We start from the raw sequence: 105,528 nt of genomic DNA, 5'->3' as shown, positions 1-105,528 counted from the left end.
TTACAATACAAATCTGCTATAGAGGTATCTTGTCCAAAACAGCGTGAATGTGAGTCAGTGTTTTTCCTGTCCTCTCTTCCTGTTGATTGAGTTTTTATCAGTGAAGTTAATGCTTCATTTTAAGTCAGCAAGCAAAACAGCCATGGTAAATAATACTTATTAGAGTCCCTTTTTGTTGGGAAACAAGAGAAAGATTGAATACTAATTCTTTACTAATTGTTATTATCTTGAATGATCAAATCCTTTCTGTCTCATATCCTATTTTTATCTTTTTCTTTATCCTTTTTTGCATTTTCTGTCATATGGGAATAAATAGCCTCATTGCCTTTCACGGGATAATCTTAATCTGAACTTCTGATCAAAATTGATGTTAGTAAGAAGTGGCCCTTAGAATGTTTGCATAGCTGAAAAGTTTGTATAACTGAAATATTTTATCAATTTTCTTTCATTTTGATAAAACAAAGGAGTCACATCAGGCAGGTTTCTTACCCAAAGTCTCTTTGACCTTGTTGGTATCTTTCCCATTCAAAGTAATGACATTTTAAAAAGTTTGTGCCACTTAAAAAACAACAACAACAAAAAAACAACAAAAAAAAACATACAAATCTATGTTTATCCTATATTGCAGAGTTCACTTCTATCTTCCTTGTATTGCTTGTACACTTTAAATAATCTTATTTCACTTAATTTTTCAAGGTACTTTTTTTCCTTCTGAAATATCTTATGAGTTGTTATTCATAAATTGCTTATTGACAGGCAAGCCAACAGAAAAGAAGACTTGGCATGACCATAGGAGTATTAAATTGATTATATTTCATCCATTGATATCCCATACTAATTCCTTCTCAAATTCAGAAAACTGTTACCGTTTTCCCTCCTGTTAACAATTTAGTGTTTTTTTGTTTGTTTGTTTGTTTGTTTGTTTGTTTTTCCTAACTGGAATGTTTGGAAATCTTCTAGAACAGAAAGACTGAGCTTATTGTCTATCATCTTCAAGGACTTTGACGTGAGTTTTTTATGTATAGGAATTATTTTTAAGATATGTTGTGTTTGATGTTAAATATTTGTCATCCATAACTTAATACATCCATTTATGCACTCAACTGTGGTAGATTTATTCTATCGTATTCACTTTTTGGACTTTATTCAGTATTAGGTCAGTATTTTTTCTGTTTAAGTGACTTGGACTGAATAGCATCCATGGTCTCAAACTGGATCTCAGTATCCACAAACCAAATATTGAAGGGAAAAAATTATGGCTACACCATGCAAAAGGTTGCTCTCATTGCATCTTCTGAAAACTGGAAAACTTCTGAAAACGTATTCTCTGTTCAGAACCCAAACTCAATCTCTTAAGATTCCTGAGAGTCCCAAGTTGTCATGTTAGGGACATCATTTGCCTTGCTTTGCAGACAATTTTTTTTTTTCCTTAGAACACTGCTGAGATGCAATCTAGGTCTCTATGTTTTTACTCAGAAAAAAATGTGTACAAATCTGGGTTTTAACAAAGCATGTAAATGCATCCTAAGCTTGAGTAACCATTTACCAAATGAATTTAACCATTCATTTCCTTTATCTTACTTAATTTCTTCAGTGATTATTTTCACAGAAGGTCACCTGCTGTCTACAGTAAGCAGAATCTCATTATTCTTTAATAGACAAGAGGAATTACCATAAATGTGTCTGCATCTGATAATAAAATAACTACTCAAAATTATCAAATTTCAAGATTTAATGTAGCCAAGTTAATATGAGCTTCTGAGTGTTCTCCTCCTGAATCTGTCCTGTAGCCATGCAAGAGCTCAAAAGGGAGTACTGAATTCTGAAAAATCCAGAATTCACATCAAAGCCATATTTCTTTGCACAGACTGGATGTAATAGAATAGATATAATAGATGGGATTTTACAGTACAATCACAATTTTAGTCTCTGAAACCACATTGATGGGATTTCCCTGTTGGGCTTTTTCTATTGATCTGCATCCTAAATAATGCTGAATGTTCATGTTCAAGTTTTTGGTGGGAAAAGCATGTTTTTTGTTTGTTTGTTTGTTTGTTTGTTTTTCTCTCTTTTTTACATAGAAAACGTACTCTTATCTAAGAAAGTGTTCTAAATATTTTGAGATATGGATACAGCCTATTTCCTGTTTGAACCTATGCTAGTTGATGTGATCATAACTTTTTTTTTCTTGCTCAAATAGTATTGGGCTTAACAAAAAGGAAATTTCAATTTCTATGTCAATGTAAAATGCATGTCAAGTAAATTTTTTTAAAGGAAAAAAGGTTTCTTTTAAATTTAGTGGTCTGACATTATTAACAATCAAATCTAGGCTATAGATATGAAAGCTCTTGAAAGCACTTCTACAGGCAAATAGCTTGGCAGATACGAATGTAACTCCACTAAGTTCCCTTGTGGAATGACAAAATTGTTTGCAGAGCCTCTGATTTTTAATATTAATCATAAAAAGTAGAAGCTTTCTTTAATTAATTGGGCTGGATGGTAAAGGAACAGTCTTAGGTAGGTGAACAAAAATAACATTTTAATTTCTTTTTTTCCCCAAGTCTGAACTGATAAGAATACAAAATAGTACAAAGACATGTTAAGCTATCTTATGTGCTGTTTATTTACTAAACATATTGATATTTCTTCAGCAAACTTTCAGGCTAATATAATTAGAGTGTTATTCTTTACACTTTCATAGGTAAAATCAAGTGCTCAAATGTGTTCATCTGCCCTAATCCTCGACCATTTTGTCTTTATAAAATGAAAACAATATTTATAAACACTACTAGTGAATTCAGCAAAATGGATGAATTCTCTTATAGAAGTACTTTTACAAAAGTAAGGTCCAGGGAAACCATAATGTAGAACTGTGCAGTGGTGATGGTATGGTTTTCCTGAGACAACTAGCAGCCACATCTCTTTTCCCATACATAAATGGCAGTCAGCAATAGCTAGAAACAAAAGACCCCTCTCTCACTCTCTGAATACAGTGACATTCATTCTCAGAGAAGCAGGGGCAGCTTTTTGAAAGCAGACTTCTTCAGTCCAACAATAACACACAATGAGTTATTGACTTGTTTATATATGGAGCTCTTTTCAGTAACTAACTCTGACTCCCCACAGTCTGGACAAATGATTGATTTCGTTGTTAGAAAAAGAGAAAGCTCTTGCACTAAACTCTGTAGTGCAAACTACTTTTTCCCCATTTGTTCCCCTACTGAATAGGACCTTATTAAAATGCACTTTCCAAAAAATACCTGCAGCTGGCCTTTATAAGCATGTTTTGTATATATAAATAAGTAATTTGTCCCACTCTTTTGTACGGTAACAAACCATTGGAGAATCTTGTCAACATATATATGAAGGTTGATTGTCATAGGATTTTGGTTAAATGATATTATTTATATTGATGTGCATATAGAGCATAATTTAAAATGTATTTACAGTAGCTATTTGCTATTAGACCACAAATATTACATTTTAAAAATTAATAGACTTGATGTTTTCCTATTGAGAAATTCCTATTTGCTTTTGACACCAGTTGCTAATGTTATGTGCCATTTTTGATAGATTTTTATATATGAACAACTAAGCAAAATTTTGAATAACTGTTAATTTATCTTGTGATTTTTGCATGTTATTTTAGCATGTCATCTGCTAAAATTATTTATATACATCTAGGCACAAGTTTTTATTTTATTTTAAAGAAAGCAAGCCTTCCTATGTCCTCTTTTGCTTATATGGAATTTCTTTACTAGTAAACTAGTATTTGATTTCTTTTATTTATTTATTTAAATATTGGGACAGACTAGTTAAAAAGATGCTGCATTTGTCCACCAGCTGCATTGAAGAAACTATCTCTATACAGCAAAAGAATGGGAGTATTCTGCTGAGCCCTGCAACTTGCAAGTTACAAAACATACATGAAAAGTTAAGCACTAATTAGAATGTTGTTAAAGATTATGTTTTCAGTGCATCTTACTAATATAACTAGAAATATCATGAAGAATTAATGAAATGCATAATGCATTTCATCAAATGCTGTTTATTGCAATTTGACTTAAATTCTATAGAAAGCTACATAAATTGGAAGGAAATATGGTATCATATTACTAGTATCCATGTGGTTATTCTTGTGTTTCTCATAAGGAAGTGAGGATTTCCAGTTTGTATATGTTTCCATGGCTATAAAACAAACAAACAAACAAACAAAACTAACAAACAAACAAACAACTGGGAATGCATAAATTGTGGATTTCTAATCTGGATTATTAACCATGGAACTTGCTGATTTTGTTATTCTAGTTCTTCAACTTAATCTTCTCGTACCTTGCTTTTACAGATTTGTATTCTTCTCGTGCTTTGTGTATGAATTTCTTGTATCTCATGCATTTTCATCCTTAATCTTTCATTTGCTTTACAAATAAAAATATTTTTGCTTGTATGTTTACTTCCTTTTGTTTATATAATGTAATTTTCCTAACATAATTTAGCTCCTTTTTGGAGTGCTAGCCCAAACGGACCACCAGTTTCCACTTATCATTAATCCTGCCCAGGCTGATCTGATTAACAAAAAATGAATATATGCTATGGTATCACCAGTGACATTCTGATGTTCTCTAAGCCTTGCTAGAACCTAGTTAGAATTAACAAAGATTGTTTTTTTTATAAAACTCCTGGTGAGGAAGTTGCAAGGAGAAAAAATGTAACTAAATGTCTTTGCTCTTTTCCATTCTCATAGGAGCAGCAGGAATTAGCATACTTCTGAAAAAGCATGTATAAACAGTGCAAAGAGGGCCTGGGAGGAGCTATGCTTGCTATAGAAATCCTTGCACAGGGCAGAAATTCGATGCAGAAATTAATGCTTGTCTTGTTATCTTTAACTTCTGTGTATCTTGTTCTGTGGCTTGTGGATATAGATCAGGAGCTCATAGTAGCGTCATTCTTAACTGGTTGTGGGGGGTCGAGGGAGGAAAAGGAAGAGCTATTCTTCTGTGTAGCTTCTGTAGCCTTTTGTGGAGACCCAGAGATCCATAGGATTTTCCTGTGATCTCAACGTAGCCATACTTACAATTGACTGGTTCCTCCCCCTGTGTATCTGAATGTCCTGAGACAGACCCTCAGCTGCAGTAAAGCGATGTCAGTTGAAGTTGGTGGCTTTTTGCTCATTTAATTGAGTGGCATACAAACCTGGACTCACGCCTTCTCCTCCAAAGGCTTTCAGAAAATCTCTGAAAAGCAGCATTGTCGAGCTTTTTAGTTTTTGTCTACAGCAGCTTCAGGTGTTATGCAAGGAAACAAATCAGGACGATCAGGAACAGATCTTGGTCTTTGAAATACATATGTTGCAATTGTCTGAGATATTTGCTTTATTAGACAAGTTACACTAATTTTATTGGGAAAATGTATCTTTTCTGTCTGAAGTGCAACCAACAGAATGTCTTTTTAGCCATTAGAGTTCCATTTGGTAGAGATAAACACAATACAAGAATAAAGTTAAATATATTCTGAAGAAAAAGGAAATCGTATTTGTATTTTTAATTTCAATTAAAGATGCAAACAAATTATACAAAATATTTTAGTTTTTCCTTTGAAGGTGTTTTACTTTATATTTAGTCATGCATAAAAATGCAGTTCTATGTGTTGTGAATTCATTTCATTAGTAGTGCCAGAATAATTTGTCAAAATAAAGTTCTGAGATTCTTTGCAAGCATCCATGCATTTCTTCATATATTTGGAATCAGAGTTCTAACAATATTTTTTCACGTGAAAGACAGACCATGTATAGTAAACTTTGCTAGCTCTTTGCTTGTGCCAGGAAGAAAACCTTACTGTGCTAAGGCTAATGCTAATCATCCTTAACTTTTGTAGTTAACTTAAAAGTTCACCCATCTGCTCCTGTTCTTCTGGTCTCATTTTCAGCTGCAACTGCATAAGACCAGTGGGTGTACACTAGTCAATCAAATGTCCTTGTGACAGCAAATGTATACAGACCCTTTTTGCTTTCTAGAGATTTCATTACCTCACTTAGATGGATAGTGTTAATTGTTTCAAATTTGGGGACATTAGATGAAATCCTGGTTTTGTTGAAGTTAATAACTAATCCACTCATACAGATTCATTTTGACAGGTGTCTTGAGGTAGGCAAAAATGTCATAGCATGCCTACTGTTCAGAAAGTGAAAAACACAGATGCGAAGCCAACCCTATCATAGGTAGAGCACAAGTATCAGTTATAGGACCATCTCAGTGAGATGGAGACTGTAGGATTTAAACAACCCATACAAAAGCAATTGACTTGTGTCAAAAATAGCACGGTCTTCATTTTTTTTAAAACCTTTTCTCTACTACATATAGATTAGACACTGGTTATCCAACTTTGAAATACTGACCATTGAAAAACATCTTTGGGATATGTGAAGTTTTTAGGTTATTCATTCTAAAAACTCTGTGATTTTATTTTAGTTATTTTGCAAACCAAGCCTGCCCTAATAAAGTTTAAAATATATGCCTTTTCAAGTTGGTGTGGAATAAAAAACAAATGTACTTAAGAATGCTTATATGAGAATTTGTAAGAAAATGACATATATGTATATATGAAAACATTTCATACTGGGCTTTTAATCCATGTATATTCATTATGATATTTTTCATTTTTTCAGTTGGATTTTGCTATTGATGTTCAGAGGGGAAAATCATTAGACATTCTTTCAATGACAACAGAGTAGTTATAGTTAAAGCATGATTAAATCAGTGGATTATATAAAGTAGTTTTATTGGTAGACATGGGGAAAAAAACACACATAAAGACTATATTTAAAGGTCAGAAAAACTCTTTTTTTGTAACTTACTTTAAAAAAATATCAATTTCCATATAAAAATGGGATAGTTTTCTATCAGTATGCTTCTTAGTGACCCAGTAAAACAATTACCACAAGTAATTTGGTATGCACATAGGATATGGATTTTTGAATCTTTAAATTTACATCTTTTTTCCATGGTTTATTGTGAACCCAAGATGCAAATGATCATTTTCCTAAGAGGCAGAGTAAATGCTCTTCTAGACTTAACACCTTGATTTTTCTTTATGTAATCCTGTTTTAAAATTAGTTTCTCATTGGCTGTCGACTCAGTTCCATGAATAAACTTAGCTGTGCTTATCAGAAATAAATAAATACCTTGGAAAGTCAGTATCAATACTGTCTGACACAAAACCCATATGCCTTCATTGAAGTAAATGAACTTCACAATGAATGATGGCTTTCAGGATTTTTATTTTTATTTTTTTTCCAAAAAATATTCATACTCTGTAATGTCTTTGAATATAAAGCATTGGTCACTGTGATAATGTTGTATCAATGAAAACTCTTGCATAGCATTTGTAAGTACTTTTGGTTAGCAATGTGACTAACTGTATGATTTCCCCTTTTCTTTGTAAAGACAACTATTAAACCACTTGGACTTCAGTTCCTCTTGAAAATTGGAGTTTTTAACTCCTGTAATTGCAAAGGCACTTTTTGGCTATAAAAAGCAGTCCCCTGCTGACCAATGGTTATGCACAGTTCAGTAAAAGATTTAAAAATACAATTAAAGGAGTGAAAAATAATACACAAGGTGACATATATCTGTTTTGTTGATACAAGATTCCAACATATCTCTAAAATGGTGTTGAAGGAACATGTTTAACAAATTATTTTGTTTTTATAACATACAAACCTTTAATAATATGACACAGGAGGATTAAGTGCTTAGAAATGCTCAGAATTATGGTTCTGATGAACTATTCTTGAGCACAAATTATTTACCTGGGAAATACATAGATCAGATACTGTCTAAAGAATAATACTTGAAATGACATTTCTTGAAAGACCTCTGTATACATACAAACAAGCGACAAGTAATGTGATTTTTAGGCCCGTTTTAAAACTATTTTTTTTTCTATTTGACATCAAAAAAGGCAGTATTTTGGTATTTTTTTTTGTACTTTTAGATGGTAACCCACTAGTCATTGAATTCTCTCCCCCCCCCCCTTTTTTTTTTTCATTTTTGATCTTCCTAATTCCATATAGAGTGGGTCTGATATCAACTCTTTTACTTTCTTATCCTCTTTTCTAGCCCTTTCAATTCATGTGTTTTCTACAGTGTGTATATATGCCTATATATACCTTGAAGATTAACCTCTACCAATTAAATCAATGACCAAACAAAAACTGAGTAGTGTCATTATGATCCACAATTACAATCACATAGTCTTTTTGGTTGACATCTAAGATTGATTTAAAAAATGTATTTTTTTTTTTAATGCTAAAGTTGCTAGTTCATAGTTCTGTGTAAGAACCAGTGTGCAGCTATCAATTCTGCCCACAAACAGAATTTTGGCAAGTGCAGTTTATTACTTTTCCCACATTGTGTCAGAGTGGAAATGCATTCTGTCAACCCTTCCACTTGTACAGATGATTTCTCCCTCAGAGGCAGCTTCACTACCTTTACTTACATGATGAAAGTGTACAGCAAAGGCAGTGTCCTCTCTCCTTATCACTGCAGACCATTTTCTGCCCATGTGCTTACAACAAAGGAGCAACATCCACTAGTTGGGTGTTCCCAATCAAAGTAAAGGTGGGAAGCTTGAAATGAGGTAAAAAATCAATGTATTCAGTGCATTCAGTGTCACAGCTGTAAATATGTTTAATGTCATGTGTGACTCCAGAACTGTATGAATCCAGAGAATGGATACATCCTTCCACTAGAGTAAACCTGCTTGACTTCCATAAGTATGAAAAATTGATCTCATGTACTGAATAGGTTTGGTGTATGTCATAGTTTTTGTTAATTCTGCAGCTTTCTAAAGAACCTGGGGAGGTTTTTCTTTTTCTAATTTTGTTTCCTACGTTTTATGTTACAGGATCTTCTTACTAGAAAATCAATACGTAACAGAGATTTTTCACCCTAGCAAAATATTTCAATATTCAGTTAAGAGTTTAAGTAGCTCTGCTTTTGTTAGAATGGTGTTGCTGTTCTAAAGAAAAAACATTAAACTTTGTTCTATTCATCAGGTAAAAAGTGTAGTTTACAATGTCAAGGTTTAGTAAGCTAATCATGAGATTATGCAGGAAGTATTATAGGCAAAATCTATTAAATCAAACACTTTTCTTACAGTAGCTCATGCTGTGAAGTTGATGGCGTATTCTATAAATGAAATACTAATATAGAATTGATGGCAGGTAAAAGTGAAGAATGATTTCCATGCAGGTTTCTTGATAGCACCAAAACCCCGTTCCCTCAGATACAATAATATTAATACTTGCATCTTATTGTAATGCCACCTGCCATCTTAATGTTTCACTTGATAATTAAAGTAATTAAAAAGCTGTTTATAACCATATCAACGTTATATCATCTTCCTATTGGTAATTTTTGTTCAACATTAACTAGTTTTCAGTAACGTTACTTTCCCTTGCTATCTACTAATTTGTAAGAGCTGATCTTTTTTTTTTTCTTAAGTATAACAGACTCACTAAGTGTCATGTACATGTAGACTGCAATCTCGAGCTCCTTACTTGAAATAGTTTCAGAAATCTGAAACTATCTGTCCAAGGTTAGTTTGAATATCTTTTCCAGTTCCATGTGCTTCATAATTTTATCTCTGCCTGCTGAAAGACATGTACCAAATGAAAAGCTTTTAATGATGCTTATTACCAGAAATATGAAGATATATTAAAAAAATAACTTGTTATTACAATTGAAAAAGTACTGCCCAGATCTGTCCTTGAAATGTTTTGAAGGCCATGAAAAGAATAAGGAACTGGAAAGTTTATGCAGAGAAAATGCAAGAAATGTGTATTAATTGGACGAAATACATCCTTTTGGTTCTAGAAGTGTAAGATCTTCCAATATATGGTAATCAATTAATTTACAGTAACTAAAATTTCTATACATACAAATGTTCATTCTAGATAAACACCTTAGATATACAAATCTGATTTATTTAATGTAACGCATGCAGATCACATGAAATAACTCTTCAAGTGTTTCATTAATCTTCAGCAGAGTATTTTAACCACCCTGATAAAGACTCCATCACACTGGAAAGTATGGAAGTGGTGAATATCTTCAAAACAGCGCACTGCGCAAGCTACAACACATGTAGGAAAGTCACATTTCTGTTTGAGTGAGTCTGAACTTGAATGGCAGAACTTGCCATTACAGCTGTGAGCAGCTTTAACCTCTGAACAGCGACGAAGCAACTGGAAGGAAATAAGAAGCTGCTGAAAATGGCAGTGTGCAAAGTGGTTGCTGGATGGGATATAGTCACAGCTCTCTGTTTCTCTGTGATGGAAATATAACATCCATTGCTCTAAGGATGTAGGCCCATTAGTTCTGTCTTTTGAAGAGCTCAATCAGTTGTCTGTATGTCATTAAGTGTCAATATTAAATTTAATATCATTTGACGTCAGAATGAATACTGATTCAACAATAATTCCATGTTAAATAATCAACTTCTACCTTTAAATATTCCTCATTTTTGTAATTCCTCTAATTAAACAATTTCTTATAAGTGTAATTCAAGTAAAAGTTGTGTCACATTAGTAGGCATATTAATTATCAACTGCGCTGAGCAAAATAATCAAATGTAGATATAGCTAGTCAAAGATTAGGTTTTTATTCAGTAGCAACTCAATTAGATGTTCAAGCTAAGAAACAATGACTAATTGTTTAATATGATTAGTAGCACTGTGGTATATGATTTTTTTTGGTATTTTTTAAAGGGTGCTGAATCAGAACATTTCCACTTATAGTAAATCACTGTGGCACCATCACAGCCTCACTCGTTTTTGTTTTTTTTTGTTTTTTTTTTTTTTCTTTTCTGGTTACCTATTGAACAGTCTTCTTTCTGTTTTGCAATTAATAAAAGTCCATGAAATTTCTGTTTCTTTCTTTCTTTGACATTCCTCTGAGATTCTAGAAGCTGAGCACTGTCAAAGTCGTATTTGGAAAACAGTTGTGCATATGAAGATACAGATGGCTACAGTATGAGATTTTCTGAATCTAGGCAACATTTCTTCTATATTGACAGGGAAAATGCTGAAAACTGATAGAGAAGTCGTCATTTAGCAAAACTAGATTACTCATTGCTTACTAAAAAGTCTTCCTTGTGATCCCTGATACCTGGTTTAGATAATAAGATTTTCCTGGTTTAGAAAATAATAAGAGATGCTGAATTTAGATCCTAGTATAAATCAATACTGAAGCTGTTGAAGCTTGGCTGATCTATACCAGCTGAGGATTTGTTTCACTAAATGTAAACTCTTATTGCTATTCTTACAATTGTATATCTCCTGCCCCTTGTTCAGATTTCAATTGACGGGTTCAGTGCAAAGTGGCTTAGAGGACTTTGATAACATGCGTGGACTCTGAGTTATATAGCATTTAAACTGACAGCTGACTTTACAGTGCCAAACTAAACAAAAGAGACATGAAGAGATACTGATAATATGTGGACTTCATATACAATCATAATAAAAGTAATCGATACTCTTATTTGTTGTGGGTTTGTAGTAACACTGGTAGACTTCAAGGGATAAAATACCTTGCAGACAGAGTTGTCAGGAAACCCATATATAGTCATAAGCAGTTCATCAGACTTGGAAATATTGTGAATACTATATTGGAAATATTTACCAGTCTAGGTACAAATGACACAGCCATCTCTCACCTTGGTGGACAGAGATTGTGAAAGAAGAAAATATTTCTAGTGTAACAAGAAAAACGTGGTTCTGTCACGAGGCTGCAGTGTACAGGGGACCTCAACATCTCTCACATCAGTACAGTTACCCTGGTGTGTGCCAGCCAAGGAGAGGACCCTCCTATATTTTAATGAGAGAAGTAGTTTGTTCTTTACATGTGCCTTTTTTTTTTTTTTTTCTATGCTGTGTTCATTTACCATTCCCTCACCCAATTCCTGTACGAGTGTCACTTCCATGATGAGTTTTCCTGGAGAATGAGGAGTAAAATGTGTAGGCCCTCTGTAGCACAATGAAAGCATGCATTTTTTTCAACTTATGTGTACGTAAGCCTTCTTTTGTGAATAAGACTCATAGGGTCAGATAATGTTTAAAGGGAAAGGCTTTATGTCTCTCAGGCCTGCATGTTTCCACATGGATGCTTCTACACACACACAGATTGAATTATGAACAGACCTATTAATGCTGGGATCACAAAAGGTCAAGTTTTGTCTTCTTTTACCTCTATTCAGAATTGCTTTTGAAAGGGGGGAAAAAAGGGATTTGCAGAAAAAAAGATTCACGATGAAGAATTTTACAGGTCTTTTTTTTCTGTCCTTTAGCAACATCTGGGAGTCGAAAAAAAAATCTTATTATGTAAAATAGTCCAGGGGTATCGTATTACTAGGTTTTAATATATCTCAGTTGGGTTGCTTGTAGGGTTACCTTTTGGAATAACTTGTTACCTAAGGAACAAAAACACTAAAAAGGAACTTGAATAAATTTTTTTCTGCTACTATAGTGGATATGTTTAAGTGAAGAAAAATTGTTGAAGTATTCCTAGAAAAAGGTGTATATGTTTATATATTACATAAAAATAGAGTTCTAGACACTAAAATGTTTCTTAGGAAAATTTTGCGTTGCAGTTAACCAAATTGTTCAGAATCTTCAAACTGTTAATTTAAAAAGTTTTATTAAACTTGTATATAAAAGTGGGTGTTATAAACTGATCTACCTGTTCTCACCTTAAGTAATATTAGTATTATTTTGAGAAATATCCTTGCAAGAGGAAAATCAAATTTATGATTTAAGTGTTTCCAGCTGTAAATATCTTCATATTCTATATTCAGCAATGCAGAGTCATGAAACCACTCTAGTACCAAAATGTTTTTTTCTCCTGTATTTTATACAGAAAGCGTGATTGAGAAACAGAAATCTGAGACTGAAATATTGATAGATATTTTTAGGATGGCAAAAGATTAACTTTTTGGCCTGAATCTCAGCATTACATTTGACATCAATTTACCCATATACGTTTGTACATGTGCAAGAAGGAATGTAAATAGATGCAAGTATGAATCTCTACAACACTGCTAACTTTCTGTCATATTAAAAAAGTATGACCTTGTCTTTTGCTTTGTTTATACATGCAAAAGTGATGCAAAATATGCTGAAGTAAAAACAGGAAAAGTGATACAGAATTTTTAAATGTGATTAAGGCTAGACATTAGTCATAGAAAGTTCAGATAAACCTAAAAAATCTAAGGAAGTGGGAATTATGACGACAAAAGAACTGTATTAATAGCAAATGTGCTACACAATGTAAAGAATCATTTGCAATATTTACATAATTTACAAATTGCTGATTCAAAAATTGTTATAGCTTAGTAAAAAGATCTAGGAATTACTATTGGCTGGATTAAAAGAGCAAGAAAAATAGTTGAACTCTATACTGTATAAAATAAATAAAGTAGTAGCAAAATACTGGAACGCAATTATATAAATGCCAACATCTGAAATCTCATATTTATATTTTTCACAGGGATAGGAAAAAAAGTTATTGTAAAAATACAAATAGCTTAAAGACCTCTGTTCAAAAAGAGTAAGAATATTTTATTTGAAGTAAAAATGAAAAAACTGTAGTTCAACTAGGATGAGAATAAAATAGCATAATTAAAAGTTAAGAAGTTATAACTTGCATAAAATAGATATAAGAGTTGAGATTCAATAAAAATAAGGCTCGTTACAATTTTTTTTTCTTCCAAGTACTTAATGAAATACAGAAATCACTTCAGTAAAATATTGACTCCTGTAGATTCAGTGTTTGAAAAAAAATTAAAATAAGCAGGTAATTATTATACTAATTCAGAAAACGTAAGCTTGCATAATGTGGGGTAGAGATATGTAATGTCATGGACTTAGTAGGGCCAATACTTCTGTAAAAGATGTTTTTCTGCTTTCTTTAATGAGGGTCGATGTTAGAGACTCATCTGGACTGGACTAGATGGAGTAGTATGGTAGTATGTGGCAATCTTCATCTTTTTTAATCTGTACAAATATGTAGGTCTTGTCATAACTGGAGTGATGAGTTAGCAGTAATGGAATACAATAAGAGATAAAATAATCTGAGAAGAATCTTTGTTTGAGCTGCTGGAAAAACTTTTCACTTCAAAGTATGTTACAATCTCCTTCAAGCAAAAGACAGAATTAACAAAACTGAAAAATCTTGTACAAGATGTCATAGATGACTTGATAGTGTGAATACGGGCTTCTGCATGTATATAAGTACTCTGCCATAAAATAGAGTAAGAAAAACATGTGATTGCCCATGCAATACAAAGCTATAATTTTTTAATTGCCATGCACAATCTGGACTGTTTGTTTCTTCTAAGCTATTAAAACTAATGATATATGTAATCTAATTTTCTTTAAGTTAGATGCACAATTACATGTGAAAAATGGAGTTTAGGACACAAATGGAGACATCTGGAGGCATCAGCTCAAACATATGATAGTCCCAATTTTTTGTGTTTGTACATGTAAAGCTTACATTTTCAAATGAGATATAGTTTTAAGTTTACATACCAAAAAAATAACTCAGTAATTGTAGTCCAATGTTTAAATTATATACCTGTTGTATAAAGAGTGAGATTTTGTGATTCGGAAACCTGAGATTTCTGAAACCAAAAAGGTTGAGAGAATTTGATCTGGCTTTTCTGGAAGTATCCCTCATTTTGAGCATTCATTTAAGTTCTCTCTGAAAGCTAATTTCACTAGCATTTCTTAAAGGTTTATAAGATTTAATATTGTGATGGTGATGATTGCATATCTTACATGATCAGCTATTTTTTAACAGCTCCATGAATGAGTTCTAAACTGCAGCTACAATGATACTGTGGAGTATAAACATTTCACAATTATAAAGTTTACCTTTATTTTTTTTTTAAATGATATTTAATGTTCGTATTGAATTTTGAATGTATGGCACGGGTGATTTTTACTTTATGTAAACTTCTGTACTCCTTGATTTGAGACACTCTCTTGTCCTTGCCAAATTCAGAAAAATATAAGCCCAGTCAGTGAAAATTTGGCATGAAAGTTGTGCAAATATATTGAACATATTTTTATGAAAGCTGGGATAATATACAAGGTACATTCAAATAAACATGTAGTTTATGCGTCTACTATTTGGGAGTTCAAGAACTGTGTCGTCCTTTTTTATTTTAATATATGCCACTTGTAAACTACAAATTATGGAAATAACTAATGCATTTTTTCAGTTTTTAAAGACCATCATAAGTATATAATTACTTGTGATTTATAAGGTTGCCTATAAAAGGCAAAATAAGGAGGGAGGAAAACTAGTTTTATTCCATGCTTTTGTCTCTTTTGCAAGTGGTTCCACGTCCATGAATATTGGAAATAGGTAGATACACAGAAGTTACGAACTTTGTATTCTATATTGTATTCTGCCAAAGTTGGCACAGTAAAAAAAACATAATTTCTCTAGGTTTGTAGAGGAAAATGTCAATAGGTATGATGTCAACATCAGCTCTTTCAAGTAGGTAATGTAATTAACTGTTCAGGTGAAGATACCTATTGATAAATTAGAAGCAGCTGTTGAAAGCTACAGACCTCATCTCTCTACATTTGCTCCACAATTATGAGCTAAGCAGGAACATCAGTGTCACCTGTGTATCTATATATAAAAGAGCTTCCCACCATCAAATCTTTATCCCTGGATCTATGTCTGAAGCAGGGTATGTTTCAGTAGCTTTTCCAGTTTGAGAACTTGATTTAGGAAAAAGTTTTAGTGTTTGCTCATTAGCACCAGCTATAGCTGTATGAATTAAGAATTACCTTTGTTCAAACAGGGAGTGTTTTTGGTGAGCTGTGTGCAGGGGGAGGGAGGCTTGGAGCTGTTTCTTAATGCTGTTTAACTTAAAGTTGTTAAAGTATGTAGAAATATGTTGCCAATTTGTTTCATTAATGGGTTTTGAAAAAAATCTATGGAATTAAACGGCCTTTGTAGTGGATTCTTCCTGGATTATGAAAAATAGTAACAGAGGGGTTTGAAGACAGGTCCTACTCACAAGAAGAGATAGTAATGTAGCTGGGCAAATTAATTTTAAGATGTTAACCTGTTCTAAACTATACTCAATTTATTTTACCAAATGAAAGTATTCCATTAAATTGTTATCTTTATACCTACTTTATATATAGATACAGATATCTTTTTTGACTAATGGTTGACCAATAAACTAAAACAACTTAAGATGACATTCACACAGCAAGGTTTGCACTACAGTGCCTGAAAGTGTTAGGTGCCTGTTAAAGCCTGACAAAATCAAATAGAGAAGAGGAGTACCTTACTGATTTTGTTAGCCTTGATTTGACTTTAAGAACAGTTGAAAGGCATACTTGGAACTTGCTGACTTTATTTTTTTTTTCCAGCTTAGTCTGTACTTTGTTCTTCTAGTATTTGAACACTTTTATTGCCATAATAAATCTAAATTATTTTTTTTTAACACTGTGTAACATCACACCTTTGGTTTCTCTCAGTTTCTTTGCTCTTCCACAGAAAGAAAGTGGTTGAAATATCTATCCTTCAGATATTCATTGTTTCCTATAGCTAACTATTGTACTGAGTAGCTTGGCAAGTTCATGCAAAATGCCACAGAAGGCATGAGGGTTCATCATATCAGGCAAGGATGATGGAAGGGCAGGAAGAAGCTTCAGCTTTTCACTGTGCCTAAGAAGATGTCAAAGACATTCAGTAACATTACTAACATTTCCCAACAACTTTCTTCAGTCTTTCCAGCTTCTGTATTGACCTTGGCTCACTTGATGCTCTTAGTTTGTTATTCAGAGGAGGAAAGAAAAAGGCTGTATCTTCTGAACATCATGCACAGACAGCCTGAACTGGTCTTGGCTTAAAATACTCTTAGCAAAGCTGTTGTTACTCTTCTGTATGCATTACACAACTAATAGAAACTTACAGAATTCATTGCGAACTCTCAGTAAATCAATTGGCAATGTCTTAACTCTTCAAAGAATGCTTAGTTCTAAACCCAGGATTTTTGCTTTTCAAAATACCATATTCTGCTTTATCATAAACTCTTTCCAACTTTTCTTGGGGGGGGGGGGGGAGGGAACAGAAACATGTTTCTTGGCAAGAAGAAAAAAGTTCTTGCAGATAACTTTGGAAAACAAGTATAGCTCCACTGTACTTTAGTGAAGGCTTGCATTCAATGTTAAAAATCTGTAAAATGAAGAAAACCTCTTGATTGTTGACCATGATGTCCTATCCTTGTTGCAGTTGAGAGTGAAATATAATTTGATGTTCCTCAAAACTAAAATTAAGCAATTTTTCATATGCTGGATGCCAGAAACATAAATGAGTAAGTTATGCTTCCTGTTAAAGCTAACATAGAAACAATTAGCTTAGAGGACTAGAGCTTGCAGATGTTTCCAGCTAAATACCTTGTTATTTAGCTTGCTGTAGTTCTCTGTGTGCTTGCGAAGTGCTACCAATGTAGCAGTACAGATGAGGAAGTACACTTATACTTCCTTATGTGGATGTTTCTCAACTAAAATCAATCTATGATCACACTTTGTCTTCATGAACGTTCAGAATTAAAAGCTTTCTGGAGCTAAAATACTTTCACATCAATATAAACATGTGGCTAACCCTTACATAACCTTAACATGAGTTAATCAGCAAGACAATGGGTCTTGTACTTGCATCGTGCAAGGCTATGCTGTGGAAGTGTTTGATTCTCTGCGACCGTTCCCAATGCCCTGTGATCTACCAAGAGAAGAATAAGGGCACATATTTCCGCAGTAATTGCACTGTTTCTGAATGCTAATTGTAAGCAGGGCTGGATGTCCTGCTGGAAACTAAGTGGAAAGTCTGGGCTTGTATGTTTATTTTTTATGCCTTTATTGGAAATCTTGAGATTTTTGAGGCAGCTCTTGATACTTTGGATATTCCAAATACCTAAACATTATGCTAATGGATAGTAACTGTCAATAGGTAGCTTTAGCAAGCAGAAACCTTTTCTTCCACTTTTTATCTCCGAACCATATAAGGCTTGATGTTGCTTTTTATTGATCACTTCAAGCAACTTTTCTGATACTTAATTTATAAGTTTGTACTATCTTGAGGTATTTCTGTTTGGATATCCTGCTATATGCATAATGCGAAAATATATTTGAGCATAAAAAATCCAGACTGAGTCAGATTTTCTACACGTGCATCAGTACTATGCTTACTAATTTATTCGTAGATCACAGTAGAATTCTGCTGTTGCCTTCATTCAAGCTCTATTCCTGCTCATACTAACATTTACCTGAAATGGCATGTATGTGATCGTGTTCAATCAAGACTATGCTTCTACTGTTATTTCACCTTTCCTATGGTCTTGTATGTTGTAATAACCAGTTTAACAAGTAACAAGTGTTTTTTCAGTGCTTTCTGAGAAGGTTTTTTTTTGGTTTTTTTTTTTTTGTTTTTTTTTTTTTTTGATTCCTCCATACAAATTAAGAACGCTCACTTCCTTACAGGTTTCATGGGAGGATTATTCATGTGATCAACAGCTTACAGGGTAACACTTAAGCTTACACTTAAAAAAAAAAAAAAAAAAAATAAAAAAATAATAATAATCAGGCAAATTGTGGTTACATTGGAAGCTTTGTTGCAAAGTGAGATGGTTATCCTTTTTGGTAGAATTTTGATCACTAATTTATTGCTGCTTTTGACTTCATTGATCTCAGGTTTATGGTTCCTTCTTATTACACTGTAAATTGGATGCAAGATAAATAGTTTTTCACTGTGCATTCCCCCTGAGTATCTAGTAAATACTTGTCTAACCATTTCCACAGTGTTGACATACCTGACTATCTTAAATTGTCATTGAATCAAGCATTGTATATGTGCAGACTGGCTCTTAATTAAATCACATATGACCAAATCATACTGTAGGTAAAGAAGCATATTTTTCAGTCTTTTTTTATTTAAAAAAAAAAAAAGGAAACTTCAGAAGAACAGAACGTACATTCTTGACATAAGTGCTATGCAGCATAATCTACTGTAACCCTTCTGTGTTTGCACCCACAGGTTAGGTTGTTCTTAAATGCTGCTCCTTACTCCTGTGGAATGCCAAGCTATTCTGTCATATATCGATAGGGAATATAGGTCCTGGTTTGTAGACTAAGGCTGTTGAACTCTGATTTGCATACAGTGCACTGTCCTTCATATGACATTGATGCATGGTTATAGCTGCATACATACAGCAATGATAAATATGGAACAGCTCACTTTATCCTGCTGTTCTAGGTGGGTTTTGAACACCCAAATGTCACCTAATAATATGCCACCAACCCTTTTTTTCAGTTTGTATAGAAGGTTTCATACAGTTTTATTTTTGCCTTTTTTTTTTTGTTCTTCAAGAACAAAAGTTCATTATTCCACTGATAAAATTGTGTATTGATTATACATTTTGATTTCTTGGTAATGGCTTCTGGATCTATTTTCACAGATTAAAGTTGGAAAGTTCAACTTTGATCATACAGCTAAAAGAATGTAGATTTTTGATTAAAAAACATTTTTATCTAATTTTAATTGTTCCCTGATGACATGAAAGGAAAATACAGGTATGCAAAGGTAGCTTTAATCAGTGGGAATGAACAAATATTTATTTCACATAACTTAGAAGAATTGTTAGGATATAGAGCTCTGTATTTGGATCATTGTAGCAGTGGCATAGTCATATTTGACTCAATTTGTTTTAAGCTGTCCGAACGGCCTCTGCATCATTTTTTATTTATTTATTTATTTATTTTTTAGCTCATCTTCACAGTTCTTCTATAGAAGACAGGAAACAGGCTGTTTTTATACTTCCCTTCATCTTTGAATTGTGTCTGTCTATTTCTCCGTATCTAGATAGCAAATTGTTTTGGGTGTAAGGGAGGAAATAAGCTAAGAGGTATTGAACAATACCTGATGTCTTCTGTGAAATCTGGCAACTTCTAACAGATTTAGTGGTGCTGGAAGGAACTAGTGTAGACCCTCTGTCCAAGAGCATCACCAATTTGCCACAGGTTTGGCAGCTGGCATGAACTTCCCATGGTTCTTCAGAGTTTCTTTCTTTCATTGTACAGCATATCAACACGTAGTTGTAACATTTCAGAGGACAATATCAAGAGTCTGTTCTTTAACTTCAGAGAAGCCAATGATCAAGCACTAAGCCTTTTGGAAATGTTTCTTTAGGAAAAAAGACGCTTTCAATGTCATCTCTGTTCATCATTGATTCTACTGATTTCTTTAATTTTACATCTGTTGCTATGTTTATCCTGTTGTAAGGAACTGTAAAAATGTATTCTCTTGGTACTCAAAAATCAGTGAGAGATGTCATGCAATTAACATTCAGCTCATCAGCTCACTGATCTCTATTTTTTTCAGCAGTAAGTCATAAAGTGCAAATTCTTATTTCTGTTAAGACCTGTTTGCTGTAATCCAAGCCTGTTATTCATATATTCATTGTCCTTTAATCCAATAAAGGTTAGAGGATGGGATGAAAGGGAAGTTCTTTCCACTGTGCCAGGTATCAAGAATTTCTGTCCTCGTTACTTAAGTGTATTGAAGGAACTTAGTCCAAAATGAACTTAAGGAGTATTCTTACAATCATTTTATGGTACTGTCCACCAACATAGGTTGCAAAAAAAATTAAAAAAAAATAAAAAATCAACTTTCCGACATAATTTGCAAAAACAGGACGAAAGATCCTTTTTATCAAAACCAAATTTGCTGTGAGGGAAGGATCTTTCCCTTTTAGGAGGTTGCATGGGTAATGCCTCTTCTGGAGGTATTCCCTTGGCTCATCTTTTTTCATCTGCAGAAGGTCCTGGGTAGGAATAGACTTAAGGGTGAACACTTGTTGCTTTTCATACACAGCCCTTTTGAGCTCTGAGATGTGCTAGACTGGAGAATGAAATACATGTGAGGATCTAGAGTGACATGGTTATGATTATCTTTCATAATGTGCTGCAAAATAAAATTGCCCTTGCTGCCCTCACTGGGTCCAGACATCTGAAATGTTTTATTTCCCATTTTGGTGCCTTTCCATAAAAAAGAAAAAGTGTGTGTGAAGAGAATGAGCATTGCGGTTAGGGAAATTCTGTACACAATAATAATCAACATGGTATACTGCAGACCAACTGGAATTTGTCTCGTGGATGGCCTTTATCTATAGGATACATAAAAATACTGAGGGTGTCAACATTTACATACTGATAAATAAACCTCAGAGAAAGCTCTGAATTCTTTGTTGGCATTCCATTACTTCAGTTCTTATGCTGAAAACACCATTCTGAAGTTTCTTCATAAGAAAGAAATAGTTGTTTTGAGCATAAAATGTGAAGCAAAGAAGTTAAAACTTGCAAAATATCTGATGGATTGAAGGAATGTTAGGCTTGATGTGAGATAATTTAGAAAAACTTTGTTCAAGACTATGAACTGCAACAGACTATCTGGTTTATAAACAAGAAGCCCCTATGTATTTGGAATTTTTCATATAGCATAGTACTTCACAGGTGAACTAAATGGTCAGATTTTAATGCCACCTTTTGCATTCAGTAGTGGTAGCTATGGAGTTGTCATATCCCTCTGTTTTCTTCATAGGCAAAAAGTGTCAGAAATGTTGAGAGCGTAGACATGGCCATGTCTAGCAAGAACTATGGCACGGAGGATCTTTAGAGAAAAGGGGTCAATGCTGATGGTCCTATATGCATTATAGATGCAATTTCACAGGTTTTACTTGATTAGCTACAGTGTGGTCTATGGACTGAATGCCTGTTCATGGTTGGAGCCTGTTGGATGCATTGCTGCAATGCAACTTTTTGCTTAGCTTCGTATGAATGGAATCAAATTCATTTATTCCAAGACTGTGGTGTGAAAGTGTGCAAGTGGGGAAATCTGGGAGATCTCCCTCAGAGGTGATTCTCTAGCTCTAAGTTAAAATGCTAATGCAGATACATGTAATAGTTCTTGAGAGTTGATTGTGGTGTTACTTTGCATATTTAACTTGTTGGTTTTTTTTAGGCGTATAGAAATAACAAACACTTGTGGGACGTACTTCATCAATGAAAAATGACTGGAAAATTATTCTGAGAATCAGTCCAGAGCTATGATCAAGAACAAGGAAATGACCGATTTTATTTTAACTATTAAGTTTTTCAGAATTAAATATTTCAAGTTTTCATTCAGAAAAAGTTGGGCTTTTACAGCTTTGATTGCTGACCACTGACATTAACACCAGGGATCAATACGTTATCCCTTGTACAATTGGATGTTTGCCAGGTTCATGTACATGACTCACTGAACTCAGGCAACTGAGATAGTCATGACACTGATGCACAGAAATAATTCTCAGAGGTGACAGTAGCATTCAAGCCCTGGTACAAGCTTATGCTGGCATTTCTAGTGTGTAGGTAGTTAACAAACATAATGGGCTTAGCTTCTATCAATGTGATCTTGAGTGAGAAAGCAGCTGACTTATCACCTGCCACGTGGTCTTAGCTCATTTCTTACATCACCAGCATATTTTTAGGTGAAAATAACATATGAAAAAGTTCTTTATTCTCTTCTTTATCTAACTAGATGGTCATATGCTCACCCAGACAAAATTCAGTGATGTGTTTTGAAAACAATTGCATTTTCTTTTTTGCCCCTTCTAGCAAAAGGTGAACAAACGATTTTTTACAAAGGTGACAAACAGTTCATGCTTTCATTATAACTATTATATTTTCTTCCAGCTTAATGGGAAAGTGAAGTTACTGGGGAGTTCTGAGAGTACTTGACGTTCTGTAGTTGAACTCTTCACGCAGCATTTCTGAAGCTACAAATTAATTGTCAGAAAGTCTCCAAGCTGGCCAGATTGTAGTTTCTGTTCAGTTTTCTGTTTTTTTCCACAAGCACATGTCTTTCCTTATACAGAGTTCCTTATTATATCAGTAAAATAGTCTGGATCCTGAGAAGCCTGACAGTGTCTACTACTAATCTGTTCTATGCTTAAGTACAATTACTTGAAATAAATAAATAAAAAAATAATAATGATTTAATGGATCCATTAAGGAATTAAAATTTGAATCAAATTGCTCTAGAGTCATTGAAACACCATCATCACTAAGGACTAGCTAATGGTCATTCTTATATGTTAAAAATTTATCCCCTTTGAAAGCAGCTATAGAAGCTGGCTCTATTCCTGGAGTACTTTATTGAAAATCTCTTCGAGCTAGTGATATATACATACATATATATCTAAAGATAAAGATATACACACACTTTTTCTGAGGGAGTTTTTTTCTGTGACGATAACTTCTGGCAAACTATAGAAGAAAGTCCAAAAATTTTCTTAAAGTGCATTTGAGGCTTTACTAAAGTTCCAACATAAACTAGTTTTCAATGCTGTTTTAATCAGTTATTCTTTCTTTGTTTTATTCACTTTTCTAGCATCAGATATCTTTTGTGTCTATAGAACTACTTATTCTTGCCAGGTCAAAATACTAATTTCTTAATCCATCTGACAAAATGCCAGGTAACCTGAAAATGACATATGGAGACTTCCTGCTTCAAATATCATTAATAAAATACACTCAGTGAGATCTGTCAGGGGCAAAAAAGTCTAATAAATATACTGTGATATTTTAAAGCAGTGTCTTTCTGAACTCAACAAATACACGGTGTCATTAAAGAACATGTAGCTGTTGTTTCTTGAAAACTGCTAAGTTTTGTTCTCTTCATTCCTTCCTCAATGGGGCTTTTTCTTTCATTCATCAGAAGATTCCTTTCATTTTTGTTAATGGCAGAACAATTGTTTTACCCCGTAGAGATCCAGGGACAGAGCAACACAGTATTTTTGTTGAATAGTAAATTAGCATTTCTCATAATTATTATACTAAACAAAGGTTCATAACTTCTGTAGTTTATTTTTTTTCCTCTAAGTTATTAGGGTTAACCTTTGAGAGCTTCTTAACTGTGCTATTGTATTCAAAGTTTACATAAGAACCTGTCTGAAGTGAAATAATTCCATCCACAAATTGTCTTATTTGTGAATAGGCTAATCCAAGAATTGCTTGAGGGCATTATTTTGTGAAAATACATGCCTGTCATAAATTCAATTTACCTAATCCCAATGTGTGGTGTTTTTTTTTTTCTATCAATGTTTCACCATTGTTCCATTTCTGTTACCACTCCTCAATTCTACTTTTCCCTGTGATATTTTACTAAGATATTAATTCGAGGAATTCTTAAGAACTTTGCCACTGTTAATATCAGAGCTGCTCTATCAATGCTGGAAGCAGTGGAAGTCAATTCTTGCAAGCCATTACTGTCAGGCTTGTTTTAAGTAGATCTGTTCAAAGTCATGTTGCGTGACACACAACATTATGCACTAGATGGCTACCGCTATTGATTGCCAACAGCAACTGGGTTCACTAGGGCTAGGGACAATGATGTTAAGGTCTGCTCACTTAGGCAAACCTGTTTTGCACTGAAAGAAACCCACCAAGAGCTCTCAGATGATTATCATATCTCAGTTGAAGGGCAGTGACAAATAGCTTAGAGTAATTTAAGATTTAATAGTCTATCTTTTTGGATAGAGAATGTGACTACCTCCACACAGCGTGCCTATGAGTGAAATTGTTAAGGTATGTTTATGAATAAAGATACCTTTCAGATGAACACATTGAGATGCTTTAAGATACCATTCATCATTGTCAGATGCTCATTTCATAGACCAGAAAACCAGCAAAGGTGGCTGTACTGAGGGTTTTGCCCAATGATTCCTGCATAATTCTCAAGACCTACTTAAAGTACAGCCTTAGAAAGGTGACAGTCACTTTACAGTTTTTGTGCAGTAAAGAATCTGTCATATTACTACACACCTTAAAAAAAAAAAGCTTTGTTTTTCAAATTATGCCTGATTTGTTCTACTTTTGTCTGCTAGATTAAACATTTTTTTTATATGGGGAGTCAACGCACCACTCAATGTCAATGAAACCCACATTCATTGTAGATGAATGATCCCAGGTTTTACTGTAGAGGTCTCTGGGGATGAAACCCCCTTTTTTTTTCTCTAGTTAAAACAACAGGGATTGCTACCTATAAGACCTTTTGTTCATGGAATCTGTGAGTTGATTAAAGTTCAAACAAAATATTATTTATTTATTTCTTCCACACATAAAAGGCACATAAAACAAGCTGTAAAAATAAAAAAGGTCCCCTATGATCTTATTTACACTTTGATCTTTTCTTGATGGTTTCTTGAAGTTCATGTCAGGTTCTTCGCTATTCTGTGCGTATCATGCTCTATCCGTGTAAATTTCCTTACTGGAGCGTTTGCTTTTACTGACATATCCTTGATTTTCCCTCACTGTGCAAACGCTGTCCTTTTTTAATACGTAGCATCTTCAATCCTAGTTTCACAATGGAAAAAGTAAGCTCTGTTTAGCAAGGAGGGGAGGTGTTTGTCAACCTCATACCTTCTCCCATACAATTGGACAACTATTTTTCTCTTCCCGTATTAGAAAATCTTATTTCTCACTGTTCTTTGCCTCTCTTCAGGCATATTGTTCAGTAATATAATTAACTGGATGTGCCTTTAGAAGTTTAAGCATCCTGCCTGTCATTCCTGTCCTCTTCAAGAGCAGGTCTCAATGCCACTATTGGTAAACCACCTGCTAGAGGTGTGTGATTTCAGTCCCAGCTCAGTCAAGATGCACAGGCGTTGCAGACCAGTGCTGTCAGAAATTCTTCCAAATTTCCAAAGAGGTTGGTAAGGACTTTGGTCTCTGTTATTGCTTAGATATGATGATCAGGATATTCATAGTCCCAGTCTTTAGACCCACAGCCATCAATAGATGTGTTTGCCATTTCAAATGTTAGCAAAAGCACTTCTAATTGTGATGATGATGATTAAGATGTGGATAAAGTCAAGCTCTTCTGGTGAATTTTTCTTATATGTGTGAGTTTCCGTTTTTTCACATGGAGTATTCCTATAGCTTCTGGATTTCTTGCTTATTTCCTTACTTCTGTTTAACTTGAATGAAACTAGATGATTTTTCATTTATCCTTATCTCTAAGAATTATTCTTTCAAAATCTTGACATAAGAGGGGATATTTTTGTCTTTTCTGTAGTCTCTTAAATTGCTTGTTCTGAGACTTCTGTAAGCGTGGCTATCTCCATGTCAACATGTGTCATGGGGTGTGTGGGGTGCATCATAGTGTCTGGGGGGTGGGGGGTAAATGGTGTCAGATAACTTCAGTTGGTATAAATAGGAAAGATTAGGCATTGATGTGTCAAAAGCAAAAGCTTTTTGATAAGGAGGCGCATTGGCAACCTTGATTGTAGCCTCTATTTAATGTTTGTATGCATATTTTATTATTCCAATATTTTTGAATAGAAATTGCATTTTTTCACTGAAATTCATAATTCTCTTTAATTAAGAGATAGGAATTTGGGTTAAAGAGACAGAAGTCAGAAGTCAGGGTTACAATATCTGCTAATAGTAGTTAAGCACCTAATATAAGCTAGTTGTCAAAAATGTTTATATTGTCAAAGGAGAGCTAAGTAACTATGTGAAAAGTCTTAAGGCTAAAACCAAGGTGAATTGCCCTATATAAGTTCTTATCCCATCCCATAGGTTAAAGAAAAATCCTAAACAACTAGTTTATACTCAATGACTTTAAGATTTTAAATCTCATGTAATCTAAATAAAGCAAAAAAAGCAAAAACTCCCCTTAAACCAGTGGCTGAAATAATTTAAGTGTTGGTAACCAGTACAGCTGTCATATCTGCATTTCTTCTGTAGCTGGACAGAAGAAAATGAACTATCCTTAGGTTTTTTACTTTTTCTTATATAGCTGATATAAGGAAATTTACAAGCTTACCAAAATTCAAAATTTATGAAAAATCAGATTTCAAATCTTAATAAAATGCATTTTTTTCATATTGCTACAGATGGAATAAGCATATAAAATTCAGTGAGCAATATAAATTCAACTATTAGGGTATTGTCTTACTCTTTCTGTGAGTAATTGTTAGATACCTCAAAGATTGGTTTTAACTGATTAATATTCATTAATTCACAGGTATCAGAATACCATGGGAATTGGTGTAACTGTCTGGGAAATATTGGGTGCCTAGCACTCACTCTCCACTGAGAGTGAGTTAATTTAGGTTAATCCTTATTAACCATAGCCATTCTACAACTGGTATATTTTAAAAATAAAATCTTGGTCTCAAACCAGAAGCTTAATATAAACAATTTGTCATTGCAGAGAACTTTTACCTAGTGCTCTGCGTAGCATTCCTTCCCCTTGCCTACCATGTGATTCTAATGAGGTTCTGATAGGTGAGATTGGAAGGCAATTTACTGAGGAGGTCATTCAGTTACCCTGTCACGGGTGAAGACACGAAGGGTTTGGGAACAAATACACGAGGCTGTGCAGAAGGAGAGGTGAGAGCTTGCACCAGAGCTAAATGAGGAATACCAAAATCTCTAACCATGCTTCAAGTGTTAGTAGTGTTCCCAGAGAAATTGCTTTTTAGTCCAAAGGAGGTGGCAAAAGGAAGAGGAGCTAAGAATGAGATCAGTCTTCACCAGGATGAAACAGCAAACTGAGCATCACTACTACGTGCCCAAGAACTGGATGCGGCATATGTCTGGAGGATGCCTGATGGAAGGGTGAAATCCTAGAAATGAAATACCCTCTGCAGTGATGTTACCAGTCAGCTTCTGAAAGAAGCGATGCAGTATGGCACGCCTCACCTTCGAGGCAAGTTGAGATGCAGGCAGAAATTGTTAAATGAGGCTTGCGATATTATTGTCAAAGTATCGATCATATATGGCTTGGCAAGAAGGAGCTCTCCTGCTAAAAGTTGCCCGAGCACGGGAAGAGCAGCAGCAAAGCAGCTCTTCCTTCCCGCATGGGCACGCCGAGCACAGGCTTTGCAGAGGGCTGCGGGGGCTGAGAGCCCGCCCGGTGCCGCTGCCACATCTGCCGGCGCTCCCCGTGCCAAGGGGTCAGAGCTCAATCATAATCCTGTTGCCCCCCCTGCTGGTTAAAAGCCTGTGCTCATTTTGTTACTTTACACCGAGATAAACATTGCAGTCATTTCACACTTCCTTTAACATTCAATATGAATTTAATTATCATTTGTTTGGACTTCGTTTGTTACGAAGGAAAACAGTTTATCATAGCCACTCGCCTTGTTAGTTTATTCTTTTCTCGTTATTGCTTATGTGATCCTCCAAAGACTCCAATGTTTAACGTGCTCCAAACCATCAGGCCTCAGTCTTCCTTCTCGGCTTTTTTTGATGAGAAAGGTCAAAAAATTAAAAACTCACTTTTATTGAAGAGTGAACAAAAAAAATTGGGTTTCTTATGGTGGAATTTACAGGTAGCAGCCAAGCATTTGTGACTGTGACTGTCAGCAATATCTTCGTTGTCAAACTAACATGAGAGGAAGTTTGATAACCTCCAGGTAAAAGCCCTTTGATTTTTATTTTAAATTCCAATAAAATTTTAGAGGTCTTGTTTGAGGCAGTATTGTTTGTGGAATATGACATCTCTGTCTCTACTTTCTGTCTTAATGCCTTGTCATAGTTCTTGATGTCTGCCTGTCAGCACAGCAAGAGGGATTTTTTCATGTCTGAGTAGTCACCTTAATGATAGCAGATGGAAACACCACAGGGGGTCCAAGCCCATCACACTGTCATTGTCACAGACTGCCCTGACCTGTTTCCACTCCTCTATTTTTTTGTCCCTTTTTAAAGGAGAAATGGATGGTAATTGAAAAGGATCTTAAGCAAGACTTATGAAGCTGCAGACAACATGATTCCCTGCTATCTCTCTCTGTTTTCACAAATAAAGTCTTAACCTCTTAAGCACCAATAGCAGTAGAAAGCAAGCTAAATTGGTAAAGCTTTATAAAGATTGGCCTACAAAAGCTTTTTCTTTTTCCCTTCTCGGGATGCATCCAAGCTGTTACACCCTCACCGTGGTTGGTGGGTGCTTTATTTTTTTTTTTTTAGATTTATCATTTCCAGCACAGAATTACCCATTTCCTCATGAAAAATGGCTGTGCTGTTTATTCATTGCCATGCTATCTGTTGTGATCATGCTGAAGTATCAGAAAATTATGCATATAATGACAGGAAACTTATGGATTCGTCTCAAACGAGAAGTGAACACTGAGTTAAATTCTTTTTTTATTTGCATTTTAAGACTTTTTAATGAAGATACTCAAAGCTACGTTAAATCTTAAAATACAGAATGGGACATGTTTATGATGCGGAAGAAACAAGCAGATTATTCATTTTGTAGAATATTTTTTAAATGAAAATGGCGCACTAAGAATTAAAGGGTTTGGGGAACTAAAAGGTGAGATCAGATGCTTGCTGGTTTTTTTCAGAGTCACCTTGAAATGTTTACATCTGTTAACATATTTTAAGTGACTATGCAGTTTTGAAAAAGCTACTAGACACCTGCCTAAATCCTTAAGCCATGAGTTAACTTGAAAAATCTAGCTGTGATCTAGATGTTTGATTGCACCAGTGATCTAGCTAATTGATTCAGAAAATGCCTGCGTTAAATCTATATTCTAGGTATGTTCAGAATTGATTAAAAATACGAAAATAAGTGAAGTAATAAAGTGGCAAATCTTCCAGTCATTATTCAGAAAAGATTTTAACTGAAACACATTATTCCATTTGTTTTACTCATATTTTTATTACTTTATATATGCCCAATTTGACCATATTTCATACATCAGAGAATGTTTGTTTTTGTCATTCTTATAACCAGTTTTAAACTAATAAGACATACTCGTTTGTAATTTAATGAAAAAGGGAAGGTGGGCTCTTGCATGATTATTAATAATGAATAGCTATAGCAGTCAGATTTCAAAAGCAGTTCTACTCTTTTTTCCTGACAACCAATGGATTTCCTTAGAAGAGCAGTACTATTGTGCCAATACCGTTTTATTTCACAGTGTGACTGCTGTGTCTCTTTTACAATGTTACGAAGTTGTATTCCAGTCAATTACAGAATTCTTCTTAAAAAATCAGACAACTAATATTGGGAGATGTTACCAGAGTTAATTAAAAGTTGTTTGTTTGTTTTTGAAGTTGAGCTGCCTGCTCAGTACCCCTGCGGTTTTAAAATAAAAATAAAAAATAAGCAAACTGCTAACCTTGATTTCTGATTATCTGCCTCAAAGACCCCAACTGACAACAAGAAAATAAGTCTGTATATTAGAAACTCATTACCCATGAAATGTTGTTAAATGTACACATTGGAAAATGTTGGAGGAAAAGACATACAAAATCATATTTTCTCTAGTTTATCTGAAAAATGTGATTTGTGTCCAAAAATAATCGTATGAATTTTCATGACAAGTCTATTACAATATCCCGTATTTAAAAGAGATTATTTTGTTCTCAATTTCATCTTCTAACAGATTGAATGCTTTCAGATATATACCTGTATAATAGATCATCTACTAGTAACTCATCTTCAGTGGATATTTCAGCATTGTAGTTTAGTTAAATGATATTTAAGCATGCCTAATTTCTTCGTATTTTTGTCTAAAGATTTTTTATAGTGGCTATAATTGCAGAGCAGTAAAGATGATCATGTATTTCCAATATATTTTTTCCAAACAGTTCTTGTTTATGTCACTAGAAAAGCTGGTGCTAAAAGGATAATTCAGTGTGATTGGTGTCTATGACCTCTAGGTTAATAAAGACAAAAAGCTGGCTGCAGAGAGAATTAGTGTCTGAGGTGGAAGTACCTGAACTAATACCAGCAAGTGGCTGTGAGATTGTTAACTTTCTGTCTGACATATAAAAGTGAAATATAGGTGTTAGTATTTTCTCTCTTAATTCATTCTGCAGAACATGCGTTGTTACACTGTGTATATATAATCTCATTACTGTTTTTTTTACAGCTATTTGATTTTACTCAAAGGTCAGCCTTCATGTTATTTCTATTTCCACATCTCCCTTAAATTGTGTTCTGAGATTGACCTTTGACAGAATATCTGCAGCTGAAAACAGTGGTATCTCAGTTTATTTATAAAACTTTTCTGGATCCTAATGTTTATCTGCTGATTGGATATGACAAGTGTATTAACTCCTGCTTTGTCAAAGTTCTCTGAAATAATAAAATAATCAGACTTAGAAAGCGTAGGGAGAAAAGACTTAAAGGAAATCTAAACACTGAAAAGTTAGCCTTGCAAATCAACCTAGAAATGTGCTGCTTGGTAACAATATAACATTATCATTAGTTCTTCATGGTTTGAACAGGTATAAAAATTATTAAATATATTCCTTCCTTCTTATATAACAGGATGTGTCCTAAAATAAATGATATCTATATTCTTGTCCACAAAAAGGCTATATATAACCTATATCAATTCTGGAAAATGAAAATAAAAACGAAGGGCACTTGTTTTGGTATCTGTTAAAAAAAATGCCTTCATAATAGCTGACATGCAAAATCAGATGCTGCTTGTGTTTCTTAGTGCTTTATGTGCACTTCTGTCCCGTGGATAACCTTGATCCCATAAGTGCTTGCATATTCAAGTTCTGAGTAGTCTACGTGAAACGTATGAGTGCCTTCCTTCAATTTAAGGAGGTTGCTTATGTGCTCAAAGCAGACATAAGCATATGTGCTTACAGATTTAGTCTATATTTTCATTATTGCATGTGAGTGTTAATTGAGGAATACTGGCCTGGAAAGTCAGTGATCCACAACAATAATAGTCTAATTTCTTACAAACCTTTCATTGCTCTTGCTCACTGGATTACTTTCTGGAGAATACTTGAGGTTTCCACAACCAAGTCCTTTGCAATGGCTTTTATATGATTATGTAATGCAATGCTTGTGTGCATCAGTAACTAGTTACAACTTCTGCTTATACATCTCTTCCCCTGCTGTCCGTCATCTCTTCTATGCTTAGTTTTGTGGAGATGACCAAGTAAATTCTTCACTGTGAATTGTGAATGCACAACTTCTCCTTTGGGCTGGTACAAGTACTGAATCCAAGTTGATTCTGTGAAGAAAACCTCCAAAATGTATCTGTCAAGATAAACTTAATTTCTGTTTTTGTATTCATATAGGGTACTGCTATCTTTTCACAGGGAAAAAGTAGGAACTTCAGAATATGGAACATACACTATTTGATATCTTTTACAAATACTAGGGAAAAGCCTCCCCTCATTGGAGTTCACAGCAAAATTCCAAGCCTGCAGGTAAGCCTTGCATTCCCCTGGAGATATGTTGTTAGAAAACCGGCTCACCATCATTCTCTCTTCTTCTCTAAGGCTTGCAATTTAGAGGATGTTAGAATTGTGGCTGAGAGAGAAAATGTCTGGAACATTGCTCTGCTCTTATAATCCCTGCAGTCATTATCACTGTGATTGTTTGGAACAGTCTGGGGATTGTTTTATGCTACACTTGGGGTCAGAGCAAAAACAGAATTAGTTCATCTTTGTTTTTCTTCTTTGTTCCACTTTAACTGGAATGTTTTGATTTTATGATTTGAGTTTACGTTGACTTTGTGCTGAATAAGATACCTTAATAAAAGACCTATAAATGTGTACTATTTGTACACTTACTCTGTTTTCTAAATAGCAATATGAGACTCAAATGGAATTCTTATGAGATAACACTTGTTAAAGAAAATATATCCTTTCCAAAGTTCTTAAAATGAATCTGTTTGTCATTGTTCACTCTTAGCTGGGGAAGCTTGTACAGGACTCCCAGAAAATGCCAAGTGTACAGATTAATATGCACTTCACAGCTTGACTACGATTGACATGAATAGCTGTTTTATACAATAGAAAGCCAATATATTCATTTTTGTTGCAGTGCAATGAAACTGATGTTGCTTAAAAGTTATTTTGCTTTGTATCTTTCTCATTTCCTGGTTTTTGTGACTTGCATTTTCTTTGTACAGTCTGTGAACCAGCAAGATGCTGTTACTGTTTCATTAATTTAGAGAATGTACTGTAAATGTACTACCAATTAAACATTTTTATGGTATTTCATTTTATAAAATATTTTGAAACAAATGCAAGACAAGCATCTGTAGCAAAATAGATATATGCTCCTCTACTAGGAGTATGTCTTTGTATTTACAGAAAACAGTATTATAGAATGTTACTGTAATACCTTTTTTTTTTTTTAACATAAAGTGCCTCAATACAGAAGTAATTAACTTATTTCAAGTGCATTAATAACTGAATATTTAGATGCAGATGAGTTTGATTACTCGTGTAAAATCGAGGCAGTTCATCCCAAAGAATGAAGTACTGAATTAGGACTGATAACTCATACGGTATGAAGTAGTTACCTACATCTAGATTCACCTTCTGGTTAACCGAGGTGAATACACATTTGTAAAGAGCTACTTGTTTCATCTTAGAGTACATTTCTATGTAGGCTTGTTGAATTGCACTTCACTGGTGCTTATTTATCTGCATTGGCTTTAGACCCCAATTGGCTCAGATTTTGATATCTTAGGCGAGCTGAGACGAGCCTCGCTCTCCTGGCTGTTCCTATTCCTCAGTCACGGACAAACCAGTTCTGACCTTCATTTTGTGTCTGACTTGTCTTTACAGGAGTTTAAATATTTTTGATTAAAGAGTCTATGCAAACAGTTTGCCACTATGATCACTGCAATGCAAACTCAAACAGCTTTGGATAAATTCCTGGTCTGACTCTGTTACTGTGTAAAACTCAGCAGACACCACTGGAACAGTTAGTTCCCTTGCTTGGTGGGATGAAAGACGGATGCATACAGAAGAAGCTGAGAGGTGATTAGCACTTCTCTGACTTGAAGTTTTACACAACTTCCTTTGGGCAACAGAACGGTAATATACTTCACTTTTTTTATAATAATGAACTTAAATGATTTTTATTCATTGTGCATTGTTATTTATATTTTACCAACTCAGTCATCCAACATCTCAAAGTCACGTGATCAAGAACATTTGAAGATTGCCAGGGCTAATACAAGCTTTTCTTTCTTTCTTTCTTTCTTTCTTTCTTTCTTTCTTTCGCTGATTATATATTGGTATTAGAAAGCAGGATGAAATAATCCATCGGTTATGCATCTGGAATGAACACTATTATGAATTATAATATGTTATCTTCAAAAGGCATTTTTAAAAGCTAAATTCAGAGTAAAGGTGCCAGATATATTTTGATTTTCAAAATCTGAAAGTTCAGTGAGGTAAGGAAAATGCTAAGAGGATTACACTAAGAGACAAAAGGCTCTGATGCATGTTCTGGATGTGTATACTTCTAAAATGTCTTCAGGTTTAGGTATTAGAGCTGAGCCCCTGGCTGTTACTCTTAATCTTTTATTGCCAAGTAAAACCTTTCCTGCAGAGTGGAATTCAGGATGTATAATCCTTGCGCATAAGCTTGGGATTGCAGCTAACCATGGCAATTACAACCTGTTGTTCTTTTATTGGTGCTGAGAAAGATCGGCTATAAACCAGCAAGCTGGGATAGATGACTAATCAAGTGATATCAATCTCAGCATTTCATCAGCTATTGTTTTTTGGGGGGGCAGGGTGGTGTGGGATTTTGGTAAATAAGTTTTGCCCTTGTAGAGTTCAAAATATTTTTACTGGGTTTTAGAAGTTATTCTGTACACTTTGGGGGTCTTTTGCAGAAAGTGGAACAATTTAAATGTATCCGTAAAGTTTGCTGATTTCTTTCATTCAACTGGGAAATTTTCAGTATTCTACGGATATTTCAGGTCCAATTTTCCATTGTGCTGCTACATGTTATGTATAACCACCAGTCAAGGCATTTTGAATAGAAGTGAGCATAGCAGATGGAGACCCATTTATGAACTGCAAACAATTATGAACATGCTAAGCAGAGCTTTAGCCCATTACTACAAATGCTTTGTTGAACTGTGGTTATCAAAATGAATGTTTGTCAGTATCAAAAAAAAAAAAAAATTATAAGAGGAAGAAACTCATACTATTTATTATTAATTAGATTATGATTAGATTACACAGGCATTCTTTATTGATTTTTTTCTCTTAATATTTCAAACTTTCATTTAGATAACTAATTAACAAAACCTTTTTTTATTATCTTATTTACTTTTTTTTATTATTATTTAATGTAGGCTTCTGTTAGATTCATTAGTCTCTTGTTTCTACTTCTAGGTTTTATACTTTAATTGAAGGTCAATTTGATGTTTTCTTAAGTGTGTTTAAGGGAAATTGTGCAATGGTTAGTGCAATGAAAGTACCCTGTCTGAAATGTATGTGATAGAAGTTTTGTGTGGCACAATAAAACAGTCTGTAATTTTTTACTGCTTTGCAAACTAGCAACTTTGTTTGCAGCTCTAATGATCTAGCTCAGTTGGTTGCTAACTCTCCAACTGACTGTCGTGGGCTGCTAGTCTTGAAGAAACTGTAAGACTGAAAAAGTTGAAGTCTCCAAAAAGGAAGTTATGGCCACTGTTGCTTGTTGTAGATACTGTTCTGGTTGTGCATTTTTTTAAACATTTTGAAGTGGGCTAAGAGAAGCATGCTTCTGACTCTTTAAACACTGTCACAACAGTATTGTCTGTATTCCTGAGAACTGGGCTGTGATCAACCACTAAATGAAATATTGAAAGGTTGAAGCCTTTAACCGACTTATTAGATCATACTGCTATGATTCACAGGAATTTCCTTGTGGAAATAAGCCGATACAACTCTTCTGCATAAAACAGAAAGGTAGCTTTGCATTTTAAGTCCAAAGTGCATTTTGTATTAAATGTACTTTGACTTCGTTAATAGGCCAAAATTGTAAGTAAAATAACATTAATTTTGAGATGTTTAGGCTGATCCAAAGTATTTTGTGTTTGCTACTGAGAAAATGAGGATGGCACTTCCTAGAGAAAACACCATCCAAAGCTATCGGTACTACTGATGTTATGGCCTCTGGCTAATCTATGACTGATCACCAGATATTGTACCCATAGGCTGTGATACTTCCTTCTGTAACAGTGTGAAAAATCAGCCATGAACATAAAACATACAGGTAACTGAACTGAGCTTTGCAGACACTTTTGTGTAAGGTACAAGTTTCATATTCTTAGGATGATGTTATAAAAGCTTAAATTTCATCAGTTTTGGAAGATCTGTCTTAGTTATTTTTGGTTTGGTGTTCTCAAGGAACCAAGTCCTTTTCAGTGTACATACTCCTGTGTTTTCAGAAATACTAATTAATTCCGTAAGATGATACAGTGAAACATCTCTTATAATTGCTTCTTTGTGCAAAAGTGTATACTTTTAATGAAAGGTTACTACTTCTGAAAAGGACTGATCTTCCTTGCATCACAAGATCATGGGAGCTGTAATGTCTCTGCCCCAAACAAGTGTGGAGGAAGAAATGAGGAGAAGGGCAGTCCTGATCTTTGTATTAGATGTGGGCTGTAGAAGGTATGAAAGTGCCCATGAAGGACAACACAGGGAACTTTTTCATCTTTCACTGTTTGCATTCTCCCTATATTTCAAATATTCCTAATATTCAATCTCCCTAAATTCAATCTCCCTAAAAATCTCCCTAATATTCAAATATTTTCCTTATGAAAAGAACAGTGGCTTCAGTAATTAAGAGTTGAAAAGGCTATAGATTCATTTGAATTTCAAACAGGATTGAATTTTATAAAGTGAGAATCAGTACCCTGCAGAAACAATAACTTCTTGGGCTAAAACATGAATGATATATTATTATATATTCCTTTGTTTAATTGCTAGGAGAAAATCTCTCTTTTTTTTTTTTTTTTCTTTATTTTGTTAGTGTAACCAACGTACCAAGTCACCATGAAAAAAAAATACATCTTAAAATGCTTATAGCTCAAGTAAACCCTTTTTTATTTTTTCTATTTACATATCAATATTGCAGAGAACTCTGAACCAGTGAAACATTCATGCAGTGAGAGTACAGGGGAAGCTGGCTTTTGTGGTGATGTGGGTTTTTTTTTGTTTCTTCCAGTTCTCCAATCAAGTAGCAAAGAAAGCTTTACTGTGCTTGGGGGGAATTATACTGTCTTAGCCTTGTGGTTGTTAAAGCATAAACTGATGACAAAGTCGTTATAGGAAATGTAAAGACATAACTAGGAACTTTTAACTAACCTTACTTTGAAAAAGTCATGGTTGAAATAATACTAGAAGTTAACATAATTGTTACCATGACAGTCATTGTCCTTATCAATATCCTGTAAATTCCTGTAAAGAGTAGAACAATAACTGAATATGAAATAATTCTCCTCAAAAAGCAGAAGTAACCTACCTGTGTATATTTGAAAGTGTTACCACTCTTATTTTACTTTAAACTCCATTCATTTAATATACACCTTTTCCAACTATTCAGATATTCTGGGAAATTTCTAAGGTTGGTAAGTATGCTTAGAGAGTGCATAAGTCAGTGCAAATTTTATTTGATTCTAAACTTTTATTCAAACAACCTCTTGGTCAAATTAATGACTTTATTATTAGATTTCACTGCTTTTTTTTCTCCTCCATGTGATTCAGCCACAGATGGAAATGCCAGAATGAAAGACAATGGTCATAAATTGAGAGGAGGTACAATGGTAGAAGAGGGGGGAAAACAAAATCCCTTTAAGCATGATTAAGTATTGAAACAAAATGAAAAAATACATTGTAGAATCTCCATCCTTGGAGGTTTCCAAGACCTTAATGGATAAAGCCTTAAGGAACTAGGTTTGAATTAGTGTTGACCCAGCTCTGAAAAGGATGTTGGAGTAGATATGCTCACAAGATCCCTTCCAAAATGGGTGCTTCTGTGACTTACTCTTTTGCTTTGTTTTGGTCACCAAAGCCTAAAAAAAAGCATTTTCTTAATGAATTTTCTTTTTTTTATTATTATTATTTTTTTTATTTTTTAAATAGTGGATTTGTTTTTATCCTGTTTTACCATGGCCCTTTTGCTGCAGCAAGGCAGCTATGAGTAAACCAGCTCCTTGTGATATATATCTTTAATGATTGGACTGCCTTGGTAGTCAAGAATTATCCCTCTTTTTCTGTTCTCTTAACTGACAGCAGAGGGAGCATATTCAAATGAGAGTTGATATTCAAATTTTGGATGGAAGGATAGAGACAGGGTCTTCGATATGGTTATTGGCTAGCGCAGAGCAATGATTTTATTCTTTGGCAGGGATTCTGTTGGAGATGATGGAAACTGTAGGAAAACAGCTACTACTGTTGTCCTATTTTGACTCATCACTGACAACATGGAATAATCTGATGCTATAAAAAGTAAATGCTAAGCTTTCCAAATTTATTCCTAAAGAAAAAGAGGAAACTTTTTTTTGTCACTTTGCAGTGCACTTTAATGGAAACAAGTATATTTAACTTTTTAAAGTTTTTGAAATGTCTTTGATAATGTATATGTGAATATCAGAACAGCTTGGAATAAATAAATTAGAATATATAGTTTAAGTATTTCTCTGATGAAAAATATATGGTTTTCAGTATAACATTAAAATAGTTTTGTAATGTGCTTTTTAAAGCATATTACATATCAGATACTAATAAACCCTTTCTTAGCCTACAGTCACATGCCAAAGACCTATTATTGATATTCTGAATACTAATTGCTTCCACCACATTATCTTTGTTGTGAAGCTTCACCTCTTGATGAATGTAACCAGTCGCTGAGTGCCAAATCAGCCCTATCAAGTTCAAGTCAAAGGTCTGGCAACAACAGAGCCTTTCTACGCTCAAGTACATTAGCGTGTTGCCAACTTTATTGCTAAATTTGAACTACTTGTACTGTGCAGATTTATCTGAAAGGAGATGGTGATACTGTAAGTAGCGTATCATTCAGTCAGCAGAATGAGTATTTACTCAATTAGCTGTTTTAGCCTGGGATAATGTTACACTATGATTTGGAGCTTTGATTTCTGTCAAGAATTACAGGACAAATTAAATAGCTAATTCTGGCTATTTATATTTTAAATAAGTTGAGTATAAATGTATTTTTCAGAGTGCAGCTGAATTCATAGATTTAGTTAATTCTGCTATTCATAGATCAGTTTTCTTTCTAATATACCTAAATGGAAACTTCTTTTTTCACCCCAAATAACCAGGAACAGCCAGTGCTGAAATCTGTGTCTATTCTAAATGTATTACCTCTTATTTTATTTTATTTATGGTATATGGGAGAGATTGACAGTACACTTAAAAATATTTTTGATTAATCCTTTAAAATCTGGATGTTGTTAGACTTTTGACTTAAGCTAAATCTCTTCTCTAGTTTGCTGCAAAGAAATTAGCACATCCTAAAGTGTTTAATTCTACTATGTGGCAAAAAGGAATCAAACATACTTTAATTGTCCATTTATCATATCATAAATTTGATAAGAATTTGCTAAGTAAGAATGTGACTTCTAATACAGGTGTTGTTATGATTCTAGGATGCAAGATAAACAATGTAATGCCTCAACTCATTATACAGCTATGTTACCTTTATCATATTTGACTATGGACCACTGGTCTTTGTACAGTGGAAGTACTAATCTTTGTGGTTTAAAGCATTTCTTTTTTTGTTTGTTCAGGTCAATTACATCTCCCTTTGTATCTAAATTCTGCTTTGAGGTTCACCTAATATTTGCATTAAAAAAAAAAAAAAAGTTGTGAAAAAGCAATCTAAATATGAAGCACATAACTGGAAACCATGGTTGAAGTAAGAATAGGGTGGTCTGAAAACTTCTTTGAATCTACCTAAAAATACATTTATATGGGAAGTTTGTTAGACTCAAATTTTTGTATACTTTCTTGTATTTCTGCTGTAGTCAATCTAGCAATTAAGGAAAAAAATAACTTTTCTCATGGTGTGGCTTCAGATACCAGATGAAAATGCAAAGCCTGTGACATTTCAGACACAGAACTGAAATTTTTCAGTCCAGTTTTTGGATATGCTGCTGAATCATTTATTTTCATACTTAATTAAAATGAATAATGTTTTAATTATGTTTTAACGTACAAATCATAAGCTTTAATTACTGTTTATTTTGCTGTTCTGTAGCATAATGTTGTCTGAAATGTTTCCAGTAAATAAACCATGTTCATACAGCAGGTTCTTAGAAACGATAAGCAGTCTTTGCGGACATATTTTTGCAAAGAGATCTTAATCAGTTATTCAGAAGTATTACATGGTTGTACAGAAAGATGGACAAACAGAAAATATTTATAGAAATATAAATATAATGGAAAACCTATCAATGTTCTAAGACAGTGCAATATGATCTAAGAAGCTGTCAGTGGCGTTTTCTGTTACAGCTTTTTAAATAAGGCTGAAATTTGCAAAGATAAAACACTGACAATGTTCTTCATTTTACAATACCCAGTACAGTAAAATTTTGGAAATAAAGTACTTTCACAATACTACTGAAATATATCCATTGCAATTTTAAAGTAGAGTGTAATGAAAAAAATATTCTGAGCTATTGATTTCTAGCAAAGCTTTAAGTGATCTTCTGTAGTGAATGCACACATTAGAAGCAAAGGCTGTCCAAATGGGACTTTTGGTATGTTTAACCAGCATTGTTTCAGACTTGGAGTAAAACTTTACTTCAGCTCAAAGCTATAGATTTGTGGCAATCTTTGCAGTTCACTGAACTTTTTTTGTGTGCATACATATTTCAAGTAAACTCCATAGTTATAAGTATAACAAGTGACACGTTATGGACCCTAAATCGTTGCACTGTGAAATATGCAGAGAAAAAGGACAAATGAAGATATCAAGGGTCTGTTCCATTTTGCACTGAACTGTAAAATGCCACCCTTGTTGTACAGAAGATCACTGGTTCTGAGCAGGGCTCATTGACTGCTAAGTTGTGGATAGTGTTTCACTTTCTGCAACTGTTAATATCCTGGGTTATCCAGGCATAATGACCTCTCTATTTGTGACACATTGTTGAATTTTCTGGTTCTTTTAACTTATTCAAACCTTTTTTTTTTTTTTCTTTCTTTCCTCTCCATTCATAGGAAGGCTGGAATGATTCTGAATTGAGCCATGGTACAGAGCTGCTGAGCTGCTGGTCAGTCAGTTACAGTTGGAATCAGTGGTGCCACATCTGTAGATGAACATAAATGAAACTACATAGAAAAGGTACTCTACATCTTCACTAGATTTTCTGTAGGTAAGATTACGTAGGAATTTTTGCACAATTGCAGAAAATTTGCAATATTGTTTGGTTTTGATAGTTGTGAAATCTGATAAAATAAGTGGTCTGTTTTATAATAACCTATATTATGTTATGGTTGACACTTGATGTTCAATTTATAACTAGAGGTCATAAATTCCAATTTTATAGCTAGTCACCAAATTGCAATTGAATCATAAAAACTTATGTTAAATATATTAAATGGTCTTGAAGTTTAAAATAAAATAAAATTGCATATATTATACAGCATTTAGTTTCTGGGCCTGAATTCTTCCTCTAACCTTGTAAGGATCTGAATTTAGTGAAAGTGTGCCATGAGGATGTTAAGATATTTGAAAGCATGCAGAGGAGGGCAATAAAACTAGTAATAGGGCTGGAAGGTATGTCCTGTGAGGAGAGGCTGAGGACACTTTTGTTGCTGAGTCTGGGGAAGAGGAGGCTGAGACAACCTCATCGCGCTCTAACTTCCTCAGGTGGGGAAGCGGAGAGCAAAGCACTGGCCTCTTTCACTGCTAACCCATGTTATTTAGCTTAGTTTCAAATTTGCTGTCTGCTTCTCTTTTATTCTGTTTTCTGTGACTTACAGATCTTATTATGTAGTGAATCGTACTAAACCTTACTGACATGATAGAAAAAATATTTGCTAATTTCAGAGGACTTCAAAACCCAGGCACAGAAAAGCAAATAATATGAAGGATCTAATCTTCAGTACTGCATCCTTTTCTCATGACATCAATCCATGTTATTGTCTGTTATTGAAACACAAAATTACACTGAATGTAGTGGCTGCATTCATTCAGGGAAATATAAGAAGTATACCATAAGTAGCAGTGGAACAAAGAAAAATTTTAGGTGCTTGGCCTTTTTCCACTTTGGCTGTCTAAGGACTACAGATACCAGGTTATAGCTTCTTGATGAAATATGAACCATATTTCATAAGGGAATCACTGATATGTAATGCTGAGTCAAGCCAACTTATTTAGAAAACTGGGGAAAAGACTACCAGAGCTCGAGCAGGTATCTGGAGAGGTGGCAAAGCTGCGAACTTAAAAACTTTTGACAGCGCTTAAGGAGCTTATTATTAGACTATTTTAAATGTTACCACATTAATGCCCTGAGACTGATTCTGTGTCTGCTCTCACTCTTTCCAAATCATGTTAATATCATAGAGGTAGGAAGTTACAAGCATGCAGAATAAGTACATCAGAAGCAGCAGTTCACAAACTTTTTTTTGGAGGATACACTGGAGGATAAAGACTGTGCTGATTCACTGCCAAGTATGTAGTACCAAGCATGTAGCGAAGGAAACATCTGCAGGCACAATGGAGCTCCAGGTTTGACTACTATTTCTGGAGCCAGCTGTGACTTTCACCAGATTTTAAAATGATCCCTGGGTGGGTCTACAAATAATGGAGAAGAGCAAACTACAGCCAGTGTTGTCACTTAATTAAGTGGACAAATCAAAGAGCAATAAAATGCAGGTTCTTTTTAGACTATATACATGAAATACATGATAAAGGATGAAACTACTTGCACAAATTGTTTTTAAAATGCCTACTTCCAACGAGAGATACATCTTCAAAATTCAGCTTTTGAAAATTTTGTGTGAAAAGTGATCCTCTTTGTAATGCTAATGTTTACATCCAGATTCTATACAACTAATGGAATAGCAGTGGTAGTGCATAAACAGATTTTATTGGTAGCTAATATATAAGGCTGCAGGTGGGATGACTAGAGTTAATGGACTTGAAGCAGCTGATGGTTCCTTTAAATATATCCAACGCATTTTCTCTTACCTAAAATTCTTAGTTCTCTAAGTTTTGAGGTGGAATAGTATAAAATACCACTTGTACATATTTTTAATAAACCTTTGCTTTCAGATATCAGATTGATAAAATACATTGGTATTGTTTAATTTGATAAGTACAGCTATGTGATATACAAAAAAGCTCACAAGCTAAACTATATTTATGAAAGGAAATACCATTTAAAACCTTTCACAAGTGTGTTCCTGCACTGACAAAAGTACAGGTTAATCTTCTGGGCAATTATTTGTTGAATCACATGTAGTTTAAGTTTAATCACATGCCTGTTTAAGGCAACATTTAAAAGGGCAAAAACCTCTTGTTTTTCATCTGGATTTAAGAATTTTCTGAAATTCTCCATTGGTAGCTGAAGTCTTTATGGTGTGATGAGATTATACCAACAAAAGGTATATCTTAAATTTAGTTATTGATCATAACATTCCATATAGTTCAAGTACTTTAAAATATTCCACTTGCTGTTTTGCTACACAGCACCTGTAAAAGCACCTGCCAATATGTGCAGCGTTCACTTATCAGTAGGCCTTTGCCACTGCAGAAGGATTAAGGGGAAAGTTCTTTTAATAGATGATATCTATTAACTTGTTCAGCATGAGAGATCATTTGCGAAGATGGATATGTTCCCAATGGCATAGCTCTGAGGGTCACTGTGCCTTTTACGCCTGTGCTTCACAGAAAAGAAACAATTGGATAGGATAGGGTGAATGTTTTACTAGACCATTGGGCACATTGATTTTTATTTTCATGGATATGTAGATCAAATTGAAATAACCTAAAGGGGCTGATGTGATACCCTGGGACTGTTGCAGATGTCAAGATTTGTAGTAAGTCTGTATATTTCTAGTTCTTGGTGCTCCCTGTAGAAAAATAGCATGGGGTGTCATTGAGATCTGTCACTTGCTGACACCTGGGGGGAAAAAAATAACCCCTACCTCTGCTAGACATTTCTAAGACATATCCCAGATGAACAAGATTGTGTACTGAACCTAGTTTTGATTTATTTACATTTAAAGTAAGCGTTACGCAAGTCAGACACGCATGGTCCCGGTTGGCTGATATATCCTTAAGCAACTGTCTGTATACTGGAATGCAAAGAGTTCTGTCTTGCCTGATGTAGGATGTGACTTCAGAAATGTGTTTTTGTAAACACCCTGAAACTACTGATCAGGAACAGTTTCTATTTCAAGACTTGATGACATTGCATCTACTTAAGCAACCTCTGTTCAACTGACACGTGAAAAATGAAAATAAAAAAGAAAACTATTAAGAGCACTATAAAATGTCATTTAATAGAGAACGTAGTAATGTGGACAACTAAAATGAAGAAAAGCAAAAAAAACCTAAAATTTATTTGAAAGTTTGACTTCTGAATTCTGCAGGAATATTACGCTTTAGAAGAATTTACAGATTTTTAAATCGTTTTCCCCCCTAAGGCTCAGGAAAAATTGTTATATGCATTATTTAAATTGCAGAGGAAGAAGGAATATAAATTGTTTTAAATATCAGAATCATTCTTTCCTTGTATGTATGTAGTAGCTTTTTTGAAGTTATTCACATTTTTAAAAAGCAATCCGACTTACTTGGGTGAATATAAAGTTATCTTTACATAACGTTAGCTTTAGTAGTTCTACCTGTAACAGTATGAGTTTCAGTTTTATGACAATCTGATATTTATTCAGCTAATATATGTAAAATTGTAATTTAAAGTTTAATGTTGTAGAACTTGCCAGGCTGACAGGAAGACAGCAGTTCTTGTTTTAGTTACAGGAATAGAAATTTCTCCTTGTTAACATGTGTTATTCCCAATTTGCATATCTAATGTACAGAAGTTGTTCAGATACTCTTCTGGTAGGTCCAGAAAGGGTGATTGTAATGCAAAAGTGTCCAAAGAAATCAATCAGGGAGAGTTGATTGATCTTGATTTTATATGGGTTGAATCATGAGCTGATTTTAAATACTTTTAATTGCTATATGTAATTAAAGGTTTGGACCACTTCATTTGGAGACTGATCCACAGAGCTGGGAAATCAATTTTGCTTCAGAAACTAAATCTTTGGTTTAACCTGTGGTAGCCTTTGGAGCAGGATATCAGGTGAGATCATTTAGGGTTCCTTTGTATTTATACTCTGTTAACCACAATTTTGATTCTTCTAATTAAGTTCACTTGGTTTGTGTTTTTTTTTTGTTTTTTTTTTTTATCTTATTTTATTTTTTTTTTCCAGTATCTTTTAAGGAGAAGGCTGATCATGCCATTGTGGACAATCAGCTTGCCCGGAACACTCATTGCTCTTGTTTAACTCAATCACTCCAGCAGTCCTTTATTATCTAAAATATTATCCAAACACATAGTGAAGGTAAAATTCACTTCTGGCATACTGATTGGGTTTACCGGAGTCAGAATAATGTGATTGAGGTAAGCAGCTGAATTATATTCCAGTAGCAAAGAATGAAAGATAGAAAAGGATTTTCAAAAATCTTCATTTTAGTAACAAATGTGGATACAAATACTGCTAGTCATTAATGAGAAATGTAATAATTTGGAACCTGATTTTAAAATGCCCATGCCCTTGGTATCATATAGAGAGAACAGTTCTGGTTGAGGTAGCTTTTCTGATTTAGTTTCCATTACTACAAAAATATATTTATTCCTTTTCATTTTAAAAATTCTTAATGCATGATTAATTTTCTATTCCTTTTATCCAATAAACTGAGCTGGAGACCTTATTTCTTTTTCACATCTTTATTTACTGTTAGGTACTTATCCATGGTGTTTTCAGAAAGCAACCTTTTTTTCCCCTTGTGAAATCATGGTATTTGAAGTGTAAATGCCAATTTTTATTTATTTATTTATTTATTGTAAAATGAAATGCAAGTCTTTGAAGTACTCATTTTGTAACAGAGACAAGTAGCATCTATCAGTAGTGAGTTTAGGAAGTAATGGCTCCATCTGCTGTTAGGTGTGGTATTATTTCTGCATTTGGCAAATAGCGGATTTTGGGATGTGTCTTTCTTTTTAAACGTATTCTCTTTTTCTTTTGAGGGGGGGAAATTCTTACCACCGTAAACACTGTAGTCTTACTACAATAATTCCTGTTCCTGTTTTCTAAATATTTTGTATTTATCAAATAAATTAATATAAATATAAAACTAATGAAAACAGTGCAGGACTTTACTTGTGATTTTTTTAATGCTTTTTTTTCTTGAATTGTAGTTCACATTTTAAATTATTTAAATTATATCGTGAAAATATATCTTATTCTTCAGTTGGTATAATAACTTGTTATAACTAAAAGTCAGTATTTAGAAGTGAGGCTAACTCTGAAAGGAATCTGAAGAGCAATCTAAAATGAGATGCATGCTCCAACACTTTTAAATTCATTCATTATCAGAGGCTTAAAATGCATTCTGGGAAAGCATTTAAGCCACTTAAGCTCAAGCCTGATATGCTACTAACACATCCTGTTAACATTGAACAAGGATCGAATATAGGGATTTAGTTTATAGAAGAAACATGGCAAAAAGCTTTAATAAATAGTGCGATGTTCTTTGATCGAAGAAGTTAGAGGCATCTTATTTTTATTGCAGGACATGCAGCACATTTATGTGAAATTAATGTGCTGTGGGAAATCCTTTATAGCAGTTTCTAATGTTATGTATGAATATCAATAAATCAAAAACCAATCCACTGTCAAAACAGGTGTCCTAAAAGCTGTCTCTCAATAACAAGAAAAAAAAATTTTAATCTTCAGATCTAAACAGAAATGCTAAATTTAAAAGCATCCTTCCTCCTCCAAGAAGTATTTAAAAATAAATAAATAATTACAACAGAAAATTTTCAAAATAACAGTGAGTTACTGTTTTGCTTACTTTTAGTAGTTAAAGGAAATAGCACATACTTTAAAACATATTGATTAAAATTAGGTATATTTTCCTGGGTGTAACTATGCTGCTGAGAGGTTCCTTTCTACTTTGGTCAGGTGAAGTCTTCAAATGACAACAAAAATCTGGACAGTATGATCACAATGATCTTCATACAGCGTTGACAGGCACTCCCCTTTATTAGTGTGTGTTGCTGGTGATGAGAACCCTGAGCTCTTGTTTGAGTTCTGGTGTTTTGTAGGTCAGCAGGTTCATACACATTACTATCAGCACGGACAGCATCCATGGACAATCAGTGGAAGGGTGAAAGAGTATTCACCAAAGTGTAGGTTTTTTTTTTTTTTCCAGCAGCCTTGTCATCTAAAAAAAAAAAATTTAAAAAGTTAGGTTGCATTAGCATGTAAGTGCTTTATATCCAGTGATTCATGCTGTTGAGGATTCTTTAAATTGTGCCTTTGTCTGAGCATTTGATCATGTTAAACACACGAACATTTTGAAAATGTTTACAGAAATGTTGGAAATGTCTGCAGTGCTATATACTGATAACCTTGGGAAAAATGGGGGAAAAAAATTAACAAAACCCTGCCAAGTAATAGCAGATCTCTTCTAGCAGTAGATTTCCCTTTTTAATCTTTTCAGATTGACATTGGATTCAACTTGATTACTCAGACAAGTTGAATAGACAGATAAACTGGAGATTGTGTTCTTATTGCATTGTATGCTATTTGGAATTATTCTAGAATGCTTTGAATAATCACAAAATATTGTCACAAAATGTCAGCTGTACTATTCCTTATTTCAGTAGGCATACTGATTATTTACTTCAATATAAAATATACTTCAACATTAAAAAAAAATTGCAGTTTAGAAACCTTTCTCCTTATAATATACAAAGTTTCTGATTATAACAGCTACAATACTTCAGTTCTAGCCTGTATGTCTTCTAGAGGGGAAAAAATACTAACAATAGTAGATCTGTTTGAAACGTTGTATTTCTCTATATATTTCCTATCACATTCACTTTATTTGTAGTGTCATGTTGTTTTAAGTTGCAGCATATGTAGGCCAACAAAAACTGACATAAAGGAAAGCAGCAAAATGCAGTGTAATGATATGTGACACATCATCCAGACTGAGAAGAAAATGTACTTTCTTGGATTTAATACCTGCTGCTTACTGTATTTGCCATTAATGTACACTCTCCTCTATGCAATCAACATATAGTTAACTTTTTTATGTGAGAGAATAGTATCTACTGAAAAACAGTAAAATCATGAGGTATTTATTAAGACACTGATCCATAATTCAGTCATGACATTGCTTTTCTTTTTCATAAACTTTGTTCTTATGTAGAAAGGAAAAAATAATTTTATATTTTCCCCCCTTGAATGTTTATTAGCCTAAAAATGTAACGATATCCTTACTTGCAGTAGGTCAGGTTGTATACTCTTTTTCAGGTAAATGTTACAGATAATTTATAAGTAAAAATTTCAATTTGAGAAAGTGAGCAAGATAAGCTAATTGTGTTCTTCAGTGTGCTTTGTTGCAAGTTTTGAAGGTGCATTTCCCAATAGGTTTCTATGTAATTGGTGTGCACTGAAAGCAAAATCTATCCTAGATGCATGTGTTGAAATGTGTTTAGAACTAAAAATAAAACTTTATAAAGTATTATTTGATTAAGAGTAGAACTGTCTGCAAAACAGTTTTCCTGTCCCGGAAAGGTTTGAGGTTTTTTTCACGTTCATCACCAGGAGTTCATTGTGTGTTCACTTCTCTGAAAGAGAGAGGTTCTCCTGTGTACCCACAGTGGCTGTTTAATGCCAAGGAAATGCGGGCCTATAGGTACTGTGATGAATCAGACAGAAACAAGGACTCCCTCATCAGCTTCCACGCCGTCTGGCCTACTGGCATAAACGTGCCGCACAGTGCCATGTGGCAAGCTGGGTTTGAGTACCCATGTGGTTAATAACTATCATTTTACTGTGTTAATTTTAACTTAGATTTGTTCTGTTTGTTGTCATTGCATGGCTGCCAAATGCTTTGTTCTGGCACAGAAGAAATGATGGCATGGAGTCAGGAAGAAAAGGTGAAAAGTGAACAAGAAAGAAACCAGAACCACTTCTCTTAGTAGCACTGGTAAGTAAGGTGAGCATTATGTTCTTGTAGAGGAAGAGTGTTATTTAAGGAAATAGACTCCAAGCTCACAGTTCATATAGCTGGGTCTGAAAAATATGCCAGAAATCTAAGTTAGCATATTCCATCAGAATTAAAATACAGATGGAACTGAAGCAGCACAGGAAACTTCAGTGATACATGGTCTATTCAAGGTGATAAACAGGAGAGGAGTTAACATTACTGATTGGTAATTTTTGTTGTTGTTTTCTTAAGAAGTAAAAACACCCCACTCTTTGCTGTACTGCTGCTGTTGTGAAGGGATTTAATTTAAAGGAAAGTGTTTTCCTAAACTGAAAATATCTGCACTCATGGGAAACGTCTAACAGAAAGCTAAATTAAAAATAATGTAGCTGAAGCTTAAAAAAAAAAAAAAAAAAGGCGCTTTATTGTTAAGCATGTCTAGTAACATTTAAGGTCAGAACAACAAATTAAACATTATGAAGTGTTCTTAAGGTATGAACAAAAAAGTTCTCTCAGAACATGAGAGTAGATTTGAGTTTAGGTGTTTAAGTGTTTTGGTTTTTGTTCAAGCCTAGAAGTTCTGCTGAATCAGTGGAATGTCCATGCAGAACTGGCTTTGGAAAATGTCTGTGTGTTTAAGTATTGTAGCAATACCTACTTTAAAAATGAAATTGTTTATGTTGATACACTCTTGAGTGACATAACAGAGAAAAAAGATGGCTTTTCCTATACTTCTGAGGTACTTCAGCCTGTAACTATAAGAGTTTAATACGTTAATAGATTTGTTTGCTAGTGTTAACTGTCAAACTGTTTGAATAGTTACTAGTTTTGGTCTAACTTTTTGTGGTAAATATCTATACATTTTCTATTAAAGATAGTACAGATGGTCACAGAATTTAAAACTAAAGCCTAATCAAATAAAATGTATATTAAGGCAAGACTCCAAAACGTGATTGGTATCAAAGAGTGAAGCACGTGGTCTTACATGTGCTTCAACCACACCATTGCTGGGTGGTCAAGGGAAGTGATTGTCCCGCTCTACCGTGCGCTGGTGCGGCCTCACCTCGAGTACCATGTGCAGTCTGAGGTACCACAGTATAAGGCCATAAAACTATTAGAGATCCTCCAAAGCAGGGTGACAAAGTTGGTGAAGGGTCTAGAGGGGAAGACACATGAGGAGCAGCTGAAGTAACTGGGATTGTTCAGCCCAGAGAAGAGGAAACTGAGGGGAGGCCTCATGGCGGCCTGCAGCTCCCTCACGAGGGGAGTGGAGGGGCAGGCACTGAGCTCTGGGGACAGTGACAGGACCCGAGGGAACGGCATGGAGCTGGGACAGGGGGGGGTCAGGCTGGATTTTTGGGTGCTCCTGTGTGGAGTCAGGAGTTGAACTCCATGATCCTTGTGGATCCCTTCCAACTCAGGATACTCCATGATTATAAATAAAAAAACATTCTTCCAGTTTCACCATGGACACAGACTTCTGACAACTGCTTGGATAGAAGTGTTGGAGCCTGAGAAATTGGCATGTTTCAGGCGTTTGGACATGTAAGCAAGGATCAACAGTATTAAGTAGATAAATGATTTTATTTAATTAAAATAGTAACATTTTCTTTGATTTAAGATAATCAAAAATGTATGTATATGGTATGTTTTAATTTAGAATATGCCATATAAAATTCCTTTAATATTTCATGGAAATGCCTACCTAAATATGTTACTTAATTACATATGATTATCTAAACATAAGGATACATTTTTTTCCTCATGTTTATAAGAATTCCTGTTTTGAGAGCTGTCAGTCTTTATTCTTAAACTGATACATAATGATAAAAGATTTTTATACATTTTTCACTTGAGTGCATATGAAAAGGTCATTATCTAGTTGTACATTCAAAAACTTTGTGAAATACTAAGTTATTTACACACAGGAACTTTTTGTAATATTGCCTACATCGATGACCACTTTTCCCATCATTCCTGGTGTTTAGATTGTTGTGATTCTGCTGATAAAGCTGATGTTTTTCTTCAGTATCCCTCTGCCTCTGTCCTTTCCTACAGGCTTACCCTGAGTTTGTCCTGACCTACCTAGAGGAACTAAATGAAAGAGGAGGTGACCCAGACAGAAAACCGCATTCACCATGGGGCCTGATCTGCAGCTCATCGGGAGATAGACAGCAGCTCAGCAGAAGAGGTCATAGTATTAAGCCAGAGGCAGATCAGAGACAGTCCTTTCAAAAACACATTTTGAAAGGGAAAATAGCGTGGAAGTCAACTTATTTCCTTAAATAACCTAATTTGATTTCTTAATTTAATAAAGTGTTTATATAATAAGCAAATAATAGTTGTAGATAGGATTTTAATGAATCAACATGTATTTTGTGTCTATTTAGATCTCAGAACTATTTTATATTCACTATGAGAAAAAAAAAAATGAAATTTCTTATTTTCTATATGGAGAAACTTGGAAGGAAGGAAAGGAAACGAAAATCACTCTGTAGGTTTGTTTCTTGATGCATCTTGACACAACTATTTGTATTTCTGACATTTTCTGTTGATCAACAGCCTTACTTGCAGAAGTAGACACACATTATTTTAATTAACAATTTATGAATTGCATGCTTGTACTTCCATCTCTTAGATACCACAAAAAAATGTCAGCAACCCCAATCAGAAACAACTTTCAGGACCTTTGGACGCCCATTTAATGCCTGCAGATCCCCTAGGGGAGACTACACAGCTGACAGTGGCACTGGTGAGGAAACTAGAAGAGAAACATCCTAAGGCCTCAGCTTAAAGGTAAGCCACTGACAGAACTGATATTTATTGTTCAATGACATTAGATGTTTTCCTTCAGTTTCATGTAAGATTGATTTCCTGGATATTATTGAAATATCTCAGAAACCCTCTGGCTGATAAGCGAACATGGATTTTGCCTAAAATTAATGAAAAAGGGTGACATTTATGTGCATTTCTTTTAAAGATTGATGTGTAGAATGTTTGATAATTGAAAATTTATTTTTCAGTTTTATCTAAAAACCTCACGTTACACAAATTACATAAAGAAATATAGCTTCTATCAACATTGTGACATCTTTTGTGCCACACGATTTAAATTTAAATGGTTAATGCTTTGTTATAAACCTTAGAAGTCATGCTGAGCTGAAGTACTAAGTGACACAGTTACTTTCAATATAGGACTGTATTTTAATTTGAGTAAAAGTTTAATAGTAATGTTTTTAACTACTTTTACTTACAGAAGGCAGACAATGTTGCCCTGGTTTGAGGGTTCTTCATAACTGGGGAAAAAAAAAATTTTGGTTAACTAGCCAAATGCCATTCTTTAGATGTTTTTGAGCTTTTGAGTGTTTTCTTAGATCAAAACATTAAGAAAACAGAGCCTCCCATTCAAATGGAAGGCCACTAGACATTACTCAATATTATAATGAAAGTTGAATTAAGTAAGTTTTTGAATATTAAGCTAAAAAACTTCTTTTGGTGAACACAGACATTTGATTTTGAAGATTATCTGCAGTTAAAATAGTTTATAAGCATTGAATGCTTGACTTTGTGTCTTTATGCATTTCTTTCCACCAAAAGTGGAGTCACACAGTCTAAAGTATTTTTCTGAACTATAATTATTAAAATAATAAATTAATAACATTATTGTCAAAAACGTTGTTAAATAGCAGTGGCAACTAATTCAAAATTCCTACAATTACCTCTGTTATGGAAGTTCTAAGTGAGATAAATCCTAATTTCCTGCTGTTTTTCAGCAGACTGTGATAGACTAACGTATTCTGTAGCTCATAGAATGCTTTCCATGCCCTTCTGGAAGATGATGTGAGAAATAAGAGAAAGGTGTCTATCCTCCTATCTATTCCAATGTAGGAATGAAATTTGCCATTCTTTACAGTACGTGAAAAACTGTCATAGGTGCAAATGAAGAATACATTGTGTTAGTAGAGGAAACTGTATCTCTGTGTCCTAGAATTTTTGTTTCAGGAGTTGGTCCAGCTATTTAGGTTGATAAAGTAAATATTATCCTGCCCCTCCAAAGACGGTCAACTGTTTTTTCAAATTCTTTTTGATTAACTGTCCTGCTCAACACACTTGTAGACTTCTTATCAGACTGTTTTTTGAGAAGTGATCTGAAGAGTCTCTAAAAGGAGATTCAGTTGCCAAGGCATAGGTGTTTAGTGTGATTTTTAACTGTTGAAGAATATATCACCAGGCTTTCAGCTCCTTCAGATTACGGTAAATCTCCTGCAAGTCTTGTATCTGTAAGGTGCAGATCCTTAGGATACCTTAGCAGTCTCAAATACCAACAAGGGTCTATGTTTAAGAAATTGAATCCTGCCCTAAATGTTTCCTTCTCTAGCTTAGTGTTTTGTGGGAATGTGCAGCTCAGAGCTTCATTATTAGGGTTTTATTTGTTTGTTTCTGGTTTGGATTCTGAGAAACAGTCTCCATGCTTTCATGGAGAGTCACCACAGAATGAAGTCAGTGCCATAATGGAAGAACATCTAATCTATAGGTTTTTGTAGGAAGGGCTCTATGAAAAGAGGGATACATTTCAAAGAATGTGGGTAGTTGGATTACAAATTAATCTGTTTGCAATAATTTTTATGCACCTAGACGTTCTTATTTTTGCTGGTTGAAACTTGCATTGAGTCCTTTTCTTACCTTCATCTTGTTCAGACACTTGCACATTATTCTATAATACATGGTAGCAAAGACAAGCAAATTGTCTTGTTTCTCTGCATGTCCTTCCTTAGCAGTCTCAACAAGTCCTTTTTGTCTTTGGGGACACCTTATTCAAGGTGTAAAATGATGGTTTTTTGATTGCGTCTGATACTTTCACAAATTTTTGAGATGCATTATGTTTGTAGGATATGACAACCTGAATTTCATCTATGATTTACCTGAATTAATCCCTGAGTTCCTATGTGAAATGTGAAAAACTCATCCATTCCAGTAAATGATGTTGCCAATAAATAAATCTGTTCCATTTCTAAAAGGCAAACATTACCCCAAATGGACAAAAAATCCTGTCGTAAGCTAGTCCATAGGTATGGAGGGTTGAAATTTGCTAAGACAACATGGTATTTAGATAAGAATGAGTGGAGAAGTGAGCTGTATGATTCTGATTCCTGTACCTCCCTCAGTGTACAGGAGCTAATGACTTAACTAGAAACTAACAGCCACAAATTTCCTTCCCATCCTTATTCTCATGGAACTGCTCACATAAGGGAAGCTGCAGATCCATTATCTCCTTTCACTCAAATTTTGGAGAATGAACACATGACAAAAGATGACATAGTATCATCTTTGCATCAAGAAAACAACTTAATGTTTTAGGTATTATATGGTAGAAATGCGACTCCTGTAACTTCTGACAACATCTTAAATTACTTCCCTTATTTTTATGATCTTCCTAGTTGAGCCCTAAAAAGGAAAGATGGTACTCTTGCATCATCAACTGTAACAGATCAGATTTCTTTTGATGTCAGCTAAGTCTCTAAAATGAGCAGTTACTTCATGAATTTGCATGCAACAGTTCACCCGTTTTTCTTGTATGTATCTCTAAGATAAATATTTTGTACTTCAAATGGCGTATTATTTGTTCCTTTTGTTTCAATATTTGTATGTCAACATGGAACCCTGACAAATTCTAGTAAGAAAAAGGGGAAGAAAAAACACTCGCTCCGTATTTTGGGTCTCCCAGCAATGCATTGAATTTGTGATCTGTCCCTTTAAATAACACTGGTAATGTTCCTAAAATTAGTCACCTGTTTTAATGTATTTTTAGTTTGTGGCCTTATTGGATCACTTTGCTCCCAAAGGTAGGCCTGATTTCACAGTTCTCTAAAGATTTTGTCTCCAATGTGGATATTCATTTAAGTGTGTTCCAAGCTACGTACATGCTAGGTACAAGCACTCCTGGATCTGGGTCAGAATACTTATGACCCTGTCATATTTAATACTAAGACAGACACATCTGGGACAGTTGGTTTCATTTCATTTTTTTCTGAATCAGTTGGGCGGATTCAGTTATTACATTTCTTAAGACTTACCAGTGGAGGAAAAATGAGTAAAGAACACCCCAAGGAGACAGAAGTGTTCTCCCACTTTCATCAGTGACACAACTATGAATTGGTAAAATTGTTTGTAACGGCTAATTGAATGTTTGACCTTTGATTCTTTACAATCCATAAGCAGTTTATAAATTCTAAGTGGACAAAATAAAGGTGAAAGTCATGATCTACGTTATGAATTATGGTTAGTCCATGGATACAGATGGGAATGTATTTTTTTAAAAGATAGTTGGTTTTGGATACCAAATGCATTAAAAATACAATTATTAATGTTCCACTTATAAACAGCTCTACACTGTATTTTTCTATTTAAAAACTAGTTTGTATTAATTTTAAATACACTTTAAGATTTCTTTGTGAAAACTCCTTTATGACAACCATCTTTTCACTGAGTTGAAATGATTTTCCATGATGTATCTGCCATGTAAGCGTTCTAAAGGTTAAAGCTTTGAATTGGTGACACATTAGCTTTCATTATAAGCTTTAGTCTCATCTTGACAAAATTATTCTAATAGCTGTATCTGCCACAGATACAAATTTGGTTCTCAGCTCATCGCAAAGGGGAAATGTTATACGTCCATCTGAAAATGAAAGGAATGTATAATAAACATTACAGTCCCATTTTTAGAAATCATTTGAATATATTTGTTTACATTAGTATACTGGTTTGAGCGGCTTACCTTTATTTAAATGGAATAAGAACTGGGGGGGAGGGAGGAGGAGAAGGACTGTAGCAGCCGACAAAGCATGGTGACCCAGCTTGTCACCCAGTGACCTGTGAGAAGGAAATAATGAACTGTGAGTAGCCATCATCTTAACTGTTTCTGACAGTTTGGCTATGGGCACATCTGTGTTAGTTGCATGGAAAGGCCTTTGTTGTTTTCCCACTAGTGACTTTGCAGACCGCTGTGGGGTTTGCTAGCTGCCCTGCTCTTACACTTCCCCTCCTTTTTAAGTAGGAAGAGCAGCTGCCACTGATAGAGCTGACATTTCTTTTAATGATTAACTTGGCATTTATATCATTACAAAGAAGAAAATAATAGAATTTCTGCTTATTGTAAATAAAATTATTGTCTATATTCATGTAAGATCAGTTGCAAGTATGCCTGTAATCATTCTGTGTTACCTACTCAACTTGAGCAGTGTTTAATGTCTGTTGGTACCCTTTCTTCCTAATGTCTTGTCATATTTAACTATTTTGAGTAAATTATCAAGTCTGGTAATGTTTTATATACTGCAAATATCATTCTAAATGTGGTGTATGATAAAACTAGGCAGCTTTTCATGACTAAATGGTACGTTGCAAAACAAACAGAAAAACACTATTTATTTGCTGTTACAGAAAACATAGAAAAACATGTTTCATTTTCTAGATTGACCAAAGTATCCATGCCTTTTCTGGTGCAGTAGTACTAAATCTCAGATAAGTTGGCTCACAATGTAATTAGAATTTTCAGCTAGGAGAATTAAATATAGAGATGCCTGTTCTCATGAGAGATGTCACTAATTTGGCATCTCTAGTTGGAGAAAAGTCTTTTGAGTTTATCAGTCCTCTGGGTGTGTTCATCCTCCACAGAAAGACTTAATGAAGAGGAGTTAAAAATACGAATGGCGCTGCTCAGTTGTTTGTCTCTTTTTCTGAGATGAAATTCAGAATAATTTGCTAGGTACTTTGCAGTGTCTTTGTAAGACTCTATTTCTGGTTGGTGCAATCTCAATTACTTAGTTGTAAGTTTGCATGTTTTCTCTGGTTCTGATGAACAGTCCAGTGACTTTGGGGAGAGATTAACTGTATGAAGTATGATGATTGACCCAGAGGAAGGACATGGCCTCTACTTGGAGTGCAGCACAACTAGAAACGGCAGGCGTGCTTGTGGGGAACAGTCTTTTTAGACCTTCTGTTGAGTTTGAGCATGTTCGCTATTTTGGTTGCAATTGAAAAGTTAGGAGTTCCATTAAAGTTGTGGTATATCTTTGAAAATCTTTGTTTTAGCAAGGAATTGAATAATGAATGCACACTTGAACAGAGTTTCATTTGGAAGCCATCTCCCTTCTATTTCAGAGCTTTTTTAATATTTCACATATCGTACATGTATATAATATTTCAATATTGTAAATTCAATAGATGCATCAAACAAAATATGTTTTAATATGGTGTTTTAATATGAGCAATAAACTGCTAAGTAGATGACAAATTGGAAGTGAAAATTAGTGGAACTTGGATTTGCTGGCTGGTTGGATACTCATTGATACAACTTTTGTCATTTGAAACTGTTCTCTTAACAAAAAAATTATAACTAATCACCATTTATAAAATATTAGCTGTTTAAAAAGTATTAAATTGATCTTAAATTTCCAAGACAGTGCAACAACTATCTCTTTGGACCATCTGAGAACTGAAGTTGACTTTGATAGGAGGTGTAATGTCAGTGAATATTAAATAATTTATTTTAAAAAGTTTTCAATTTTAAAGTTATATTTAGTAATGAAAAAACTGGATAGTTTTCTTCATTAAATATATACATATATATATATTTACCGTATTTCAAAGGAGATTATGAAGTAGAATCTGAGGTGCTATAAAAAGTTGGAGAGTGAGATTACACAAAAAAACTGTAACATCTAACCAAATGAAATCTCTTGCATAAGTAGCCTATATTTTTACAGGATAGAGCTTACCTACAGATAATACCATGAGCTTATATAAAATAATTTAATTTGTACATTTTGTCTTTAAGTGGGAATCCAATTTTTTAATAGTCAAGATATCTTTCATCACATTTGTGTACAGAGCTCAATCATATTAACAATTGCTAGTTAAGCATACTTAAATTGAAAGAAATATGATTTTCTTTCAAATTAGCTTAAAATAGGCAAAGAAATCCTGTTAAAAATTAAGCTTTTATAGTTAGATTATGCTTGCAAGTATACAACTCTGTGTATCCAGTTTTCCAGCTTGATGTGTTCATCAAGTGCTTATTATCAGTTGATAATTAAAAAAAAAAAAAAAAAGAATGAGTTAATGAACTTGAATGAACAAGGCCACAGCAGGAACTGTGTTACTGACAACATAACTGGTTAGCAGAGGTTGCAGCTTTTTAATACTTAACATATTGGAATAGCAAACAAAAGGGATAAAAAGGCATATCTAGACAGCCAATGTGTTGAGTAAAAATTGAGCCATTGTTGTAATTCTTAACAAGTTGTCACAATTGAAAGGGCAGGCTAGTTTTCCTCTGGTGATGATGGAATGAAAATAAGATCACAGACCAAAATGTAGTTGTGGGTGAACCACAGACCAAAGTGTAGTTGTGTGTGAGTTGTGTAACTCACCTATAAAAGGTGAGTTACAGACTCCTAGCACATGCTGGTCAGATTTCAGTTTTCTTTCCTCATCACCGTTCTTGGATTTGAGACAATTTATAATGCAAAACCAACAATATCAAGTTATCTAGTTGCATTCAAAGGAGTCCTGCTATTCCAAAATAAAACCAGAGGCATTTGGATAATGCCCTCAATAATACTTACACTTTTGGTTAGCCCTGATGTGCTCAGGCAGTTGGACTTGCACGGTCTTTGAAGGTCCCTTCTAACTATTTGATTCTAAATTTTCCAAATATATGGAGAGGGCATAGAAAATACTGACCACTTGAGATTTAGTTACAAGAAAGATGGAACATAGAGAATATAAATGAAACACATAGTGAAGAAACTTAAGAGCAATGGACAAACCCTCTTCTGCGCTTTTCCTGTCACATGTAGTAGTTTTTGAGGAAGCTTTTCTTCTGGGGGTGGTGGTTTGTTGTGTGGTGGGATTTTTGTTCTTTTTTTCCTTCTTTTTTGTCAAGAGATCACCTTACCCAGAAATAAACTTACATGCAAGAGTGAAGAGGGGAAAGAGTGTTTCTTATGACTACTTCAAAATGAAAGCTGTATAATCCAAATATAATTTAATGAAGGTAAGAAGTCAGAATTTATCCTAAAAGACAAAGTAATTGATATTAGATGGGAAATAGTTCCATAATCCTTGTTTCTTGCTAAAACAGGTATATCTGGAAGTCACAATGAAATCGTATCTGAAGAATTTGGGTGAAGTTCTTCTGAGAAAGGCTTTTAAATCTGTCAGGTGGTGTTTTTGTTTTGTTTTGTTTTGTTTTTTTTCTTTTTTTTGGTAGTATGTGAAAGTCCTGAGACTTAAGGTTAAGGAAGGTTAGAAAGTGTGACAGTGACTATGAAAGAGGGAATCTGATAGGTTTGTAATACTGTACATGAAAAAGAATTTGAAAAGAAAGCTTCATGATGGTAATCCTCATTTTAGTGAGAAGTCTTACAATATTAAAATTGAGAAATGTTGTTTTACTTGTGCCCTTTTCTCATTATACTGAACATATAACCCCCCTGACAAAGACAAAACTGACAAATGTACAAGCAACCTTCCCACTCCCAAGGAAAGACGAGAAAATTAGCTCTGTGCTGTTGGAGTGCAACTCCAGGCTTCTGCAATGATAATAGAGATTAATTTGTAATTGTGTGTTGCCCCCTGCTCCTCTAGCCATCTGTAGATGATGGAAATGGTTGTGAATGGCAAGAAGCAGGGAGGCTTGCAGGGAGGAAAACCAATGAAACTGAGATTTCCCTCCTTGCTATGCACAGTTTATTCTTTTGCTCATATGCATGAAATGACAGAGATCATAAAGATATAGTAGGTCATATTAAAAATCCTTCAGGAAGGGCAGGATTGGATCTTTTTTCTTGTGCATTACTTAATTCATTTTTAAAGGACTGAAGCAATAAAACTTCTATCACTTGTCTTGGGGATGTCGTTTCTACAGTATAATACTCCTCTCTGTTAAGACTATTTTTTTCTGACATTCAGCCAAAAAAATATTATCTACTCAATTTACTCCCATCACTCCCCCTGTACTACTACATTTTGCACCTTTCCCATAATTTTGGTAGGAATTCATCCCACTTAAATCAGCAGTGAAGTTGAGTTAAGTCATACACTGTTCCTTCGCTAGTCTATACAAATGAGAAATGCACCTTTCTAAATTCCTCACGTTACTTTGACTTAGCTCCATTCTAGGAAAAAACCTACAATTCATTACACCAGTGCTTACCAGGCAAGAGAGTTCTTCTGAGATATTGTAGCTTTTATTTTATTTTATTTTATTTTATTTTGTAAATTCCATTCATACACACTTTTCTTTATGCTGTTTCACACTGTAAGGCCATTTGAGAGGTGATTGGTGATTCTGGCACTTAAGAGGCTTGACAACAATTGCATATCTTGAGAATTAGGTTTTCAAATGTGCTTGGAAAATGTGGGGTCCAAACTTCTGTATTCAGAACTGGCTTCAACAAACACCTCTGTGCACACCTTTAATGAGCTTTCGGTAGGGTTCACATAGGGTCTTAAATGCTTGTTATATGCAAAATGAAAGGTAGACTGTCTAGCAACACTGGCAAATACTTGGATCACATCAGCTTTTTCACTGCAAGCGTTATTCGGACTGTGGCTGCACTTCTGATTTTGACTAATTCTTGAGACCATTTTGACTTGCCCAATCTGTTTAGATGCAGGGATTTTTAGTAAGACTAAGCCCTTATATTATTTTTCTAAAACAGATCAGTTTTTTAAGATCATCTTTATGGTATCTGGAAAAGTTTTCAATCCATCTCAATGTTTTTCTAAACACACCTTGTTTTTTTAGCAGTATTACTTCACATGAGTACTGTACCATCCTAGGGTAATATGTCTAATACAAACTTATTTATATCAACTAACTTGAGCTTTGTGTCAACATAGACTTTTGTTCCATTTTCTTCCCTCTTTCCAATAAAATGTTATACCAGCAAAAGCATATTTTGTATTATAATTTCAGTGATGCGGTGTTCATCAAAGATCCTGCCTTTTCTTCTTTGAGGCAATGACTGCTGGCAGAATTTTGTAGTGTAGGTGTGCTCTGAAAGATCAGAGATGACTGCTCTTAGTACAGGGAATAGAGAGGTTTAAGTAGCACTTGTCAGCTGGTGACCAAACATTGAGTCATGGTATTACTAATACTGTTTTTCCAAGCAAAATCACTCAAATTATAAAATTGCTGGATAGATTTCTGGTAGTTTCATTTTTTCAGAACTCTAGAATTTTGCCTGTACTGCATAGAACAAGATAATAAAATTCTGAGGTTTCTTCTACTTTTATATAATATCTTACATTTTTATGATGTTTCCTTAGGATTTTCAACATTTCTTTTGTTGACCAACATTATTACAGCTATATACAAAGTTTAAATTGTGCTTTCAGGTGCATTTTTATTTGACTGTTAGAATATGAAATTGTGTTTAGAAGTTAGTGTGGGGTATTTTTAATAATAAAAGGGTCCAAAAGCCTGATAAAAGATTCGCCTAATTTACAATGGGGTGTTTTAATTAAAAAAAAAAAAAAAAAAAAAGCTATTAAAAGCATTTGTTTATATGTTGGCATGTCTGGATATATGGGTAAGCGTGCATGTATAGCAGTGCCAGTCCTGTAAACTAATCGACTTTTGCCACTATATAGCCTCATCAGAATCTCACTGGAGTTACTTGGAATCCTGCAGGATCTGGTCCATGAGCTTCTCATGGTGTTGTGGTGGAGACAGTAGCACAGGGACCATATTTTGCAAGTCTCTACAAAATGTGCTTCTGTAGACTCATACGTCTTCATAAGCAGGCAAATTTGATAAACTTAAATTGTAATCTTCTAAATGGGATTTCTTGATCTGATTTATGCACTTTCAGTGTTTTCTGGGTTGTATGGGGATGTGTATGTTTTAGAGGACGTATCTCCTAATTATGACTTTAAAGCAATTTTCACTTGCAGGGCAAAATAAACAAACTGAAATGTGTCTTATTAAAGGCAGACAGTGGGGCATTTTCAAAATATTATGCTGGCATTAAAGAAGACTAAAATTTTCAGGGAAATATTGATAATAGAGATTAAAATTATAGAAGACATCCTTTGAAGTGGTGTATGTCTCACTGCTTCTGTTGATCCAGATTTTTTTTTGTTCTGGACTTTATGTTGACTCATCTTTTACCTCTACATATTGAAGGTTTCCTCTTACCCATCATCGTGCACTGTTCATTCTTCTGTCTATGTCTCTCTAAATATGTCAGCAAGAATGATTATTGGTATTTTCTACTCATGTATTTCATCCATCTTTTTTCGTTTCAGCTTAACATTAGGGACTTCAAAATAATGCTAATCAGTGGCGTTCAGGTAACAGTTTTGAGAGTTTTGTCTGTAATTTATTTCTCATTGCATTCCTTCATTTTTAGATATAACCTCTCGCTCCTTTGTAAAATAATTTTCTTACAAACTGAAACACTTGTTCATTAATAAACCAGCGACAACATGAAGACAGCAAATTTAAATTCTAAAATGTAACAACCGAGTCCCTTCTAATCTGGTTGCAAAAAGGAAGAGTTAAATAATTTTTTTCTCAACTGTAAATCTTGACTTTCCTAAAACCTTTCCTAAAACAAGAGCACGTGACTTTTAGTAAGATAAATTTTATATTCTAAGGTACTCTTGAATTAATAAGTATGAATTAATAGTGACATGTGAAACTGATAATAGATTTTTTTTGCCATGAACCAAAAGACAGATGTAAAATCAATTTTTGTTAGATATATAAAACTCCATCAATACTTCAGCTTTCATTCTGAATGATACAGAAGTTTTTTTTTTTTAAATGTGTTTTTCACAGTGAAGCTTTTATTCCTTTTTCATTTGACTTTGCCAGTAGGGACCTCTGTTCAGTGTTTCATCCAAAGAAGACACCTTTGACAGTATGGTTGCTCTTCCCCTACAAGCACTGTGCCTCTGTGTCATCACTGAATTACAGCCTAAGTTTTTACGTTGTCCTTCAACCCCTGACCTTCTGGCCTAACAGCAACAATATTACTACCACAGCTATGCTGAAGCAGAAAGCAGAGAGCATACAAAGATGAAACAATGTGGAACTAGTCAAAACTAAGCATTTTTGTACATTGTCCTCTTTAAAAAGAAATCTTAAAAAAAAAAAAAAAAAACAACTTCTAACGGTTTCACTTGAGGCTTGAGTGACTTTAGGCAGCTTTAGTTTGTTCAGTGACCCAGGAACAAGTACCATCATCCTATTAGTGCCCATAATGTGAGATAACTATATCAAAAAAGTCTCTTGAACTGCTGTGTAAATAAATTGTAAATATGTGTATAAAATAGTTTAAATATTTTGAGGAAGCTGAAGACAGCGTTTGTCATTTAGTTGTGTTTTTTTCTGAAGTATTTTTTTTTTCCATGGAGAGAATTATTATTCCAATCCATTAAAAGTAATTTAATAAAACACATGAACAAGCTTGTGGTATATATAATGGATCCACAAGCACCAATAGTAGAAATCATTCAAAATAATATTACAGTGGCATGTGTTAGAACACATATCTTTCAATCTGCTTCATACTGTTGAAATAAATCATAAGAATTTATCAACACAATGAAGGCAGACTGGAATCTTACAAGTCTAAGTTTTGCTCTGAATTTGTTCAAAGAGTGTAATCCTTCAGTATCTGAGATTATATAAAGTTATTCTACAAGTTAATTGGTTACAAAACGTTCCTTTCTTTGTTCTGAAACCTGTAACTCCTTTCTCCATCTGATGACCTTCTACTGCTTAGGTTGAAATAGATAGTGAACAGTCCAGTTCACTTCTCCACGCTTACCTAATAGATTTCTATTATATTCCATGTATTCTCTTTTCAAGCTGAAGAATCATGATCTATCATACGATAGAATTATACTCTATGTTCATTGTATAGAAACCTAGCACTCTAGTTTTGTAGCTAAATACATATATGTTCTCAATAAATGACGGAATGTTTTGTACTTTGGATTTATGATAATTAATTTCTTAAATTTAGCTCTGAAGACATTTCTTTTACATTTTGCTTAAGCCTACTTTTTAAAGAACTCTGTATATGTGTTCAAACAGAAGTTTCAGGTATGTTCAAAAAACTTTCCGAATGTGAACAGATGCAGCACTTGTAAGTATACTTAAAATAAGTTATTTTTTAAAATTACTTCTGAAAGAGTGAAAAAAAAAAAATCTAATACTTGTACTTTTATGTTTAATATTTAAAAGGTTGCTATATTTTGCACTGTACTGTTTTCTGCATTCAGACAGATAATTTCCTGGAATGCTGCAATACTTTGCACAAATTCTGTCGTGTTAGTTCAAGTTCTGTGTATCGTATAATCTTCTTATTTAAAATGTTGATGGAAATGGTTTGCTCAGCTGTTATGACCTTTATCCTTATGAAATGTATAGTGTCTAAATGATTAATCTGAAGCCACATCCACTCTGCATATTTCCTATTGTAAATTGTAGCAGTACAAATGCCTCGAGAGATGAGCATTCCTCCACCAGTCATAATTTTTAATGTAAGATATATAATGCATACACTGCAAAATTTGTTTTGTGCACTTAATCTGCATATATGAATTTTTCTAGGGAAAAAAAATATAGAAGAGGTTAGTTAGTTCCTTAATGCATTTTCTTTAAGAACTCAGTTACACCTTATTATACTTTCAAGCTTAGATAGAAATAACATTTAGCCAATAAATAGAAACATTATTTTAATTCAAAACTGAAAATTGAAATAAGTAAATTAGAAGGAAAATTACCCATGAAGTATTACTATTTTCACTTTGTTCTTCTGTGGCTTTGAATATTGAGATTACAAGGGTAATTCAGGAATTAATGGCATCTTAATTCTATGAATAGGCTGATTTCTCAGAAAACTTCTTTTTACTACAAACAAATTAACGCATGAAAATCCTTCTTCTGTTCATGGGCTTTATTTTGCAAAATTCTCAGCACTTCTTTCAAATCTAGTAAAACCTTTATGCATCTGGTTAATTGAATGGCATTAACGTTTGATTTTAGTGGGACTTCAGGTGCACACATTTGCTTTGCTTGATTATGCCTGTTTGCTCACTATCAAGCACTGCGTAGGAATACTGTCTCAGACTTTTACAGAACTGTGATGCAGAAGGATACTCAAACTATAGGGAAATTCTAAAAATAGAAAATAATTCCTATATCTGGTTCTTCTCTCCTTCATTTCTTTGCCAGTGCACCTCTCCACTTGACTAATTTATACCAGGATAAGTCAGAGGAGACCCAGTTTACGTTTGTTAGGCTTTTTGTTAGGGAATATCAGTAGTCTTGGATCACCCTTCTGCATATTAAATACTTCTGTCAATTAAGCAAGTTTTTATACTTTTTTGTTGAGTGTTGGAATTGAACTCAATACTCATAGCACTGTCAGTAGAACGTCTGCTGTAGAATTGAGATTATCCTAATTTTCAGTTTGTAAGAGCAAGCCCCAAAGCTGCCTTTTTCATAAGTACTGACAGAACTCAAATAGTTTAAATGATATGTCCACAAGAGAAGGTAACTAGGGCTTTTCTGTTAACAAAAACATGACAGGTGCCATTTAATAATCCTTGTAGAAAAGTGTCTCAATATTTCCCTTTTTCTTAATTTGTTTATTCATATGTCAAATGAATATGAAAGTAGGAAGGAGGGAACGTATTTTTACATTTTTAATACATAATAAATCATCACGCTGTGTTATAATTTTGTTTTACTTAAGCTCATAAGAACCCAGGTAAAAATAACTGCATTCAGAAGTAGTTTCCTCTGCTTAAAAGGCTCCAAGGGAGGAATCTCTAAATTAGTTCCCCCACTCCCAGCAAACACGCAGCCCTTTATGTTAGTCCCATTAATGTTCAGTAATAAGTTAGTCTTCAAATATCAATAAGATGATGCGGTCTTGATGGAAGTTAAATGTCCCTAAATCCTATGAATTGATCTGCAGGAGCTGTTTTCCACATGAGTGGTATCTTCACCCAGGCATACATCCGCAGAACGGTGGAGGTCAGGGTGATGAAGGAGGAGCGGGCTTGGCGGCACACATGCACTCTATTCCTGACAGTGTCTTGCTTCAGCAAAGGGAAGTGAAGCGCATATACCATGCTCAGTGGCATTTCCAAATGCAGCTCAGCTGGGGGCCTGTGCTTATTGCATCAGTGGCACATACTGAGAAAAAAAGGAAATACATAATTTTGTCAAAGTAGTAGATCACAATCTCCCCCTCCTCCTTCAAAATCATCACCAGCACACACTAATAGCTCTAATAGATACAGATTTTATGCATATTTCAGTCACAGCAGTATTTCTAATGCATATGTGAAAGGGTCCTTAATTTATGTCTACCAACTGTGTGGTGCCCTTCTTTTGGGTAATGTCATCATCCTAATGGTGTTTCTATTATACTCAAAGGTAGCAAATGAGGCTTATTGCAGGAAGGTAATTGATTTTCACTGAGTGAAAATGTAAATAGCCATAAGAAATCCTATGAAAGACAAGCAGTTCAAAATTGCCAGGAAAAAGAAAAAATATTCATATACATTACTTATTGGTGTTAGTACCTGTAAAATGTTTCTTATTTTAAGAAACCCACAATGACTGTATTTCACGTTATTTTATTTCCAATTGAAGTAAAAATTGGAGAATTTAGATGATTTTGTCTTTACCAGTTTGACTGTGCATTTTATGAAAATTACTATCCTGTTCAGTAAGGGTGCTTCATTTTGTCAGGTTTCTCTCAAGTGGAAACAGTGTGAATAAAATTCCTGATATAGACGTGTAAAGAAAAATGATTCTTCTCTGGAATTTCAGTGGTAAGAGGTAATCATTTAATGTATCCTCTCTGTGGATTTTCAGTGGGAGCTTTCCTTTGCATCTGAAAGGTTAGTGGGCATAGTGTAGTTTACTCAGACCTCAGAATTCCAGAAGAATGCATGAGTTAAAAAAGAAAACATGCCCTCCGTGTTCTGGCTGCATCGCAGCCACTGTTTTAGGGAATTTTTTTAGGTCAGCAAAAATAGCCACCTGTGGTTATAGCCTTTCTGTGTATTTTGCAAAGTGTGGTTTTTGCGGTTTTGTTTTTTGTTGTTGTTGTTGTTGTCGTCATTGTTGTGTTTTGTTGTGGTGTGTTTTGTTTTGTTTTTCCACAGTTTGTCTCCCCATATTTCCATATATTCCACAGTGTGGTCCTAATTGCCAAAGTGATACCTGCTACTAAGGGCAAAGCTGATTAGAAGATGCACATTTATCTCCTTTCAGTATTGCACTGAGTTTAAAGTCATGTGTGTTTTATGATCAAGGACTGATGGCTATAGCTTATTTTTCTCCCATGGATAAACTGATTTTCAAATCTTCCAATGAGTAAATGACCAGGAAATCCTGCACACTTTAATCCCTGCTGGCTATACCCATTATCTCCAAAGTCATAGTTTTGTCTCAGCATAATTGTTTGGAGGTTTTCGTCCTGTAATTATTATTTTCATAATGAAACCCACTCTGCAAATAATTTATTTTGTTTAGAAACAGGACACTTTTGACTTTGTAACTAATGAGTGTTTATCCTTCTGCAGTTTGCCTGGAGGAAAATAAAAAGCCCCACTGATATTTCACTTCAACTATGGCATTGCGAATGCTCTCAGTGTTTCAATACAGCATAACAGTACTGTGATTAAATATGGATGTAAGAGAGATCATTTTCAGAGTCTTTGAAAGTTACAGATTACACTGTTATTAGTTCCTTTAATTGACATCTTCATTTAAAGTTCCTCTGTTCATGTTTTATATGGTCTGGATGGTATATATAAACACGGGTCAAGCTTTGCAATTTGGGTAGGTGCAAAACAAATGAGAAAGTGCTTTAATTTTTACAATAACAGAGTGAGTACAATTTTTGAAACATTAAATATCTGTATCCGGTTTTACGGGATCTCCTTGCTTGACAAGTGCCTATAAATTTTAAACATTAAATCTGTTGTTTCTATGAACAACTGATTTAAAAAATAATCATATTAGAAACCCTGTACAAATAATAGTACTGCAGTCTTAACTCTGTATAGATACAAACTGTGGTTAAACACCTTAGATTTAGAGTAACTGTCCATTATTGCCTTCAGCAAATTTCATTTCAGCATTAATCTATGAAATTGAAAGCAAAACTAAAAATCTTATCTATGAATGTTGCTTAAATCTTCATATATGGTGTCAGAAATGCAGTGAGTCTGGTGCTTTTTAGAAGTATTTTATGGTAAGCCTGCTTCTGTCTCTGAAATGAATCTGCAGATTGGCTGGTGCATCCACTTTAATTTTTAGGTATTCAGATTAAGAAGTTTTTTTGTTTGTTTGTTTGTTTTTAAAAGTGGGTTTTTATTTGTTTTTTTTTTTTTTTTTTTTTTTTAAATAGCAAGACCCAAGAAACAAATCTCAAATAGGCATTCTCTCTCTGTAGTTATTAGTACTTTGGCCTATTCAAGCAGGTTTTGTAACAAAACATTTCACTTTGCAGAGGTAAAAAGATGGAAGTCTTAGGCAAATGTTTAGCAAAATGCTATACCTGTGCAGTCGTTACATAAATATATAGTTGTATTATATAGTCATAGGTTTCATTCCTTTAATTATTGCAACCTAGCAAAGTCTGTTATCCAGTATTTTTTTCTTAAAACTAGAAGAATAGCTGGCAATATGTAATTCTGTAGATGAGATTTGAATCTGGAAACTTGAATACTGGTTAATTGAGAGTATTTGAAACTTGAATCCAAATGCTTTTAAAAAATCATGCCATTTTGTTGTTTGACACTAATTTCCTACCCAGCATGTATTAGCAATGACTGAAATTAGCTCCCAGTGAATTACAGTTAAGCTATTTTATGCCATCTGCAAGGAGTTTCTGATGGCAGCACTGTGGGTTGTTTTTTTTTTTTTCTTCTTTTTTTTTTTTTTTTAATTTAATTCTCTGAGAATTTAGAGCTCATGGAAAGTGAATTTGACAACGTTGTAGGCTTCCCACTTGACAATGCTAATACAGCATCATTAGTGTAGTTTCTACTCTTGGCCTTAGCCATGACTTGGAGATACACATTCAGGTTCCAATGTGGTATGAATTCTTAGTGTTGCTCCAAACACACGTAATTCAATGAACTGGCAATTTACACTAGGTGAAGTTCTGACCACAATTTCACAGTAGAATTGGGCTTTATGGGGTCATGGGTGAAATCTTAACCCGAGCAAATTCAATGCAGATTAGTTCACTTTTGACTTCTGTGGGACCAGGCTTTTGCCCCACAAACTTCCTGCTGAATTATTAGAAGCAACAAGAATGCCAGTAGTGCCAGGCCTGACTGCATGCTTCATGATACAAGTCTACACTAGAACGGCAGTGAATCCATTTATCCAGCCAAATCTATCCTTTATACTTCACATGCTCTTCTCAGGTGGTATCTAAGCAATTCTCAAGTATTAAAAAATACAATCAAAAAAACACCAGAGCTAGACTGTTGGTAGATGGTGGTAGCGTGCTTACCATCTGTAATTTTATTTTTAGCCTTAGGTTTCAGAAATTTAACGTTTCTATAAAATCCACGTGTATTAAATTATTGTTAGTACTCGATACTTAATGTGTGCATCTTGAACTGGATTACATATTATGAACCAATAATTTTGTAATGAATGCTGAAAATATCAGTATCTCCTGGGAAACAGAAGCGATACTTTGAGCATCAGACATGCTATTTTCTATCTTGGGAGTATGAATCTGAAACATGAGAGTATAAAATTAAAAAAGAAAGCTTTATCTTTTTGGTTCAAGACCTTTATCAGGTAAATAAATTTGCAGTGGTGAGATACAGACATTATTTGACCTTCTCTATCATTCATAAATTATGGTGGGTAGTTAGCATTCATAAGAAGTCATCAAATTAATTATTTGCCTTAGAATAAATATGATTGAATTAGAAATGCACAGTGCTGATAGACTGACCTCAAGTATATGGGTTTCTTATTTAGAGAAAAATGCTCAGATCTACCTCTGTTAGTCTGCTAATTGTTTATGTATATTAGGTAAATATGTAACTTAATTCCAAACAATTGAAAGCTTTTGTACAGGAAAATGAAAGGGGAATGGCAGTTCATTCAGACTTTTCAAGAAACTAACCAGAATACTCTGCAATTTTATACATATTTGCATTTTAAAATAGAAAATTGTCTGCTTTCTATAGAGTAGCTATATTATTTTTACGACTTCAATTTGAAAATGATTGCAGATTTTAAACTTTTGTAAGGAATTACTGCTAAGCTTCAGAGATACTGTTTCTTTAATATTGTTCTGCAGTTAACATTTCTAAGCTCTGAAACAACTGATAAAGTAGTTGAAGTAAGTAAATAAGTAATAAAAAGCACATCAAAGTAGTTATGATGAGACAGCCAGATGGCAGAGAATTGCAGTTCTTGCTGTAATTTTATCAAAATTACTATTGTCATGGCATGTTAGTTTTCATAAGAATTTGTACAGTCACTGATCTTATACAGACAAATTAATTTCAGGTTCTCTCATGTGTAGTCACATAACAGCTATACTTGAGCACGCACAAAGGAAAATTAAATAATCATAGTCACATAAACTTGAAAAGTGGCACAATTTCTTAAGTTTACTATTCCATAACGTCTTGGGATCAGTGATCATTTTTCTTATGGTAGACTCAATTTGATCTACAGGAGTTCTGCCATTATATAGTTTCTGCTGCATTTAATCTTCATTATGAAAAGATATAGTATCATCTAATAGGGTAGAATTAGTAGTAATGCACCAGCATTGTAATAATTCCTAGGAGTTATATCATTTCATGGAGTTTCATACTTTTTCCTCTCATAAAACTACTGGGATGAAAATAATTGAGCCATTGAAGTTTCATGAATAGGTTGTCATTACATGTTCCCTTTTTGGTAAAGGATACCCCATGTCCTATAAATGTTTGCAGGGGAGGAAAGACTGAGAATTACATAGTGAAAACAACCATGTTTTGATCCAAGTCCTATCTAGGATAATGGCACGCTTGAACTGTTCGTTTCCCATCATCATGCCGCCTGAAGCAGGAAGCCCACATGGCAAGCTGTGAGGGATTTCCTCTTCTTGAAGGTGGGCTTTTTATGCAACTGGTCTGACCTATGGTTTCTGTTGTTACGTGTTTCTGTGTGTGGGTGCATAGGCATTACAGCATTTAATCTACTTTTAAAAATTCAGATTGTCTGACTCCATAGGCTTCTATGGTGTCCTTAATCAAATTAAGGCAGTGTAACTAAAGATGGACTTTTTTTTTTGAGTTGTTAGTCCAAAGGCTTTGGAACTAACTTTTTTTTTTAAAAAAGACTCATATTTCAGTTACAATGCAATTTCCATTAAAAAAGAAAAAAAAAGTGAAAATACTTACAGAGAAATTATCAGGCTTATGGTGAGATGTATGGTGCTGAAAGCTTGGTAGCTTTCTTAGGCACATAAAGAAAAAGGACAAATGTAGAGGAACTTGAAATTTCAGTTATTTTTCACATTGGTGAAATTTCACCAACTTCAATTCTTCCTAAAAGTAACTTATCTTAAAAAAAATAATAATAAAAAAAAAATACAGTAGTGGAATTACTAAATTATGGCTTTTGACTGGACACTAGGCATTTATACATATACTCGCTATTTTTATCAACAAGTATGAAAGCAACTCAATGCAAAAATCTGTTGTCTGATGTAATGGTCATAGCATTTGGTCCAGAAACAATCAATTAGAATTTGGAGTGTGTTGATGTAGATTGTGGTATGCTGACATTATGAAGATATAAATGTGTGTCTCAGAAATTGGTGTTTTATTTGTGTCAGTTTCTTGGTTCCATTCTTGACTAATTCCTATTCTCATTGCTTCAGAGACCTTTTTTTTGTCTACAAAGAATACTGTTGCTCTATTTTTTTGAGGGTTTACTGTACAAAGTGAAATGATTAAGAATATATGCAGGTCTCTTGGAGAATAACTTTTTTTTCAAGTACTCAAAACGAGCATGAAATATTAACTAAAACCAAATTGGAGGGAGGAGGGGGGGCTAGTTATTAACAGATTATTCCACATGGTATTGACATTTTAAACGTACAAGAAATCTGTCTCTAGAGAGAAACATGCATACATACTTGAAGGTGTAAAATATATATATATAAATATATGAATACATGCTTTCATAATACTTATTTACATATATGTGAGAAAATGCTATGTGGTTACATTAAGTGTAGAACCAGTGTAAGGATCCATATTTAGTACTGCTCCTTTGAGCAGGTTTGTTTTTCCATCCTATCCCTGTGTAGATCTCCAATTAACAAAGTTTGCGCCTGTACAAACAGTCAAACTAGGCTCTGAGATTTGTACTTGTGATGTCACAATACTTTAAGATTACATTTTAATCACAGAGATTTGGTAACTCCTAATGGCTGATTGAGGAATGTATCATCAGAAGAATTTGGCAAAATACAATGAAAGCATATTGGAAAATATAAACAGTTTGTAATCAAGACACCTGAGACAAGTTTGTTATTAACCAAGGGATAGAACTTGAAGTTTATAAAAATAGGCTTAGTCTGAAGCTGAAAAATTATCTCCTGTGTGGATCTTACTAGTGCTACAGGGTGCTCTTATAGCTCTTATAGAAGGTAGCTTGATTTGTCCTATACCTTGTGCAGCTTGCTATACGTTCTGCTTGTGATGTTTACTTAACGTGAATTTAGTCTCTAGTCTGCAGGTTGCCTGCAGCAGACATTTGTAGAGGCAGAAAAATTATTTGCTACCAATTCTAAAGCTCATAAGCAGACTCAAAATGAGGAAGTTTATGTCATAATTCTTGTATGTAAATTCCAGTAATATATTGATTTTGAGCTGATAGTACATTTTCTTGAGTTTTTAACCAATAAAAGGAAAGCTGAAATTATACTGTAAAACGAAGCTGTATGCAGCCACACATTAATCTCATGTATATTTATGCAAAAAAAATCACTCTGAGGAATGACAATGATCTGATAAGATTAGTTTAATGTAGAATAACAATAATAAATAGGCAAAAGCTACCAATGTGATGGAAACAAATCCCGCTTGAGAAATCTACCACAAAATAGAACAGTTGAAAACTAGTATTGAAACACCTGGAGGGAGGGAAGATGGAAAGAGAAAAGGAAAAATTAAGCAAGTAATAACATGAGCAGCTGGAGACAAAAAGAGGAAAAAAAAATAGCAGTTGATGAGAGAAAGAAAAGAAAAAGTGAAGCACGCTGTTGAAAACCTGTTATTAGCAAGAAACAATTTTTAATGTGGCTAAAAATCATGTTTAACAACAAAAGCAAGACTTAATTCATTATGAAAATATCCAAGAGCCATGAATTGCTCTTCCTGGAGGTTAGTGGAAAACGGCTTTTAATCCCTTACTTTTTTCCTGTTAAGTTGTGAAAAATTGAACCAACGTATATCTCAAGCAAACGTTATTTACCCATTGTACAGTGGATAAGAAACTGGTAATCACACAATGTATAAACAAGTGAGCAAGATAATCTCACTATGTTGGACAGAGTCCAAATAGAGTATCCCCAAGATGTTCCTGGGTATTAATAAGCTTTTATGTGTATAGTCAAGGCAGGTATAAAGCATGGTTTACTCCACTTATTTTTGCAGGCTCATAAGTATGATCTAAAAAATAAATAAAAAATAGACATAGGGTCTGTAACGTGACTGACTTGTTCAGAATTCTTTGGGACGAGGTAGAAGTCAAATTAGATCCGTGTTTAAACAGTAGACCTGTGGGACATCTTACAGGAATAAGAGTTATGTGTGCTTCCTTTGTATTGCTATGTGTGTTTTAGTATTTTGACTAACTTGTTAAAAAAAATAATATAAAATTACTCGAATATTCTGCTTCTCTCTTCTGTTTTCTACAGATTCATGCTGTTGCTCACTGAGGCTGAAGATATGTATGTTTTGCCTTCTTTAAGAATATGATTGCAGTTCTTTGCAATTCCATTTGAAACTAGTTGGGGAGAAGAAGAAAAAAAAAAAAACAACAGACAAAATAAAATCCTTAAGTATAGGGTAGAGCACATCTGATCTACTTCAGGAGATCTGAAGTAGATGTTTACTGCTATTTCCTAGTGAATGGATCCTAATGGAGAATCCATGTCCTGTTCTGAAGCTGCTTAGGGAGCCTCCTGGTGATTTTTTTCTCATTGACCTCTTTTAAAAAAGAATAACATCATCTGTCCAGCCTTCTGGAGTAATTCTGGGTCCTAAGTATGTCTCTGGGTGACTGGAAGATATCTTGTGTCATTGAAATGTCTTTATGGAACACTATTCATTAACTTAGTTTTATGTTATTGGATTTTTATTTTGGAGATTCTCATGAACAAGTAAGGGGATCTGCATAATTGTAAATACCTGACTAAATACTGATGGCAGGATTTTTTTTTTTATTTTTTTTTTTCCTGGAGAAAATTGAGTTTAAATAGAACTGTTCAGGGATGTGCACTAAAAAAAAAAGTCAAGTCACCAGTCACGAGGTAGATCTGAAATCTGACAAGTTTCTAACCAAACCAATTGAGTTGCAAAACTGAAAATTAACAAGCACATTTCCTTTTCTCACATGAAAACTATGTTCTGCAAATATTGAACTGCTCATGTGTTTTTAAAGAAGCAGCATTTGTAGCCATTGTTTATGGAAATGGCTGTGTGTTTGTTAGTTGCATGCCCCCCAGTTCTTTTTCCTTGCATTTCTGAGATCAGCAGGGCAACTGTCAATGCTGATGGAACTTTCTTCAGGAGAGGCCATACAGGGAATCGTACACAATAAAAAGAATAGCCAGCCTCTGCCAGTAGACAGTGCCCTGAAGGAGAACACTTGAAATAGCAACATGTAGTAGTAAGGAAGTTAAAGAAAATGTGGAAAGCGTGTTATAGTAATACTGCTTTTTGACGTGTTCTGTGTCAGAAGCATGTGGATAGTTGTCTTTATACACAACGTACACTAACTTTTATGCAATTTTTTCCTTTTGCAGACAAATATGTATTTTAATTTAATCTACCAAACTGAGTACTACAAAGGTATTTCAAAATGTTTAAGTGTATTTGTTTCCTCTTAAACAAAGGAGGTCCTTTTTTAGACAAAGGTTGCTTAGGAAAAAAAGACAGATTAAATAACCTTTTTTTTTTTTAATGTCAAAATGACTACCGCTTTGTCAAGATATATATAAGCATTGTTCCCAATCCTGATTATTAATTACTAGAATAACCATTTCCAGATGTTGTGGAGCTTTAAGTTGGACCAAAGACCATGGCAGTGGAGAGTGGGATAGAGACAATCCTCATGGTCTTTGTGTGTTATACTTTGCTGACCTTGTGGCCTGCTACGAAGTTTGACTGCTGTTCCTGGGTGAAAAATATTTTTAGATATGTTAAATGAAGCATACTAGTGTTTATTCTTAAAGGACCGTAAGTATGCATAGTACTTCAAAAAAAAAAAAAAAAAATTGTACAGACTAACAAGCTACAGAGAAACAGCAAAGAAAAAAATACTTTTTCATTAGATACACTGAAATCAATACATAACTAGTACGATATATATGTGCTTAGTGGAATTATCTCTATTAAGAACAAAAGACTCTTCTGGCCCTTGTACCTGTTTTCCCCACAAATAAAAGGGAAAAGATTTTCTCTGTAAACTACACATGAAATTGACCATTGAATTCTTTGTAGCAAGGCTTTATCACCAGTTTGAGAGAGTTCATGTATATTTTTATCTGCATACACAATGCCTGGAGTCAATCATTTATGAGGAGGCATGTGCCGTCCTTAAATAAGATCTTAATGCACAGTTTTGCTCTTCAGCCTATCCGAGTACATTTTTAAATTTTATTTTACTGTCATGAATACCTTCTTAAATTTAGTGTTTCTAATTTTAAAAGTATGATGGGTTTCTTCTGAAAGTGCCTGAGGCATTTTAACTTCTGAGTAGAATGCTCCTTGATGTGCAACAACTTCTTCTCTTGGAGCCATGAGATAGCTACAGCAATGCCCTCCTACTACCATGATGATATGCAATAATGACAATTTCTAGGGAGTCCTCCAGAAATATTTAGGTCATACTCCAAAAATCTATACCATATATTTTTCTGCCTGTTTACAGGTTGGTTCTTTAGTTGTTCTCATAAAGTAATTTTGCTTTCTTAAGGTATCTGCCATTTCTTCCACTGCTTTCTTAGGAATTTTGCAGTAAACATTGTTTCATCAAATAATTAAGTAAAAAAAATGTAAGGCTACTTTTGGAAAATCTATAGAACTTAATATAAACAGGTTCTTAAAAGTTTCTCTTACGCCTCTCAGCCCATTTGGGTGAACAAAGTAGAGAAAAGATCAGGAAGGTGGAGGAATGTTACTGTCCAAAAAAAGCCTTTAGAGTTGGTGGATAGAATTCTGTGCAGGCGTGAAACAGATACAGTGGTGTTAGGGGGTACAATTTTTCAAGTATTTTAAAATCAGTTAAGTATCTGGGCTTCCATCTATGTTCATCCTGTAAATGGGAGCTCCTCCCAATTCTACCTTACTTTTTATTAGCAAAAGCAAGTTATAAAGCCATTATTTTTTTAGAACTCTTTGCTTTGTTTTTCAATGAGACAGCCAGATGCTTTTTGAAGTATAGGCTTCCATCTCTGAGTTTTTCCTTTAAATTCCCAATAGGATAAATATGCATCCTTTGTGCTATATTTGTATACTTAAAATAGTTTTTTTAAAATATAATTTAAAATTTATTTACAGGCTTTATTTTTGTCTGTTGCAAATGAGAACACGAAAGGCTGCACGCAGAGAGGACTCGGCGGTCCATCATGGATATCTTGTTTCTGATTTTGTAGTTCAGAGAATCAAATTCGGCATAAAGGATGAAGTCCATGGATCTAATAAGTCAATCTTAATATGCTGCCCCTAGTAATCTATTGTGCTCCTTTCATTTCTAAAAAGTTGTAAGTTGATAAGGACCATACTGGGCAAACAGGAAACTTTCCAGACTGAGTTGTCCCAACAACACTGCTATTTTCTTTAGGTAGATAGCACTCTGGATTCAGGTGAGCTCCAGTACTGACAGACGGCTACCAGGCAAGGTCCAGTTTTTGGGGAAGCTCTGATCTGAACTTGTTTGTTTGATGTCAAAGGGAGGAATAATCAGATGGAAAGACTTCTCTTCCTACTTTTCTTAAAGAGCAGAGCTATCATTAATAAGCTGTTTAAATTTGGTGTTTGGTAAAGGACACTTGGATGGTTTTCCTGCAAAGTATATATTGTCTCTGGTCAACTTCTAAAAAAACATTCCTGATGTTGTAGAGACGCTCTAATAAATGCAGAGGAAATCTGACTTGCCTGTGTACAACTACCAATGCTTCTGAAAACAACTCATCCTACGTCTAAGAAGGGATAAACTGTTAACTTCTATTCCAAAGACCAGAATGAAAAAGCAGAAAAGGAGCTAATGTTTGAGGCAGATTTTTCATCATACTTTGTCTGGAGTAACCTCAGAGTAACCGAGTCACCGGGCTATAACAGTAATTTTCTTTTGTAATTTCTTTGTAATTTTCACTTCTGTTCTAATTTTCATCCTTCTGTGAACGTTGGCTTCCTGGCTAGTCACATTAATCAAGAACTCATGATGTTCAGATGCTCATGATATAATGATTTCACAGAGACCAGGCAGCTCATTTGATTATAGAAAGAGCTTGTTATTATTTGAGTAAGTCATCCAACCATTCATTTAATTTGAAAGGTCCAAAGCTTAAGTGCTCTCAAGCTCAGGGTCTGCCTGGATTAATTCAGCCATATACCTAGTATGAGGTACCAGACTTCTGGAATCATCAAGATTTTGGTTAATATCCTTAAGTGTAATTTTTCTTGGTCCTTTTCTCCTAATACAAATCTGTTAGGTTTCTGTTCTTCAGTCCCTTTCGCTAAGAACATCTCGCCCCCTGTATTTCAGATTTCTTGTTGATTTCCCTGGTGGAGATCCAAAGGGTTTGCCCAATAGAGGAAATAGGGAAATACCTTAGCAGAGTATATTGCTGTTACAAACTATGTTTTTTCTGCTCTTCAGGTTCTTTTAAAGAGAAGTGGGCTTGTAGGTCTTTCGTAACCTCAGGCAGGACACTCAAATCTACACATGATGTGCATGACTGCCCATAAAGTCTAAGTGCTTTTAAATTGATCACAAACTGTATGACACTACTGTTACTGTATCAGTGAGCAGAGATTAAGAAGTTGACTAAAGCATCTATAGTATGGTAAACCTGAATATAGTAAACAGAGCTATTCTAACCACTTCCAAGGACAAATTATTACTGCTGACATAGAATTTGATTTTCTGTCAAATATTTTAGTTTAGAACAGCAAAACAATCCAGCAAAAATTAATTTGCATGGTATGGAGGCTAATAAACCACATTTCTTTTAGAGCTACATACTTGTTGGGCTTATACTGTTAATGCAGGTCTAATAACAGTAATTCCTAGAAATATCTATCAGACTATTGTAAAAATGTTTTAAATAATTACAGCATTGTTTCAGCGTGGAAGGTACCATATTCTAAGCCACAGAAATTTAATTATGAGTAGAGCTAATATCTACACAGAAATCAGATAGCGCTGTGTGGTAGGGGATGATAAAAACTGACAGATTCTAACAAGAAGATACTCAAATATATTTGCCATATTCCCCAGTAGTAGTTTTCTAGCATAATCTCAAGTGAGTTGTGTTGCAATAGTCCTTTTAGTAATGGTAAAGATAGAGATCAATGCTGCAAACTGACAATATTATACAAAACGACTTATGTCTTTCCTAAAAAACATTGAACGGATGATGGAAAAGTAAAGGAAATCTGGAGTCCAAAATAATTCTGACATGGGGCAAACATGCTGTTTGTAATATTTGGTAGTTTTTTACTTGCTTATCCTGTTTATAATCCTTTCTCTTTCATGGGTGGTAATTATCAGTGTGTTTATCCTGTTCTGCTACCAGGAAGATTTAGAAATGAATGCCTCATTCACCTTCAGTGTTTTAATTATACTGCAGGGTAAGCAAGCATGCTTCACGCTCTCCATTTAATTTTTTCAGGTTGGAAAATACTGGCCTTCTGCAAAAGAAAGTGGTATTTGTAATTCTAGTCAGTAAAGCCCTGAAACTTCCCTACGGGTTTTCACGGGCCATTGGGAGCAAATGCCCAGTTTGCAGGTCAAAATCCACAGCACTGCTAGAACCTATGTACATAAAATCTGATGTGCTCCATTGAACACTGTATTTCTCCTGTCTTGTTTTGACGTTTACTCACAGTGAAACAGCCAAATCAATCTAGATCAATTCAATCTTTTCTGGGTGGAAATCAAGAAACCTATTCAAATCTTTGCAGAGATTTGCAACACTCAAATGTATGTAACTTCCTTTAACTTGGAGAGATCCCGGATGCTGTAAAGACAGGAGGAAAATTCTGTTTAAAAGCTAACCGCCATATTCTCTACTAGTGTTCAGCTGGTGTATCTCTGAGCAAAGTTTGTTTTACACTGGAAACAATATTGGTAATTACAGAAACATCTCATCTCTTTGCAAACTTTCCTTTTTAGGGTGATGCAACTTCCCCCTAAAGCTTCCACATAACTGTGTGATGTTTCTTCATGCCACAGTGTTTTGTCATGACACTGACACTTCACATCTTTGAAGTGTTCAGGAAATGAAAAATAATTGGAACACGTGGAACAATCTTTTGCTTACCCCATAGATAAGCTGTAGAGGTTTCTTGATAACTCCAAAGAGAAAACCAGCTTATAAGAACTTGCTAACCATTGTGCATTGAGCTGTCACCTTCAATGTACCTTTGAAATACTGGCTGTTTCTTAAAGGGGAAGATGGGAAACAGAAAGTGTATAGTTTCATTCGCGTAGACTTTGTCAGAAAGTGCGGCTGTGATATGATTTCTGTCAGAAACAATCTGCTTGAAATTTTTCTGTCTTTACTTTTGAACACGAAGTTGCTTGTCTGTATTCTAACCCTAGGTGATGGGATCTGCTGCCTTGTCAGATAACATTTGAGTTCACTCACTACCTGCTTGTTGACTAGCGCACAGTCTCACTGTGGTGGCAGGGAAAGCCTTAAGGCTACTCAGCATCTGTCTCTTCTTGTAATTAGTTGCAGCCTTGTGTACAGAGCAAAACAGAGATTTTTTATTTTTTTTCTGTGAAAGAGTAATGTGCACAGACAGGAGTTTCTAAACCACAAAAGAGTTTGCTAGTGTTTGTCGTTCTTCTTTTTCAAGATTAAATGGCTTTATACTTACCAAAACAAAGTGTTGACATCCTGACACCTGACATCCTTTTTTTTTTTTTTTTTTTTCCTCCAAATTGTGCCAGGGAAGTGGATTTTGGGAAAGAAAACACTAAGTCTAAGTATGGATAACATATTTTTATTGTTGCACAAACAGCCTATGTTTGTGGAAGCTCACTGATAATTATGCTGCTTTTACTCCTGCTCAAGTGGTTTTGTTGCTCAATGTAAGACTTGCTAACAGTGTGAGGATTTGCAGATTTTAAGCAAACACCATGCACTCTTCACTGAATGCAACTCAGAGAGGCCTTCTGGAAGCAAACTTTAAGAAAAAAAAATAATTCTAAGTGTGACAGCAGGAGACACCAGATTTTTAGAAGGGTTTTATCTCTTGCTGCAGTTTTGCATGTCTTACAGTATTATATTTTCATTTCTCATGTAAAATATCAGGAAAAAAAAAGTGCACTGTTTTACTACCAAAAATATATAGTAATTCAAAATTGATAAAAATGGATGAGAAATAGCTTGATAGTGCATTTAAGTCATCGTGCTTCTGGACACAAACTACCACTACTAAAGATGAAGCAAGCTTTCTGGAAAGGCAAATTATTGTAGCTTAGTTTCTTCTTTTAAATATCAGAATTTTAAAGACTTTATCCTCATCATTATGAATAATATGTAACACCAAGTCATATTTCTTCTATATTACACCCTTTCTTTGTCAGGTTAATCCAACATGAAACATTCTTTGGGTACTTCCTCCTTCTGTTCTTATTTGAATGGACACAATACCACTAGGTTTGCAACAGAAAATAATAATTGTGTTCTCTGGAATAAAATACGTCACAAAAATATATATTTTCTCCTCACGGCTGAGCTAGGTTTTCTATCTAGAATTTTGAGGTGACTTCAGCTAGTTTTTGATGTACAACAGCAAAGACAAGTACATTAGATCTCTAGATGGTATTATGTAAACATCAAGCTAAAGAATTTTAATTATGTAAGAATAATAAAATGAAGACGGATGTTCTTTCAAAATAGTAGGTGACATTTGCTAAGTGCTTTCAAAAGCACCTAGAAGCCAAGGCCCATCTCAGGTTGATGGGAGAGTTTTAATCTTATTGATTTATTGCTGTGTTCTCAATTGTTGTACTAGCAGCAGACTGGTTAGATAAATACGGCTTTACGGTTAGACAAATAGGATTTCAAATAACTGGTTGTGATTCCTTGCCTTTCCTATAGAGCTAAGCAGGTGGGATATTTATGTTGGGTGTTCTGGAAAAAAAAGTGTTTGAAAAGTGTTTGAACAATGTGTGGAACACTCCAGGTTATTGAATCAGTGACATGTTTTTCCTTGTTTTGACTATTAAAAGGTGAAGCCAAATTAAAAAAAAAAAAAAAAAATATCGTGGCAATGACAACGTTCTTTTCTTCTAATTCAGCTCTGTTAATTATATGAAATAGATTTGGTGGTCTTAATAGAGCTTGCAGTAGACAAGTTGAAGAAACAGAGCTCTTGGCTTCATCCCAAGAACAGTGCTGGCTGATGTGCAAACACTCACTTCTGAGAGGAAAAGTGTCATTTGTTCATCCATTTTACCTCTCAGTTCAATGCTTGTATTTCCCTTCCATTTTATTTTTCTATGGCTTTATCCTGTGAAGCACACAAATGTTTCCTGGGACTTTCCTACACAGACTTACTAAATTTCATTACCAGGGCGTCTTTCCTGTATTTGTACCAAATTTTGACATTGCTTATTTCAAGCTGCTGTTCCTCATCATACCTCACGTATAGTTTTAGAAGATTCTTTGTGGTAGTTATGGTCCTAAAATTTGACCCCTGTTGTCAAATCTGCCTAAGGCTCTGAGGAAGACTGCATAGATAGAAGAAATCTGCTCTAATGGCTGCTGATCTAAAGGGTTGCATAGACAAATTGGGTGTTATACAGAAGTAGCCACCCTGTACCATTTTATGAACTGGAGAAACTTGGAGAAAGCACTTAAATTTCTTCATTTGATTGTAGGCCTCATTTAAATGAGTGATGTGGGCTATTTTAATGTTTTAGGCTTCTTAGTTTTAAGTTGGAATCATGGTCTCTTTCAGTAAAAAGACTTCTTAAAAACTTTTAATGAAGATCTCATTCTTTGTTCAAGAAGTCAGTAACTGTAATGAGAATGTTATTGATACTATAAGTAGTGCACTGGGCAACTCGTTTATGAAAACTTTAAATTTTATATGAATGTAGTGGTCTGTCAAGACAATCGAAGCTGAATTGGCCTTTCATATGTGAAATTTAGAACTTTTTGGATGCATTGAATTAACTATGATCTTAAGCATCTCTTGAATCAGTGCAAACAGAAGCTACACCACTTGATACAGGCTTTGTACTGGACAAATTGTGATGATGTTCTGTGTTCTACTGTCTGATAACTAACTGTAGATACTAGGTTATTTCCTCCTCTTGGTAATTTATCAAGGGAATACAGATTTCCAGGGGAGATTCAGCTCTGATGCCAGAGTTGATCAGCATGTATTTTGAAGGTTGCAGAAACAGCATATGGTTACCGAAATACAGTATGTGAATGTATCAACTTGTGTATGAATGATTTTATAACAAGCAGGCACCTCCCGCTTCTGTAATTACCAGGGTCCTTTGCACAGAAAGCAGTGACAGTGACTAATAGGCACAAGCAGATTTGCGGTGCTGGAGCTGGAGTGTGGACTCAAAAATGTGTTTAGTTTAGAAGCTATAAAAAGCATGCTTATTTCTATGGATCCTACTCTTAAAATAACTTTTCTAGGTTTTGAAGCTCCGAAGCTAGGCCACAGTGGGTTCAGGAGTTCATCATGAACTTTGGTGTGATTTAATTTCAGTTAGCAAAAGCTAGGTAAAAGAAAAGTAAAAAGAGGGCAGAGCCTAAAAATCAAAATGGATCTAACACCAAGGAAAGCAGATGAATACAGGCAGATAATTAAAAAACAAACAAACAAACAAAAACAACAACAACAACAAAAAAACAATAGGAAAAGAAATCCATATATAATCCTGTAATCCTGCAATGGTCTGTCCAGTTCCTGACAGCCTAGGTCTCCAAATAGAAAAAGATAATATATCAAAACTAAATTGTGTTTAGTTTGCTCTGTAATAGTTAAATTATTTTTCCTTTTTTCTTTTAACATGTCATTCTTTAGAGTTTATCATACCTATGTTTTATAGTATGTATTTTCTGGGCAAAATGATTTTGTAATTACATAGAAGGAAATATGTAGAAAATGATAAATGCTTGACATTTTTTCTGAGTATCACTCCATTTTTAAATATAGCCACAGAGCTCTTTGCCATGTATTACCATCTATTGTGTCCCTCATTTCAAAGAAAATCTGTCATATTATGAATATTAATTTGATCTTGCTGATAGATTTTGACAGTAATATTTAGCTTTCAATAGAACTTTTCACCTGACAATTGCAAAGGACTTTACAAATCAAGATAGTACTTTCTTCTTACAGGTGGGAAAACTGAAGCACAGCTATATTAAGTGATATGTCAAAGGCTAGAAAGAAACAATCTGTATTTCTTAACTTTGAGTCTAGCACTGTCTACAGATACCTGCATAGAGGAGCCCATATTTAAATTAGAATTTGTCTTCATAATATATCAAATTGTTTTATTTTACATTTATTCTTCCAAGGCTATTTTAATTATAATATGGAATCAAAGAGTATACACTTCATCGGTTCAATCTCTAAGATGTTTAAGGGACTGAAGTTATCACTTTTATGAGGAAAGTGCTAGGACCATTCAGCCTGGAGAAGAGACAAAGGGAGATTATCTTCTTTCTCCTTAAGGGAGAGTGCAAAGCAGACACATCCAGGCTCTTTTCAGTACTGCCCAGTGAATTTAGTAGTGACTACACTGGTATCCTTACACACAAGATGCAGAGTGTAAGCTAAGTAAGGAGCTTTGTTTTCAAAGAGGAATGGATCTTCGTTGTATCTATTTTAATTGACACTGCATGAATAATAACCATGACTGCAGATAGGAATCTAGTGTCGTTCTGAATATGCTGATGGTATCCTATGGGTTTCTGGCTGCAGCTCCAGGGTGACATTGGATCTCTCCTAGATCGTTACATCTTGCACAGGTGTCTTGGCAGAAATTACCTATGCTTATGCCCCCAAGTTACACCCTGTTATTCCTGACCATATTATCCTAACAGCAGTATGTCAATTTATATCTACTGCTGCAGAATCTTTGTGCATGTCATTACTGAAAAAAATAGACTATCTGAAGCAAACTTTGAACTCCTTTCTGCTTTCAGTAGGCTACAACCTAACAGAGAGGGATTAGTTGAATGTTCTAGAAATGAATACTGGTAGTTGTTTTTTTAAATAACCCACAAAATATGGTTTCTCAGATGGTATGTAACAAAGCAGATGAGACCTGGAGGAGTCTACTGAGTCTGTATGAATTAATTTTGCGTGCAGATCCTTTATTACTTGCCAGTCTTAGAAAACAGTTATTTTTCTGGATTGGCATTCACAACATATTTGAGAAGTGTCTCCCTCATGGAAATAAACAAAGCTGCCATGCAGTCTGACTCCTTGCCCAGCATTCTTATCATTAAGATTTCTCATTTATGACACCAAAACCAGCTGAGATTTCCTATATTAGGAGAATGAATCTTGGAGTTTTGTTTCACTGATAGATGTTTGGATCCTCTTTGACTCCTATTAGGTGGAAGGATAATATTTGAGATCCTTAGGACTTTTGACACCTGGGTCAGATTTTGCAGTACTGACGAATACCTGGTAACCACTGAGTGCACTGCAGGGAACTGTAGCCCTGATGTGGACTGCACGGCAGTCCACTGTGGGCTCTGTAACATGGGGTGTTTTTGTTCTGGAGACGAGAGGGAGGAGGAACAAATGTGTGCTGGTTACAGTTGAATTTGAAATGTGATTTTCTGGCAGTTGAGAAAGACATCATCAAGATTATACGTAGAACTGAACTGAGCAGGTTCTGCTTTTCAAAGTTAAGGCAAAAAAAAAAAAAGCCAACGTGAAAACATAGCCAAGTCATACAGAATGTTGCACGGTACAAAAGTACTCTGACAAGATTGTTCTTGCAACAAAAGCCATTCCTCATTATTTTCTCCTCATTATTTTGTCTGAGTCCCTGCTAATGTCCGCATATGCAAAGTCTGTCGAATATGAATAACTCCATCAGTGTAAATTTAAGATTCCAAGTAACAACAACATCAGGAAAAAAGGAGCAGAGGAGTAATAAATTAGCCAAATATTTATCTCACTAAAATACATGCAAATGTATGTTAGTGCATATTCATAACCTCATTGCCCAGTTATTCTTGTTTTTCTCCAATAAGCATGTTTACAATAGATCCAAACCCTTTCCATAGCGTGATACCCATATTTTTCCAAGCATAAAACCTTGGTTCCTGCATCCACTCCAAGTAAAAGATGTTTTAAGGACATACAGGTTTGATCCTCCACTTCTGGGTCACTATGCTTATACCCAGAAAGAAAAGTCTGGTGTTGCCTTCCATGCCACATTTCCCTCTGAGTATTGTGCTTTTTTAATGCATGCGGGCCTAGTGCCAAAAGCTGGAGCCTCAGCAGCTAAAATGGAACAACTTGCCCTGTGACTTACGGAAGGAGGGACATGGCATGTGACACTATTGCTCTAATCATCTCCTTTTTCTTCATCTTTTTTTGTTTAATGACTTTTGATCATAGCTCTGCTTTAATGCTCTATTAGAATATTCTTGTATTTCTCAGAGCTTGGTCCCTGTGCTTGGAGCCCAGCTGTCCCATCGGGCCCATTGTGCAGCCGCAGGGTGCCAGTGTACTACTGGGAGGGACAGACTAGCTCTGCATTGCCTTGAAACTGCAGCTGAAGCAGTAGAAATCCCCTCAGCTGACAGCCCCGTTAATGCCAACAATATGCCTTAACATGTCTGTTAACAATTCTTCATCCAGACCGTGGCATGCCAAAACGGGGACCTTGTAATCCATATCTACGTGTATAGCAAATCCATTTATATATTTATATATCTGTATCTATATATGAGCCTGATTATATACATCACTCTTTTAGTTTCAATTAAAGCATACCTGAGGATTTTTCTAGGCTGGAATATACTGACAATATTTTTGCTTCCTGTTGTTCACATTGTAACTGGGAGTATAGGCATTCACGTTGTATAAATGTCTGTTTTCATTTGTTACAGTGCTGTTTTACATTCCCATGGTAAGTGAAGTACCAGCAAGTGATCTCTTAGAGGTGACATATGTATTCATTGTGTTTCCTAATGCTTCTACTCCTTGCCTTAAAATGTGTGCAGTGTGATCACATGGTATTAAACAACAGATATTTTGCATCTTAGGATGTATGCCAGTGGCTGGTAAAATAATCTGTTTATGCCTCTCTTATATCCCATAAGCTTATTGTGATAAGTGTTTGGAATGAAACACCAGGATATCACTTTTAACATTTTCAGTTGATTTAGAATCCTCTTTGTAAGCTGCTACATAATACTTTTTTTATTTATTACTGATTATAATAGCAGAACTGTTCCAGTAGGATATCATGACTATAGTTTATAAGAAATTATATGGGCATCAGTGGCACAGAGTAACATACAGAAACCTGTCATGTAGGGAAGGGGGACTTGATAGATCTACTATTGTATTTATACTAATGCAGACGTACAAGATATTTCCTGTAGAAGACGTTAAGTTTGGAGAAAGACAGTGAATGGTAAATATTTTAAGCTTTGTTCCACTTTATAGCAATCTACGTTGTTCAACTGATGCTTCTAATATTTTAGACAGATCTTGAAAATAATAACGGCGCTGTATTTGTCATTGTAACTTGGTCTTTTTCAACATCTTGATTTTTTTTTTCTGCATAAGGTCTTTTCTAAAGGGAAGAAAGTCTTTTGTTTTAAATAATTCACTACCTTACTGTCTTCATTCATATGCCTTAGTTTTCACATGTCCTTTTCTGAATAGTAAATTTATTGAGTCAACATATTTGACTAAATTTATTTAGTCAACATATTGGATTTGATCAAACTTGCAACGGTATAGTCTTTCTCAAAACTCCTGACTACAGGAGATAGAGGAATTAATACAAACATTAAAAATGATGGGTCACATGCTGCTCTCATCTCAGGTATTTAAAAGTATCAGTTGTGTTCTTGTCTGTAGGCTGCACAGGCCCCAAAAACCTGTGGCCAGAGGCTGAGAATTGCACCAGAACTCCCACCGGCTTTAACACAGTGACAATTCCCCCAGTGCGTCTGCTGCACAGTAAGTGATATGGGGCTGCAGTATTTAGGGGAGGGTCTGAACATAAAATTGCTCATCTGCATGTGTGCAAGCATATTCTGTGTTGCATGTGAAATAATGTTCATTCAGCTGTACAGTTTAATGAAAAGTAACTCATTAAAAGTGGGGGTTAATCAAATCTATCAAAAAAAAAAAAGCTTTCATGTACGCAATATATAAGGGGACATATTTTGCTCTGAAGTCACAAGAGCATCTAGTACATGAGCCTCTTTTTTCAAATACTAACTTATAAAGAACATATTTTCTCCAATACACATCTCACTTATTCCTCTGAGATTAGTTCCAGGGATAGTGATTTGTGCAAAGACTTGTAAGATGAGTCTCTGAAGATGACGTATTATAATTTTTGGAACATGGTTCTGAAAAGAAACTGCCTTTTCAAAATTCAGCTTCTTGAGATGAGAACGTTTTTCTTGAGAATGCATTCTGACACCTGTATACGAATTTCACGTGCAAATTAGAGGGCCAAGAGTTCATATTTCTGAGCAATACTTATTTTACAGCTACAAAAATTATACTCATGGCTGATAATATTGTCTTCAACTGTAATGCCTTGAAGAGTTTTGCTGGTTTCCAACAGGAAGAGAAGTACTTTGTTTTAAAGTTGATAAAAAGATTAGTTATTCCTACTTACTCTCAATATCAGTAATTATAAAATGTCCATCCATGTAATTTGCACATCAAAATTACTTTTAAAAGGCTGCTTTTTAGCTAACTCTTAAATTTCCAAATTCATGGTAGGCAAATATAGACATGTGTAGATATCTACAATAAAGCAAAATGTATTAATTTATAAACAGAACTCATTTATTTACTTGTGAGTTAATGCCTTTTTCTCATTTACATTATATGACGGCTTATATAAGGCCTGTTCCACTACAGTATGCTACTTTCTGATTTCTTGAATTCTATCTAAAAATGGAAATAAAATATTCACTGTAAGTGTGCTAACCAGTACAACATTTTTCATCACTAAGCAATGCCTTTTTATTTGCAAGTACGCTTGTTTGTATTCTGAAACTGGAAAAATCCCCTTATGTAGCTTTCCCATGCCAAGTGTTTACAAGGGCAAAAGGAATATAAAACAAAGGCAATTTTTAGGATTTTGTTAAGATTCATGTTTATCACAGTGTGGACAAAAATGCAAAAAAGCATTTTCTTATCTATTCCTGTTACATTAGAAAAGTTCATGCCCTGCTCTTAGCATTTTCCAACACAGCTGTAGAGTAGTTTAAAGCCTATTTTTTAAATAAGTGATGCTCAATTTGTCTTTGATGATCCGCATGATTCAGGTGAGATGGGAGCACGGTCGGGCCCTTATTTGCATAAAAATTAATCACAGAAAAATGTAAATTGATAAAATTTTGCCTGGCTTTTCCCCCCTATTCGAGAACCCATGGATGGCTCCCAGAAGCAATCATCTCAGTATGGTGCCGCATTGGATGCTATACAAATGATCACATTTGTGTTGAATACTCACTCATTTAAATGTCAGCACTGATGGGGCGGTACATCAGTAGAAAAAATGAAAAATAAATACACAGCAGCTGAAGACCATCAAATCTGTGGGCACTCTTTAGAGATATATGATCTAATGTGAAAAAATTGTAGATTAATTATCCTTTTTCAAAAAGGTAATTGTTTTAGTATCACAGCAGAAAAAAAAATCTGCAATTTATTTGGAATCAAACAAAAACCAGTGATGTTAAATACGTCATTACATCGTTGTGTTTATTAGAAGGCTACAATTAATTCCTGAGGCTCCTCTGGTCTCCAGAACTGCATAAAATGAAACAAAAGAGCATTGCTATTAATTTTCAAGCATCCTAATCCTGCAAATAACTAGCCCAACAAAAATAAAGTAGTAACAATTTGAAAGTAAAAACTTTGTAGTTTTATTTGCAATATATTTTTTTATTTTCCTAAATTATATACTTGCATGACATTGCTGTGGTATAGTAGCATCTCGCCATCCTTTATGAATTTGTCATCCTTTCAAAGGAAAAATAATTTTTTCCATTTCATCTGCGTAACTGCAGCATAGGTATTGTGCAGAAATTGCAAAAGCTTCCAAGAGTAAGCAACACAGAATCCAATCGCTTCTCTATTTTTTTATTAGAGTGCTTAATTTGTGTCTGCTTCCTTACGGTGTAAATTTCATATGGGGAGTAAATAAATCGGGTACTCTGTCTATTGCTCCGAAATGGTGTTTCTGGCTGAGCTAAATCCAGCATAGACAGAGGAAATGGTAGTTTACACTTTTTTTCTTTTTCACCTTCTGGCTTTAAGAAGCAATCTCTAGAAAATTATAGCAACACAAGGACTTCTGTAATTTATAATCATCTGTAATAGGTCAGCCACAGTGCATTAGATTAGTGCATTAGATCTTCAGGGGTTGGAATGCAGTGTTTCAGCAATGCAGCATGAGTCTGAACAGAAAGCAGAAATTTAAAAAGCCGTTCATTATGCCTGCACTATATAGCTTTGAATATTAAGTAGTTTTCACTATAAAAAGATAAACATTTTGGGTATTCTTATGCTTCCTTTTTTCTATTATTTTTTTTTGTTGGTGGTGATGGTTTTTGTTTTGTTTTTTTACTTAGAGGGACATGACAGTGCTTGGATATGTGAATTATCAGGGAAGCACCCCCACTTTAATACACATGCCTTACCTTCCATATTGATTGTGCCAGTAGATTGACGTATCTAATGCACATTAAAAAAAAAAAAAAGCACTTTTTCATTTTACAGAACTGTTCTGACTTTTTGCAACTATACTAAATGCAGAGCAGTAATTTTACTTAGAACAATATCTCTTATTTTTTTGTTTTGTTGTTGAAATCCATGGTTCAAATCCTGACTGTACCAAAATCAGTGGGAGTTTTGCCAGGGTTTTCACTTGCCAGGGGTTTCACTTCAACAAGAATTCCACTAAGGGTACACATTTATTTTCCTGAAATGTATGGTAGTTGTAGTTTTCTCTGTGAATATAATTATATTTTTATGTTGTAAATGATACTGCGTGGAAACAGAATATATGGCTGATGATCTGAATGTTATCTGATAGCATACATGAGAATGCTGATGTGCCCCTGTTGGCGGGGGTTGTAGAGGTTGTATGGATGAGAATTTAACCCCATGCTGGAGGGTTGGGGATTTTTTGAGATTGTTATCCTTTACAGTGTTCATGTGTATAGGTGTCAGCATTGGTACCTTTGCTGTGTCCTTATTCTTCGTATTTCAGCTGAGCTCTTTGACTGCTTTTGTTGCTACTGACCTAGTAGGCATGCAGACACTTCTTACGCTCCCCTTTGTAATAATGCATCTTCCTTTTATCTCATGCCTAGAAAACGGCTCATGTTTTTGTCCTTTACTATATTCCTGCTACATTCAACTCTTAAATATTGATTGCCGTCAACAAGTGGCTACATACATAATCTGGAAATAATCTGCCAGAAAAAGCAGGTTTAGATTATATACAGCACGAAGGACTCAGCGTGTAGTGAGGAAACTGTGACCAGGAGCAGGAACATGACTGACATGTGGTCAACGTATACGTGGTGCATATAGCATATGCACCACACTGCCGACTTGAGAGTATCTGCACCCCAGATATCTACTCATGATTCTGCATAGTGGCTTTTTTTCCGGACTCTGTCAGTTCTCTGTTACAAAAAGTGATTAGATTTTCCAGAGCACCAGCAGTTCCTACTTATTTCTATGCTACTCATTAGAGAGTCTTTCAAAATCTGACTACTCTTCAGTATGGAATTCAGAGTGTAACTTCAAACACCAAGGTTTGAAAACTTCAGTCTGTATTTAAAAAAAAAAAAAAAAAAAAAAAGACAAAAAGGCAAAGAAGGGGAAGTTCTCTACTTAACAACTCCTTCTATAAAACTTCTCCACCCCCAGAAAAGTAGAACTAGATTCAAGTTAGTAGTAATAAGTAGTCCATTTATGTGAAATATGGAATATATGAATGAGTCATTGAGAAAATGGAACTAAGAGAGAGAGCTAGATTTTTCATTCATTTGCCAAGACTAAAACATTTATAAGCTGGTGGTAAAATACTCTGGAAGGACAACCTGGAGGTTTCTCCAGTAACCATCACAAACTAGAAACACAAATCCTTCATGCTGTGAAAGTTACCCAAAGATGTCCTCGTTGATCTGTTTCATATGATCAGTTACATGTAGGCTTTTATTTTCAGGTTGGATGTCAGTATTTGTAATGTTTTAAGGACTATAAACTTATTAAAACATGTAAGAACCTTTGATAATAGCTAGAAAAAAATGCAATCCTATGGATACTTAGACTGAGTCAGATGGAAGCAAAAATATTAATCACAGAAGTTTCTTTCTTCCAGTATTAAATTATTTTATAGATCATTTTGGTGAATGTTTACCAGGCTGGTCAATGTACATTAAGTCACCTCAGCTGCTGACTTTCTGACCCTCAAACAGCCTGCTCAATTCTCTTTTTTTCCCTCACACTAGGCAAAAGTCTGTAGGACAGCTACAGAGACGACAGCATCATGTTCTTCTAGAATGGATTTCTTCATTGCTTGAAAAGCAACCCTGTATTTGAAAAGGCTTTGCTGCCTTTTTTTTTTTTTTTCTTCTTTTAAGCACGGATGGGTTGTCTGAAGGGTGGATGCAAAAAAAGACAAAGCCAGAGTCCTTTCAGTGGTGCCCAGTGTCAGGACAAGAGGCAAGGGGCACAAATTGGCACACAGGAGTTTCTGTCTGACCATCAGGAGGTACTTCCCTGCTGTGTGGGTGGCAGAGCACTGGCACAGGTTGCCCAGGGAGGCTGTGGGGTCTTCCCTCCCTGAAGGTCTTCAAAAGCTGCCTGGACAAGGTCCTGGGCAACCTGTTCTGGGTGTCCCTGCTTGAGCAAGGGTGTGGACCAGATGGCCTCCAGAGGTCCCTTCCAACCCCTAACCAGTGTGTGATTCATTGAACAGATGTCATGAACAGCTTGTATCAGCACAGTAACAACCAATACTTCTCTTCCTTTTCTCTTTGGAAGAGGCAATAGTGCAAAGAAACCTAAAGGAATCAACCCACACTACATAAACTCCAGCTGCTTACTGACCAGGATCAAACCCCAGCAGCCTGCAGGGAAATTTGCCAAAATTTTCCAGTGGTTCTGCTAACTTACACGGATGTTTCCAAGAGGATCCTTTCAGATGAAGACTCCCAATATACTTTCATAGACTATATAAACTAATAGACTACAATCAGCTACAGCTAGGCTCAGACAAATTCAAAACTTGGAAATTTGGTTGCCATTGGGAAATTAGCCCACGCTCCCATTTAGTGTGGTAAAAACATGTTAACTCAAAACAACTTCATTGCTAGGAGATCCCATCTTTTAGGCAATAAGGAGATAGTACACCAGAGTAAGAACTCAATCTGCATTTGTTTTAGCAGCTTAAATAAAACAGCTTGTTTTTGCCTGATTTTTAACTTGTACTATTTTTATAATTTGGAAATTCACATATGTCAGATTTGCAGGCCGTATTATGTAGTCACTTGCTGCTAGATATGTTGTCTCACACTGATGCAATAAACCTTCTTAAATCGATAGGCTGAATATCTGCAAAGTGATCTTCTGGCAGTTGTTTAGCTGCATGCACTTATCTTTGTTGGCTTTTCTCTTCTAGTGCATCCTAACTAGTTCAAAACTAGTTCGTATGAAGTTAAAGATGGGCACGGAGCATATGATATCGATTGTTGGTCATGACTGACATGTGAAAACTCTCCAGCTGCTAACTAGGAGACCGTTCTGCGGTAAGGACAATTAAATATGCTATGATAGGCTCAATAAATCAAGTTAATGTGGGGAAAGTAAACTACTGTGTATGGATTTTTCTGTTGTTGTTTATTTTTATTTCCAGGAATTTCAAAAGTATCATTGATTTCACAAAGGCTGAGGTTTTTAATCAAGTATGTATTTTCTAGTTATTAAAAAAAAAAAAAAAGGAAATTTAAGAACATGGGTAAGGATGTTTCTTATGGCTCCAGAAAAAACGCAGTCAGAGTTACCATTAGTAAATAAATTTCACGCATATTAGGCCTGGAAAGAAAGCTCTGGTACTTTGTTTATAGTTTGCCTGGAGTTTTGTGATTTACATATGCATACACGTGTGAAAGAGATTCAGGGAGACCTGCTACCTACTCAAAGCATGAATAATTTTATTTTATTTTCTTTGTTATAACTACTAAAAAAAAAAAAAATGTAACCTTGCAATCTGTAATGAAGTGAATGGAAAAGTGAAATCATGCTAACTGGCAGAAGCTGTGGTACAGCAGCTAGAAAAAATGTGTTAGCAAGCATTGTGTGAATCACTGTCTCCACCTAGTGCTCCTAGAAGAAATTTCACCTCTACACCCTCTGGTGGGTGACGTTACAGACGGGATTCTACAATGATAAAACTTTTTGTACGTATCTAGTCATAACAGTTGCAGTCATTAATGCCATTATAGTTTTAAATATGTCAGCTTTTATAAAAGGCAATTATAAGGGCTTATAAGCTGTCTATAAAGATTCACTATACATTGAAATTTGCCAGCATAATAGCGTTTTCTGCAAAGACCTTTTGGCATATTCTACACATATTCATTAACAGTAAGGCAGAGAGTTTGTCAGAAGCTTCACAGAACGATTCATATGCTACTGAGGGTCTGTTTCAAGAGCCTCTTCCTAGTGCCAGTAGGAATGGAAGAAAAATCAATATAAGATCAATTCTCAGCAACCCAAGTATGCAAATTAATGACTCACTGATACGTTATAGACAATGTTCTGAGTCAAGAGAAATAGGTGGTAGTGTACAACTTAGTTCAAGGAGTTAACACTCATACAATTATACCATAACAGCTTACTAACTGAAATAATCTCTACTGTAATTTTTACAAAATCTTTTACTTCGATACCAGGTTAAAAACTAGTTGGGAATTCAATGTTGCCTACATTACCTCCTCCACATTACTGAGAAACTTTCAAATATAACAGAAAATTCATGTGCAATAGAATTTGTTCCTATGAATGAAACATCCGCAACACAGAGCTTCAGCTTTATTCTTAATTTAAGAGAGATTATTTTGCCACTTTGCCAAAACTAATAGTATGAAGACAGTAACTTCAATCTACAACATATGTTTGATTTTCACGTGCTTGTAAGGTGTTCTTACTACAAGTTTCACACTTGGCTCCCTACACTGAACCTAGCACCTGTCCCAGGAATAAGCTTGTCTCTTTTTAAAGAATTATAGATGCATGTAACTGTCACTGATGAACTTGTGTGAAGTTCTGTGCATTGATTTGAGCAACCTCGTCTAGTGGAAGGTTTCCCTGCCCAGGACAGAGGTGTTGGAATTAGATGATCTTTAAGGTCCGTCCCAACCCAAACCATTCTATGAGTCTACAATACTTACCCTAACAGATTCTATTATTTGATATAAGAGGGGACTGGGAGACAGTATAAAATGTTATGGCATTCTAAAAGGCTCAAAATCATAGAATTTTTTGGGGTAGAGTGTTAAAAAAAAAAAAAAAAAAAAAAAAATCCTCTCTCAGTAGTATGAAGGTAATAATGAGGAAAATCCATCACAACTGTAACTTGTATCTAGCCCACTTTTATTTTTCTAGATAATTTTAAACACGTTTTTTTCTGATCATGAACTGTAACTAATTTATCTAATTTTGCTCAAATTAGATAGTGTCACATCTCGCCAATTTAGTAGAACAGTTTGTAAACTCATGTATTAACAATTTAAATCAAGATCAACATTATAAATCTTTGTGCTGTGAGTTACAATAGGTTAAAAAAGACAAGATAAGAATAGTAGCAAACTTTTTTTGCCACTTAAATCAGATTTTGAGCATTGTTTGGATGTGTTTTCACTGGTTATTATACAAAATATATGTATTAAATGAAAAGGTTTTGTTGTTACGTTAACCAGACATGAGTCAGAGACAAAGAATGTGGTACAAGTGTTTTATTGAGTCTGAGCTCTGCATGGTTGGTATGTGTAATATAAGGCTTTGAGTGTTATCTTAGGTACTTTCCTGCATCTTTGACATAAAGACAAGTTGAACAGTAAAAACAGTTGGCTATCAAGATGAACATAAATTTAAAATTAACATAATAGCTTTTAATAATTCAAATAATTTAAAAGGTTTGTTTAAATCTCTGAGTTTCACTGTATTGTCATGTGGACCTTTAGGTTTCACCAAGGCATGAGCAGTAGTGCTGTCAGGTAATGATACATAAATTAGGCTTCATTTTTTCTTGGTGATCTAAATGATGATAATATTCAACTGTATTAAATCTGTACTTGATAAGATCAGCTTCACTCAATAAAATAATTTATTGGAAAGTTGAACCAAAAGTACTTAAGTGTTGTCTGTCAGACTGTGTAGTTTTGGCATCTGTCCGAGACTTCAGTGAATTTGGAACACATTTATTTTGTTCATCAGAAAAACTTAAAATGTTTGTCTCCTCCATGTGTGTTTGAATTTATCTTTTAATTTTAATTTTTAACTTTTAATTCAGATATTAGAATAGTAAAAGTAAGTCTGAGGAATGTGAGAGAACAGATACTTATATATTCAGGTAAGCAATAAAAATAATTTATTTTAAAAAAAAAAAAAAAAAAAAAGTCTTCCTTGTGAAAATGTGTAGTACTTTTAAACGAAAGAAATACCACCCAAAAAGCTAAAGTGTTTTTGGTTTTGTTTTAGTTCTGTTTGTTTGTCTTGCAGTAGTAAAAAAAAAAAAAAAAAAAAAAAATGTTTACATAATTTTCAAAATGCCAGTTACGTAAAAATCTGCATAAAATAGCCAGATAGATTTCTAATAATAACACTTTCCACCAGGGATGTTGTACAGTTACCTCTGATTGTAAAGTTAGGAAGGCAAGCATTCTGCAGGACAGCATAACCCAAATCCTGAAAAGACTTAGTTATGCTTGATTTCAGCAAGCCAATGGAACTTTTAATGGTGGCAATATTAAAATGCATTTGCTGTGTTTGCAGAAGGAAGGTCTTAATAAAACACTAAATCCAGTGGAAGACTTTTTTTGAAACCTCATTTTTATCATGCTTGTTCATTTCATGTTTGTTTTTTATGTTCTTCAAAGGTTGAGAAGCTAGAAACATTTTCCTTTGCCGGTCTGTTTTCTATATCAGATTTCATTGCTGCATATAAATGTTTATAATGTACTTGTATGCAGTTAACTTTGACTATACGCAGTGTTCTCTGTAACACTAGTAAGTCGAAGCAGAAACTGAGAAGGTTTGTTGAAAGAAATGTACTAAATTCAAATAATGTTTTGCTTTTTTACTGAAAACATTTCTACTAGCCAGTTGAAGTGCTGCTGATTCAAAGCCTGTTCCCTAGTGAAGGTCCCAGTCCGGAATTCTTATCACTTTATGCTTGTGAAACTGCAAGTTCTCTGGAATGGAGATAGAAACAAAAGCAAGGGCATCTGTCATTATTAGATTAGATATCACAAATTTGTTAAAGAGAGAGTGCAGCAGTTTATTTTAGTATTGGTAGGAAATAAAGTTAACTGCATTCAAATAAATTAAACTTTCCTTCAAATGGGGAAAAAAAAAAAAGCTATCAATAACCTTAATGATAAACTTACTCCAAAAGCCACAGTAGCCAAAGTTATCACTTCCCTTATTAAGTAATGAATTTTCCCTTAGTTCATACAGACTTTGAGTATTACCCTTGTGTTACCATTTGAGAATATCTTACCTTGTCAAAGGTTTGCATTCACATAGTCTCTTCCTTTGAGTCCCTTCTGTTCCTCTCAAAGTAGCTTCTGCATTTCTGAGCAGGAGTTCCTTGACATACGAACTGCAAGCCATATAAGACTTAGAAGGTTGTGGTTTTTTCAGTATTTCTTCCTCCATTACTGTTTATATGATCTACAACTGTGAGTCAGGGTACGTGAAAAATAAATATTTTCAGTCTAAGTCTGTCCAAAAGTGTTCTCAGTTGGCACAGCTCCCTTGCCTTTGGGCAGTTCCTTTTCTGGCTGGTGGTATGCCTTCCACACTAACCACTGAGGCTGTCTGCAGCGCTATTGAGAGAGTTGTGGCTTTATATCCAGGACATTCTAACCTATGGCTCCCGCTGTGAAAATGCACTTAAAATGTGGCCATTGATTGTTTGGACAGGGACAGAAATCCGATGTATGTTTCAAACGAAGCTGGATGATGGGGTTGGAACTGCTGGCTTGAAAATGAATGTTTTTCCACTCGTAGATTTTGGGTGAATAGTTCCTTATGTCTAGCTGTCTTAGTTGAAACTAAGATGATTGTCATCATGTTAGTGACTCTGAAAAGATTAAAAAGGAAAAACAAACAAACAAAAGAAACAGAGGTTCATGTGAAAGTTTTATTAAGATCAAGCTTGGATCTTCCTAAAGTGGGGTTCGCAGTACTTGTGGAAATGTGAATTACTGCAATAACTGTCCTTGTTGGCAATTACTTCATTCTGTAATAATGAACATGCTGATAAATGATTTAATGACTGTGAGGACCATCCTGTCAAAGGTTTTTGCGGCTGGCCGTTTAAAATGCACACCAACTCTTAAATAATTATTTAAAATTCTCTTAGCAAAACATGGAAAAATGTCAGATTCATTATATATATGATAATTTTAATCAAGGGGATAGAAAAATGCATTTTACACTTCAATTTTATGTGACAAAAGATAATTTATATACCATGAAAAGCTTGGATGTAAAGAATAAGTTAAATACACTGTTTCTCATATTGTTAGCAGAGTTGTTACCTTTTGACCTTCTGTTTGAGATTTTTTAGAACATTTGATGCTTCTCATAATAGTTTAATATTACTTTCTTCACATTGATTAAATACAGTTCATACATCACTGAACAATGAGTAACATTCAAATAAGGCTGTCCACTGAACTGCCTGCAAAAATGATAAAGTAAAAAATTAATCTTCAAAGTAAAGTCAAGCCTGAAATTGAAATCTTTGACGCATACATTTCATAATTAGTTCATTCTGCTATATCTAAAATGCAAATACAGTGCTCTTAAAATAATTCAGATCTTCTTACATGGAGCATTAACGAATTGTTCTAGCTTCTGCACCTCTGACTTCTATGTATTTTGGAGTCATTTGACTTTGTTGTTTTCATTGTTAAGTTGTTGAATTTTCTTTTCTGTAAGGCTACTAAAAGTACTCCTTATATCTTGTGGTTCTCTACCATTTGTTTCAGTCAGTGGATCCACTTACAGCTCAAGGGAAAGGAATCTCACAGAATAGGTGGAGAATCCAGGCTTAAAGGTACAGCCCTATGCTAGTGTCTCCAACACCAAAGCCAGCAGAAAAAGTCCCCCCGTTGCTCTGTCCTCAGCCACTTTGGTGTTTGGAACAGTCCAGCTCTACGTGGGACTATTCTCTAAACTTGAGCAGTGAAATTATCCTGCTGCGTTGTGATTTTATTTCTTGGTTTGTTTGTCATATTGGTTGTTTTTATATAATTTCACCTTGGATCATTTTCCTGAAGCAATTTACTTGGCAACCACAGGAGCATTAAGCAAATAGAAGCTGGTGTTTTAGAATGGGAAGAAATCTCATTGCCACACAGCGTGTTGTCAGGATTCTCCTTGCAGGTTTAATGTGCTCTTTGCATTCCCAAAGCAATGATCATGAAGGTTGTTTCCTCTGTATTTTGTAGTGGATACTCTGTCAAAAAATGCATAACCTTTCTAGCCACTTCTAGCGCCAACAGAAACTTGCATGTTGTGCATCCTTGATAACAAATCCTGCATACTGATATAAAACTGGTAACATGACATTATATACAGGATTAGCCTTCCAGAACAGGTGCCTGTTTCGTTTCTGCTACCAGAACAGCCGAATTCTTAGGAAGCAAAAGGCAAATGCAGCTGCAGACAGACTTCCTTTAGACAGGTGTTCTACTTCTGAAGAAAAAATAAAATAAGGAGTTGGAGGAAGAAACGAAAGAAACAAAAGAAAAAAGTGACAATATAGAAGACAATTTAGATCATGATCTGTAAGTAATCCAGAACAGTCATATTAGCAGCTGTGACGCATAAATTTTAGCAGAGATATACATCCATATAATACTGTAAAGGCAGCTACATCTTATACTAACATGGTATTTCCATAGTGACTGTCCAAAAGCCTAGCTTTAATCTTATGAGGCTAATCTTCCTAGACTCCCTCTATGGTTAATACAGTAATTCAGTGCCCTTTGGACAAATCATAATGTGAAGCCCACTTTTGCTGGTTGTAGATTAGTCTCCATCAGCTTAACCTTTGTGAATAAAAGCCTCGTGAACACCCTGATTAGATTGTGCTGTCCATATCTGTAAGAAAGATATTTTGCTTGTGCCTTTTGTAAATTACACATTATTAACAAAAAATAACAAGAAGAAGCTGGCAGCTATGTTTAAGTATTTGTAGCTTTTGCATCCATTCAGCTTCTCATACTAAGTGATAGCTTGTCAAATTTTCAAGAAGTTATAGGTTAAAACCAGAAGAAAAGAAACAAAGAGCACAACAAAAGGCTGAGGTAGAATAGGAAAGATGAGGATGGTGAAAGTTAAGCAGAAGACATTTAATCAGAAATCCAGCACCAGAATAATTTTTAAGTGCTGTTGAAAGAACTGGTTAAAATTAGACTGAGCACAGATTTTGCTCTCCTTTTTTGAAATCTAGTTTGTATCATATTCTCTCCCGTCAAATGTGTCTGTAAGAATTCAAAGGCAAAATTTCAAATGCAGATGGTTGTACTGAAAGACCCACAGTCCTCTGAAATACAACCAAACCTTTCCCTCCATTCCTTCATGTACTACCCGTGTTTGTCTTTTTTTAGTAAAACAATACAGTACAGCGTAACCTGAAAAACTAAATATGTGCAACCTAATTGGAATAAACTATGAATAAAGCAGAAGACTGTAAATGTCATGCCCCTTGTTGAAGGATTTTTGTTTCACAAGGATTATTTTTTGCCTTGGTCATTAAGAGATCAAACCATAACTCTAAGTATCTGAATGGGGTAAAAATCAGGAAAATTTTATGATATAAAAATATAAAATCATTTGGTAGATGTATTAGAAAAATGTTAGATGTATTTAGAAAGAGCATGTGTTACAATAAGATTATCATTCTTCACAGGTTCTTCTGTATGGCAAACTCTAAACTTCCTACAAGTTACCTCAGGCCATTTGCTTCATTACAGTATCAAGGTAAGAGTCCAGGCTTTTTAAGAAACAGTGTCAGCACTAAACACACTGATTTTTCTCAGCAGCCTGGTTGTTAGCCACCCCAACGGTTAATGTATAATGGTTGTAGAAATCACCCTTTGTTCAATGACATAATTCCCCCATATCCTTAACCAAGCCCACTACTGAATAATAAAAGTATTATGCGTGTCAACGTTTAACCACGTAAACACACTGAAATTCATTAGCCTACTCTAATGTGAGACAGGAATTGCACAGCTTTTCCTGGAAACAATTGAATAGTGAGTTGTTAAAGCAGCAAAGATAAAGCAGAGGGATTTGAAACTAATCTAAGAAATACTAACTGCAGGAAGCAGCTGCACTTACTGTATGTAACAACAGATGGCAGTATTTTCTTATATGTTAGGAGATGTAAATAAGGTGTCTCTAAAACAATTATAAATCTTATATCAACAGCTATTGAAATCCTATATGAAACTATTTTTTTCAGAAACTCAATGTGTATGTCACTTCTGGATAAATGTTAACTTTAGAAGAAGCTTACGCTGTAAAAACATTATTTTGCATACCTAGGATTTAAACATAAAAACATCCTAAAGCCATTCCCTGCTAAGGTCACTGTCTGGGTTTAGTTACTGAGCCCAGAAGGTGGTATAATGTGAAAGAATCCCAGGCTGAAGGTGCTCCCCAAGGAACATGGCTAGCACACAGGTCTATGGAAGATGAAGGTGCTGATTTTGCTTCTGGCTGAACAAGGCTCCACAATTTTCCTGTGCAGCAACTGCTCGTGTAGTTTGTCTTTGCGTGTGCTCGCAAGGAGGTAACTATTGGGACTATTCCTGCTGCACAGCCAACCTCTTGCCACATCACAAACTTTGTATACTACATTCTAGCTCTTAGAAAACAGTATACATGTATTAACATACCACTAATACTGGAAGAAAATAAATACATATATAAAAACTAATTTGTAGGTGAAATCCTGAGTGTACTATAGGGAATGAAAAACCTGCCATTCACTACAGAATATGTGCTGCACCTATTTGCATGAGAGGTAACGTGTCTTGCCTTGCCTTCCCTTGCCTTGTATTTCTCAAAGCTTAGAGAAAATTCTTGTTTTAAAATTACAAATAGTTCTGGCAAGAAAGTGTTCATGAGTTTGACGAAGAGAATGGATTCCCAAAAGACAAGAATGAAGAATAATGTCAAGATAAGGAACTACCAAAAATCCCAAGATTACATATTTATACTTTCTCTGAAATATTTTCCCACCCATTTCCCCTTTCTTTGTGTTTTCTGTTGTTTTTTTTTTTTGTGTGTGTGTTTTGTTTTTTTTCTTAATCCAGCCTTCCTAGTCTATGTCTACGTCTGCAAGTATGTATTATACTGACTTTTCTATTATAATTCTCATGAGGAAGTTAGAAACCTGGGTCATAAAACGTAGAGACTCTGAAGACTAATATTTGTATATAACACTCTATAGTGTAAGTTCACGAAGTATATTATCAACCTAAAGTTCAGCTGTTTATCCAGATCTCAGACAAAGCTCTCTGCAGGATTTAGCAAAGCACAAGACAGCTATTTGAGTTCGATCAGCACATTATAAATCATGCATTCCCAGGCCTTATTTTGAGAGTGTGGGATTTTGACCTGTGTCTTAGGCCTGAGGTTGTATTAGTGGAAAAGACACCTGATGGTATCAGTCACACCAGCTTTGGAAAGTGAATGACAACTGAAACAATTCCTTGTGTTTTAAGACCCGATGGTATGGAGGCAGACTTCATTATTTTTCCTAAAATATAAATGCAACTTTATAGACTGTTGTCTAGCTGTTCAAAGCCTTTGTTATATTTGAGAAGGAACTGGGTTTAATGATTTAATAGGGCCTCAATATTCTTCTATCATTTCCGTACTTTATTAGCCACTATTTCCTGCAAAGAATCTCACAAATGAATTTGAACAAAGCTAATATGCCAGTCTAATGACAGATTGCTTTTAAGACTAATATCAAGGAACTTTCTTCCCATCTAGTGAATGAATCATAGTCATTCAATTGTGGACTGTTGGACAGATATACGAAGTGCTCTTTGCTTTAAAGCTCTCTGAACATAAGGAATGATCTTAGGATCAAAATATCATCAAATAAAAATACTACACTGTTACAGAAGCTCAGATTAGTATTGATATAAGAAGTCCAGACACCGCGTCTTTCAAAAACAGATAAAAAAATACCAGCATGTATGCACCATTTGCCTTTAATCACAAAGACATACTGAACATGCTTGAAATGCCAATAGTTTTATAGATTGCTGTGCCGTTTACTACTCCTCTATTCTTCACTTTTTTTCCCTTAAGAGATGAAACCCAGTGCAGCAGCATGACAGAAGATACATTGAACCAGTCAGCAGACCCATGAAGAGAGAAACTGGACCTTTCTGTGGTAACAACACAATTTCAAAGTGGTGCTCTTGAGAAGTGTCTGACTCCAATAGCAGCATTCCCTTTGAATCTCCTGTAACTCAAAATAAGTCTACAGCTTCAAAGATTTATATATATCTAAGGCTGTATTTTCAAATTCTTCTATATATTTCTGTAAAACTAATTTTTCATCATATCTCAACTTGTGCAACTATTTTGCATGAAAACTTAAATCCAAAGAAAACTCCCTAGGAGTCATCTTTTTTAACACTCATCAATTTTAATAAGAAAGTGTTTTTTACTTTCCTTTTGAACCCCTTTTGATTTTTACCCTCTCAAAAACAGCACTGCATTCCCTTTTTTCTTTCTTTTTTTTTTTTTTTTTTATTTTCTGTACCATCCAACATCCTTTTCTTTTCATATTAAAGCATTTTGCTTCACAGCTGCTATTGCCAAAATATTAATTTTGAGTTGGTTGGAGCTGTGTATGTTGTATGAGCTGTGTCAGTGCAGAATTGCTGCCACACCTTGGATTGCACTGTAGACAGAGTTTGCTTTTTGAAAAGCAAGCTTCCATCACGTTACACTCACAACCATTGCGGTGGCCTTTTTCCTTTTTTTTTTTTTTTTTTTTTGGGGGGGGGGCAGTGGTTAGAAGAGTTGCTCTTTACAGTTACTGTTAGTAAAAATAAATGTTATTGGAATGCACAGATAAAAATGCTGAGCTTTCTTGTACACATCAAGCAGAAGCAGCTGTGATCTCTATGCTGTCAGAGGGAAGTAAAGAATAAGAACTTGGTTAAAGAAGATTTTCTCATGTTAATATAGGAAACAATGCCTTCATGTACTTTTGATGTCGGTGTGCTTTTTCAACCTTTATCTATGCTTGAGAAATTATTTTTGATTAAAGTATGTGTGGGTAGACTCTAGAACTAGTAGAAAACACCTAGCAGACATTTCAAGGTGCAATATAGGACTGAGCTCTTGCTGTCTGATTACCTAGACAAAGGTTTGTCCTGTTGTTCACGGAGGAAAGGCACAGACAACTTTTCTCCTTTGATTTTGCAACCATTTTTCAAGGGGGCAAGTAAAAATCTTTTTGGATGCTAAGGCTGATAAGTTTTCTTCATGAAGGGAGGGGAAAGACTGTTCTGAGAGATGGGTGCTTTTGAAAAAGCTGAGCAATTTGAAAGGATTGATTAATGAAAAATGTACAAATACAGCGTATATTACTGAACAACTCTGAAGCTCTGAATGGATACTTATGATAATGGAACCAAGATGCACGTGTCAATGTGCAGATAACTTTCCTGGTGAGGTTTCTGCATAAAAATAAACAAAGAAAAGCAATATATGTATTTTAACATAGCACTGTTGTGTTTTTTTGTTTTTTTTTTTTTTTTTTAATTAGGAAATTTCACCAGATGAGTGATTTTAAACCTGACATCAAAAATTACAATGCCCACAGAACCAACTGCATGTGAAAGGACTAAAGTGAAAATTTAGAGGTGTCCTGTTGTCCTTCAGGTAAGATGAGTGGATTTCTTACAGTAGAAAATAACATTTGTTATGTATATTTATATACTAATCCTTGTCCTAGCTGTAATCTTTAAATTTAATATACTTCGTGTTACCATATATATGCTCCATATATTTTTTATATATTCTTTGACCAATTTTTGTGTGCATTATAGCAATACTTGATTTCCAAATGCTAGTTTTGTTGAAAAAAAAATGTATATACATATATAAATTATATGGTCAATGAAAGAACATTTAAGTAATGTGCTAGAGTATAGAAATGATGAGCCAAGGCATCCCAGGCAGTAGTTTTAAAATAAGAAATATATAAAGTCAAATGGAAAAGAAATGTGTAATAACTGACTGATAAAAACATTTACGTGTTCTAGTTCTGAATGTAGCCAGTATGTTTCACTTTTCTAAGTTTTTGTTT

General features: G+C 34.6%; 1 long non-coding RNA gene across 5 annotated transcripts; it reads left to right on the top strand.

Moving 5' to 3' along the window:
• The first annotated feature begins 15,719 nt into the window (after window positions 1-15,719).
• Window positions 15,720-105,105, top strand: LOC106017859 (uncharacterized). Of its 5 annotated transcripts, XR_011809817.1 has the most exons (15): window positions 32,195-32,320; window positions 33,692-33,943; window positions 41,099-41,253; window positions 45,084-45,192; window positions 49,034-49,115; window positions 50,575-50,660; window positions 51,174-51,306; window positions 51,754-51,911; window positions 87,753-87,854; window positions 93,562-93,688; window positions 96,454-96,513; window positions 99,161-99,228; window positions 101,089-101,159; window positions 103,512-103,596; window positions 104,986-105,105. It is a non-coding gene; the product is annotated as an uncharacterized lncRNA (long non-coding RNA). The 5 variants fall into 5 exon arrangements; XR_011809819.1 differs by lacking the exon at window positions 50,575-50,660 and having other exon boundaries at window positions 41,099-41,222; XR_003497471.3 differs by lacking the exon at window positions 50,575-50,660.
• Window positions 105,106-105,528: the final 423 nt, after the last annotated feature.

The sequence above is a fragment of the Anas platyrhynchos genome, chromosome 5, assembly GCF_047663525.1.
Source record: "Anas platyrhynchos isolate ZD024472 breed Pekin duck chromosome 5, IASCAAS_PekinDuck_T2T, whole genome shotgun sequence".
In the NCBI taxonomy this organism is placed as follows: Eukaryota; Metazoa; Chordata; class Aves; order Anseriformes; family Anatidae; genus Anas; species Anas platyrhynchos.
The sequence above is the reverse complement of the archived record's forward strand: the minus strand, read 5'-3'. Positions and strand labels throughout refer to the sequence as shown.